General features: G+C 44.2%; 2 protein-coding genes across 4 annotated transcripts in view; both read right to left on the bottom strand.

The window, feature by feature from the left end:
- LOC131134339 (rho GTPase-activating protein 42) overlaps nucleotides 1-28,209 on the bottom strand; it is a 60,867-nt gene extending 32,658 nt beyond the window's left edge. Inside the window, exons 1-3 of one of the 2 annotated variants that reach the window (XM_058079491.1) lie at nucleotides 27,565-28,209; nucleotides 13,571-13,666; nucleotides 10,476-10,537 (exon numbers count right to left, since the gene is read on the bottom strand). In XM_058079491.1, the coding sequence (XP_057935474.1) occupies nucleotides 10,476-10,537; nucleotides 13,571-13,666; nucleotides 27,565-27,718 (312 nt within the window). In that variant the 5' untranslated portion in view covers nucleotides 27,719-28,209. The remainder of the gene's footprint in view (nucleotides 1-10,475; nucleotides 10,538-13,570; nucleotides 13,667-27,564) is intronic. The other variant, XM_058079492.1, reaches the window with a different exon arrangement.
- Nucleotides 28,210-48,955: 20,746 nt separating this feature from the next.
- Nucleotides 48,956-132,550, bottom strand: cntn5 (contactin 5). Of its 2 annotated transcripts, none has more exons than XM_058079845.1 (24): nucleotides 132,049-132,550; nucleotides 109,214-109,332; nucleotides 100,820-101,029; nucleotides 98,415-98,541; nucleotides 98,170-98,345; nucleotides 92,049-92,144; nucleotides 89,077-89,280; nucleotides 86,990-87,092; nucleotides 83,879-84,060; nucleotides 80,911-81,047; nucleotides 80,690-80,819; nucleotides 77,664-77,808; nucleotides 71,265-71,392; nucleotides 70,825-71,012; nucleotides 69,176-69,296; nucleotides 65,926-66,084; nucleotides 64,785-64,934; nucleotides 62,441-62,511; nucleotides 55,392-55,626; nucleotides 55,207-55,316; nucleotides 52,297-52,483; nucleotides 52,111-52,223; nucleotides 51,052-51,220; nucleotides 48,956-49,628 (listed from the first exon to the last, which is right to left on the bottom strand). In XM_058079845.1, the coding sequence occupies exons 1-24, from the start codon at nucleotides 132,066-132,068 to the stop codon at nucleotides 49,525-49,527; spliced, it is 3,384 nt and encodes a 1,127-aa protein (XP_057935828.1). In that variant the 5' UTR covers nucleotides 132,069-132,550; the 3' UTR covers nucleotides 48,956-49,524. The 2 variants fall into 2 exon arrangements, with proteins under 2 accessions (XP_057935828.1, XP_057935829.1); XM_058079846.1 differs by having other exon boundaries at nucleotides 132,232-132,545.
- Nucleotides 132,551-144,179: the final 11,629 nt, after the last annotated feature.

Genomic DNA, 144,179 nt, shown 5'->3' with positions numbered 1-144,179 from the left:
CACATCTTCCTCCTCGCTCTGCTTGATAAATAGAGTTTTATTTCTTTCTTTTGAGCGACACAGTACTAATTTCATTGGCTGCAATCTCCACAAATGAATGGTTGCGCTATATGCCCTACATCGGTTCTCATTAAAGGGAAGATCCTGATACTGATACCACCAAAGTTTTAGGCGATTAATGTCAATGTCAATTCCCATATAAAAAACTACGTGCAGTAATCACCCTGAGCTACGTAGCTCAGATGAGAGTCTACACAGAAGACAGGGAAGTTCAGAATGGTTTGGGTACAATGGGTGGAAATGAGGAAAATGCTGAAGTGTGTTTATTGGTTAACATTTTAATGGCATACCTGAACTGGATGTAAATGCACTTGAAGTCAATGTATTGTAACACACTCCTGGACACTCCAAGACGTCAAGACCAGTGGATAAATGAGTAGACCAGGGGTGCTCCTACTACTTTTAAAATGACCGAGTCAAAATGATCTACCCACTACAAAAATGCAAAACATCTATTTATTTTCAAATGTATTATTTGTACGTACAATGCATGTTGATGTACCTTACATAACCAAATGAGCCAATGTTGCAAAACACACATAATTAACTATTAACATTTTTTGTAATTACCTGAGTTTACTTTGATGACTTGCACTGAATTGAACCAGCCAGGGATGCATAGTCCGGACAGTAGCTGCTGATAGCCAGCCTCAAGCACACTTCCAAATGTTTATCAGTCATGGATAATATCCGTATCATAATATCCGTATAATATTCCATATCCGTATGGAAGTGATATGTTTTTTGCCTTTTTACTTGGTCCAGTTTTTGCCTTTTTACTTGGTCCAGCTCCTTCACTCATTTTAGTGACCATAAACTTTAGCGAGGGCTTAAAATCTCGCAATTCGCCGACTAGCTTAGCACTTTGCATCGTTGTTTACGCATGAGCGGTGACCTAAAGGTCAAAATTCAGTTGTCATCTGACTGGTTGTCCTGTATGTCAATCAAGTAACGGGGATGGATGATAGGCTGACATCGTAAGTTCTGCTGCACTTAGAGACGTTGTTTGATTTGATTGGTCGCCCGAAGGGCAACATTCAGTTGTCATCTGAATGGCTGCCCTGTATATCAATCAAGTGACGGCATTGATGCTGGGATATTTTTTTAATGTCACGCCGCGATCGACCAGCGATCGACCAGTACCACCTCCGCGATCGACCGGTAGCTCGCGATCGACTTAATGAGCACCCCTGGAGTAGACGATCATGAAGCTCTACTTAGAACCTCCAACAAGATCCAACAATGCAAGATGTTGAGATTTTGATCAGATCCGGTGTAGCAACAAAGGTGGCAATGCATGGGCCGTTTCAGCCTCTTCGTATTGTTTTTCCATCTCTGGTTGACCTGCCACAGACTAGCCAAAACATGTTCTTGGTGCTCCACATACGTCTAATAATTGGAGACATGTAAACAAACATTCTATAATTAGTGGCAATACAAACAAGATGCTGAGCTGTAAGAAGATAATGAGAACATGGAATGGAGTGCAAATATGATACCAGTATTTGTAGCACCCGTGTGTATTAATCAGTGGGAAAGGTCAAGTTGTGCCATTTTCTTTTATGCATGAAGCGAGAGGTAAAAAAGGAAAAAGAAAAAGTGTAGCTGCAGTAGAACCTGCAGAGTGAGCGTAGACGTGACGTTTCGTTGGCGAGTAAGCGCCTAGAGCAGCTCATACGTTGCCAGCGGGTGGACCCCCCCAAGGATTGTCCATACAGTGCTCATCCTCTCATTGGGATGCTGCTGGAATTGAGACCCTGATGCACAGCTCTTCCCTGCAGGTGTTTAAAGCCTCCAATGAAGCCATGAATTCCTCGTTGTACAGACAGAAACGTCTGGATTCTCCAACGTTGGAAATGCACGACCACAAATAATCTATTCTCGCCTGCGCTACTTCTTTAGCTTGCTACGATGTGCTAAAGAGATAATGCAAAGTAAATGTACTGAATAAAGCTTAGCTTCCCTCAGTCTCACGTTGGGTTCCTGCTTGTTCTTGGGTTTTTGTTACCTTCAGCAAGGAGATTTGGTTTTCATGTCATGGCTATTTTTCACTTAACAAACATGAGACCGTCTGCCTGCTCATGTAGTGTGCAAGACAGCGTGCAGCTAAACCACCAGTGGACGTGCCGCCTTCTTCATGCGCCTTCTGGATCCTGTTATAGCTCTTTGGAGCTAGAGGGCAGTGTTCTCCTGAAAGTTAGAAACCTCTCTTTGACTAGCTATTTAGCTTCCTGTAATGTTGTAGTGAACCCCACTCACTTTCATTGTATGTACATGCTGCTCTGAAAGTAGTCATATCGCTAACCATATGTCTTGATTGCCTACTTCCTCACTGAGACACTCCTCGTGAGACAGAAAAAACAGAAATTAGGTACTAAAAAAAGCCAACCAATCACAGCTCTGCTCTACATTTTTTATGGTCTACACTACATAATTTAGTGGAAACACAGGCCCCAAATTATACAGCTCATCATAAAAGTGAAGGGGACCTATTATGCTCATTTTTCGACCCTATGCATTGAGTGGTGGTCTTCTATAGAGCAGCTACAAATCATAACCCACACAGAAAACTGTATTTCCTTGGATTGCCACTCTCCGCTGTGAGAGTGAACTATTAACCATAGAAGGAAGTCCACTCCTCTGTGACATCACAAAGAAACGGTTTTACCACACCTTTTCAAAGCGAGCATTTTGAGCCATGCCAAACTTCTTTCAGGGCTCACTTCCAAATGCACAAACCTCCTTATCTGAAACTTTGGTATGGTTTAACACGAGAATACAACATTCTAGTTACATTTATAGGTCAGAAAAGTGGAAAAAGTATCATAGGTCCCCTTTAATACTGGAATGTGAAGTTTCTTTTATAATTCTAACAGTAACTCAGTAAGTCATTTTTCTTAACTGCTGTATGGTGCTCAGTGTTTCACATTCATGGTATGTTAAGGATATGCTATAGCAGCTGTTCCCAAACCTTCGCAGCACCCCTCTTTTGGTGATGAAATTACTTTCAGCCAGCCCCCCTGCACACAGACACAGTTAATAAATCCAATAATCAAAGCAGTGGTCACTTTTACAGCTGAAAAATTACCCTGACGACTTTCCACAGCACCAAGAATAAACAAAAACCTTTTTTTTTTCTGCTGTGCAAGGAAGCGCAGTGCTGCCAGCTGTAGCGTGGCATGTCTGCACACCGTGACAGTCCACAAAGCAGCAGCACATTTTAGGAGGTTAACAGTGTTGCGCATCGCAGGAAGGGACATCTTAAATATTACTTGAATACAAAATATGTTTCCGACCTCAACAAATACAAATACAGGCTGCGTTGCACACCCCTATTGTATGTATGTATGTATGTATATTATATATAGCAAGGTGGGGTAAAATGGGTCAGTGCCGAGTGGCTACGTTGAATACGTGCAGGATGAGTCCTCTGCATGATTGACCTGAGGTTGTGGCCGGCCACTAAAGCTAATATTATCTCTTCCAAATAGTTTTGCAGCTTTCATCAAACACACTGCAGAGAAGAATGGTTCTGTTGTTCCAGGGTCAATGGAACATTCCAGCATTGACAAGGTGCCCACAGAGCCCAGTATGCTGCAATGTTGACTCCAAAAGAGGAAGAAATAAAAAAAGAGACAAACTTTGGAGCGTCCCCTTTTGAAGCGTGAAATGGTTCTGGGCGGTTTGAGATGTGTTTAAAGGCCGTTGCAGGATGTGTAAAGCTAAAGAAAAGCGTCACCGTGGGAAATAAATGGGAGCTTGTGCAGCCAAACAGCACTTAAGGGATGTGGAGGCTTTTGTTGTTCATTTAAGAAGCAGCAGGAGAAGCAGTGAATTACAGCCTGAATTAAAACCTGGCACTTATTAGGCAGAAGGTAAATGTTTCTACTATAGTATATACACAATATTCCTCCTATAAAATACATACACCCCCTTTCACGCCACTAAGCTTACACTTGTCCTGTACACCACAATGCACACTGTATATACTATTATAAATATACCACTATTACAGCTGCACCATCATTATTATTCATTAGCAGGGCATACCTATTCATCCCACGACATTCAAAACATAACCACGACCTCAAAAAATTCTCCAATGAGTGGAGAATTTCCTGCACTGTGCTGGTGAGCAAATCAAGCACCCCTTTCACCCTGCCTGTGACGTTCGTTCTAATCTGGATGCCAATGCGAGGTGGACTCGGACTTCCTTATATGGGGCTGCTAAACCCTGACCTGTGTATACAGAAGTCCTCAGGAGCGCCTGGGAGAGTGACCAATTACAGCAGAGTGGGCTTACCTAGAGAGGGGCCAAGGGTGCAGTAAATTGAACAAACCGTTTGGGCGGGAAGCAGGAAGTCCACGGAAAGACCGCAGATGCAGGTGCAGAATCTCGAAGATCTAGAAAGCTTTGTGTGCGGGTTAGGTGTGTAGCTGCTCTACAAGTCCACAACTCAATACAAAGCACAGAAAATGAGCATAATAGGTCCCTTTGGACTTATTTATTTCACAACCAGCAGGACTAGAGAGAACAGTGCATTTACATATGCATTTCATGGCAAAGCTGCTGACAGCACTTAAAGTGAAAGTCTAAAATGTCAAGCCTCCTTTTGGTACCCGACCTATTTAGTCCGATTCTACTATGTCACTGCTACACAAGTACTACATTTTGTGCTGTTTGACACAGACCTACATTAATTAATTTCTCAATCATATACCGTATTTAGTAGAAAATAAACTAGCAATGTAAGTTTGTTGTTGCTATAGAAAGAGCATGGCTGGATAGTCCAGGTTGATGAGAGCACAAGTATAACTTGCAGCATTATTCAAGCTACGTTGACAAAACAAAAGGAGATGTGATGATATGATGGTATAAAAAATGTAAAAATCAGACCTCACCAATCACTTGCCGTTATTTTCCTCGCCATGGTATCACTTGCCCCCTCCTCCCTTCCATTGTTGCGTGTATTCTGCTTCATAAAGATATCCCTTTGGCTTTGTGCTAAAAGGAATGTGGTCATCACTTGTTTGGTAGTCAGACATGTTTACTTTCACTATCCCAGCAGTAAACACTGAGAAACCGGTGTAGCAAATGTACGTAGCAATGGACAAGGGGGAGCGCTACGTGGTACCACAGCAGATAAAATAACACACAGCGATTTGTGAGGTCTGATGTTTTCTAGTAGATATTTTTGTGATGCAAATGTATGATGCTTTTGAAGGTATATTGTTTAGAGAAGCCAAACTCTCTAGCTGGAATTAATTTCCTCAGCACCCAAATCCCACCAGAACTGGGTTCAGGACACCAAGTCGCTTGTTCACTGCTTATGGGGGTGTCATACAACTTCATGTCATAAAAACCCAACTATCCCTTTAAAGGTGGACAAACCAGTGCAATTACAGGGGTACAGGGAATCGAATTCCAGAGGGAGGGGGCAGTGAAACTAAAAGGTTCTGTCCCCCCAGTTACGGATGGTGCTTGGCTATGCGGGTGGGGACAGGAGGTTGGCATCAGAAGAAGGAAGGGTAGGGTTTGGGGAGTGATGTGGAGGCGGACAGTGAGGTTATGTAATACTTTGAAGTCTGGTGGTGATGAAAGCGTCAATGAGGGTTTCAGTAGCAGAGAGAGGAAGATGGGCTAAGACCAAGCGAAAGTCTACACAAGACTCGTCTTGACAATTCCAATGCATGCTTATGAAAATAAAGCTCAGTGAAACATTTGAAATGGATGGAGCCTTTGTTGGCTTTCCAGTGTCTATAAAGTAGAAACTCTCAGGATAATGTGTATAGAAGATTGTTGATACTTAACAATAGCAGTGACCAAGAGGAAAACACAATCCAATTTCCACTGAGGGAGTCTGAGCCCCACTCAACCTTCTCATGCACAACCACAAGCACGTTTCTCTTTTCCACGCCACAGAAGGGGATACCAGGAGGGGAATTACAGCAAGGAACGTATTGAAAAAGATTGAATGGTCCCTGGCAGTGTTGGTTGCTATGAGTCAATCAGCAGAGCATGTCGGCCTTGGCCTACGTCATGCTTGGTGCAGTCTGCACAGAGTGGACTTGAACAACTCCATGCCCAACTCAGGCAGCACCTTAGGAGGAGAAAAACTGAAAACTGGGTTTCTCCCCCCAGCTGCTCTTTCAGCGAGCCTTATCAGCACGTCTCTTGCTATTTTTAGTCTGCTTATGGAGTCCAGATGTGAAAGAGGAGTAAAAGGGGGATGGGACAACCTGAATTTTTCTTGTGAAAAGAAAAAAGCTTCCGCCTGCACATCCAAATGTATTTCTGTTTCCTAGTCCAAAATGCATTATTGATTTTAATGGAAAATAGATGCAAGTGTAGTTTGTGTACACCTGAAGGGAAGAAGGATGGAAGAAATTAGGATGTGACCAAGTGTACCTGTTGATGAGTCCTAATGAAATATCATGACATCACTACGACCACATGACTACTACCAGGAGAACCAGAGCATAGAGTGGTGCGCTGTACTCAGACACATGCACCGAAGGTCTCTTCAAACATTCATACCTCCTCGTGGAGCCTTTGGTACAACTAGCACGTAAAACGTCTTCCTTAGAAAGTGAACGTTTGTCAACAAGTGAGCTCGGGGAAGTTACAACGGGTCGTTAACGTCACAGGCGGGAGAAGAAAAAAGGAGCGCTTGATTTGTTCACTCACAGAGTTCAGGTAGTCTTGTGTCATTCTTTAAATTCTGGGTTATTTTTTAATGTTCTGGTATTTGTCGGCCTGGTTGGTATTGTATCTTTTCACGATAAATAAAAACATATTGCAGGGTGGAGGCATACAAGCACCATCATCAAGGTCTCATGGAGCTTTTAATGGAATAAGACCAGTTAGCAGGATTTCAGTCCCAGCTCTTTATGCAGGCCAGACATGCTAAAAAATAAGAATAAAAAAGCTTTTCCATTATTTAGCATGTCTTCATCCATGCCAAGGTGGCAGCGTGATGGGCAGTCAAGGGCGGCATGAGGCGGGGTGGGGGTTTCAGACTGATTTGGTTGGGTTTGGCTCACTGGGGAACATTTGATGAAATATTTACTTTGAAAATGCAGAAAAGCAGAAAAAGCGTTGGGGGCTATTACATCACCAGCAGAGATAAACAAATAGAGTGCATCCCTGCACATTCACCATTCAGCATTCATGGTAAAAAGTACATTCTCCTTTTTTTCCTCCTTTTGCTGGCCATCCTGTCTCATTCACCATAAGTGGATATAGGCATATTAAGTGATAAATGTATAGCATGTTTCTGGCTTTATGCTTCAGCCATCATCAGGTGTTGACATTTCCCACTTTGCTCAGTGGTCCTTCAATACACCATAGTCACAAAAGTGACGTTCATACAGTGGTCCTGAAAGTCAAAAAAGAAGTCCAGGACCCAGTCTTTGTCCTCTTTATTGAAAAGGGATGCGTGGATATATTCCTTCATCATTCCCATCATCATGCTCCATCATCTTTTCATCCAAGTTGAACTCAGCCAGACTTTGTAATACTGATAGGACAGCCTGTTAGTCTAGTACAGATGAGTACAGATGCCCGACATGGTAAGAGGCTGGTTAACTTTAGGAGGGGGGAGAGGGGGGGGGGGCATGATAAAGCAGTTTTTATGTGCACATTGGCTAAATAGAAGGACCTTGGCGACCTTGGCCTTTAGCGACACGCCTGCTGTGTCTGAAGACATCTAACCTCATCGCAGGCTCATCTCTCGACCTTTAGACAGAGGCGTTGCTGCCAAGAAGAAGGTCGCCAGCCGTGTGACACAAGCTCAGTAATAAATCACAGTCTAGTCTCTGTCAAACTCAAGTGACACCAACCTGAAATTCCATTTGATCATCCTTCTGCCCTATGGACAAACGGTGGTAGTGCAATTGTAACACTGAGAACAGCAATACTTCATCTGTGTTTATTTTTCTTTCCCTGCTTGGTGGCTGATAAACACCAAGCAATATGAGCTGTCATTAAATGTTTCTATGGAGTGCCTACAATTCCCTCAACAATAAAGCACTGAATGCCTCGTTTAAAACAAAAGAGCAACAGCAAAACAGAAGAATGCAGCACAGAAAGGCAGCGTGATCCTGAAATGGTGAGAAAAACATCCAATTGAAAGCCGTGTGTGGTGACAGTAAATAGAATCAACAGAGGAAAGCAAACACTAAGTAGTTCTATAGCGTTCTTTTAACTGTCTGGGGAACCCAACTCTTTTCACTTTCAGTCTGTGTCTGAGGTACAACAAAGCCATTTCATGTGCTGTTTTAGCAATGCCATAACAACCTGTAGCGCTACAATGTCACCCAGTAGAGTGCAGACGTCAGCCAGAGTGCGACTTAACAAACATGGAGAGGAAAGCATCATTTTCATCTTTATTTGCTAACACAGTATCTCCTGGTTCATGCAAGATTCATCCATTATTCATTCAATAATTCACACAGACACTTTAGACCAGGGGTCTCAAACATGCGGCCCGCGGGCCAAATTTGGCCCGCAGGACACTAGTTTGAGGCCCCCGCCTTGATATGAAAGTTTAATGTTAGTGCGGCCCGCGCAAGTTTGATATGGATGCTGTATGGTATCATGTACCCAGAAAAAATTATTACGTTTGATTAATGTTCATGTTAAAGGTTAAATAGCTGTTAATAGTTATCCTCCCTATCCGTGTGGAAGTGGTAAGTTTTTGGCTATTTAAGTTTAAAGGAAATAACTTGAAGGCTACCGTTTAGGTCGCTAGCTCTCTAGTTTGCGAGTTAGCATGTGTCTCAAGACCCTGCAGTTGCGCAATATGTTGTAAATAAAAAGAGTATAAATGTGACTATAGTCGTGTTTGGTCATGTCTACAGGGCTCTAATAATTCATTTCAGTTCATTTTAATCTGAAAAAAATAATTTGTCTACCCACCAACTATATGTGGTTTCTTAAGTTTTTATTATTTGCCGTTTTATTATTATTATTATTATTATATTTATTTATTACTGATTGATTGATTTTCTTTATTCTTGATTTGTTTATTTATTTTTCATCTTATTTTGTGTAGAAAAGTAAAAAGTAAAATATTTGAGAACAGTGGAACGTTTTATTAGAGCTTTTCTTGTAGAAAATTGGAACCAAAGCAAAGTTTTTAAAAATGTTTTGTTTTTAATAAACGTGTTTTTTTTTTTTTTTTGGGAAAACCTGATGCGGCCAAGTCTCACCCAGACCCGAGCTCCAGTGGCCCCCAAGTAAATTGAGTTTGAGACCCCTGCTTTAGACAGATGCTCACCAAAATGGATTATTTCTGCTCTACTTCATCTTCTCTTGATGTTATTTGGAGTTTCAAGGCAACACATTTTTTGTCTGTAATCCTAGGAGGGGGGGCTGTGGGAGGGTGGCACCCTTGCTTTCCGGTTCAACACCATGGCTGTGTTTGAATCAGAGGTCTGCATCCTAAAAATATACATTTGTAGGCTGCATGACGTCATCATGCTGCACCAAGGCTGTCCAAATTAGAATGTCCACAATGGCTACTCTTTCGCAACACAAAAGACCGCCACCTTAAACTCTGTAAAGAACACAAATAGAATAGTTTTAAACTACTAAAGATAATCACGATCAGGATGGAGCTGCAGGACAGCCGCAGGTACATATGTGGTACCACTATGGAACATCACCGATGACCTTCTTCTCCTCCTTTGGCTTCCTGCACCTCATCAACATTTCACCTGCCCTCCAGCTTGATACAGGGGAGGATGCTACATTGTTATACTACATCATATATGTCATATATTTGGCTTTTGGCTTTGCCAAAGATGGCGGCGCACACAGACACACGTCTGTCTATGGACTCTATCCACGTATACATCGACTGAGCTGATCACTCCTGCCCCACCCGATGTGGCTTTTTAACCTTAAACAGAAGGGGAGTGATAAAAACACGCACAGGACTGCACTTTTAAAAGTATTTATATTATATTTATATTAATTATTATCATTAATATGATTAATAATAATATTACTATTATTATTTTACTATATGTATCGATTATTGCACCACACATATGACATGATCTGCGCCATATTTATTCATTTATTTTTATTCTCTTTTCTTATCGCTCATGTCTTGCCTTGGTTTATTTTGTTTATCGAGTTTGTTGTGACATTTTGGGAAATGTGAATTTCTATTGAATTAATGAAGTGTCTAAAATCATCTATCTAAAATGTTCTGTCATGTTCTGTTAAATGAGGTTTATAACATAACATGCCACAAATTTCATGACACAATCCAAATAAGCTCAGTTTTCCCCGCCCATACACAAAGGCTGAAGTTGACATCATGGCCAGTTATGCAAATTACAGACCAGTGCTCCTGTATAATTTTCCCACTTTTCCATGAATGAAATGTTTCCAAAGCGCTTACCCAGCGTCGCCTTTCCTCTTCCACCGTGTTGAGCAGCTTGGAGAACTCCTTGAAGGACTGGGCTGAAACAGAAAGCAAAGGAACTTTCACATCCTGGCAAGTTTGTAGATGAGTTGCTGTTAGATGCAGGAGCAGTCGTTAAACATGGGATGCTGGTGGCGGGCCGGGAGCGTCGTAGCGCGGTGCTAAAATGTTTATAGAACCGCCGCCTCCGAGCTTTCAGCACAGCATATTTTAGAATGTAATAAAATCACGCAGCTGTCCGCGGACAAGCAGTAAAACAACACTAAAAAAAACAATACTTGAAACTGAGCGAAGATCGTTGATTGCATCCCTTTATTTTCTTTCCCCCTCCGAGGCTCTTTAACGACGCATTGCCACTCTGTGCGAGAAGCTGATGTGGTTCAGATACCCCGGCGCCATCTGTGGCTTATATTACACGCTTGCAGAGTCGCATGACTTCAGCAAACATCCAACCTTATTTGCCAGGGACTTCATTAAGGAGAAGGCCTCTCGGTCAGTCCCTGCATGCGGCCGTTTAGCAGCGCTCCAACACGCTGACACCATTACCAGGCAGCCATCAGGAGCCATGCATCATCGCCGAAACATTGGCTCATTAAACAGCAAAGCCTCAAAGAGCAGCAGCCAATGATTTTGTGTCAATGAACCTGAGGGCCAGCAAGCCTGCCCAGCCTTCTATTAAAGCCACCAGCTCAAACCACTCAGGGGGTAAAGGGAACCTCTGGAGCCACAGATGGGATAAGATTAGACTGTAAAGAGGAGGAATAGAAGGTTCAAACCTGTGTCACTTGCCCCGGCAAATGAAGGAATGACAATTGGATCAATCAGATTTACTGCAGTGTGAGCATATACGTAAAGCAGAGGAGACATCTACTCTATATTGACGTTCTGAGGTGGAAGTATGTCATAGGTTAGAGTGGTGATTGAGATTTGGGAGGCTACAGATTTGACCTTCCGGGAAAAGGGCATGTAACTTTTCTAAATAAAAAATAATAATTTTACTGTCGCATCAATCCTTTGGTTGCATTGATTTATACAGAACTGGCGGAGGATGTGAATGTCACCGCAGGATGTCAACGTGCCAGATCGATGGAAGGTCAGCAGAAGCCTTCTGGATCCTGGTGTGACGTGATGGAAATAGTGTGAGCATCAAAGAGGAACGCAGCGACATTCACATGTTGGTCCGAGGGGAGCCTCACTGATGACCACATTGATTTCCAGAAAAGCCATCATAGCATTTTTTAAATCAATGGTCGCAACAAGAAAGATCACCCACAGTCATCAATTGGTCCCCACAAGAGCTAGGCCCTGTCCACACAAAAAACGTTAGCCATCACAGAGTTTTGAAAGGAACTTGTTTGTTGAAAGAAGTACACATGGTGTCTGCTATCCAAGCAGATGTCCATCTGCATGAGATCCAGCCAAAGTTCCTGATGGCCATGGATACTGTGGGTGTGCTGGGGTTGACAACATCGGGAACATCGGGAGCAGTGCCTATAGATTGGCAGACCGGGGTGGTGGTCCCCTTTTTAAGAAGAGGGACCAGAGGATGTGTTCTAACTATCGTGGATCACACTCCTCAGACTTCCTGGTCCGGTCTGTTCAGGGGTTCTGGAGATGAGGCTGTGGAACTATGGCCCAACTATAGCCTGGGACTGACACAGGATCTGCTGTTGGACAAAGTAGCCGGTCTGGGCAAGTCTGGGCTTCCGTGCTTAGGCTCCTGCCCCCCGGACTCGACCTCAAATAAGAGGCAGGAGATGGATGGATGGAGACCACGTTTTAGAAGGTTGGAACATGATGCTATTGCTTTCACAATCAACCCAAGTGACAATGTTTTCATCTGCTTTTGTGTGTGTAAACAGCCCTCCAGTACGTTCCCTGCAAAGTGAATGAAGAAGCTCCTGCTATCTGGCTTCACTGTTTGGCCTTGGAGAAGGTCTGAGCTGTGCCGCGTGCCATTTTAATTATCTTTGTAAAAAGAAGTTCTGGTGTTGGATGTCATTAGATTGTGGAGGCATTTCTATGCTAAGCTTTGGTCTTCATTTCAAACGCACGCGTTTCATGAATTCCACAGCCAGTGCATGAGCCGCTGCAACATCCATTGTTCCATCTGGAGGACGCCTCATTGCTGATTGACAGCCAGCAGACAGGGGAGCGCATGCCCCATCGGAAGTTTTGTGTGGATCTTTGCACGCATACACACACACACGCACACACTCACAAGCGTAATTGGTCTTTTGCCAAGCCGCCTATCATGCATCCGCAGCGGCGTATATTCATTTTGCATTCAGACGAACATTAGGCCTCATGTCCAGGAGGTCGACTGGTGCTCGCTCCTCACAGATGGACAGTAATTCAGCAGCCTCTCGCTGTACAGAGCCAAGGTTTCAAGCTGAGCATAATGAGCAGGCCAATGAAGAGAAAAAAGCCCAGCTTGGCAAGTGAAGAATTTCTTCACAGATGCATTCATATTCCTGCTGGAAGCTCAACAGTTCAGACCTCCATTAATCCCTGACACTGCTCACACAATTAGTCAACATGATCTCAAAGAGAGGAAGCTTGAAAAGCCAATCAATCACATCAATTATACATGCAGGAAACACTTAGGCCACACGCAGTGTCCTGGTTTGGTTTCTGATGGTCCATGGCCTGAGGGGTCCACCAAGTAGTACAGGGCAGTCCAGGTTGCCACGGTGAGTTTAATATAAGGACTGGAATATATCATATCAGATCAATTTGTTTTATTCAAAAATAATTGATTGTTGATGAAAGGTTTTATTATTAATATGGCATGATTCATGCTAACCGTTATTTTGCAGTGCAGTGGACACAACTGCGGACCTGCCAACATCTTTAAGAAGATGTGAATACTTTTATGAGTGTTACTGCAACTGGAAGGAATTGATGTGTTACATCAGTCAGTAGATGTGAAATTGGGGAGGAACATGTCGTATACAGACAGGAAGTAAACAGATCATACCTCAGCCTCAAGCCTTCATGGGCGACACCGCCATGTCACAGCATGACCTTTATTAATATTGAACACTGTCCAAAAGACAAGCCGGACTCACCAATATTCACCTCGTCATCAGTCTCTGCGTCGCCAAGGCACTCAAACTGGAACTCCTCCAGGGACTGGGAGAACTTCTGGACTGCGGCAGAAAGACCTGGACAACAAGAGACAAGGAAACCATATTCAAACTTTACTGACTTACTACGAGCTGACACTGAACTATCACATTGGTAGGATTTACTTTCAATGATCTTTACAACCAGAAGCACCAGGTGAGTACAAATTCCATAGTTAGCATCACTTGATGGTTTACTAAGTATTCCTCTACTCCTTCCAGACAGAAGACCTCAGACTTGCCTCACGTTCCTGCTGAGATGTAAGCTTCTAATCAAAGCGCTTATTAGTGAGCAATGGAGGGGGGTAAAGTGTGTGACAATGATCACTTTTAGCATCGCAGGAAAGTCCGGTCTAATTAGAGGACCGGAAGAATGACAATGTGATGGAACGCTTTCTTTCTAAATGATGGCACACTGTGCACGGTACATTTGCAGAACACTTTAATAAGAATACCCCGCTTAAATATACCTAGCTACAACATCATAATAATAAGAATAATATGGCTATTATTGGAGCTGCACGGCGGGCGAGTGGTTAGACCTGGGTTCAATCCCACCCTCGGCCATCTTTGTGTGGAGTTTGCCTGTTCTCCCTGGCATGCGCGGGTTTTTTCCGGGTACTCCGGTTTCCTCCCACATTCCAAAAACATGCTAGGTTAATTGGCAACTCCAAATTGTCCATAGGTATGAATGTGAGTGTGAATGGTTGTTTGTCTATATGTGCCCTGTGATTGGCTGGCGACCAGTCCAGGGTGTACCCCGCCTTTTCGCCCGAAGAGAGCTGGGATAGGCTGAATGGCAGAAAATGAATGAATGAATGGTTATTATTGTGGTTGTAGTGCTCAGTGGGGAAGTCGTGTGGATCATTTCAGGATTATTCATTCATTATTCATTGAAAGGATTCCAACTGGCACGGTTGTGTATACCAACCCAAAAAATCCAAACAATTTCACATGTGAGGAGTTTCCTTGGACAGAAAGAGAACCGCACCATGCTCATAGCACTGTTACATGATACACTCCCCTGCGGAACCTCAGATTGAAAGCCTCTTTCAGGCACCTACAGTACAATATCGTCAACGATGACTGATGGTAAATGTTGCCGAGACTTAGCAGAGTGCCGCTGAGAGCTACGTTTGTATTACCCCCACCTCCCAAACACTCCCACTTTGTGCAGCTGCACATTTGGGATCAATACCTCAACTGACAACCTAAGTGGGCTGCCAAGGACATCAATAATGGATGATCGCCGAGCTGCTGACATTCAGACGGACATAAAGCTCAGAAACAAACACGGGTCATGTGCCATGCTGCGTAATCTTTTCATTCAGTGTTAATTTTGTCTGAAGTCAATCAGCACAGTTCCATCAACTGCAGCACATCCATCCATCTCATCAGTCCCATATGTCCATCCACCTATTCATCGCATCAGTCCTATATGTCCATTCGTCCATCACATCAGTCCCATATATCCATCCAACTAGTCATCGCATCAGTCCCATGTGTTCATCCATCTATTCATTGTATCAGTCGCATGTCCATCCATCGCATCAGTCACATATGTCCATTCGTCCATCGCATCAGTCCCATATGTCCATTCGTCCATCCATCCATCCATTATATCAGTCCCATACATCCATCCATCCATTGTATCAGTCCCATATGTCCATCCATCCATTTATCAGTCCCATATGTCCATTCATCTGTCCATTGCATCAGTCCCATATGTTCATCCATCTATTCATTATATCAGTCGCATGTCCATCCATCCATCTCATCAGTCCCATATGTCCATTCTTCGCATCAGTCCCATATGTCCATCCACCTATTCATCGCATCAGTCCCATATGTCCAGCCACCCCCCATCTCATCAGTCCCATATGTCCATCGAGTCAACGCGTCAGTCCCATATGTTCATCCATCTATTCATCGCATCAGTCCCATATGTCCATCAATACATCTTATCAGTCTCATATGTTCATTCATCCGTCCATCGCATCAGTTCCATATGTACATTCGTCCATCGCATCAGTCCCATATGTCAATCAATTCATCTTATCAGTCTCATATGTTCATTCATCCGTCCATCGCATCAGTCCCATATGTCCATCCATCCAGCTTAATCTCAGCAAATAATGAGAACATTGCAATTTTTATTGCAAATGTGCATGGGTTTTTTCCAGGTACTCCGCTTTCCTTCCGCATTCCAAAAACATGCATGTTTGTATGTATGTGAGTGGGAATGGTTGTTTGTCCCCGTAAGGATAAGCGGTATAGAAAACGGATGGATGTCGATCCAAAATTGTAGGAGAATGTCAGCATCAAGCTAGCAGGAGAGTTTGGAGGGGAGGGACAAATTGTGTGTCAAATATAGACATCACTCAGGGTCCCAGAGAGTCTGTAAAAAGCAGGGCTCCCCTGTACACTATACATGTAATAATGTAAAGAGTAGCAAGTGAAAAGTGAAATATGAGATGAAGTCACCAGCAGAGGCAGCTCACTGACACGTAGCAGCAAACACAAGAGGCCCCATTAGCTTCAACTCTACAAGGCTGCAGGGAAATAAAGAAATAAAAAGCCCCAAAATAAAGCAGCCACTCTGAAGGGTGCAGGCGAAGTGGAGACGTCACGGCTCCCCAGATAGCTCGTCTTCATTTCGTCTGACAGAAGAGGGAATTTTGCCCGTTACACTTTGATTATATGTGGTGTCATAAAAAGGAGAGCAGCAGCAGCTGGTGGGGGCCTGGAGTGCGTTACCATGCGCATGAAGAGCGACAGGAGAGGAGGAACATGAAAGCACCGTAGCAGAAAGTGGAATGAGAAGCAAAATATAAAATACTTATTAGAAGAACATTCATGGGCACATCTCAAAATAGCCGCGTCTAATTTTATTACACTTGACAAACATTTCATCTAATTCAGCATGTCATTTTTTTGGGCTGACATGCTGACATCATCCTTCACACAGCGGGCTTCAAGGCCTGGGGAGGGAAAGAACAATATTGAAGGTGTAATCAGAAAAGAGAAGCCCTCAGCATCCAGGGGAGGCGATGCTGGATCAAGCACTGAGTGGCCAAAGTGCCAGGCGGCTTCTAGATGTCAGTCCAGGCCCTCCCGAGGGACCACCTCTATCTGGTCTCCAAGGCAACCACATACATAGCGCCCGTGCATGCCTGTCAGAACATGCCGCCTCTATGCTGCACACTAAATTCTCATTCAAAGAAAACCAATGGAAGCTGCAAAAAGCCCTTGCTTGAATATACTGTAGTGGCAGCCAACACATTGTTTCTGTAAACCTCTCATCAAAACATTCACCTGATGTTTATCCAACATGCTGCCATGCTTTAACACGACCTTCAGCAAGAAGCTGGCATAAGGAAAATTTGAAAAAGAGTTTCACTTTTGCAGGCATGAACTCAATCAGTAGTTGCCGTGACATTTCACTATCATCTCCTGTCTCAACAGGAAGCACTTTTTATACAAAAACATCCCATCGTGATTGAGCAGCAGGTGTGAATGCAATAGAAAGTATCTACATTCCGCCTACCGTAGAAGGATGCATGTTGATGATGCACACTAACTGTCATCATCTTTTGATGGCAAAGGCACAAAGCTTTCTCTCTTTGAACAAGGTGGGATGGTTCAGCTGCATAAGCGAGACCTCTGGCAGCGGCATTGCTGCTGAACTTGGACGGAGTAAGACAGCCATTTCTAACTTCTCCAAACATCCTGAGGCTCATGGAACTAAAAAGACAAGACCCCATCGGCTGTCCGTCAAGACACAGGACCATCCTGGGCCCAAATGAAGGTTGGTATTGGTGCCAAGTGCAGTCCCACAACCATCAGACACCATCTGCCAGAGAAGAAACATCTTCAAAGGCCTGGTCTCCTTCAAGGTTTGGAATGAGCAGGAGAGGACCAAACATGGGACATTGAAAGGTGGAAGAAGGTTTTCTTCTCCCTTGACGTTCCTGATGGCTTCCAACGTTACTGGCATGACAAGGAGATCCCACCATCATCATTCTTCAATGGAATGATGGAGCTTCAGTTCGTGTAGGGGCGTCAAACGGCAACCGGCTACTGTATGTGGAGATGTTGCAGGGGAATGCAATCCCTCATGAATCCCCTTTTTCAACACTTGACAAAAGACTTCTCCCAGAGGAATAAGCTGACTCTGTTGGACTTCTTCCCTTCATCTACACCCAATGGAGAACATTTGGAGATGGACATGAGTTCCAGACAGTGAAGCCATCTTCGGCACCACCTGCCTCCTGGAAACACTGGCATCAAGCATGCCCAAACAACTGTCAGCTATAACTGCCTTTATCTTTTCATCACCTGATATTTGATCATCAGATCAATGAATTTTTTTGTCTCACGGCCATTTCTTCTTCTTGCATGTTGAAGCTTATTATTATGAATTATCAATCCCATCCTGAATGTGAAACCGTTGAAAACATGCATGCTTTAAGGAGGCTAATGATATTATACCAGTTGTTTGTTTTTTGTAAAGGAAGGGGCTCCATTCTTTCTTTGTACTCTCCACAACAAATTGAGGCACTGAAGATGGTTCTCTTCTTTTTCCTCCAGATGGGAAGATAAGACTTCAGTCTTCTACAGAACCAAAAAGCACAAAAGCATCCTGCAACAATGCACTTTCTTTGTAGCAGTGGCTCCATCCTCCAGTACACTGTGGGGAAACAAAACATTTCATCACATCGGCGAGACGCTGCTGATTTGAGCCGAGGTGGTTTTCAAAAGGGGAGCACCCGGCTTAACGGTGAGAAAGGAGGCGGGGGGGATGTTAGATGTCACAGTAGGGTGCTTTGTGCCACTTTGATTCCATTTGGAGGGAATGAAACACGGTAGCAGCCCTTCAGGTAAGTGTGCTTTGCCTTTTTCTGTGTTGCTCTGCCTGTCAGTCACACCATAGGGGGGCCGAGCCCTGCGGACCATGCTGCAGGATCGTCGAGACTGCGTAAATTTTCCCACCACATTGTGGGCTGGGAAAGGAAAACCTTCTCGCTGCTGGAGCATTTAGCAACTTGACGCAGATCGATGGTGAAGTGCTGCTTGTTCACACGGAACTACAAAAACTAAAGGCCCCGTCACACGAAGCAAAACCAGACAGAATGAACACACATATTCGGGAGAGGATTTGAAACTTATAAGCTTGGCTCCTTTTTTCCGTGGAGGGATGATGTGATGTGAATAAGGTATCCCGAATATGATCAGAACATTAAGAATACTTACAATACAGAGTGCCTGTAAACCCAAATTAGTCAGCATTACTAAAGCCGTGTACGGTGACCTGGATGTCTATTTTTTTCCCACCCATGCTTATAACTTGCAGTTATTAAGTGTAAATTATTAGCATATATTTTTACATTAGACAAATATTATTATCTGTACATGTTGTCCCTTACATAAGATGACAATGAGATGTGATTTTCTTTTACAAATTTATTGAAAAATAGTGCAATAACAACATTTTAATCCGAGTAAAGTCTTCTCTTCTGCCTATAATCAATAAGAGTGTTTTGGTTATTTTTCATTTCACCATGTAAATTTTAAAAGGGATAGTTGCGATTGTTTAACATCCCCATCCGCAATATGGCCCATTAACAGCGACTCACCCCCTCTTGTTTTTTGGATTTTGGGAATGAATGTAGTTCCATGTAGTGACTGGGGTTTCACAAGTAAGGAGTTTGGCTTCTCCAAAAATAATAAATAATAATATGCTTTCAAAAGTGTACAACATTTGCTTCATAAACATGCTTACTCGAAAATAAATCAGACCTCACAAAATGCTGTGCGTTCTATTTCTCTCCTGCCGTATTCCTGTGCAGTGCCGCCTGTCCATTCTTGTGTATGTGACCAACGCGTCACCGCGAGTGACACCACATCACCGCAAGTAACACCACATCACCGCAAGTAACACGGCGTCAATGCGAGTAACAACACGTCAACGCGAGTAACAACACGTCAACACGAGTAACAACACGTCAACACGAATAACAACACGTCAACACGAATAACAACACGTCAACACGAATAACAACACGTCAACACGAGTAACAACACGTCAACACGAATAACAACACGTCAACACCAGTAACACCGTGTCAAGGCGAGAAACGCCTGTCTGAGTAAAGTGTATTACGTGTATGGTGAGAGGTTTCACAGCCTTAAAACATAAATAATGATGGTAAACAAATACTTTGTGGATTTCACTGACTGGGAGCTATTTTGGGAACCTTTCTCCCACGATAAACCAGTGAACACAGTATGACAAAAACCAAGTGTAAAAATGCATACCCAGCAGCCGCCGTCACATTATTTCCAGGGATGTTCCCATCAGGCTTTCATGCTGCCGATACCGATCGCGATAATCCATGAGTGAAATGGGCCAATACCATGCTCCCAAATCCCCACTGAGGCGGTACTCATCCCCAAATATTGCCCACAATTCCAAGTACAGCGGGTTGGGATGGAGCTTTATAGCCACTTCCTGATTCATGATTACATCGTCAGCCACAAACCCTCCACACCCTGCCAAGTCCTTGCCCCCAAATGCTGCACCAATCTAAAGCCAAAGTTGAAGTTGGCTAGATACTTCCAACAAGACAATGACCCTAAACAATGCTCCAATTCTACTAAGGCATTCATGCAGGGGAACAAGTACAACGTTCTAGAATGGCCATCTCAGTCCCCAGACCTAAATATTATTGAAAATCTGTGGTGTGATTTAAAGTGGGCTGTCCATGTTTGGAAACCATCCAACCTGACTCGGGAGATGTTTTGGAAAGAGGAATGGTCCAAAATACCTTCAACCAGAATCCAGATGCTCATTGGAAGCCATTATTTCTGCAAAAGTAGGATCTACTAAATATTGATGTTTATTACATTTATGCACCAGCCTACTTTTGTTTAAATAATTATTGCACACATTCAGTAATTCCTATAAACTTCATTTCCCTTATCATCTATCACATCTATATGATATATTTACCTGGAATGGCTGATCCCAACAACCAGTCATTTGGAAAGGAACATCTTGAACATTATCAGGAGTGCTCAAACGTTTCCTTACCACTATATATGGTACAGATATACATATTGCTTATTACTTATGTACATATTAACCACAATATGTCTGACCAGATACGCCACACGTCTTGAGTTGACTTTAACTCTTTCTTAACATCGGGAAAATTAACAATAGCTCGTAAAAAGTGCAGTCGATTGATAACATGCTAAGCCCATCCATGGCAGCGTGTGATCACGTTTCAATATCATTTGACTTTATGGCTTTTTACTTTCCATACCTGGCTGGCGGCATTGTGCTGGCTGAAGCTACAAGTGGCTAATACGCTCGTGGGACGCATCAATCATCCATCATAATCATCTTTACATCATCCAAACATAACAAGTCTCACCAATAGAATACTTATGGCTTGTCTTCAAAACAAAAGTGAAAGTTGTGTACCTGAAAAGGGTAGTGTGTACAGATTAATATTGTATCGGTGTTCTAGTAAACCATGACACCTATTTAATAACAAAGGAGCACAGTGAGTGGAGATGTGCTTTGTACATAAATTACAACCTAAATGTTGGCAGTCACATAAAACCCAAATTGATCACCTCTACTTTCTTTTTCATTGTTGAAATAACTACTTTGAACTTTGGATCAACTTCACTCTGAATGTCTTCCAGGGATATTTTGGAAATGTCAAAGCACCTGAATAGAAATGTTACAAAGTTTCTTTCTACCGGAGTACACCTTTACAAAAGTAGTATGCTTTGTTTGCTGCCTCAGTGTTGGTGTAAACAAGTTTTTATGAGTACACACAAGTACAGGTGTTGCGTTCCTCTTGTTTGCAACCTTTAATTGTCTGCAGGTCCGCACTGGCCAGTCAGGGGCGGAGCCTGAAGACACAGCAGCAGAGGTGAGTGACGTCGCTCTTTACTTCTCCGACACACACCGGCGTACTCGACACGCCGCTTTCTACAGCGATCACCTTCATCACTTCATAGACTCAGGCGAAGGTCGCCTCTTCTTTCGGTTTGAACTTATTGTAGAATAAAACCACTACATAATGTCTGTCCTTTTTCTAGTGTCCCTAACCGCCACAGGGAGCATATTTTGCCTTCCCTTTGTTGAGTCAAGCTATGAATAAAACGATCCACGATCCAACCATCCTAAAAAACAATAACATGACATTAGCAGCTTTATATTGTTATTTATGTTTTGGGAGCCACTGACCAATCCAGTGATTTTATTTTGCTGTTTTCATTCCAGTATTTATGCTAGTGACATGAGCGACATTAGCCACCGCAAACTTAATAAAGAACTGTATTTGATTTCTTACTTATTCAGACATAATTGACTTATCCTCTATACATACTTCTGTCATATTCTATGATCATTTAATAGACTATTTTTTGTCTTCTTTTCAGTAAAGATATTTTAAAATGCCAGATTTTCCATCTGAAATTATAACAGCCATGATATTGTAGTCTAGGTGCTACGCTGGTATTTCTTGGATTCAATAGTGTTTCTCATCCTCTTTATCAAGCCTTACTTTGGGCCATACTCAAGAAAGACAGAGGAGGCTCTGGTCCATAGATGGGAGTGCGATGGCTGTATCGTAAAGACATGTTACCAACACATTTGCAGCGTATTAATAACACCAACACCTCGCTTCCACAGGATAATATACAAGTAAACAGACTGGTTTGCTAAGCACAAGAATTGCTGGTGTGAATACCCAGACATATTTCATATGCTATTTTAGATTTCTGGTCATAGAAAGCCGATTCCCACAAAAAACAACGTAACACTGTAGTACTTTACCTCCCAAACATGAAGATGACAGGCCTTCAACACACACACACACACTGTGAGGGAGGACGGGGGAGGGTTTACAAATCCACACAGCAGAAGGTGAAGCAAGAGTGTTTTTATGTTTGCTGCATAGCTAACATGCTAGAATGTTTTGTTTCTTTCTGCATGATGTTGATTTCGGAGTCGCCGCAGCGGATCTTTTGATCCGTACACTGCTTTTGGCTTGAGCACTTTATATTCCGGATGCCCTTCCTGACGAATACCAATGATACTTAGTGGAGATTGGAACCCAGGGCGTTTGCTCCAAAGTCCAGAATGCTAACATGCATGTGGTGGTTGTAATGACATAGCCGACATCACCCATTCATTAGCACATCCTGCTGATGCTGCTGAGCAAGCACGGGCATGCAAGCGGTGTAATAACATACAATCATGTGACATAAGTCATGTGACACCACGATGGGCCGCCATCTGCTCAGACTCAAGCTGCAACTTGGCATTGGGGCAGGTGAGCACAGTGCCCCATCAGACCAAGTCAGACCTTGGAACCTTTAACTTTTCAGCGCTTCTTTGGCGCGTTGTTTCGTCATGAAATTGTCACTGCGCCAAACTGAAAATGTGGACACCTCCACTGGTGCGCTGCCACACCCATCTCGGCGCAGCCCAGTCTACCAAATTGGCTGCGCACTTTGGAGCTCCGGACCAAATTACCACTGCCACTCCTCCCCCTCCAAACCCTCCTGGTAGCTTGCACTTGACTATCTCATTTGGGATCACCATTTGCAATAAAAAAAACTGAGTGTTGTAATTATTAGATTTCATTCCGCTCCAGAACCCTCCCGTTCTCTCTTCAATTGCCATTGTTCAATGCAACACACCCCAGGTTTAACCCCTAAATATGCCTGCAAAACTTCAAGTATAAAAAGTAGCTATTCCTCACTAACCAAGAATAATGGAAGAATGAATATATAAAATGTATAGCTATTAGTGTTGTAAATGAAATGACTTTGAGTTTACAATTTGGATGAAATGTTTTATGACTATTGCCCGGTGTTTTAAAGTATTTTCATAGGTACATTTCATGAAGGAAAGCTGTATTGAGGCAAATCTTTAGATATTAGTTATTTATATTAGACATTATAATATAAATATTTATTATATTTATAAATATAATGATATTAGACATTAGTTTCACTTTGTGTCTCACAGCAACTGTGGTGCGTTCAAGGACTGCCAAAAAATGTGCAAACATCATCAGTGAAGCATAAAGACATGAAGATGTAAACATTGTGAGATTTTTCCAACAGCGGTACAGGTATGCTGTACATACATGCCATTTTTATTGAAAGAAATATTTAGCAGACACCTTTAAGTTGGCAAAAGTAAAAGAAAAAAACAAAAAAGCATTTAAAGAGCCGAGTAATATAGTTCATATTCTCTGATACTGTCTACCTCGTGACTGGCATCATCGTCACAGGCTCTCACCCCCTACTGCTCACCGAGGGATAATTAGTGTATTCATTTAGCGTGGCCACACTGAGGGAATTCATAAAAGTCAGCGGTGGTTATTGAGACCAGGTGTGAGCGCTGCTGCACCTGGAATTAATTATCCATATCACAATAAGTTCAGGATGCTTTGGACTCCAATTCATTACAACAGCAATGCAGGGATGCAACATCTGAATCTATCAAATCGTCAGCATGAATGAAGGCTTGTCGTTCCACCTGCGTCCATCAGATGACACTGTACGCAATTAGCGGCCTTTATATTTTGCCCCCACATTGTCACACCATTCGCCATGGCAATGCATGACATTTATTTATTTATGAAAGCGTAACGACTACTTTGTGCACGGTTTGTCTTCTGTTTACACATTTATTAAGCACGTAGCATGCAATCATTGATCGAAAATAGCACAAAATGGCCACACTAAGACACGATTTATTCACACCTAGTACGCCAAGTAGTATTTACGACTAGTACACAACAACAGTACCCCTATAGTTGCATTGCTCTCTTTGTAAGGGACCTAGAAGATATACAACTCCAAAAAAGAAAGCTAAATATATTTCCTCACAGATAAAGCAAAAAGCAGTAAGGAGGCAATAAACTAGAAAAAGAGGCACTGACAGTATTGCTGAATACAAGAAACGGCTTTGGGCAGTATGATTACTTATTAACCAAAAATAACCTTTTTTTTTTGGCACGCACGCTTCACACATATGTCACACCCGATTACCACCAATTTAGTCTTCAGCATGCAAAATTGCATACCACTGCAAGTGCTGCATCTCTGTGTGGAGTTTGCATGTTCTCCCCGTGCATGTGTGGGTTTCCTCCGGGTACTCCGGCTTCCTCCCACATTCCAAAAACATGCTAGGTTAATTGGCGACTCCAAATTGTCCATAGGTATGAATGTGAGTGTGAATGGTTGTTTGTCTATATGTGCCCTGTGATTGGCTGGCGACTAGTCCAGGGTGTACCCTGCCTCTCGCCTGAAGACAGCTGGGATAGGCTGCAGCACCCCCGCGACCCTCATGAGGATAAGCGGTAGAAAATGAATGAATGAATGAATGAATGCAAGTGCATCCAAGCGTAAACCAACCACTACTTGACAACACACTCAGCAAACCAAAGCAAGCCGAACCATAACAAGAATTAACTACCATTCCATGTGGCTAACGAAGTGCCTTCCAAGTTAGCAGCAAAAAAACGGGTTGTGTTTTTTAAGTTCCCTGCATGTTGGTACCTTTAACAGGCACGTCCAACCACACCTATCCAGACAGTGAAAGGCCTTCTGTGTGGGTTCCATCCCAGTGTGGTTGTGTTGCAGTGTTGCCCGTGCACTGGGCAACATTGCATCTTGTGGACGTCTTAAAAATAAAAGCATATCTGCCAAACAACAGTTAGACCCAACCCCAGTAAATCAAAAAGTTCATGTTGAGTTGATCAATGAGCTTTAAAACACACGAGTAGCACACCACACACACAGCTAGCGAGTGCACACTAGCGCCCCACTTCTCCCCACTGGGACAAAGCGACTGAATGACTCATTCTGCTAGAGAACCAACATGCCTTGGTGTTGAGATGCACAGAATGAACTATCTTGTCTTCCAGCCCTTTTGGTGGAGAGAGGAGGAAAACATACACACATGCATGTATCAATATATCCATTATGGTGTGATGAATTGATGTATTGATTATCGTGTTGCCCTGTCCACACAATTTTCTTGTTAGTAAATATTTGCATCCTGACAGGAATGGATAAGAAGGAGGTAATACCCAAGCACGCCTACATGTAGACTACAGACTACAGAATAAGAAAGAACCAGAGTGAGAATAAGACAAAAAATATCAGGAGAATGTGGGCTGGGCCGAGTCATGTCCATTCATATTATGTTGGCTCCTCACCAATGGTCACTTCATGTCATGTGACCATGGTCATGTGTTGGTCACATGATCGTTTTCAGAAAGAAGTGAATTGATTGTCGACACAAAAACAACAAGCTGGGGGTAGAAAATTAATGAATGAATGAATGAGGTCACCCAGAACGGCGTTTCCATGTGGACGAAAGGCTGAAACCAGGAAATATTTGACCCTTTGACCTCTGAGACAGCCACAGTTAAAGACCATCAATGATTGACTTGATTCCATGAACACCCACTTCCCTCCTTCCACCCTCCCTGACTGAAAGTGGATCATGCAGCCAACATGAAAAAGCCCCATCTGTTTACTATCTGTTGGTTTACACAACAAAAGTATACCTGTTCCAAACTGAAACAGTGCCCATTTCACAGAAGCATTCATGAGCTTGCAGGGGCAAACAAGCCAACAGGAAGTGTACGTTATCAGCTGGTGCTGGAATGTGGGATGAAGCTTCAGTGGACAGTCAGCCTGGGAAGTGGGGCAGCAATAAAGCCTTTCATGGACGCAGGATCACCGACTGCCAGCTTAGCTAACACTTGAATCTGTAAAGCTGAACCAACAACTCAAGACCTACCTACATTTGGCGGGAAATAGTCATTTACAATACTTTTTCTTTGGCTTTTAGAGACACTTTTAAAAGAAGTATCCGCGGTGCCACAAGCACACCATTAAAACGTGCACAACACCTCCACAAGCGTGATGCTCAGCTCTAATTGCAGGAGCCATGATAGCGAACATACTACTAAGTAGGCAGAACATGGTGACGTTACATTTCACCTTCACAGTGAAAGATGGAAACTGGGGGTGTCCAAAGTGCGGCCTGTATGTGAAAATTAATCAACATATTGCCTCACGCATTGCTTTCAGAACCTTGACGGCTTTGTTCCATAGAGCAACAGCATGAATGAAGTGAGACCTTTTGCCAGTCATACGGTCTCTTTGTCTCAGTGGCTGGAGACGGGGCCGTTAGCATACACACAGAGTGTAGAAGAATGTAACAAATCTTGAGTTCCCATCTTGTGTATTTCTCATCTTGTGTCTGATGACACATCTTGTTTACGATTATTAACTGCATATGGATTATGTTCACAATGCTGTGATTGATTTCCAAGTGTAACGACGTAAACATTCCTATTGTCCTCCCTTTTTAGAGACTCTATTTGTTCCTCTAAGGAAATGCCAGCAAACATTTTCAGCAAAAAAGCCTGATAAACTCCTCCCGAGGTTGCAAAGAGACATGAATGCATAGCCCCTATGTTGACATATCCATATAATATCACTCTATTAAAGAAATGGCCTGCCTGCTAAGAGATCAATACAAGAAAGCAGAGGATTTTAGCCAACAGCCAAAGCTGAGGAATAAAGCAAGACTTAGTCCCTATATCATTCCACTTGGACTCCTATGACAGAACGTGACGTGATTTGAACTGCAATAACTCCTTAATTTATTTGTATGAAAACAATATGACGTTATTAAGTCGTTCGAGTGTTCTTGCTGGAAGGTCAGGTGGGCAACCATCAAGTATGTTTGGTGAAATCAGCAACGAAATGTGCGGCAACCATCGTCTTTATGAATCATATGTCAACAGTCCATACACTAACAAACGAATGGAGGACAGCAGTGACTTAGTTGAAGAACAAGTAAGATTGTGTTTACTCACTCCTGAGCGTGCTAATGAGCATGTTTCCATCTTTAATCAGCTCCTTGATGAACTTGTTGGTCCTCTCCAGTTCAATTTCATGACACTTGAGTCGCTCTCGGAAGTCCGGACTGTCCAAGAAAGAGTCGCTAAACTCCAGCGTGGGGAGTCCCATCTTGGTTCTACTGGGAGACAAGAGCACACATCCAACTTCTTCCTGTCATTAACAGAAAAGCAAAAAAAAAAAAAAAACTTTCCCCAAAACTTGGAGCGTCTCAGCTCTCTACTTCCGGTGCATCAGGTTAGCGGTGGTCGTGTGACTCCTGCTGGCGGCTTTTGGACACTTGAGGGACACTTGTAGCAGTGTGGCTGAAGTTATGACTTCAGTGAACTTAAAGTGCATGTTTCTAATTTGTTCATTGTGAATTATCATAACTGACCAAAATACGACAAGTGATAGTGGTAGATAACTGAGAGATGTGCAAATCATGTCATGAACGAATCGTTCAAAACTCGTGAATTTTATATTGAATCGGGACAAACGGGTGCTCTGCAGCGATAACTCACTCCTGTTAATACATGTCGTGCGTCGTCCGTGTTTCACTGTGACAGGCGAATCGAGTGCCCTATTCACATCGGTGTGCGACTCATAAACACATTCGAGTCAGTACAAGGAATTGGATTTCTCATCACGAGTTAGCGGGAATCAGCCACCATACGCACTGCGCATGAGCATTAAAGGCACTGCAGCGGTACAGGAAATGACAAAATACCGTACCAGACGCTTTAATTATTGTATTTTGAGACGAGATTATTGTACATACCGGATGACTTAAAGTTACCCAGGGACATTTGCTACAGTAAAACATGACTACAGATCATGTGTATTGTAGTTTTTAATGCAGGTATCTCTTTAAACGACCTACCTAACCCATTGTACAAGGGGTAAGTGGTAAGGGGTCCTGTCCAGCCATTGGGGCAGATAGTATTATTAATCTAAATGCCCTTACATGCTAAACAGATTTGCAATGCCAGGGAAAATGTAAACTACACCTTCCCTGTTACATAGGAGTATTATTTGACTTTTTTTGATGATTTGTAGTTATGCAAATTGGCCCGACCAGAGCAGGAGGGGATAGAAAGCAAGAAAAAGGGTGGAGTGCAGGGACAAGAGGGGGACATACAAAGAGAGACAAAAACAACAATTGCAATGACAATAACAGAACAACAGAAACAAATAGGACTACATCAGCAAATGCCTATAATGGTCATAAAAAAAACATAATTGAGAGGACAAACCAGAAAGGAGCCCACCATGGCCGGAGACGGCAACTCCACTCCACGGAGGCCCAGGCAGCAGAGATGGAACACCCAGCACCCGCCCCGACAGAGGAAGAGAGAGGAATAAATAATAATAATTCATGTCTTTGTGAAGACAAGCGGCATAGAAAATGGATGGATTGGTGGATGACATTATTCAAACCTGTCAACACTTAGCGTGATAGTGGGCAAACTACAGAGTGATAAAATCATGACGTCTTACACATTACAGTAAGACTTTTTAAAATCTCACTGAAATGTTCCAGTCATGAAATAAAAAGATAACCATGGTAACCAAAAGTTTTCTTGAATGTTCTGATAGGGTTGGAGATTTCATCTGTGGGGTGGGTGGGGGTGTTAGAGTGGATTGAATGTGTTTCCAGTGTCAGAGAATCCAACTGAGGCTGTCTTCATCGTTCAGCAAGTGCAGGTGAAGCTCAGCTTTTTATGCAAATGTTTAAAAGAGCCCAGGGCGGGGGTGTCCAGCGCTGGCATGTCCAAAGTGCAGTCCCGAGGCTATTTCACGTATTTCGGGCTTTTCATGGCCCTAGGCATATTCTGACAATCAAATGAATTGATTATTGAAACGATGGTGTTAAATATTAAACACCAGATGACAGCACAAATGATCATCAAAGATTTTTCCTTTAAAATTTGATTTCAAACAGCAGGTGACCAAATACGGTGTCAATAAATGTATTAATTTCATTTATGTCAGAATCACATGAAATAACAATACTGGCAAGAAACACATCAGCCAAGATGCCTACCAAGGAGTAGTGTCGTGGAAGCTGCACCCCTCTGCCTTCTTCTCACGTCGCCTGACCGCAGTGGAACACAACTATGACATGACAGCATGGAATTATTGGACGTAGTTCTGGCACTCTTTCTCACCAGATGCAATTTCACTTTTTGCCCAGTCTCCCAAAATGGCAAGCCGGACGCCCTCTCCTGGCTGTTCTTCTCGCCAGTGGAGGACACCTACCGGGAGACCATCATTTCCCAATCCTACATCCTTGATGCTGTCCAATGGGACATGGAGAAGCAGGTGGCTGACTCGTTGAAGGACTAGCCCACACCAGAAGGCTTTCCAGCTGGCCACTTGTTTGTCGTCCCACGGCTCCGTTCTGACGTTCTGTGCTGGGCACACAGCTCAACGCTTTTCTAAGTTGGCCCATTTTATTGCCCCCCCCCCAAGCTGCCCTTCACTCTCAAGACTGCCGACCTACTGGTGCTTCATATCTTTAGGTTGCACTGTATCCCCCTGGATGTGGCCTCAGACAGGGGCCACAGTTCTCGTCTGACGTCTTCTCTCCAGCGTCTTGCAGGTGGTGTGGCGCCTGTTGTGTACAGGTTTGTACTGCAGGGATGATCACTTACTAGGGGTGTGCAACGCAGCCCATATTTGTATTTGTTGAAATCGGAAAAGTGTTTGTATTTGTATTCAAGTAAAATGTAATAATAATAAATTGACCAATGTTTTTTCATAAATCCACCAAATCTGTCCCCGCCTCCGACTGCTGAACACCAATCACTCATAACATCGGCTGATCCGGGCATGTACTGCAGTCTCACCAAGAAACGCAGCTTTCTGATAGGATGTTTGTACTATGTATGTACTAATATTTTTAAAAGTATTTGTTCCAATTCATTATTGCTAAAAAAGTCATCATTCGTGCCGTTCCAAATACCGTATTTGGGTTCGGCTCCACTCCTATTACTTACATGCTGAAAGGAAGACATTCGCATTCATCATTCATGGCACCCTTGCTAATTTTTGGAAAAACATCTATTTTGAAATGAAAATAGATTATTTTTACCCCCTGAAAATAGGTTGTTTGGTAACCATTATGATATTCCATGATGATCCATGACAAGCTTTGCTTCTCCTTTTGGACACGTGTAACTATTTGTAATATAAGGGCATGTTGATTAGCTATATTAACATTATTGACAAACTTTATTGAATGGTTGGTATCTCCTTGACAGTATACTATATTTCATGTAGGATGCAGGTACTTGTATCTCCTTGACAGTATTCTAATATACTTCATGTAGGATGCAGGTACTTGTATCTCCTTGACAGTATACTTCATTTAGGCTGCAGGTACTTCTATCTCCTTGACACTATTCTAGTATACTTCATGTAGGATGCAGGTACTTGTATCTCCTTGACAGTACCTGATGTAGGATGCATGTACTTGTATCTCCTTGACAGTATACTATACTTGCTGTAGGATGCAGGTACTTGTATCTCTTTGACAGTATACTTCATGTAGGATGCAGGTACATGTATCTCCCCGACAGTATACTTCATTTAGGATGCAGGTACTTGTATCTCCTTGACAGTATACTTCATTTAGGATGCAGGTACTTGTATCTCCTTGACAGTATACTATACTTGCTGTAGGATGCAGGTACTTGTATCTCCTTGAGAGTATACTTCATTTAGGATGCAGGTACGTGTATCTCCTTGACAGTATACTTCATTTAGGATGCAGGTACTTGTATCTCCTTGACAGTATACTTAATTTAGGACGCAGGTACTTGTATCTCCTTGACAGTATACTTAATTTAGGACGCAGGTACTTGTATCTCCTTGACAGTATACTATATTTCATGTAGGATGCAGGTACTTGTATCTCCTTGACAGTATTCTAATATACTTCATGTAGGATGCAGGTACTTGTATCTCCTTGACAGTATACTTCATTTAGGCTGCAGGTACTTCTATCTCCTTGACACTATTCTAGTATACTTCATGTAGGATGCAGGTACTTGTATCTCCTTGACAGTACCTGATGTAGGATGCATGTACTTGTATCTCCTTGACAGTATACTATACTTGCTGTAGGATGCAGGTACTTGTATCTCTTTGACAGTATACTTCATGTAGGATGCAGGTACATGTATCTCCCCGACAGTATACTTCATTTAGGATGCAGGTACTTGTATCTCCTTGACAGTATACTTCATTTAGGATGCAGGTACTTGTATCTCCTTGACAGTATACTATACTTGCTGTAGGATGCAGGTACTTGTATCTCCTTGAGAGTATACTTCATTTAGGATGCAGGTACGTGTATCTCCTTGACAGTATACTTCATTTAGGATGCAGGTACTTGTATCTCCTTGACAGTATACTTAATTTAGGACGCAGGTACTTGTATCTCCTTGACAGTATACTTAATTTAGGACGCAGGTACTTGTATCTCCTTGACAGTATACTTCATTTAGGATGCAGGTACTTGTATCTCCTTGACAGTGTACTATACATGATGTAGGATGCAGGTACTTGTATCTCCTTGACAGTGTACTATACATGATGTAGGACGCAGGTACTTGTATCTCCTTGACAGTATACTATACATGATGTAGGATGCAGGTACTTGTATCTCCTTGACAGTGTACTATACATGATGTAGGACGCAGGTACTTGTATCTCCTTGACTGCATACTATACATGATGTAGGATGCTGTAGGATGCAGGTATCTCCTTTCTGTATAAAGATGATGCCTATGCATATTCAAAGTACATCTTCATGAAGCACCAAAGGTGAAGGAACATGTTGTATGCACGGGAGGCGGCGGTTCCTTCGGTAGCAACAAAACCAAAAAAGCTTTTAATAATCGAGCGCTTGGCTATCGAGTGCAGGCGCTTGCAAGGACGCCTGGTTTCCTTCTTGCCAGATAACTAACGAGCGACCCGAGTGAGCCCTTTTTGCTGCAGGTAGCAAGCAGATAAATCATGCGGGACAGATAAAGCTCCTGGGCGCCGCCTCCGTGTGCTTTGCTAGTCCATGCTAAGGTCACGTTCCTGAGGAGGAGAGCCGGTCTGTGCTTGGTGGAAATCTTCCTAAGGAGTTTGGGCGACTTTGATGTGTTGTGTCATACAAACACGAGCTGCACGCCGCATGCAAGGACGCGCCCCCGCAGTGAAAAACATCCGCTGCAGTAGTTGACTGGTGAATGCTGACGGCCCTGGCTGGACGCTGGCTGGACGCCGGCTGAAGAAGGACTTCCTTACGGGGGTGTTTGTCAGCCATGAAACTGGCCAAAAAAGGACCACCCCAGTGATGTCATGTTTGGAGACATGAAGTCATCAAGATATATTCATAATTGCACGTGCATCATACCAAGCCACATTACATGGCATAACTCAAACAACGCAAGTGGAATTTGCTGCATTTAAAGGGGAATTGCAGTTTTATGGAATTCTGCCCATCATTCCCAATCCTTATGTGAAACATGAACACATAATTATTTTCCTTTCCTGCATTCTAGCGTGAGAAAACAAGTTAATATGACCTAGCTAACAATAGACGTCGTAGTAGACAGCCATATTATTATTATTGTAGCAGCTAACATGAAAAACTATATTTATTATATTTATAACATTCATTCATTCATTCATTTTCTACCGCTTTTCCTCACGAGGGTCGCGGGGGGTGCTGGAGCCTATCCCAGCTGTCTTCGGGCGTAAGGCGGGGTACACCCTAGACTGGTCGCCAGCCAATCACAGGGCACATATAGACAAACAGCCATTCACACTCACACCTATGGACAATTTGGAGTCACCAATTAACCTAGCATGTTTTTGGAATGTGGGAGGAAACCGGAGTACCCGGAGAAAACCCACGCATGCACGGGGAGAACATGCAAACTCCACACAGAGATGCCCGAGGGTGGAATTGAACCCTGGTCTCCTAGCTGTGAGGTCTGTGCGCTAACCCCTAGACCACCGTGCCGCCTATATTTATAACATATATAACATATTTATATTATATTATGTTATATTTATTAACACAACACCTCACTAGCCGTGTCTGTCAGCATCATTAGCTAGCTCTCTATTTGGCTACAAAGACTCAATAAGATGCTGGTTTGCCATCAGCATGTTTTACCTGAGGACTGAAGCACACATCTTGTGCTGGAAGATACAGCCATCCCAGTGAGAGCAGACATAGATGGAGTAGTGTAAGCTAAATGCTAGATGTGAAATCAATGCGCCTAGGAAAGAAGTTTCGTTAGGGTTTTAAAACTCTAACCTTAGCCCTAAATCTAACATCCATAGAACAATGGCATGAACAGAGTGAGCCCTTAGAGTCTCTTTGTCTTGGTGTGGTTTATGCATTCTATGTACAGTATGTACATATATATACAGTATATGAATATATTTAGTGGGATAAATATTAAAACATGATAATATAACTTTTTTTGGTTTGTATTTTTTAGAGTTTTGTTTTACCCTGTGGGGTGTGAAGGTGGGTGTTCTTCAAGAGGAAAAAAGGATTGCATGGTTTGATATCATCAGCCTCCTGATTGGATGAAGCTGTGATGTGATGCGAAGTACTGTGGAGCCATCAGGAACATTTAGGAGTGTACTTCAGGTGTTAGGTCGGTGTCATGACGCATGAGGATGTGTTGTAGAGAACAAGCCATGAGATGCGCGTATAGCAGCCGGGTGTGTCGTCCACTCAGGGAGTGGCGAATCAATGATTGGTGGGCTTGTTAAAGGTTGTTGGGTGCTTCTGAGAGGAGAACAGGAGCTGCCAGTGTTTTCCTCAGCGCATGATTAATGAGCCTAATTTACACTTTTTTTAATGCAATCATGCTCTGACATTTCCTATCAAATGAGTCCTTCCTCATTCCCGCGTTGTTTACTTCCTGACAGAGCAATCTCACGCCGCCGCCGCTTTATGACTCCTCCATCCCATGAGCTGTTCTGCATGATTAGCTCCTTTTTTTACCACAGACATGCATCTCCAAGGCTAGCTAGGCCAGTTACCCTTTTATTGCTTTCACTTCAAATTAGGAGGGTGAGGTCTGGTTTCTTCTTGCGCAAAATGCCAGCAGCTAAAGGATGCGTGATGTGGGGGGCGGTGGCCTTTTTGGAAGTGAAACGGTTTTTATTTTGGCGCCTCATTGACCTTGAAGACGTGCGTCCTCTCCCGGCGTAACCGGCTGATAAACGACGGCAGCTTGTAAACACTTGCTTTCATTTCCACGTGCACCATACGGCCCCCCGTCAAGCCCAGTAAAATGACCCTTCTGGCAAAGTCATTGTGCGTCCCACCCTGGATGTGTCGCTCCACCCAGGCCCCCCCTTACCGCCAAATGGAGAAAATAGTCTTAAAAAGGATGAAACGCTTGCTGAAAGGACATGACACGTGCACATGTTCCACTATTTGTTCATGTTTTCCCACGGGAAAGAATGGAAATAGGATGAATGTGTTGCAAGGTCAGACCCCAGCCATCATCATCATTTTGGTGAACCTGCGATGTTTCATGTCCTATTTGAACATTCTGAGCTGTCATGGCGACATCATGGAAGCCACCAGATGACTCTGGCTGACGTTGGAGGTGTATTTTCACTTCAGATTTACAACCTTAGCTTTGTGTTTGATCTTGTTACTTTAGAGGTCCCCTGAAGCTGTGAGACTAATATGTCTTCATGAGCGGCAAAGGGGATAAAAATACATAATTTCCAATTTTTTTGTTCGTGTTACTTTGGAAAGAAGAGGCGCTTAAACGCTCTCTTTTCAAGTTGCGTCGTCATAACATCAAGGAAAACCTCCTCTGTCATGGCCGTGATCTGACTTCCCCCTGCATATATCCACCTCTGAAAAAGAAGGCTTCGCTACACGTCTTGAAATAAACTACCCGTCAGTCATGCAGACCATCCATTCATCATCCATTGAGATTTAGTTTGTCTTTCTGCAAATATGCTTACCTAGCATGATGCTAAAACATAATGTTAGCATGTAGCTCACTTAGCTATGGAGAGTAATGCATAACAGTGAAAAATGGTGCAGTGTGGGCCACCTGAAGAAGAAGAAGATGTTTTGATAGCCTCCTTAGCGGGCCTGCTCTTACGTTAGCATGCAGATTAAGTATTCCTGCCGCACACCTGAACACGCTGCTGAGATGCTGTTGATTAGATAAATCACTTGAAGCCTTTCCATCAGCCTAAAGAATGAAGCAGCGTGATACACTCTTGCTTTTTTTTCCGCTCAAATGAAAGCTCTTACATCTGATTATGTTTTTCTTCCTCCTTGCTCGAGTCTTCCTCTGCCGTAGAAAACACGAGGAACACCTCAAATGTCAGTCAAGACCCTTTCCACAACCGGAAGGCGTATGGAAATGGCACCCAGCCTCACCCCTGAAGCAACTACGGAGTAAAACAAGGTCCAGACCCTCTCAAGGAGGCTGGGAAGGAAGGAAGGAAGGAAGGAAGGAAGGAAGGAAGGAAGGAAGGAAGGAAGGAAGGAAGGAAGGAAGGAAGGAAGGAAGGAAGGAAGGAAGGAAGGAAGGAAAGAAGGAAGGAAGGAGCGAAGGAAGGAGGGAAGGAAGAAAGGAAGCAAGGAGGGAAGGAAGGAGGGAGGGAGGGAAGGAAGGAAGGAAGGAAGGAAGGAAGGAAGGAAGGAAGGAAGGAAGGAAGGAAGGAAGGAAGGAAGGAAGGAAGAAAGGAAGGAAGGTAGGAAGGAAAGAAGGAAGGAAGGAAGGAAGGAAGGAAGGAAGGAAGGAAGGAAGGAAGGGAAGGAGGGAGGGAGGGAGAGACGGAGAGAGGGAGGGAGGGAGGGAGGGAGGGAGGGAGGTAAGGAAGGAATGAAGGAAGGAGGGAGGGAGGGAAGGAAGGAAAGAAAGAAGGAAAGAAGGAAAGAAGGAAGGAGGGAAGGAAGGAAGGAGGGAAGGAAAGAAGAAAGGAAGAAAGGAAGCAAGGAGGGAAGGAAGGAAGGAAGGAAGGAAGGAAGGAAGGAAGGAAGGAAGGAAGGAGAGAGGGAGGGAGGGAGAGAGGGAGGGATGGAGGGAAGTAAGAAAAGAAGGAAAGAAGGAAGGAGGGAAGGAAGAAAGGAAGGAAGGAAGGAGGGAAGAAAGAAAGGAAGGAAAGAAGGAGGGAGGGAAGGAAGGAAGAAAGGTAGGAAGGAAGGAAGGAAGGAGGGAAGAAAGCAAGGAAGGAAGCAAGCAAGGAAGGAAGGAAGGAAGGAAGGAAGGTATAAAGAGGATATAAAGGACAATTATCCACCACTTGCATTGGGTGATGCCTAGACCAGCTTTGCATTGATTTCATGCCAGACACACACACACACACACACACACGGACACACACACACACACACACACACACACACACAGACACACACGTGAGCGGTCGTATTGATGTTCTGTCAAATGAAATGTTTGATGTGAAGAATGATGGTGTTGACTTTGGAGATGTTCCATCTGCACGTTGCTGGTGTGTCATGCATGTTCATGTCATTTTATTCTCATCAGCGTCACGAGAAGTCATTTGGTTGGAATCACTCATTTGTCAAAGTAACACAATGATAGTAGGATGTCATCTTGACCCGTACTTTTTGTCACACGCGTTTTGTCATGTCACCTGACATTTGCTGTCATTTACGTATTACCTCTAGCAAGGAATCTTTTTGTTCATATGAATGATTTCCTCCTACACTTTGAATATTGATGCAGATTCCTCTGGATGTCACACAAACAAACCAAAAATATTTCCTTAATAAAACTTCATATCATTTTCACAAAATTACACCAAAAAAAATTAAATTGAAGTTAAGTTAGGTCGAGTGGTTAGAGGCCAGGCCACACAGCTAGGAGACCTGAGTTTGATTCCACTCCTCACGAGGGTTGCAGGGGTGCTGGAGCCTATCCCAGCTGTCTTCGGGCGAGAGGCGGGGTACACCCTGGTACACCCAATCACAGGGCACATATAGACAAACAACCATTCACACTCACATTGGAGTCATATGTTTTTGGAGGAAGTTGGAGTACCCGGAGAAAACCCACACATGCACGGGGAGAACATGCAAACTCAACACAGAGATAGCCGAGGGTGGAATCAAACTCGGGTTTCCTAGCTGTGTGGCCTCTGCGCTAACCACTCGTCCACCATACAGCCCCTTATCTAAACATTTTCAATATATTTTCATGTGATTGTAATCACATTTTAAAATGTGTATTTATTCAATTGAATTTCAGATCCAATTGAACACGAGGAGGACTACAGACCCAACAAACCCACCAAGAAGGAAACCCAGTGGAGATGTGGGCTATAAAAAGTGTCAGCTGTCATTTGAGGATTACAGATGGTCTTTTTACACGGATAGAAATGTTGTTGCGCTTGTTTGTTACATTTTCTAAACTCATTTGTCTTCTGGTTTCCTTAGAGGCAGAAAACCAGTGTAACTAATCGATGTGGAATCGGCCGGCTTGAGTGCAACCCCCCCCCCCCCCCCCATCCCCCCATTTGAGCCTGAATTGGATGAGGTCAAACACGGAACATGAATCATCAGACAAGCCAAGCAGGGAAGTACAAGAAAAGGAAAAACCAAAAGATTCATTGTGAAAGGAGAGGTGTGATGATGATGTTTAGAGATCCAACCTTCATCCCATCCTCGGTCAGATGCAGGAGGTCAGAGGTCAAGGCTTTGAGCCTGTCAGAGTGTTGATGGGTTGCTGTTGATGGTACCAGCATCCATCTTCACATGCTTGACGGGTGCCAAGGTGATCTTTCTCATTGGCTTAAGTTAAGTTATTGGTCGCTCCACAGTACACGCCAGTCACTACATACTGCCTGACAATGTCAGTCATTGGTACATCAACTTGTCAATCAGTCCTAAAAACCACCCTCTGGTTTTCAGGCTTTTTTCAGACTACATGTTCGATAGTAGGAATGAAGATCCATCCTTCATCTTTTACCTATCTGAGGTCAGTTTATGATGGCCCTCGCCATTTGTCCTTGGTCTTTCCCAAGGCCTCCTACCAGTCGGACATCCTGACCAGATGCCTGAGCCACCTTATTTGGATCCTCTCAATGTGGAGGAGCAGGACTTCTACTCACGGATAATTCTCAACTTATCTCTCAAGGAGAGCTCAGCCACTCTATGGAAAAACTCATTGGTGTCCTTTTGGTCATTACCCAAAGCATATGACCGTAGGTCAGGGTTAGAACATAGATGGATCGCTAAATTGAGAGCTTTGCCTTTGGGTTCAGGTGTCTCTTCACCACAAAGATGCAGAGTCCACATCATTGCAGATGTCGCACCAGTCCACCAGTCCATCTCACCTTCCATCCTTCCCTCACTTCAACTCCTCCTCTCCTCTCCTGACTTGGAGGTACCACCACCCTTTTCCAAAAGAGAACCATGAACCTCCGACTGACCAACAGCCACAAAAGTCCCAAACTTGCACTTCTCACACTTGCCCATCCATCCAGTGAATGTTGGAGACCACGTCTGGCCAGGAAACCCACAGGACAACATCACCCCCTGAAACAGATTCCCAGTCCTGCAGATACCAAACTGGATCTCTCAATGCCCCCTGGCTTCTGTCCATGAAAGTAATCAACAGAATGACAAAGAGCAGCCCTGGCGGAGTCCAACCCTCATGGAAAGGATTCTGGCTTATCGGAGGCAATGCCAACCAAACTGCGAACCCAGTCAATGCAGTACTACCCCAGGATTCCTTGACAAACACAGTATAAAACACATGTAGACTGGATGGGGCAAATATCCATGTGCCCTCAAGGACCCTACATTGAGTGTAGCGTTGGTCCACAGTTCCAAGACCGGCATGAAAGGAATCGCCACAAAGCAGACGCTTTACTTTGTTATTTTCTCTTGACTGTTATTTCCCTGCTTAGTGTAGCAATCAAAATAACAGAATAAATACATCACAATAACAATAAAGAATCTTTCATCTCCTGTTCAAAAACCGAACTCTGCTTTCTGGTCTTGGCAGCGGCTGCCATCTACGTTTGAGCTCATTTAGTCTTTTATGGAACACTGCAGCCATCTGTACGTCGAAACGTTGATGCTCTTCATTTCCTTTCAAGACCGCCAATAAAACTGCTAATATTGTGTTGGAATAAAAGAGCACATATCTCCACGGCTAAGTAGCTGAGCTTTCATTTCATTTGGAGGTGCAGCAAGGAGGAAGGAGATGAGGACACGCTTTATTAGCTAGCGTGGCTTTAAAGGAAAAGTTTACTTTTTGGGGGGCTATTTTTCCCATCATTCACTATCCTTATGTAATACTTGAACATACGTCTTTCTCTTTTGTGTGTGTACTAAAGGTATAAAAACAGGTAAAAAGAGGGAGCTAAGAATGCTAGTCATGGGACACACCTATTCATTATTCATGTATTCATATTGGGCGGCACGGCAGACGAGCTCACAGCTAGGAGACCAGCGTTCAATTCCACCCTTGGCCATCTCTGTGTGTTTTCTCCGGGTACTCCGGTTTCCTCCCACATTCCAAAAACATGCTAGGTTAATTGGTGACTCCAAATTGTCCATAGGTATGAATGTGAGTGTGAATGGTTGTTTGTCTATATGTGCCCTGTGATTGGCTGGCCACCAGTCCAGGGTGTACCCCACCTCTCGCTCAAAGACAGCCGGGATAGGCTCCAGCACCCCCGCGACCCACGTGAGGAAAAGCGGTAGAAAATGAATGAAAATGAATGAATGAATGTATTCATATTCCCAAAAAGAGAGTTTGGGGGAGGGCAGAGTATATTAAGAGTTTTGATCCATCCCAAACGTCTTTCAGGGCTCACTTCCAAATACACAAACTTTGGCATTGTTTAAAACCAGAATACGATATTCTAACTTCATTGATGTAGGTCAGAAAAGTGGAAAAAGCATCACAGGTCCCCTTTAAAGGAACACTGGCACGCCCTCAGCTGATTCTTGGAATCATCCAAATGTCAGCGCCATGAAAGGTCGGCTGCGCCGGGCTTTGCTGTAAAGCACCCAATGAAGCTGGAAAAGTCCAGACCATGAACCTGCCGCTCCAGTGCAAGGATAAACTTTGGCGTTTACCTTTCTCTGCGCGCTCGCTGCAGATTGTAACGACGGGTGACAGGTCAGGATGGTTCAATCTACGGGGAAGACAGTGCATTAAAAGAAGAGATTAGACTTTGATCCGTGGAATGTAAATGAATAAAACATTAGCTTTTCGGCTCTGTTCTTACTTGTTATGAAGGTGTAAAAGCTGGAGGTACAGCGCACACACACCACAGATTCACTGCCATTTCAAGACCGGCATGGATTCCAGCAGTGCCGCTATTAGGAACGACCTTGAAGGGAAGTCACCTTGGCGTCTTCTTTGCTTCTCAATCCTCCTGGTGAGCTTTCAAAGCAGCAGATGTCACCACGCTGCTCCTCCACGATTGCTGTTGTTGCCACTTGATGATGTGAGCGATGTGCTATACAGGTGTCAACTATGTGTAAATATCCAAAAAAACATTCTTCTCAACGAGTTGGGAACGCACCGTGAACGCATCACAACCTACTAAATTAAAGACATCATGCCTGCTTCTCCTGGGAGTAGTCATGTGCGAGTAGTAATTATTATTATTATGATTATTAATGATGAATCTTGGTGCACTGACAATTTTATATATAGTGTATATATAATATTATATTGCCATAATATTTATTGTCATAACATGTTCTCGACTTTTTCTTTTAATATCTTCTTTTTGTGGTAAAATTGCAAATTGCAAATTAAGAATGAATGAGGTTGTAGGGCCGATTCCTGCGGTCGCGTTATACTGCTTCATAGATACAGGAAGTGGTGGTGCCAATGTCATGCACTATTGTCATGCACGTAAGCGAGGTCATTTCGTACCATTTCCTGTGTGATTTACAGTGTACACACGTGTTTTCATGCTTTTCAGACACACCATAAATAATATAATTAATACATGAATAAATTAATAACACGTATTAGCATGGCAAACTGCAACGCAATGCAGAGGCAAAATACATAGAGTGTAAACACCACTTTTAGACACATGAAGCTTAAGTAGACTGACAAGGAAGGCAACAAAGAACAGGAAGGACACACAAGAAATATCACTCACTTCCTGTTTCAGAAGCAAGCAGGAAGGATGGATGGATGGATGGATGCATGCATGGATGGATGGATGGATGATGGATGCCTCGATGGACGGATGGATGCATGCATGCATGGATGATGGATGCCTGGATGGATGGATGGTTGCATGGATGCATGGGTGGATGGATGGTTGGTGTCATGGATGAATGGATGGATGGATGGGTGGATGCGTGGCTGGATGGATGGATGGATGGATGCATAGATGGATGGGTGGATTCATGGCTGGATGGATGAATGGATGGATGGATGGGTTGATGCATGGATGGATGGATGCATGACTGGATGGATGGATGCATGGATGGATGGATGTATGACTTGATGGATGGATGCATGGATGAATGGATGGATGCATGACTGGATGGATGGATGCATGGATGGATGTATGACTTGATGGATGGATGCATGGATGGATGGATGAATGGATGGATGCATGACTGGATGGATGAATGCATGGATGGATGGATGTATGACTTGATGGATGGATGCATGGATGGATGATGGATGCCTGGATGGATGGGTGGATGCATGTCTGGATGGATGCCTAGATGGATGGATGCATGGATGGAGTGGATGAGTGCCGTCTCAGTAAGGATTCGGGGGCATGCAGACACTACGTAGCACTTTAAGTGCAGGAGGAACTTGGTTTATGTGGGACTGCATCAGGCTACGGATGATGTGTGACGCACATACCCTCAGCAACCACTTCTGACTGCATGGTGGGTGCACATCAATCTCGGCACTTCCCCGGTTTGGCTGTCTAATGAGTGCGCACAGGTCGAGTGGACCGTGACGAGTTGGTGTTTGCAGCGCGCTTGAGATGCACGTTGTGCACTCTGATATCAGCAGCGGTGCCAAGCTGACGGACAAATGCTGGCATTTTGTCTCCTCTCCGGGATGCCAAGGGCACAGAAGAGGGAGTCAGCTGCATCTGCGGTTCAGAAGGCAGCGGATGCGGCTGGAGGGGCCCAGCAGAGGTGGATAAACCTGCTTTTCATTCAGGTTTCCAGTGAATGATGTGAGAAGACTAGAAATAAATGCATCGTGAAGTAGAAAAGGTGAGTTGTGGAGAGCAACATGTTGTTCATGTTCTGGTAAAACAAGCATATTAGCTTTGTTTGGCTTGAAATAAGCTATGGAAATAAATGTTAGCAAAATCAGTAGCCATTTTCATTTGGTAAAAGTATCTCATATCTCATAAGAAAAAACCTTGTTGACCCCAATATAGCCAGAAGCACATTTAAGCACATATTGGTATCGGTATCAGCCAATTTCACTGATAGATTATCGGGATCCCATCCCTATTCCAAATATGAGCTAATATGGAGATGTACTGCTGCCTTCACGCTTTCCCCTCTGGACCCATTTAGGCTCCATTTAGTCCCAGTGACTTACAGTATAAGCACCTTTTTATGTGCTGTAGTCCTGATTTATTCAAATATTCTCATCCCTTACTACATATCACTCTCTCACTATATCCCCTTTTTACAAACATTAGCTCGTTATTAAATGATCACTGATTTGTGGTTGAATAAGGTTTGTTATTCGTAAAAAAAAAAAAACTTATTCAAATTGTATTTGTTCCTGGCCTAGATTAAGCATTTTCAGCATAACAATGATGAAACTAAATGAACTAAAATAGGAATTAGAGGCAGAAGAAGCTTTGTATTTTGAATGTAGTATTCCACCCTGGCCGATAGGTGTTGCTGTTTGGTGAGACAGGCACCAGACCTGGGTACTCAAACATGCAGCCCATGGGCCAAATGTGGCCCGCAGGACACTAGTTTGAGGCCCCCGCCTTGATATGAAAGTTTAATGTTAGTGCGGCCCACGCAAGTTTGATATGGATGCTGTATGGTATCATGTACCCAGAAAAAATTATTACGTTTGATTCATGTTCATGTTAAATAGCTGTTAATAGTTATCCTCCCTATCCGTGTGGAAGTGGTACGTTTTTGGCTTTTTAAGTTTAAAGGAAATAACTTGGAGGCTACTATTTAGGTCGCTAGCTCTCTAGTTTGCGAGTTAGCATGTGTCTCAAGACCCTGCAGTTGCGCAATATGTTGTAAATAAAAAGAGTATAAATGTGACTGTAGTCGTGTTTTGTCATGTCTACAGGGCTCTATAATGCTTTTTTTTTATTTTTTAATAAGTTTTTATTATTTGCCGTTTTATTATTATTATTATTATATTTATTTATTACTGATTGATTTTCTTTATTCTTGATTTATTTATTTTATTTCTTATTTTGTGTAGAAAAATAAAAATGAAGATATTTGAGAACAGTGGAATGTTTTATAAGAGCTTTTCTTGTAGAAAATCGGAACCAAAGCAAAGTTTATTCATTTTTCTGCTTTTAATAAATGTGTTTTTTTTTTTTGGAAAACCTGATGCGGCCAAGCCTCGCCCAGACCCTAGCCCCAGTGGCCCCCAGGTAAATTGAGTTTGAGACCCCTGCACGAGACCATCACTAGGGTTCCCCAGGGAACACATCTACTGTGACACTGTTCCAGCAGGAGGGTTATTCATGTCTCACATAGCTTATTTACATGGCTTTGTGTGAATGTAGGGGTGTTATTTCTTGTCTAGAGGACTCTAATGCCTTTAAAAAGTGAATTTTTATGATGAGTAAATAGGTTTTCTATGTCATAACTAGGTAAATATTACATTTATTCATATTGAATCCTAATTGGCAGACCTTTTCATAAATGAGGGATGACTGTAAGTCAGAAGAATATATCACATGTCTCAGTTTCCACTGTAAAAAGAGGTTTTAGATTGTGATGACCAGGTTAAAACGTCACCTTGAAGGGAAGTATCAATATTCAATAGTGTTGCTTTCAGGGACTGGCTGGGATTTATGTCTTTAAAAGCTTCATTAAGACCTCGGCTCTTGTATTTTTAACAGTGGACGGTTAAAATAGCAGCCAATTTCAAACGAGGCGAGTTCTCACTCCCTCATGGAAATGAGCGCTCCAGTGTCCTGCTGTGAGGCCTCATTAGGGAGGACGTTCATGAGCAAACCTGAAAGCCAAAAAAGGCAGAAAATCCTGACATTCCTAAAAAAAGAACATCCTCATTTCAACCCTGCATTTATTCAAGCATGAGACGGACGCAACGGCAGCTTTCCCTTCCTTCCCTCTCGCTAAATGCAACCCAACCAACCCAACTGACGGATGGGTCCTTTCAGAAGATATTGCCATTATTGCTTCATCTTTGAATCACATACTAGAACCCTGAGCTAAACCTCGTGGTGCTGCTTCATGTACAAGCATATTGTGCTACTTTGAACACACCACATGGTGGTGCTGTTATCCAGTGCGATCGGCTTGAAATTTCTCACACAGCCTCAGGCACTTTCCAAAACGCTCGCTGTAACCTTATGGAATTTTTCTACAAGATTTGGTGCATACGTGTCAAATTTGAGATGCCTGAGGCATCGGGAGCCAGTGTGTGCTGAAGCTAGTCGCTAGCTGGCTAGTAGCTAACCGCTGTGGTGTGGCAGAAAGGTAGTTCTCGAGCTCACATGATCGACACGGGGCCTCGCTGTGGGTCGAATAGGTGTGTCTCTGATGTGCATTTTTCGTTGTCTCTTTTTATCTGTTTGTATATCTTTAGAACACAAAAAAGGGAAGGACGTGTGTTCATGTCTCACCTCAAGATTGTGGAAGTTGGGCAACATGACAGGTAATTTAATTATTGATTATCAGAGATATTTTTTATTTATCAGTACGGCATCATAATTCAGTATGATATTTATCATGCGCCCCTACGAGAAAGCAACAGTGACTTGCCTTGGACATAAAGCTCCATGTTCCTGTGTATTGTGTGGATTTTTATGGAAATGGACAAAAAGACAAATAAGTGTCTCCAGCAGGAGTGTTGTTGATGCATAATTAAAAAACAGGCTCCATGAGGATGAGGAGGGTGTGGAACAGAAATAGAACAAGCGTGTTGAGTGGAGGCAGCTGCTCCAGAGTGCAAAAAGTCACTTTTCTTCTTGGGTGAAAACAATACACGAGGCTACACGGGAAGGTGAGTTCAAAGGTCAGTGCTTGCTTGTTAAGTGACCGCGAACGAGAATGCTGCTGATTTTATGATGCAAGAAATGAATCCATCTGCCTCTGGATCGCGACGCCCCCAGGTGGTGAACATGACACCTAAAGTCTCCACAGACTTCAGCCTCAGCACCGGCACTCCTCAGGGCTGCATGCCAAGCCCCCTATTTTAGACAAGCTGTCTTATCACTATGCTGGTATCACGACTATGGTATCATTACTATGGTGCTCTCATCACTATGGTGGTATCACTATGCTAGTATCATCACTATGGTATCACTATGGTGCTCTCATCACTATGGTATCACTATGGTGCTCTCATCAACCCTATGGTATCATCAATATGGTGGTATCATCACTATGCTGGCATCACTATGCTGGCATCATCACTATGGTGCTATCATAAGTATGGTGGTATCATAACTATAATGGTATCATCACTATGCTGTTATCAACCCTATGGTATCATCAATATGGTGGTATCATCACTATGCTGGCATCACCATGCTGGCATCATCACTATGGTGCTATCATAAGTATGGTGGTATCATAACTATAATGGTATCATCACTATGCTGGCATCACTATGCTGGCATCATCACTATGGTGCTATCATAAGTATGGTGGTATCTTCAGTATGGTGGTATCATAACTATAATGGTATCATCACTATGGTTGTGTCATTAGTATGGTGGTATCACCATTATGGTGCTATCACTTTGGTGCTATCATTACGATGCTAGTATCACTACGGTGCTATCATAACTATGGTGGTATCATCAGTATAGTGGTATCATAACTATAATGTACTGCTATGGTGGTATCATCACTTCGGTGGTATCATCAGGCTGGTGGTATCATCAGTGTGGCAGTATTATCACTACATTTGTATCACCATGATGGTGGTATCATCAGTATGATACAATGAGCATGGTGTTGGTCTGATATGAGCCCCATCATCATGCCCCCTCCCCCCTCACAGCAGCCATGCTGTTTGTAGTCTGAGTTCCAAGGATGAATAGAAGCTAAGCTAAGCTAAGCTAAGCTAAGCTAAGCTAAGCTAAGCTAAGCTAAGCTAAAATGCCTCAGTCATCTTTTAAAACCAGCTGGGTTCTTGTCTCGGTATAGAAGAGAGCCTTGGGCAGACAGCGTATTGGACTGCGGCCAGCTTCCTTCACAGGAAGACTTCCAGTGGTGGAAAATATCCAAACTATTTCCATAACCGCTCACACACTTTGTATCATGTGTAACCCAACACACACACACATTAACCTGGGGGGGTTTAATTGCTGACACTCGCTCGTGGCTCTCAGAACCAAAATGGCCTCCCCCTTGCAGACCCGATGATCCATTATCATAAATCACACATGCCAACAGACAGCGTATGAATAATGAACATACGCTGCATTAGCATAGTGTGTGTATAAAAGTAGCCATGGTTTACATCCAGCAGGTCCACCACGACGCTGTCACCCTTGAACTAAACCCGTGAACTAAAATACCCAAACATTTTCATGTTAGTCCTTGCTGGATCAGGTCCCATCCCATGAGGTCCACACGGTAGCAGCTAGCTGGGAACTCCAAAACACCCCTGGACTTCTCATTGGACCTGGCAGAATGGACATGAATGAGGATGATGAGGGGACGTATGAGGAAACGGAAGGATGTGGATGAGGCCACAGATGAACATGAGGTTGCGGATGAGGATGTGGGTGAGACCAAAGATGAGGGTGATGTTTTGAATGAGGCCACAGATGAGGATGTGGATGATGCCACAGATGAGGATGAGGACATAAATGAGACTACATATGAGGATGTGGATGATGACACAAATGCGGATGATGCTGATGAGGATGTGGATGAGGCCACAGATAAGATGTGGATAAGGACGTGGATGAGGATACAGGTGAGGATGATGCCAATGAGGATTTGGATGACACCACAGATGAGGATGAGGTTGCAGATGAGGGCACGAATGAGAATGATGCTGATGAGGATGTGGATGACGCCACAGATGAGGATGAGGACGTAAATGAGACTACAAATGAGGATGAGAATGGGGATGAGAACGTGGATGATTACACAGATGAGGATGATGCTGATGAGGATGAGGCCACAGATGACGATGAGTTTGCGGATGAGGATGTGGCCACAGATGAGGATGAGGACATAAATGAGACTACAGATGAGGATGAGGACGTGGATGATGACACAGATGTGAATGATGCTGATGAGGATGTGGATGAGGCTGTGGATGAGGATACAGGTGAGGATGATGCTGATGAGGATGTGGATGACACCACAGATGAGGATGATGCTGATGAGGATATGGATGAGGCCACAGATGAGCATGAGGACTTAATGAGACTACACATGAGGATGAGGATGCGGATGAGGACGTGGATGATTACACAGATGAGGATGATGCTGATGAGGATGTGGCCACAGATGAGAATGAGGACATAAATGAGACTTCAGATGAGGATGAGGACATGGATGATGACACAGATGCGGATGATGCTGATGAGGATGTGGCCACAGATAAGATGTGGATGAGGATACAGGTGAGGATGATGCTGATGAGGATGTGGATGACACCACAGATGAGGATGAGGTTACAGATGAGGGCAGCGATGAGAATGATGCTGATGAGGATATGGATGAGGTCACAGGTCACGATGAGTTTGCGGATGAGGATGTCGCCACAGATGAGGATGATGCTCATGAGGATGTGGATGAGGCCACAGATGAGGATGAAGAGTGGCATGACCAGCGGTATGGTCTGGAGCGAGCCAGATGTTTGATTGCAGGTGATCGCCATCATTGCCACGCTCCACCATCGTAGGGATCTTCTCTCCGACACCAATCTTTTCATGTTAATGTTTGTGTGAAGAATCAAACTGGCATCAGGTGTCCTGCCGTCCATCAACATGTATATTAAAGTCAGTATGTTCCTGCAGGTTCTGCTCGGGTATTGTTGTCTGAATTTGAGCTGACAGGCATCTTCTGGATTTTTATCCCCAAGCGTTGTCTTGCTGTAACTTTGTGGTCTAAGAGACGTCAATCAAGCAAACGTCTTCCATCACGAGCATGATTTGCAAAAACTACAAAGACAGGACTTAAAAATAGACATGACATTTATTTGCCACCAGGGGGCGGTACACTGGTTCTAAGTTGTGCACCTTTAACGGCCACCTACTTCCACACATCCAACAAACCAAGCCAGAAAGAAAGCCGATACACGCCACTTCTTCTTCTAGAGGTACCACCGTGTACAAAACACTTCCTTAGAAAAACCTACCAAAAAAAACTGAGTCTCCTGCTGCTCGGCTCGTCGGCCAGCTAAAAGTGGGATTTTGGGGACGGGGGGGCTGCAGATGAAAAAGGTCCATCCCAGATGTTCTTCCATTGCAGGTTTCCAGGAATTGTTCACGCCGCACAGCCCGGGCGTCGCCGCTCGACCAGACAAGGAATTTAAAAAAAAAAAGATGGAGGAAATCTCTCGTCGCACGAAACACGACAGCACGACACGAGCGATGTTGGACAAAAAGAGCAAACTAAACAGGATGACTCCTCCCCGGCCCAGCTTCCTCGGAAGGCCTCGGAAGTGCCGGCCACGCCTTGAGGGAATCTGGGAGCGCACGACAGGCGAGACCTTCTCGCCCGGAGAACACGACGAGACGTCTCACCAGGACGCTGAAGGCACCAGGAGAAGCAAGAGCAGCGTCGTCCACATAGGGTTCCATTCCCGGACGTGCAGCGAGCCATGGCCGCTCTTTGCACGGACACCTGGGCGGAGGGGGGGCGGAGTTACGAAAATGACGAAAATGACAACTTTTGGGTGTTAAAGCATACGGCACACAGCAGAGTGACGTTAAAAAAACACAATAAACAAAACCTAACCGGCAAAAATGTCTCAGTACTCCAGAAAAAACACATTTCAAAAACTTCCTGTTTGATAAAATCTGTCACTCATGGAAAAATAACAGAAGACAAATGGGAGGAGCTAAAGCCGACCCAAAACTCAGCATGGAAGGTGGAAATATAATATAATATAATAATAAATAATATAAGGAAACAGGAAAACAGGTAACAGTGATGCAAAGGAACACAGTCCAAGGAAAATCCACTTTATGATGTGCGGTGAAGCCTGCTTTACAATATTGTTGGGTAATTGTTTATACATTTACCAAATATTTCTGTTTAATTAATCTTGGTAAATGTTGTTCTTGTAATATTGTCACTTTATGCAATCACATTGCCAACCTAATGTCATTTCAAATAAATTCCCATTAAATTGCAACTTTTTTTTGTTTGAATACGACTTTTTGTCTTAATATTTGGACTTTATTTTTGCAAATTACAGCATTTTTTTCATTCCTGCTGTAGTTTTTTTTTCCAACTGTCTACTTTTTATTATTGGAATGATTTCGTAAAATAAATGAAAATGAGCGACTTCATTCCCTTGATATTGTGAATTTACTTTTTCCGTAAACTACTTTCCAAAAATTGACAACTTTTTGGTTTTGTTTGCTTTTCATAAAATTCCAACTTACAAAAAATCTTTTGATATTTCACATTTAAATATTTATTTTCCCCCTGATAATATTACATCATTTTGGTGAAATGACAGATTCTTCAGCTTTTGCTGGTGTTGTTTTCTTCTTAGCTGTTTTCTATGGGACAATAAAAACAAAAAAACAGCCGTGTGCTGCAAATGGCCCCTGAACCACATTTTGGACACCCCTGTAAATAAACCTTTACCACCAAACACAACACACGTCTGTAGCTATTTTAAGACGTGCAGTAAAGCCTGCTATTTTGCTCATCTAGCTCGGGGGTGGATGAAAGGTGGCCCAGGAAGTGAGATGATACTTTTACAAGACTTTTACTCCCCCATCATTTCATCCTTTAAAGCTCCAAAGGCTTTGAAGTCACAGATAAAAATGTAAAACTACTAACGGTGACAACGTCCAAGAATTGACTTTAACCAAGACAAAACAGCCTCTGGCTCCTCGTCTCGTCTTGTCGAGTTGAGGTTAATTGGCCGAGCGCTATGATGGGGGCGTGTGTGGGGGCGAGCTAATTAAAAGAGAATTAGCCAAAGAAAAGTCACACAACAGCTTTCACTGCTTCATTACGCCAAATCTCTCCCCCCCCCACACACACACACGGAACGCAACCGCCACGCGGTGCCTTGCCGTTAACTCACCAGAGGAGGTGACCAGTCGCACTGGCGAGCTGACCGCTCCTTCCCCGCCCTCACTGAGGGCTCGCACCTCGATGACATACGTGCCCCCCTCGGGAAGGGACAGCGTTGTGGACGGGTTAATGGTTCGAGTCACCTGGTTGTGATCCCTGCCCTCCTGCTTCAGTAACACCTGCAAACACCAAGCACACGGCAATCAATACTTTTACCCATCGATATTTTCACCAATCAATACTTTCACCAACCAATACTTTTACCCATCAATACTTTTACACATCAATAATTTTAATGATGGGTCTCCTAGCTGTGTGGCCCTGTGCACTAACCACTTGTCCGCCGTGCAGCCACAATGTTTCATGTTACAGCTTATTGTATCAAACGTTCCATGTTATGACGTTTCATGTAACAACAGTGTTTGGTGTTGTGATGGCTCATGTTACAACATTCTGCGTTACAACGTTCCGTGTTGTGACGTTGCATGTTATGACATTTGGTGTTACGTTTCATGTTGCAGCGTTCATGAAGGATAAAAATGCAATCTGCAACGATGTGCTCCTATGAAAACGAAAGTGATAACTAAGCAGCTCAGATTCCTCCTCCTGATGAGTCTCTCCCTCCCTTGCAACGTCCCTTCCAGTGTCCTACTATGATCCTTTTTTAAAGGTGGCCGACATATGTACACACTGAGTACTTGTTCATCATTGGTGTCCACCATACGAACGTGGAAGTACTGATGAATGACTCCATCAAGTCAATTGTGGAACCAGCCTCAATCGCCATGGCAACAAGCAGAGCTCAAAGATGTTTCAGCGTTGAGGAAATGTATTCTTTACGTGAGTCCTTCTCTCCAGCCTCCCCAGAGCAACTTGGAGGTCATCGGCCAAGGGAGGTTGAAAGCGGGCCAGCTCTCATCCTCCTCATCCTGCTCTTCACTCTCCTCCTCCTTTGGTGGCGTAGCACCCATGCTGCTCCCATCTCCATGTTGAAACCACGCAGGTGGAGCAGCTTCTTCTCGATAAATACCTCTACAAAACACCACTTGCTGTTAGAAGAGATGCTCACCATGTACCCAATGACCTCAGACTCGTTCTCCTTGGCCTTGACCTGGTCCCAACTTAAAGACACGTTGTTGCCCTCTTGGATCCACAGCAGGTTTCTTGGAGGTTGCACAGGAGCTGAGAGAACCACAGAAGAACCATCAGCGCCTCCACAAGGTGACACCATGTCCCATCTTAGTGGTGAACTCACGGGCCTTCCTGGTCTTGGCCGTGACGGCGACACTGGCGGGACCTTGGCCGATGCTGTTGAAGCCTTTGATGGTGACGGAGTACTGGACGTTTCCTTCCAGTCCTCCGAGCACCATGGATGTCTCGTTCTTTGATGTTCTCTGCTTCCAGCCCGAGTCTTCCTTCTCTGTGTCCTTCCAGTAGCTCACCTGGTAACAAGATATACCGTTTATACTGTGTGTACTACTTATTGATGACTTCAGTGAATACTTCATAATGGTAATATTTCCCAGCCATGGAAGCATTACAATTGTTACATGGATTTAAAATGCACGTTCAAGAAGAAGCTTTTGGGAATGATAACCACCCTTTCGGGAAAGCCACATCCATACTGCCGCTCACAGATGCTGACTTCTGCCCTTAGTCTTACTTCAACTACTCTTTCCCATAACTTCATGGCATGGCTCATTAGTTTTATACCTCTGTAGTTGCTACAGCTCTGCACATCATAGATAGATAGATAGATAGATAGACTCCCTTTATTGTCATTGCACAAAAACACAGTAGTGAAATTGCCAACGAAATGTCGTTGCCTGGCTCCCATATAATAACAGACACAAAAGAAGATAAGTAATAATAAATAATAATAATAATAATAATAATGTGGAGAATAAATAGATATAATAGACACCAAATATGAACAACATAATGTAAAGTGCAGCGTGAACAGTAAATTGCCCAAATAATTTAAATAATTAAATAAATAATAATAATGTAAGTAAGGTAGAGGGGCTTATTTGGCATTCAGCAGTCTGATGGCCAGGGGGAAGTAGCTGTCTCTGAACCTGGTCGTCCTACAGCGGATGCTGCAGAACCTTCTCCCCGATGCCAGGCGAGAGAACAGTCCATGCTGGGGGTGTGTGGGGTCAGAGCAGATCCGATGGGCTCTAGATACACACCGGCTGTTTGCTATGTCCTTAATGGGGGGGAGTTGGGTCCCGATGATCTTCTCCGCTGTCCTCACCACTCTCTGCAGTAACGTCCAGTCCGAGGCCTTGCAGCTCCCAGACCAGACGGAGATGCAGTTGGTCAGCAGGCTCTCGATGGTCCCTCTGTAGAAGGTGGTAAGGATAGGAGGGGAGAGGGAGGCTCTTTTCATCCGCCGCAGGAAGTGCAGTCGCTGCTGTGCCTTCCTCGCCAGAGCGGAGGTGTGGAGTGACCAGCCGAGGTTGTCTGTGATATGCACCCCCAAGTACTTGGTTGTGTTCACAACTTCTACGGCTGTGTCGTTGATGCTGAGTGGAGTGTGGCTGGGTCTGGATCTTTAAAATGGCCACCAACACACTTCTCCTCCATTCCTGAGGCATCTTCTCACCACCTAACCACCTAGGATCCTATTGAACAACCCAGTCAGGAAGTCTACTGCTACTTCTCCTAGGCACTTCCATACCGCCACAGGAATACCATCAGGACCAAGTGCCTTCCCACTCTTCGTCCTCTTCTCACTGCCTCTTTACCAATCTTTGCTACTTCCTGGTCCACAGCAGACACCTCTTCTACTCTTCTTCTCTCTCATTTTCCTCATTCATCAACTCTTTAAAATACTCCATCTTCCCATCCCACTACTGGCATCTGTCAGCACACTTCCATTCCTATCCTTGACCATCCAACCTGCTGCACGTCCTTCCCATCTCCATCTCTCTGCCTTGCCCACCTGTAGAGATCCATATCTCCTTCTTACTGTTGAACCTAGCATACAAGTCATCATAGTCCTCTTGTTTGGCCTTTGCCACCTCTACTTTCACCTTACGATACATCTCTGTCCTCCTGCCTACTCTCTTCAGTCCACTTCATGTCACACTTCTTCTTAGCTAACCTTTTTCACTGGATACTACACTCCTTTACCTCCTCATTCCACCAACATATCTCTTTGGTGATGACATACCAAGTACTTTCCTACCTTTGCTTGTTATCCAGTATTCTGGAAGCACCTCCTGACCATCCAGAGCCTGTCTCAACCCCTGCCTAAAAATCCTACACCACTCTGCCTTTGCCCTCTTCATCTTCCAGAATTTCAGTTTTTCCTCCAACTCACATCCCACTTGTGGGGCAAACCCACTAACACTCAATTACTAGCTTCAGACTCATCACCCTATCTGACTCTTTTTAACTCCAGGACATTCTTAACCAAGTCCTCCTTCAGAACAACTCCTACTCCATTTCTCTTCCCATCTACACCAAGATAGCACAACTTGAATCCTGCTCCTAAACTTCTAGCCTTGCTACCTTTCCATCTGGTCTCCTGGACACAGCATGTCTACCTTCCTCCTCTGCATCATGCCAACCAACTCTCTACCTTTTCCTGTCTTAGTTCCAACATTCATAGTCCCTACTCTCAGTTCTAGATGCTCCTCTTCTCTCTCTTCTTACGGGTACATCTACCTTCACTCCTTTGACTCCTCTGACCAACACTAACCCAATTTCCACCGACACCCTCTGTAGGTAAACAGCACCAATGGCGGTCATTGTTAACTCGGGCCTCGACTGATCCGGTATGGAAGTCATGTTGTTGATTTGCATATTCGTGTTGGCAAAATTTTACGTGGATGCCCTTCTTGACACAACCCTCTGTATTTATCCAGGCTTGGGACGAGCACAACAAGGCACTGGCTTGTACCCCATTGAGGCTACATTGTGTTCACATTGACAAGTCCCATTATTCTGGAACGACCACATAAGAAATTGGATTTTAACAAAAAAATCTGAATTGGGCATATACCCAATGTGAAAGTAGCTTAAATGCATGAGTGATGCACGAGTGAGTGCATGAGTGCACAACCCACTCACTGGGTGCATGAGTGATGCTAACTTGGCACAAGAGTAGCGAGTGCATGAGCAAGTGCACGAGTGAGCGCATGAGTGTTCTTCTGACCTCATATCCTTTTGGTCTTCCAGGACCAGGATTGGGCGGCTTCCAGGTGACTCGAATTTGTGAAGCGGAAAGAGCGTAAGCCTTCACGTTGGTGGGTGCCTCCCTGGGTTCTGTGCACACATACGGTGACACGGTGAGTGTGTGTGTGTTTCCAGACTTGCACCAACAACACAACTTCCACTCACCGCCTTCTGCCGAGTGGATGATGACGACTGGGCTGAAGGGCCCGTCACCCTTGTTGTTGTACACGCCCACTTTCACCTGGAATGGCGTCAGCGGCGGGAAGGTCTCGTCGCGGTACTTGTAGGTGGTAGAGTCCGCCGACGTTACCATCTTCTCCTTCCAGCCTCGGGTACCGTTGGCACGAAAGGCCACGATGTAGCCGAATCCCTCCCCGTTTTGGAACTCTTCCGATACAGGCTGCAAAGTCGAGAGGAGGCAAGGATTGACACTTCCTGTTTCCAGTGATGGCCTGCAGCTGTTAATGAAGAAGGTCTGTGGACAGGAAGCAGCCAAATGTGGCCTACTGGCGCTCGTTACACAGCCATTTGTCTCCCCGCGTCCTGACAGGTTGAGCTTTTTTGGGGGAGTGTTGGGGGACGCCGTTTTGACGGCGACTTGGCCGCCGCGCTCATAAAGCGCCTTGCCTCGCCTCATGAGACGCAAGTCCTCCTCCGGCAGCTGTGCCGCACTTCATCCAATTATACTGCAATTTATGGATGCTGGAATGCTTCCATTTATTCATGGATGAAATGCCTTGCTAAAGAGCACTCATATTTTATGAAGCCTGTTCTTACGCAGCTTTATGCAAAAACCTTTTAAATAGTATTACAGACTCTTGAATTAAACCTTTTAAGAGACTGAAGTAGTGAACATGACAAGAAACACACTGGAGTAACCAGTGCATGACCTGGGTAGAAAATGGACACAGGAAGTGAGCCGGGTAGAAAATGGAGCCGGGTAGAAAATGGACACAGGAAGTGAGCCGGGTAGAAAATGGACACAGGAAGTGAGCCGGGTAGAAAATGGACACAGGAAGTGAGCCGGGTAGAAAATGGACACAGGAAGTGAGCCGGGTAGAAAATGGACACAGGAAGTGAGCCGGGTAGAAAATGGATACAGGAAGTGAGGCGGGTAGAAAATTGACACAGGAAGTGAGCCGGGTAGAAAATGGACACAGGAAGTGAGCCGGGTAGAAAATGGACACAGGAAGTGAGCCGGGTAGAAAATGGAGCCGGGTAGAAAATGGACACAGGAAGTGAGCCAGTTAGAAAATGGACACAGGAAGTGAGCTGGGTAGAAAATGGACACAGGAAGTGAGCCGGGTAGAAAATGGAGCCGGGTAGAAAATGGACACAGGAAGTGAGCCGGGTAGAATATGGAGCCGGGTAGAAAATGGAGCCGGGTAGAAAATGGATAAAGGAAGTGAGCCGGGTAGAAAATGGAGCCGGGTAGAAAATGGACACAGGAAGTGAGCCGGGTAGAAAATGGACACAGGAAGTGAGCCGGGTAGAAAATGGACACAGGAAGTGAGCCGGGTAGAAAATGGACACAGGAAGTGAGCCGGGTAGAAAATGGACGCAGGAAGTGAACCGGGTAGAAAATGGACGCAGGAAGTGAGCCGGGTAGAAAATGGACACAGGAAGTGAACCGGGTAGAAAATGGACACAGGAAGTGAGCCGGGTAGAAAATGGACACAGGAAGTGAGCCGGGTAGAAAATGGACACAGGAAGTGAGCCGGGTAGAAAATGGACACAGGAAGTGAGCCGGGTAGAAAATGGACACAGGAAGTGAGCCGGGTAGAAAATGGACGCAGGAAGTGAACCGGGTAGAAAATGGACGCAGGAAGTGAGCCGGGTAGAAAATGGACACAGGAAGTGAACCGGGTAGAAAATGGACACAGGAAGTGAGCCGGGTAGAAAATGGACACAGGAAGTGAGCCGGGTAGAAAATGGACACAGGAAGTGAGCCGGGTAGAAAATGGACACAGGAAGTGAGCCGGGTAGAAAATGGACACAGGAAGTGAACCGGGTAGAAAATGGACACAGGAAGTGAGCCGGCTAGAAAATGGACACAGGAAGTGAGCCGGGTAGAAAATGGAGCCGGGTAGAAAATGGACACAGGAAGTGAGCCGGGTAGAAAATGGACGCAGGAAGTGAGCCGGGTAGAAAATGATGTTGCTGTTTGGTTTTGAGCGGCTTCATTCAGTCATAAATTCCGTCCCTGAATGTGACTTAACGAGCACGTACGGGGTGCATTCATTAACATTTGTCATCCTACCTGGGAATACCTGTCACACCATGTGAAGGGGAATGGGGGGTGGGGGGGGGGGGGGGGGGCAGGCTTGATGGATGTCGCTGCCTCCAAAGCCTTGAGCGAAACGCTCCAACAGTTTTTAACATTTGCAAAATAATCACAGCGCTTTACGGTCGGTGGCGTCCGCCGTTGCAAAGAGTCGATTAGAGGCTGCGTGAGGCGCTGTCACTGTGCCGCTAATGAAAACGTTTTTACTGCCGTCCGTGTTAGGAAAAGATGACAAGCATCCGGGGATGTTCTTTTTGTGTTTCTTCAATATAAGATACAAATCCACTTCCACCAAAGCCTAACCCCCATCTAGTAAGCTACGAGTATTTCCATTCATTCCTTCATGGATTTGGATGTTTAAAATGTATACATTGAAAAAAACCCACATCAGAGCAAAAACATGAATAAACAGGAATCGTTTAGTCCAGCCCCAATAAAGACGCATCCGGACCAGATGCCTGATCCACCTCATCCGGCTCTTCTCAACGGAAGGAAGAGCCTGGCTTCAGGCTGACCGACGCTGGAGTTGTTTGTTAGCATGGTGTGGCCAATGCAGGGTCTTCGTGCCCCCCATGATACATTCATGATGCATTCATGCTGCATGATTTTGTAAAATATATATATAATATATACAATCCTTTAAGCAGCTCATTACCATCCACAGGAAGGCTAATCAATGACACGTTTATTTCTCTGTACTCATACTGTTGTTTTTATTCTTGCCATAATTTATTATTGATTGAGTCTGGCAGGCGTGCAGCTTTAGGGTGTTTATCACTAAATCAGCACATAAACTGATAAAGTATAAAAAAAAGAAAGAATTTTGTTAACTTGGTGCACAAACACTGTGCTAATCGGCCAAACCAGGGTGTCCAAAGTGCGGCCCCAGGGCCACTTGTAGCCCGTCATCAGCATAGAGTCGAAATATTTAAGATGAAAGAAAGAAGTTATGATATGATGATAGACAAGCAAAACAACAAATATATTGAAAAAATAGTTTGAAAAAGTTATGCTATGATAAATTCCAAATATTACAGGAATAAAGTAATAACAAAAAACATTTACAAGAATAAATATAAAACAGCTGTAATTTTATGAAAATAAAGCCAAAATATTACAAGAAAAAAGACACAATCCATTAAGAAAAAAAAAAGATTTTACCAGAATAAACCTGTAATATTACAAAGACAGTAATGTCATTTTTCTGACATTGAGTTTAAATATTATAGGCAAATGATGTTGAAAAATGTCATCATATTATAAGAAACAAACAATACAAAATTAAGTTGGTCTGAATAATAGTAATAGTAATTTAAAGAGAAAACAGTCATAATTTTGGAGAATTATGTGATATTATGGAGGGAAAATCACGGCAGCATGAAGTTAAATATTAAAGACAAAAGATGTTTTTTTATCTTATAACATCATGAGAGACAAAGAAAATTTGCAAATTAGGTTGGGCAGGTTATTATGGGAATAAAGTCATTATAAAGTCACATTGCAAAAGAAAATGTATACAATTTCAGAAAAAATATTTAGAAAATTGAAAAAAATGAAACAATGGGGGAAAAGGAGCATAATGAAGCTGATGTTCATGAAAATAGTAATGATAATATGAATGATGGTAGTTTTTTTCTTGAACTACAGAAGTGTTTGCCCCTTCCATGATTTCTTATATTTTTGCAAGTTTCAATGTTTCAGATGTGTGCAGCTGCGGTATTTATGGATCTGACAAAAGCTACCTAGCTAAGAAGAAGCAATACATAAGCTAGGTGAAAAAACATCTGTGAGTTGAAATATTACATGTGGAGTACCCCAGGGGTCAATACTGGGACCAAAACAAAGGTCAGAGATGAAATGGTCATATTAAAAAGATGGTTTGACGCTAGCTTGCCCTACCAGCGTTTAGATGAAAGCTTTGTAGCTTCTGTGTTGTATTTGAATATGTGGTGATGCGTTTGGGGTCACAGCTGACAAATGTGCTGACAAGGCTGGACCCCCTGGGCCCCTCTGTGTCACACCTAGTGGGTCATGGAGATGTATGGAATAGAAAATTCTGTCCCAGAGGAAGAGTAAGAAGCTAAATAAGAAGTCGTAGCGGCTCCCAATAAATCCATCGTAGATTCATAATTGTGAATTCATCACATTTATTCATCTGTTTGTCATTGCTTCTTTGGGGGCATTTGCACTTTGTACTTTTTAAAGTAACATCATAAAAACAAAAAATATATATATACGTATATATAAGAATATAATATATATAGTATATATTTTTTATATAAGAATCAATATTTCAGGTCCCTAGAGATCCTAGAAGAGCGTGACCAAGAATAAGCAAGAAACGCGTTGGTGAACAGACGTGGAATCAACTTGTGGTTATCAAGTACACCCCGGCCCAACTGCTCCTGGGAGATGGAGCCGTGGACCGGTGGCACACGAAGGAGTGCCGGGGGCCGCCCAGATGGGACGGACGGCTGCTGGCATCCAAAGCACGCCAGGTAGACATCTTGTTGGCCAATGTTCAATTATTCAATATTCATCAACGCAGTACACGACATGACAAGAGCAACCCAGGAAGCCGGAGAGAACACAGGATAGAAAACGTTTTTCGTCTGGAAGCTGTGCAGTGCACTACCTGGCTGCAACCAACAGAGGCGCTGTTGATTCTAAATGTAAAGACCATGTGACGTCATCTGTGGGAAATTGACAGCACACTTCCTGTGTTAGATGTGGGCTTGAAGATTGAAATGTTTACCGTGTAAAATTAGGGGTCAGCCACAGTTTTTCCTCACAAGGGTTGCGGGGGTGCTGGAGCCTATCCCAGCTGTCTTCGGGCGAGAGGCGGGGTACACCCTGGACTGGTGGCCAGCCAATCACAGGGCACATATAGACAAACAAACATTCACACTCACATTCATACCTTTGGACAATTTGGAGTCGCCAATCAACCTAGCATGTTTTTGGAATGTGGGAGGAAACCGGAGTACCCGGAGAAAACCCACGCATGCACGGGAGAACATGTAAACTCCACACAGAGATGGTCTCCTAGCTGTGAGGTCTGCGTGCTAACCAGTTGATCGCCGAGCAGGCCGATAAAAAGGTTTTGTATAATCCAAATACCAAAATATTCCAGTTCCATATTCCAATATTCCAAATATTCATCCTACTTAACGTCATTCACTTACTGAGGAACCATAAATAATAAATGAGGGATTACTGTATTTTAAAAATAAACAATAAACATTAATAAAAATAAACATTATGACTAAAAGTAATTGAGGTACCATGACTGTATTGTGAAATATTGTCTCATATACAACATACCAGTTCCATGAATATAAGTAATTTGTACAGGTAATTAATATTTATTTGGTGGTATTGATTATTTGATGTCAAATGAGCCGCAAGAGCTGTTTTTTATGCTGCTATAAATTCCATTTCTTCTATGGTTATCATCACATGGGGAAATGCAACATTTAACAACGCTGCAAAGCCAGTGTGGAGTCTTAGCTGTGAGTGCTAAGAAATATTAAAGCAGTGATGTGTCTCTAAACACAAGACAAGCTCCTCTTAGTGCCCTCGCTCTACAACCTCCACGCTCCCTCTCAACGCATTTGGGAGAAAATGCTTAGTGTGTGATGGATGGATGGGGGTGGGCATTAAAGGAGGTCTTTTTGCAATCATCTGCTGAGGCTGGTCAGCAGCTGCATGGCCGCCATTAAAGCAGAATGAATGACTAAACACAGCGTGACCTCCTTCCAGCACCTCTTGAGAATGCTGCTGCTTTTCCACGGGGGCGTCCATTAGGGATGCTGAGCCTATCGAGGCTGCGTGATCACGCTCCGTCCCGTTCGTCCACACTGGCGTGGGTCTAAATGGCTGCTCTTAAAAGCCTCATCGGGATGAGAATAGCAGCATCAAATGAGAACACTCCTTTACCTCCTCTCATCATCACTGTATTGAGACAGTCATGTAATGACGCAGCCACGTAATGAGGCAATCACGTAATATGGCAGTCATGTAATGAGACAGCCTTGTAATGAGACAACCGTGTAATGAGACAGCATTGTAATGAGACAGTCATGTAATGACGCAGTCACGTAATGAGACAGTAATGTAATGTTACAGTCATGTAATGTTACAGTCATGTAATGAGACAGCCTTGTAATGAGGCAGTTGTGTAGTGACACAGTCACGTAATGAGACAGTCACGTAATGTTACAGTCATGTAATGAGACAGCCACTTAATGTGACAGTCATGAGCCTTATAATGAGACAGCCGCGTAATGAGACAGCATTGTAATGAGACAGCCTTGTAATGAGGCAGTTGTGTAATGGCAGAGTCACGTAATGAGACAGTCATGTAATGTTACAGTCATGTAATGAGGAAGTCATGTAATGAGGCAAGCATTTAATGAGAGTCATGTCATGAGACAGTCATGTGATGAGACAGTCATGTCATGAGGCAGGCATGCAATGACGCAGTCACGTAATGAGACAGTCATGTAATGAGACAGCCTTCTAATGAGAAAGCCATGTAGTGAGGCAGTCGTGTAATGAGGCAGGCATGTTATGAGACAGTCATGTTATGAGACAGTCATGTGATGAGGAAGTCATGTAATGAGGCAAGCATGTAATGAGAGTGTCACTTAATGAGACAGTCATGTAATGAGGCCGTCATGTAATGAGTCATGTAATGAGTCATGTAATGAGGCAGCCATCTAATGAGAGAGTCAACCAACATGGCCGCCACAGAGGCGTCCAGGGACCAATGAATGTAATGAATGAACGGATGTGACTTTGTTATTCAAACATAATGAGAGTGTAAGAATACTAATAAGAATATTCATGCAAAGGGGATTCATTCTTTCTTTGAAGCTTTACTGTCAGTCAGTGTGACATTTATTTCTGGCGTCGGAATGCCACCTACCTCCCAGGAGATGACCAGCTCGTGCCTGCGGCCATTCCCGCCGCTGACGTTGGCCGGCGCCACTGATGGCACTGAGGAAGGAGAAGGAAGGAACATGAATGCTAACTCAATTCATTGGCTTCCAAAAACAGGAGTGTCCAAACCTTTTCTAGTGAAAAACCAAAGGATGCAACTTTGCTGTTTTGATTGCCACACAGTCAGGAGATAGCAAACATCGGCGTTCGAATTTCCATTTGGGCATCTCTGTGTGGAGATTGCATGTTCTCCCTGTGCGTGTGTGGGTTTTCTCTGGGTACTCTGCTTTCCTCCCGCATTCCAAAAACATGCATTTTAGCTTCATTGGTTGTTTGCTACCCAGTGATTGGCTGGCCGCAGTCCAGGGTGTACCCCACCTTAATGTCAATTCACTCAATGCCCCCCCACCTTGTTAGCTGTCAAGACTCATATACATCCCTAGCATATACATCCACACATAAACATACATAAACATAAAACCCTTAGGCACGTAGAGGTCAGCCCTCCAGAGCTGAACTCCCTTATCCATTTATTTTTTCATCGCATAATACAAAAAAATCCCATCTCATCTCACACACAAGTGGAGTGGGCCGGATCAGGGCGCCTCCTGATCAACTTCTTGCCCCAGAGAGCTGCCAATTCTATCTCTGTGCCAACGTTTGTTCGAGAGCAACAGAAACAGCCTAACCACCCCAAGATCAAACCAGAAGCTGGACAGCTAGCCATGGCCTGGGTTTGGAAGATCCTAGTTGACATTGGCAAGCAACTCATTTTCCCAGACTTTTCTATGATCCCCTTCATTAAAGGTGGCCGACATCATAGAGATCACGGTTCCATGGGAGGATTCCCTTCATTAAAGGTGGCTGACATCATAGAGATCACGGTTCCATGGGAGGATGCCACTGAAGAGAACGAATGATAGAAACTGTGCTACGCAGATCTGGAAGCAGATGCTCAACAACGTGGACAGAGGGCCGAGGTCTATCATCTGAAGTACGATGCAGAGGCTTCCTCCACTATCAGGTTCATGAAAGACCTTGGCATTCATGGACAGCCAATGAGATCGGTCTCTGAAGTGGCTGAAAGAATCAGCCAGTGGCTGTGGATCAAGTGGAAGGGCGGTCTATCAGTGGGCCTATCATCCAACCACCAATGGATGCTGCCCTTATCCAAGGGTGGGGTGTGGAGTGATGGCGGAACAGAACTTTACCGCCAAGCTCACTGTCCCCCCAACATCAACCCCCCACCTTTGAGACACCACTTTACTCATGATTGGGCACCAGACATAAGCTCAGGCTTGATCACCCTGCAGTTGGCCCCCTTTGATGAGGGTGTCTAGCGGTGAAACACCAACTGATTCTAAGGTACACTACCAATACTACTGACACTACTAAATACGTATGTGCTGGCTTGCACCAGGGGCAGATGGCCGGGCGTAGAGCGCTGGGCGGCCAAGAAAAAGAGGTCTGCCTCGGCCGCCAGGGTCCTCGGGTCGGAGGCTGCAGTATTGGCGAGGGCGGTTTGCACCTGCGGGGGCATGTGCCGTAGGAAAAGCGGAGAGGAAATTAGGCTCCTCCGCACCCAACAGGTTCAGCATCATCTCCAATGTGCTCCGACGGCTTACGGTCTCCCAAGCCGGAAATGTCCAGGAGCTGGCGTGCACGCTCTTGCCGAGAGAGCTCAAAAGTCTTCAGCAAGTGCGACTTGAGACCGTCGTACTTCCGCTGAGCCGGTGGGGAGGTGATGAAGTTTACCGCTTTAGCGGCCGTCGAGCTGCTCAACGCCGCAACAACATGGTAGTAGCGAGAGTCGTCGTCATCCATGCCGCGGACGGCGAACTGTGCCTCCGCCTGTGCGAACCACGCCGCCGCTGCTGATTCCCAGAACTCCAGCAATTTTAGGGTGGCGTTTGTAGCCATGTTCGCTGTAGCTCCGAACACTTTGGGACTAGTGTCAGGGTCACCAGTGAAGCGCCGAAGAACTGGAGTCTGAGGCGGAGTGTCGAATTTGGGAGAAAACTTTATATTTCTTGCAAAAATTAACTTGCACTCTTTGCTACGTAAGACATGAAAGCGGCGTCTCTCAACCACAACAGGAAGCGGAAAATCCCCGTCCCTTGTGCCCACCCCTCCGGGTGGCAACCCCTCCCCTATCGATCGTTCAGTGAATTATGTCCTGGTAACCTACCACTACAATATCATGAATAAGATTGTAGAAGACATCTGACATCCAACATCAAGATTGTGGCCCCCAGGTTATTGGGGTTATGGACGTGAATGATGAATAATATGGTAATGTACAATAAGTAGCAGCATTAGCACTGAGGTACCTGATTCTTTCGTCCGGACTCCTCTGGAGGGTGTGCTGGGATCTCCGGTGCCGATGGCGTTGCTCGCCACCACTCGAAACTCGTATTCCACCCAAGGGTTGAGCTGCACCGCCATGGCCGACTCCAGGTCCCCCGCCACCGGCTCTGGGTCTGCCATCGGGCCAACAAGGTTTGCAACTTCAATAAGTTGAAAGGAGGAATGAGACGTAGCACACAAAGCCAAAGCCGATGTTTCCGTTTTTAATCCAGCCTTCTGAGCCGGCAGAACAAAACAACACAAAAGGCAGCGTTAAATATTTCCTGACGCTTTTCTGACTTTGCATATTCTTTACAGCGGGTGGTCACGTCCCGCTTTCATTGTTACTGCTGTGAAAAAAGCCAAAGCCGGTGACACGTGCGCAAAGCCGCTTTGACTCTGTCTTGCACAGAGCTTAGCTTTGGTAAATAAATGACAGGCCCGAGGGCGGACTAACGTGTTTGCGAGTGCCGTTGCTAATCCTTTGAGGCGCGACATGCGAGTTTCTACGCCAGCAACGTGGAGACCATCCTGGCAAATGTTCATCATTCATACGTCATGAGGACCTCCGCAATTACAATGAATAGAGCCAAAGAAAAAACTTGAATTAAAGCAAACAGAGCACGCCGCCATGATGACACGCTCTCTGGACTTTCCTCCCATGTAACGCTAATTGATGCTCTTTGTGTGAAAGTAAGACGCATAGAACTTAGTGCGGCACAAACACATCTTCTAATTGAGGCCAAAAAGGTTAACTTCTAACTAGCAGCATGATCCAACTCTCGTGGGGACATTAAAAATTGACTTTTGCTCCAGTCCAACAACTTCCTTGTGTTCAATCGGCTTCCAATGTGCAAAATAAACCAAATAAACCATATTTCCACTGTATTTCCACCAAGTATTACAGTTTGGAGCAGCTTGCTGAACTAGCCGTCTAGACAATGTAGCAGCCGCTGTGACGCCACGGAGGTCTCTCTTTTCTGTTGTTCCAACATAGTGATGAGGTCATTTTTGTGTCATCTTTGTCATTTTTTAAAATAAGTGTTTATGGGAGCTATATTTAATGTTATGGATATGATGTCATAATTCCCTCACATGGGCCTGATAATTATGGTGCACCCCTACCGGTTTTGACGGTTTGCCAGCCCAAGGAAAAAGGGCTGCGGGCCTGTAAGTGATAGCTGCTGATTGGACTGTGGTTGTCCACGCCACGAGTCCAAGACAGGGTGGCGGTGGTGTCGCTGATTTCCTCCACGATCACCACTCCTGGAGCGCTGGGAGGACCTAGAAGGAGGAATGAAAAAGACAAAGATGAGGTCACACTTCAGCGAATAAGCTAACCTAGCATGATATTAAAATGTAATGCTCGCAACTTTAGCATCACACAGCTACATGCTGTCCTCCTGTCCAACTCCTTCATGTTGCTACTTTGTGATGAATATAAGATTTTTTTCTTTATTAACAGAGTTTTTTGAGAAACTCCATTTATGGAACTGATTTTTTCATGTTTTTTCTTTATAGTTTTTTAGATTTGGAAGCAAAATGTGCTTTGAAATTCAGTTTACTGAAAAATTCTGTTCACTAAACTACAGTTGCTGAACACTCAAATTGACAAAAAAAATCAGCGCAAATCAATAAGACGTTTCAAAATTCATATGTAGACGTCAGACGTCATGATTACGGTTAGGATGTTTTAATTCATCGAATTTTCAGGCCAAAAATTCAGTTCACAAAACTGAAAAGCAAATATTTGGTTCCATCCATGCTGCTTGTCCCAACTCGGGTCGCGGCTATGCTGGAGCCTATCCCGGCTGGCTTTGGGTAATAGAAGAAGAAACGAAGCTTAATGGCATCATGACGTTACACGTCCAAAGTGTCCAGACAGCCTGGAGCCCACGTGGGCACCGTGCTCGCAGCCTGGCAGCCATCAACCACGTTTGTCCAGCAGAATTGGACCAATCTGGCGTCCTGTTCTGTTCATTCACGCTTAGCAAACGTGACAGACGGGATGAGGGTCTGGAGACGGCGTGAAGAGCCTTCTGCTGCCCACATCCTCCGGTTCGACCGCTTGGGCGGAGCTTTGACGTTCTGGTCTTTGGCTGAGTTGTCTGATTTAAAAATGTCGTTTGCAAAAACAGGCCAGCTCTTGTTGGACCGATACGTTTGGGGGGTTTAGGTGTCACGGCGACATGTCGGCGCTCGCTTTGTACCAATAAAAGTGAACATATGTTTCCCTCCATCTTGTTTAGTCACTGCAATCTGCAGGCGCAGGAAAAGCAGAGCACTCCAGGGGGAACAGCTGGCGTTCTCCATGAAAGCCAACCTAGTGTGTCACCCGCCCCCACAAGGTGCCCGATAGAAAGTGACGATAAAAAAAGCACACGGAAATGACGAGGATGAAACTACGGCAAACTGATGAGGAGTCCGTTGATCAGCGTCCACAAAGTCCCGTCATCCGGCAAAACCAAAAGCCAGTTTGCTTCGCAGCAGATGACAGGTCCTGTCGGATCCACTTAAGACAAACTCTCTTCAGGCGGGCGAGGGAGGCTTTCTCGCTGAAATATTCAGAGACAGACTTCACAAAAAGAACATTCGGGGAGCCACGGTCGTCACATGACACCATCTTTTCCACTGCTTGAAACATAACATGACCTTACAGAAATCTACATACTGTATCAGCTTACCATCTCAGGAAACACGAATACTGCAGTACAGTCACCAGCGCATGCATTAGCAGTAATATGCACAGAAAAGGTCAAATATACTGCATGCTTAGTAGAATAAATCATAATATCAACTCATTCAAGAGCTTATCACACAGTATAATACTACTGTACAACCTTATGTCTTGTAAGAATATTTGTTTCTTCTGGTAATATTACACTTCTTGTACTAGTAGTAGTTGTATTTCTCTGTCCTGTGGCCGGTAGTAATTACTACTAAAAGTAGTAATAGTCCTGCTGAGAGCTGGTGTGGCACCTGCATGTGTACTAGTAGTAGTAGTAGTAGTAGTAGGAGTAGTAGTGGTAGTAGTAGTAGTAGTAGTAGTAGTAGTAGTAGTAGCAGTAGAAGCTGATCTCTGATAGTTGTGTACCTGCAGCCAAGGTGTTGTTGCTGGTGTGGGCCTTGCACGCGTACTAGTAGTAGTAGTAAGAGTAGTAGTACTAGTAGTAGGAGTAGGAGTAGTAGTAGTAGTAGAAGCTGACCTCTGATAGTTGTGTATCTGCAGTCAAGGTGTTGTTGCTGGTGTGGGCCTTGCACGTGTACTAGTAGAAGTAGTAGTAGGAGTAGTAGTAGTAGTAGTAGTAGTAGTAGTAGAAGCTGACCTCTGATAGTTGTGTATCTGCAGCCAAGGTGTTGTTGCTGGTGTGGGCCTTGCACATGTACGAGTAGTAGTAGTTGGAGTAGTAGAAGTAGTAATAAGAGTAGAGGTACTAGTAGTAGTAGTTGTACTAGTAGTAGTAGTAGTAGAAGCTGATCTCTGAGTAGTTGTGTATCTGCAACCAATGTGTTGTTGCTGGTGTGGGCCTTGCACATGTACTAGTAGAAGTAGTAGTAGGAGTAGTACTACTAGTAGTAGTAGGAGTAGTAGTACTAGTAGTAGTAGTAGTAGAAGCTGACCTCTGATAGTTGTGTATCTGCAGCCAAGGTGTTGTTGCTGGTGTGGGCCTTGCACGTGTACTAGTAGAAGTAGTAGGAGTAGTAGTACTAATAGTAGTAGTAGTAGTAGAAGCTGACCTCTGACAAGTAGTTGTGCGTCTGCAGTCAAGGTGTTGTTGCTGGTGTGGGACTTGCACATGTACGAGTAGTAGTAGTAGTAGGAGTAGTAGTACTAGTAGTAGTAGTAGTAGTAGTAGTAGTAGTAGAAGCTGACCTCTGATAGTTGTGTATCTGCAGCTAAGGTGTTGTGCTGGTGTGGGCCTTGCACGTGTACTAGTAGAAGTAGTAGTACTAGTAGTAGGAGTAGTAGTACTAGTAGTAGTAGTAGTAGCAGTAGAAGCTGACCTCTGATAGTTGTGTATCTGCAGCTAAGGTGTTGTGCTGGTGTGGGCCTTGCACGTGTACTAGTAGAAGTAGTAGTACTAGTAGTAGGAGTAGTAGTACTAGTAGTAGTAGCAGTAGAAGCTGACCTCTGATAGTTGTGTATCTGCAGCTAAGGTGTTGTGCTGGTGTGGGCCTTGCACGTGTACTAGTAGAAGTAGTAGTACTAGTAGTAGGAGTAGTAGTACTAGTAGTAGTCGCAGTTGAAGCTGACCTCTGATAGTTGTGCGTCTGCAGCCAAGGTGTCTGCGCTGGTGTGGGCCTTGCACATGTACTAGTAGTAGCAGTATGAGTACTAGTAGTAGTAGTAGTAGTAGTAGCAGTAGAAGCTGACCTCTGACGAGTAGTTGTGCATCTGCAGCCAAGGTGTCTGCGCTGGTGTGGGCCTTGCACGTGTACTTGCCGGCATGCTTGAGGAAAATGCTCCTGATCATGAGATCCACGGTGGAGGAGCGCTGCCATGAATAAAGAACAAGTCAGGCATTAAGAGCATGTGGAATTCGCTTTACATGGTGTAGCGGCTCAAGCGGTGGGAAAAGATTCAGCCGCTCGCTGGTTGGCTGCCTCTTTCCTCGGCTGGACGTTTTCTCTGGGAATTGAGAAGCGCCGCAGGCGAGGCGGGGAATCGCCGAGGGCCAGCGAGCGTCTGCTTAGCAAAGAGCCGGGATTAAAATTACAGAGCGTGCCTCCGCCCGGGACCTGCCGGGCTGGCGTACAAACACGCGCCTCTCCTGGGTGGCGAGGCTTCAGGACAGACGTGATGGTGGTGTTATTTAATCATGACTCCGGTTTGTTTCCCATTCGTCTGTTGAGGGCATTATGGCGTCAAACTCATAAATCTGATAACATTAAAAATAGCTCCAATAAACAATAATAAAAAAACCAACGCTCCACTAAAGCAAGATTACCTGTACTGTGCAGGTGGACAAATTAATTGCTCCTTTTTTCTCCTGCCTGTGACGATAACTTCCCCTGAGCTCACTTGGAAGTGCAAAAGATTTGCCAGAGACCTCCGTGGCATCACACCGACTGGGAGGAGAGTGTGCCCGAATACAGTGCACCCTGCTGGGCCACAGCAGGTGGCTCCTCCCCCTCTATACTCTGGTTCTCCTGACAGTAGTCATGTGGTATTAGTAATAGTAGTAGTGATGTTTTATTAGCACTAATCAACAGGCACACTTGGTCACATCCTGATTTGTTCCATCCTTGTTACCTCCAGGTGTACACAAAGTACACGTACATCTACATTTAAAAAGTACTTTAAAAAAGTCATCAGTTACCATTACTGCCGCTTGTGAAGAGCAGGAAGTTATTGGTATCAGTATATTAGTAAATATATCGTATCATCTCTATTTATTAGAAAACAAATAACAAAAATAACATTTAAAACTGTAATCCTAAAAGACTAAAAATCATAGAAAATAATTAAAAGGGTAAAAAGATGTTGATGTAAAACATGGCAAATGTTTATTTAACATTTAGTGTTTTTTGGCCTTGCATGGCAGATTTGACGTGAGCTTTGTGTTCCTGTGTTTCCTGAATATTTCTCATTTTATATTTTGGCGCCTTTACTTCCTGCTGCGTAGAGGCGAGCCCTGCTGGTTGGAAGTGTTACTTTGTATTCTATCGTATGTTTGTCTTCTCTTTGGGTTCTTGTGCTTGCCATTTTGCATTCCGCTCCGCTCTGCTCCTGCATGTGCTTTTCCTTTTTGGCCACGTTTGCGTTTTCCTTCACCTTCCACGGTGATTCTATTTTAGCCCCGAGCTGAGTTCCCTTGCCAGCCGTTGTATTTTTGTACTTTGTGACCTGTATGTTTGTGAGTCCTCCCTGTTTGTTCATTAAGACTCTGCCTGGGCTTGTCATCCTGTCCTTGAATCCCGGGATCACGTAACGCTCAAAGAGCAACAGGGAGCAATAAATATTAGCGACAATGAAGACAATGCTGAAGGTGATATGGTACGACAACAAATAAGAATGCTTACTTTAGCTCGGACCGTCTGGATGTACTCAAAGTGTCCACCGGCCTGCTGGAAGCTGATTGGCTTGTGGTTGAAGAGCCACTGGAAGGTCACGTCCAGCGAGGTGTCGTGCGTGGCCTTGCAGCTCAGCACCACGCTCTCGCCCACCGTCACCTCCACACGGCTCGGGCTGAGCTCCACACGCATGGCCTCTGCAAGCACAAAGCTGCTGCACTGTCACCTCAGGATAACCCCACCCCGCGCCGCACTGTGGAGGTGGTGGCCGAAGGAGCAAATGACACTGATTTTCACTCATTTGCCCTGCAGCTTGTTGCTAGGCAGATTTCGCAGGGCTGGATCAAGACCGCCCCATTGACAAAAGTCATGCAAGGTTTTATGCTCTTAAGGTGGTACAATTGACATTTCCTTCTCTAAAGTAGCACAGTGAAGGCATCGTCACTTACCTTTCACCCACAGCGTGGCCGTCATCTCCGCCCAGCCCAGCTGGTTCTCCGCCCGGCACACGTAGTCGCCTTCGTCGGCTCGGCTGGCATTGGCGATCCTGAGAGTGTTGTTCCTCAGCAGCATCAGCCTGCAAAACACAAACACAGCCTGAGTTTGGAATAGGAACCTTTGGAATGCTACCCAGGTATGTCCTTTTTGGCAGCCATTTTATTCTTTTGGATGAAAAGCTTCCTGTTTTAGTCAGTTTCAGTTAAAAAAAAGACAATACAAAAATTACAATTTTTTAATATTAATAAGTATTGGAAATGGGATGAGGAAAAAAAACAGATCATAAAATTACTCTCTTTAAGGACACAGGGCCGCACGGTGGTAAGTGGTTAGCATGTTGGTCACACAGTCAGGACATTGGGAAGACCTGGGTTCAAATCTTCCTGTGCGTGCGTGGGTTTTCTCCGGGTACTCCAGTTTCTTCCCACATTCCAAAAACATTCATGTTAGCTTCATTGGTGACTCCAAATTGTCCATAGGATGGACGGATACAAAATCAGTGGTGCCTTGGTTAGCGTCATGTATCTATTCAGAAGGGCCAACTCAAACCAAAGCAGACTCTAACCAAAGCAAATTTTCCCATATAAAATAATGTCAATCCATACATGCATTTTCTATACCGCTTATCCTCACTAGGGTCGCGGGCATGCTAGAGCCTATCCCAATCGAATCCAAAGACACTAATTATAGTGTTACAAGCAGAAAATGATACAAAAGGAAATGACAAATGAATGAACTCGTGGCACTCGATCACGCGCAAGTATCACAAGATTTCGTCTTGTGAACGTGATGCAAGATGGAGGTGTAAAACAAACCAGACGGGATTTTGGACGCTAAAGAAGCTTACAAACGCAAGCCAAGGCAAAATTTGGATGTTAACTGAAAAACACATTAACCAGGGCGCAGGTTCATCAAGGTACAAGAATACCCACACAATAGGCAGCAATGTCATGTATTTTAAACGTCTGATAGACCGGGACCTGCACTGGTCTGTTGGCAGGGTGAAACCAGGCCACGAGAAACCTTCAGGTGTAAAGATAAAATTAAAATACACTTTAGAAAATTTACATTTGTAAATAACTACTAGTGTTGGCAAAATGGACCATTATTTTATATGAAAATTATATAGTTAGAAATCCCATACTTTTTTGCATGTTTGTGTTGTTTGTTGTGAGCGGCAACCCGTCCCACTTTGACAGTCCTTGAACGCACCATGTCTCCTGCTGCACAAATTACTATGCTGTATTTTTAGCCTTTTGCTTTCACCCCCCAAATGCTGATACTACGTGGGGACGCATAAAGCTAATACTGGATGACCCTACTGAGTGCTAATGTACATATTTGTTCAGTGGACACAGACCACCCACGACCATTTTTATCTGCTCTCGTCTTGTCAACAAAAGCTTCCACACGACTTGTCATGTTATCGTCATCAAAGAGCCATGTTTAGCTCATCACCGTTTCGTTTTTGTGGGACACGTCATCTGTTCCTGACGGTTACATTAAACACAGCAGCGGGCTAATCCAACATTGGGCTTGTGATTCACCGCATTCCTTCTCTGCATCGCCAAATAGGAGAACCTTTGAGGAAAAATGCAGAGTAAAATAAAATATCCTACAGGCAGATTTTAACAACCAACGTTGTATTAATCTTTGGTTTTAGTTGTAGGATTATTAGTTGTCTAACGGGACACCTTCTCTGTCTGCTCTCGTCTTGTCAACAAAAGCTTCCACATGACTTGTCATGTTGTCGTCATCAAAGAGCCATGTTTAGCTCGTCACCGTTTCGTTTTTGTGGGACATGTCATCTGTTCCTGACGGTTACATTAAACACAGCAGCAGGCTAATCCAGCACTGTGCTTGTGATCCACCGCATTCCTTCACTGCATTGCCAAATAGGAGAACCTGTGAGGAAAAATGCACGGTAAAATAAAATATCCTACTGCCAGATTTTAACAACCAACGTTAATATTAATCATATTAACAGTGATTGGATGTTTACTGAGGGAGGTGAGGGAGGGTGAAGAAAAATGTAGCACAGCCATGGAGATGAGCGATGAGTGGAGCAGAGTTTTCACTTCTAAAATGTTGATTTGGGGGACAAGCCGTTTATTTAGGGGGAGCGTTTCATGATGTCATGTTGATATGCAGATAGCGCGGGATGCCACGCTAACAAGCTAGCAGGGAAGCCGTTTTACCAGATTGGCTTTTAAGGTCATGAAAGCGGTTGGTTTTATACGACGTAAAGACAAACGTTAGAGAAGTGCAGTGGTGAATCCGCATGACAAGGCAAAGCAAAAACTGGCAGAAGCGAGACGAGCCTTTCATCTCCGCTGTTCCTCCCGGACACACGGGTGTAATAGACGGGAAAGCAAACAGAGGAACATGGCAGGACAAGGAAGCAGCCGCTGAAGGACGCTAGAAGAGAAAGCTTGCAAGGTATTCATTCCTGAATACTGTTTGGCATTTAAATGGACATCATGCAAGAGGTGATGGAAATTGGCAACGAAGAAGCCAGGAAGGCGTGACCGAGCCTTCACACACAACTCAGAGGCAATCTACAGCCAGGAGACATTTTTCAAATTAGGGCGGAAATTCACATCCCGCAAGGACGCCGACACACAGAGGACAAGGCAGGGACTTCCATGCTACGCAGGACATGCTAATGGACAGGCAGGATATTTAAAGCAACCTATTTGAAGGAGATGATGAATACCAGTCTTATTTCCATACAACACCCGCAACAACTCACTGGCGGGCGGGCGCTGCATTTGCTAGCCGGGCCTTCAGAGGGGCCTTAAGTCACCCGTCGTAGCACCGCTATCACGTCACAGTGATTGTGGTGCTATGTAAAGCAGCAAAAAGATACAACAAGGTAGTGATGCGAAATACCTTTGATTTTGTTTTAAGCTCAGGCTGGTATTAGCGATACCGATCTTATACTTTTAAAAATATTATTTTATAAATTACCAGACATTTTATTAATTTTATTAATTTTATTAATTTTATTAATTTTATTAATTTTATTTTATTTATGTATTTATTTATTTTGTTATTTTAATTAATTAAAAAATTATTACTTTATATACATAATTGATGTAGATATATGAATAATTTCATAATTAATTACAGTTTCTGTCTTTTAATCCTGAAGTTGTAACTAAAGTAAAGTAATGTACTGTAGCACAAAATGGTATTTGAAACAAAGAATGAAATCCATGAAAATTAATGATAAATTATGAAGCACTACTTTAAGAATGAAAACTGTGTTGACAATTCACATATTTACAATCAGCCAGCGTTTCAACAGACAAGGTTTTAGACAAACACAACCTCAAATGTATCAAAAGTATCCATATGTTGAGCATGATGAGCTGGCATCGCAAGTATCGATATTTCAGTATTGATCTGCACATCACTCCAAAAAGACGACAAGGTGTAGCCTTACAGAATTGGGGATGAAGGAAACGCAACAAACCCACCCTTGACCCTTTCTCTTCCAATACATCCTGGATAAACAACTCCAAACCGCTACACTACAACATCATCTGGAGCACCTTCAGCTCATAACATACTTCACACTCACCGCTAAGCACTGGTCTGAGAGATGTTTCCTGAAATCTGATTGGACAAGCCAGCCAGGAAGCTACTACATTACCATGGAACATAAGATGTACACATGGCCCGGTGCCTCTTTTGGCCAGCAGAGAAGACCTTGCTAGCCCTGCTTTGCTGCACACCACTAGAAGAACTACTTTGGGTTCCCCCATCACGTTCCCCTCGTCCGCCAAGGCGGCAGACACATGCTTGTGTGTTTTAAGAGACAAAAGGCTTCAACATTAGCGGAAATCCATGCTAATTACGCGCCTTCATTAAGTCAGACCAGCTGTCAATGGCAGATAAACGACGAGCCCTTTCGATTTCTTCCAAAACCACGTCCTTCCATCCATAAAGTCTCCGCTGGACAAAGGCTCATGTCACAAAATCTTTGCCCGGCATCGCCTGGGTCAGCGCCTGAAAAGTTGCTTTGTTTTCCAGATAGAAATCAGCTTTTATCTCCGACTGGATCACCCACGACCTTTTCAACATGCACCGTCTGACGCGCTATTGATTTTGTCCCAGCAAAGTGACGGGAGCACGTCGGGGTCGTCCTTGGTCTGCATGGACAACTTTGGACAACAACGTGATTCTGAACGCAGTCTTCAACATCTCTTAATATTGTACGAGTGTTACTTCATGTCTGTAGGGCTCTAATAACGTTAAAAACATTATCTCTAATGTGTATGTCTCATTTACGCTCACAATGTCTACCATATTGGCTAATAGGAGTGGAAAGGGGCTTATAGGGGTGTTACCTCATGTCTGCAGGGCTCTAATAACATTAAAATCATTATCTCTGACTTATATGTCTCATTTCTTCTGACAATGTCTACTATATTGGATAATAGGAGTGTAAAGGTGCTTATAGGGGTGTTACTTCATGTCTGTAGGGCTCTAATAACATTAAAATCATTGTCTCTGACTTATAGGTCTCATTTCTTCTCACAATGTCTACTATATTGGGTAATAAGAGTGTAAAGGTGCCTATAGGGGTGTTACTTCACGTCTGCAGGGCTCTAATAACGTTAAAAAGCATTATCTCTAACTTACTGTATATGTCTCATTTCCTTCGACAATGTCTACTTTATTGGGTAATAGGAGTGTAAAGGTGCCTATAGGGGTGTTACTTCATGTGTGAAGGGCTCTAATAACATTAAAAAGCATTATCTCAGACTTATGTGTCTCATTTCCTCTGACAATGTCTACTATATTGGGTAATAGAAGTATGTATACTTGTGGTAACGATCAGAGGGCTGCCTGTAACTGTGAAAGCATATTCATAAGCCTTATGATATCATGATACATTTGACTTTGGATTGCTTTCCTGACGAATGAATGAATGAATAATGAATTCAAGGTGCAAATGTGAGCATACAACTATGGTATACTTACAACAGTACTCTTAGTGTGTATTGTTCATACAGCAACACATGATGTGTTTTTGATTTCTAAGTTGGGATTTGAGGTGATGCTAATTAATGGAGAACACTGTTATTGCTGGCTGCACAGTGTATAGTGGTCAGCGCGCAGGCCACACAGCTAGGAGACCTGAGTTCGATTCCACCCTCGGCCATCTCAGTGTGGAGTTTGCATGTTCTCCCCGTGCATGCGTGGGTTTTCTCCGGGTACTCCGGTTTCCTCCCACATTCCAAAAACATACTAGGTTAATTGGCGACTCCAAATTGTCCATAGGTATGAATGTGAGTGTGAATGGTTGTTTGTCTATATGTGCCCTATACGGGCCACCAGTCCAGGGTGGACCGCCTCTCGCCCGAAGACAGCTGGCATAGGCTCCAGCATCCCAGCGACCCTCGTGAGGATAAGCGGTCGAAACTGAATGAACGTTATTGCAGACAAAGAGCAGAAAATGCCAGCAGGAAATCATCAGATCGTCTGCAGAGACCCCTTTGCCGGTATTTTAAGGGGGATTTTTTGCTCCCTAAACACTTGACTTTATCTGACGTCAGATAAAAGGCCGATCGCAGGTAGGACTTTCTGCGGCTGCCACCGTGTAAAAATAAGATTTGCAGCTTTGACGAATGCCTCGGAGGCTTTATCGGGTTCACGCCAGCCCCCATCATTAATCATCATTTTAGGGCTGCACACTCGCAGAAGCCAAAGCCATCCTTCAGCGGCGCCCAGTCCAAAGAACAGCCCTATTCTCCTTTCCGTCTGTGCAGGATGAAATATTCCTCCATGAAAATGACCACATCAAGCTGGCTGGTTGCGGAGAGGCCACAATCCCAGGATTTGGTGGAATGTTGACGCCCAAACAAAAGGTCCTGTTCGCTCGCTCGTGAACGACGCGCCGCGCTGATGGATGGTTTCAGCGGCGACGTCGCTCACTTTGATTGACGGGGCCCGGCGCCTCCGGTCCACCTCTGGGCCGCTGGTGAAGGATGCCGCCTCAAAGTGCACGACAGTTCCGCATGCACGCCGCGTCCAGGAAGCAACGACGGCTCCGGTCTCCAAAGATCTTCTACTCGCAAAGATGTTTTATTTTGCACTGACACTGCATTTCAGTCATGCTAATAAAAATGTCTTCCAATGAGAGCACAGCGCCTCCAGAGGCCCAGAGCTTTAAAAAATAAGCAAATAAAAACATACCGCAGGGCAAGAGACAAACTTTTCATGGCTTTATGAATATTTCACACAGAAAAGTCAACTATACTTTTTATACTTGGAATATTCTAAACAAGCTTTAAGGCTCATTATCTTTCTGTTTATCATGTGGATTAACAATGATTTACCTTTTACTGGGCTGGACCCTCCTGTCTCCTCGCCTCCACGTGATCCGAGGCTTGGGCGATGCTTGAGGTTTGCACTCGATGGAAACGTCCTTACCAAGCGTGGCGATGACTCGCACAGGGTTGGGGATGAAGACGGGCGCTGACGCTGTGCAAACAAACAACTCTATTATTATATATACAGTATACAGTATATACAGTACATACTATGTAGTTACGCTCCTGATCAACATGCTAGGAGAAGTTTCCCTGTTGGATCTGAAGGAGGTTTATGAGAAGACTTTGCAAAAAGAAGAAAAACGTTATTCATTGGTCTCCTTTATTGGTCTACTTCTGACTCTTATGGACCATACTGCATCTTCCTCTCATCTACATCCAATGGAGGACATTTGGAGATGGATTTACAAAAATGGACATGAACCCCGGACCGTGAAGCCATCTTGAACACCTGGAGGAACATTCCCATAGCCTGCTGGAAACACTGGCATCAAGCCCAAAGCCATTCTCCACCTCATGAACAAGAATGGCACAGCTACTCTTCACCACTCCTTTTAATAGTTTTTATTAGAAAAAGTGCTGATCAGATGATGAATATTTGACTTTAATGCCGGTTTGCAATAAATCACTTATCCAAAATGTTTTGCTTTGAACCTCCATAAGTTGCGGAATGTACATTCTTGGAGATTACTGGACTCATTTGATGACATATTTGAAGTAGACATTTAATTATACGACATATGGATGCTTAGTTCAGATAGCTTGTTATTTTCATCATCAGAAATGAGATCAATAAAAGGACCAATGTTTCATGACTGTGAAGGCAGAATAAAACATGTCTGATGGAAGACAAGAAGAAGTGATAATGAGACTGCAGAGCAAATAAAAAGTCATAATTAGCAAGCAGCAGCTGCGTTACACATCAAGACCACAAGGCTTTGTCAGACAGGATTATTCAAATGCTGAGTGATGCCACGGACGTGACATCATCCGCCATGACAGTCCAAGCCCATTTGGACCTCTAGGCTGCCCCCTTTCCCTGCAACGCTGCAGCCTTCCGGGGGCCGGGTGGCGGATGCTACCTCCAGCTCAGTGGGGTTTTTCCTTTCACAAGAGTGGCGTCGCCCGCCCACCAGTCGCATCCTGCAGCCTCTCTGCAGAAATGGATTTGGGCCAAGATTCTACGGAGCGCTGGGAGGCAACCGCTGCCCCCGAGTCATCGCTCATCTGCGTGCCGTTATTAGCCGTGTAATCTGTCCTGATGCTGCTTGCTAGTGGAGCACATCGCAGGCTGACCCTGGGGACACATACTGGGACTGGGAAGGCCCAGTGCGAGGGAGCGTGGGGGGGGGGGGGGGGGGACTCATCGGCTGCAAAATACCTTCTTCAGCACATGCTGAACTTTGAAAGTTCTGAAGTTCTACCTTCTGGACAGTGTGACACATCTAATTTTAGTCCCCAATAGTCCAAATAATCCCACATACCTAGCCCACGTGGGCACCTCCTGACCTTACCAGTCCAGAATTCTTCGCCAACTATTACATCACCCAACTGCACAACATTATAAAACTACACATGGCGGAACTACACAACGTGATGGAAGTACACTAATTGAAGAAGACAACCCAATGAAACTACAAAACATGATGGGAGTACACAACATGATGGGAGGACACAACATGATGGGAGGACACAACATGATGGGAGGACACAACATGATGGAAGATAACACATGACGCAACCACACAAAATGATGGAACTACACAACATGATGGAAGTTAACACATGACGCAACCACACAACGTGATGGAAGTACACAACATGATGGAAGTACACAACATGATGGGAGGACACAACATGATGGAAGTACACAACATGGTGGAACTAAAGTAGTAGTAAAGTAGCAGGAGTGAGTGTACTTGGGTTTAGAATGAGGATTGTGTGCAGTAAAGTGACATTATTATGAATAAGTGAGAGGAGCGATGTCATGTATGATGTGATACATTTTGCTTGTAGGCAGGTAAGTGTGCTTGTACATTGTGGACTTTGACACTGTGGTTTATTTGGATGAAATGGTAATATACACAGTGGTGGTTATCATGAATAACTGGTGGGAGGAATGATTGCATTCATGGTGTTTGTGTCACATGCATGAGGGAGTGCATCTCGAAATATGTGGATGATTTGGAGTCATTCTGGATGAAATGGTAATATACACAGTGGTGGCTATCATGAATAACTGGTGGGAGGAATGAATTCTATACAGTAAGACAGCTATGCATGTGCATGTGCTCATGCATGAGTAACACTTCCTCGACCTTTTCCAGATGTATGTCTGGACATTTCCACGATGCAAAGTGGTGATTATCATGAATAACTGGTGGGAGGAGCCATCCCGTTGATTATGTAACATCTCCAGGTTGGGCGCTAGTGAGCGTGCTCAACTGCTCATGCATGAGCAACTGTGCCAGTACAAATAGTGCCCTCATCATACTAAAAACACATGTTTGACACGTACCTGCTTTGCACTTAGCAGTTAACATTTAGGAAGAAAACAACGGGAAAGGTTTTCCAAATGCCAGAAATTCCCCTTGAGAAAGGGCATGCCATGCTGACAGTAAATCAGAGTGTCCCTCAGGGGAAGGCAGAAGGGGATGGGTGTCCCAGCTGAGTCTCAGTATAGAAGATGACAAGGAGAAAAGGCTGCCTCTTGAGGGGGAAGAGCAGAGGATCCAGCCTTAGAGTCGCACGCGGACGCATGGTCTCGTGCTGGTGGACGTCCAAAAGCCACATCAGCTGATGCTTTTATGGCAAAACTCACAGAGTTAATGGACGCTTTGATCCCATCCAAGCTTTCTTTTAGCTTCCATTAGCGCTGATCTATACCTGCAAGTCAGCCTGGCAATAACATGTCTGCAATATAGCATGAGCTCATCAGGTAATGAGATATTAGGTTTGTGAGTAGAAGAAGAACCCAGTCAGCGGTGTGTTCAGGTCATCTGCCGTTTGTATCATAAAACGATGGTTCATACCTAAAATCTTGAGCTCAGCGTTGGAGTAAACGGCGCCGTATTTGTTTTCGGCCATGCACTGGTACATTCCCGAGTCCACAGGCTGCAGCTTGTGAATGGTCAGCTCGCCGTTCAGTATCTCTACTCGACCCTGCAACACACCACAGTGGACGCGGTGCTTATGGTGTTGATGATGATGATGGTGGTTTTCAGCACATGAAGGAAGGTTAAGACGCTCATACCTGCGATGTCAAGGGCACGCCATTGCGCAACCAGCGATAGGTGGGGCGGGGCCTCCCTGTGGCCTTGCACTCCCACTGCAGCTTCTCCCCGCTGTCCATGTGCGTGTCGTTAATCATCCTCACCCACTGGGGGAGCGCTGGACACAAAGCAGCACAACACTCTAACACCCATGCACCTTCACGTGCTGCATGCCTGCTGCAAGGCTGCACCTCTCATCATCACCTACTGTACATTATCATTACTATCATACATTCTCATTATTATCATACATTATCATTATCATACAATATAATTATTATCATTCACTGTCATTATTATCATACATTATCAATATCATACAATATAATTATCATACACTATCATTATCATCATACACTATCATTATTATCATTATCAAATGCATTATCATTATTGTCAGTATTACATACATTGTCATTATTATTCATTCATTTTCTACCGCTTATCCTCACAAGGGTTGTGGGCGTGCTGGAGCCTATCCCAGCTGTCTTCGGGCGAGAGGCGGGGTACACCCTGGACTGGTCACCAGCCAATCACAGGGCACATATAGACAAACAACCATTCACACTCACATTCATACCTATGGACAATTTGGAGTCACCAATTAACCTAGCATGTTTTTGGAATGTGGGAGGAAACCAGAATACCCGGATAAAACCCATGCATGCACTGGGAGAACATGCAAAGGGTGGAATCGAACTCGGGTCTCTTAGCTGTGTGGCCTGCTCGCTAACCCCTTGGTCGCTGTGCAGCCCTGTCATTATTATTATCCTTACAATTAGGAGTGGCCAATGAAGCTAACATGCATGTTTTTAGAATGGGGGAGGGTGAATGTAACTGGAAAAAAAACACGCATGCACGGAGAGAACATGTATACTCCACACAGAGATGCCAAGCGGAGAATCCAAACCAGGTCTTCCCCATCTCCTGACTGTGTGGCTCAAATGCGAACCACTCGCCACCATGTAACCATACACATTATTTTCATTATCACATACGTATATATTATCATTATTATCTTTAACACATCATTATCACACACTAGCATTATCAGACACTATCATTATTATCATTATCTACACAAGATGGAACAAGACAACATGTTAGCTCTATATCCAGTTTCTCATGCAGCTAGCAAGCTGTGAGTGTTCCCGCCATGATGATTGCAGGTGCTGCGAATGGTTAGCGTGCAGGCCACGCAGTTCGATTTCCACTCAGGCATGTTTGCATGTTCTCCCCGTGTGTGGGTTTTCACCTGGTACTCGGGTTTCCTCCCACATTCCAAAAACATGAATGGCGACCAGTCCAGGGTGTACCCTGCCTCTCGCCCAAAGACAGCTGGGATAGACTCCAGCATATGGATGGATGAATGCAGGTGGGATGTGACAAACATCCTCTTTCTTCCTCTCCCTCTTCAGGGTTCTATTGTGGTACTATGAGATTAGAAGATTTACAAGGGAATATTAATCAGGCACCATGTTCCTTTTAAACAACTATTTTAATCCTTCAAGGCCCTTTTCCTTGGTTGTGAGTTATGTTAATAAGGCAAAGGAGGACGTTGGGCTGTGGAAATGAAAGGAATGCAAATGAATGGAAAGAATGAAATGTCATTACCAAGCCAACCTGGTTAATCACTACATTTGCCTTCTGCTCCGTATAGACGTCATTGTGATTTCTTTTACTTCCACGGCCATTTGATTGTTTGCATTGTGCTGTCATGTGACGGTCGCCCTCACCGTGATGCCTACAACCATCAGCTGACCTCCACGAGGTGACCTAACGTCATCAAGCGAGGCTGCCGCTTTGTCAGTGGAAGCGTGTCCCGCCAGGCTGCAGCGCTGCATGAAGTTGGCCTTGCACATTCATTGTGCACGGCAGAGTGCAAGAGGGCTGATTTCTTTACTTTTGCATCCAATTGAAAGTGCTTATTGGTGCATTTTCCCAGCAAAAGTTCAACCGCAATGTAAGCTCCGCATCCTAAATGAGATTTTGCAGTGAATAATACCCCTGGATTGTTGGGTTTGTCATTTTAAAGTCATTTTACCCAGGAAAGGCTACCGTGCATAACATAATGGCTCATGACATCAGAGATATTTCTATGTATACTGATGTATGGTACGTTCAAAGCAGACCTATTATACTCATTTTCAGGCTTTTGTATAGAGTTATGGACTCCTATAGAGCAGCTACACACCATAACCTGCACAGAAAGCTTTCTAGATTTTCCAGACTCAAGCGTTTTTTCCTTGGGTTTCCTGCCTCCCGCCGAAACGGTCTGTGTAATTTACTCCCTCCCGGCCCTCTTCCAGGCATGCCTTCCGCCAAGCCGACTATGCTGTGATTGGTCACACTCGCCGTATGCGTACTCCATAATGCGACACACATTTTTGTCCAATTAATTACATGAAATAAACACATTGGTGCTTACAGTTTGCTCTTCTGACTCTTCAACATGACCAATGTTGACAAACATTTCCCGGGAGCCATTGCCCGACATTCTAACACGGTGAACAGAGGGAAGCGGGGGGGGGGGGGGGGTGCTGGGCATGCCCATATCAGGACGTCAACAAAAAGAAGAAGAGCATAGTATGTCCCCTTTCAAGGTTGGCTTTGGGATTTATGACAGGGTTGACCCTGGAACAGATGAATTCAGTTTTATCATTTTTGGAAATGCGCAGTCACTTCGACTCCTTCTTGAATATGATATGTACTGTCCTTTACGAGTACTTTTAAATTGCCAAATGTCCAGAAAAGGACAAACTGTACAATAGGATGGATGTGATGCAGATTCTGTATCATCCTTCCTCCTTTCATTTCCCGAGGAATACAAAAAAAACACCTGCTGTGGTTGTTTTCTTATCTGTAATGATACCTCTATTTGGAATTGCAGTTTCTTAAGCTTGGCTTGTTCCTGAGTCGATCATTCATGAGGACCACAAAAAGACTCACTGTAGACCTGCAGATGTCCTTTGAAAGCCGCTCCTCCCCTGGGATTCTCCGCTTTGCACTCATAAGTCCCCGAGTCCTCCAGCTGGATGTTGGGGATCTCCAGAACCGCCTGGGACTTGCGAAGTCTCGCCTTTTTAGGGATGTTGCCATTGAGCTTTCGCCAGGTGATGGTTGGGACAGGACTGTCGGGAAAACCACAATAGAATCAGACAGCAGTGGGGACAAGGTGTGGCTCCCAACCACGCCAGTGACAGCACGGCATGAAGCACAGCTTGCTCATGCATGCTTGAAAAGGCGCCACACGTAGCCTCACGTTTGCACTTTGATCAAACAAGCCTTTCTTTCAGCGGACGCTGGGAATATCGCTTTTGGCATCCAATCATCTGTAAAAGTACGTTTTATATTCTTTATGTTGGCTTTCTATAGCATCCACAGTCATGACAAGGACAGCCTTTTCATCAGTTGACTTTCACATCACTTTTCTATTCTCACAACAGTAGAAGGAAATAAAACAATTTTGTATCCATTAACGCTTACTTTGGAAGGCCCGAGCCACGCAAAAGGCTTGCCAGAGACCTCCGTGGCGTCGCAGCAGCCTCTCAGAGTATGTGCCCGAATACAGAGCACCTTGCTGGGCCACAGCAGGTGGCTCCTCCCCCCTCTATACTCTGGTTCTCCTGGTAGTAGAACCAGGATGAGTCATGGCATGACTCATCCGAATGAATCTCAAATCCTAATTCTTCCAGTCCTTTTTACCTCCAGGTGTATACTAATTACCCTAACATTAACTTTTCTAATAAGTCGCTATTGGTTATTGGTATTATGTGAGCGTTGAGAAGCATAAAGATATGGGTCTGAAAAAAGGATATGGTGCATGTCTCGTGTAAATGATGGATGTTTTCCACCAACGGTTGGTGCACCTTCACATTTCCTGCTCTCACCAAGCCTTCACATGGCGTTGTCGTACAACAGTGTGAGTGACACGGCGCTTAGCGAGCGACTCTGCACTCATCCATCATGTGCACGTCGGAAGGGGTGGGGTGTGAGTAAAGCAAGATGGATGACACGGCTGGAATCTAAACTTATTAGCAAAGTGTGACAGGTTTTTGTTGCGTATCTTGGAAAGCCCCACAGATAACAGGATGTCCGATGTGAACTTTCTGTCATTGATTTCTTTTCCCAGGTTGGTTTTTGTGAAATAAAACAAGTTAAGGTTAGCTCAAGTTAGCTCAAAATAAATGATGGATGGACTGTGACATGATGTCATCATGAATAATTAGCACTTCCAACAACGTGAAAGATCCGGTGTCATGATTGGGCTCAATGATTGATATGAGGACTTCCTCTCGTCTGCTCTGATACCACCTCCATCTCCGCATGAAGTAGCACCTAGCAGGAAATGCTTTTGTGAAAGTCATCAAGTGACGGGATCAGCTGCTGTTGCGTCTTTCCTGATGGAAGTGCTGTCCCACTGTGGCGATATCCGAGCGCCAACTCACCGTAATCACAGCAACTGATTGCAATCTAGGTAAACAGTGACAAGGTTTTTTGGGGCCATTTCTTTTAGATTAGAGACATTTAGTGACAGCCAGACATAAATTATTCATGCTGACTAATTATAAACATCATGGAGTGTGCCATGAAAGATAATTGGTGCAAAAAGCAAACCACTTTGCACTGAAGACAACTGGCAGGCAGTGTTTGTTTAGATGTTGTACAAATCAACAACAAATCGCTCCTTCATATAGAACTACGTACATTACCACAAAATAGGAGGGAAGAAAATCACTCTAAAGTTTTGGGCACTTACAAACTTCTTTGGCTCCATTTTGGCTTATTTTGCAGCCGTGATCAATAACTTGAGAGGAGAAACACTGAGATTTGAGTGCTAACTTTAGTAAGTGTGCTAACGTTAGTAATTGTGGGAACATTAGTAAATGTGCTAGCATTAGTAAGGCTGCTAATATCAGTAATTGTGCTAACATTGATGAGTGTACTAACATTAGTAAGTATGTGTGCTAACTTTACTGAGCGAGCTAAGGTTACTAATTCTGCTAACATTAATTAACATTAAGCGTGCTAACATTAATAAATGTGCTAACATTAGTCAACAAGTGTGCTTATTTTAGTAATTATGCTAACATTAGTAAGTGTGCCAACATTAATAAGTATATCTAATAACTTTACTAATTGTGTTATTAGTAAGTGTGCTAATATTAGCAAGGGTGCTAACATTAGTAATTGTGCTAACATTACTAAGTGTGCTAACTTTAGTAATTATGCTAACTTTACTAATTGTGTTAACATTAGTAAGTGTGCTAATATTAGCAAGGGTGCTAACATTAATAATAGTGCTAACATTAATAGTTGTGCTAACTTTAGTAATTATGCTAACATTAGTAAGTGTGCCAACATTACTAAGTGTGCTAACTTTAGTAAGTGTGCTAACATTAGTAATTATGCTAACGTTAGTAGGTGTGCTCACAATCGTAAGTGAGTGTGCAAAGATTATTACGTGTGCAAACATTAGCAAGTGTGCTATGTTAATAAGCACGCTAAAATCAGCAAGCGCGCTAACATCAGCAAGCGCGCTAACATCAGCAAGCGCGCTAACATTAGTAAGTGTGCCAACATTACTAAGTGTGCTAACTTTAGTAAGTGTGCTAACATTAGTAATTATGCTAACGTTAGTAGGTGTGCTCACAATCGTAAGTGAGTGTGCAAAGATTATTAAGTGTGCTAACATTAGCAAGTGTGCTATGTTAATAAGTGTGCTAAAATCAGCAAACGCGCTAACATCAGCAAGCGCGCTAACATCAGCAAGCGCGCTAACATCAGCAAGCGCGCTAACATCAGCAAGTGTGTAGTCAGTGCTTTGGGTCTGGATGGACTTTCCCTGCTGCATATTTACTCTTCCAAAGTAATGTTGCGTGTGTCCTGCTGCTGCATCCATGCATACCAGCAATGCGAACATGAAACAAACTCTCAATTATTATACATCCCTCAGGCCGGACCCCCACACTCTTCCTCGTGATGACGATGATGTTCACACGCCGCCTGAAGGATTGATGTGATGTGAAGATGAGCAATATGTTCTTGTTGTTGACTTACTTCCCCAGCGCGAAGCACTCCAGTCTGACGGTGACACCTCTGGCAGCCAGCACGGATGTCGGGAAGTGCACCTCAATTTTGGGCTCGTATTCACCCATGACCCCTGAGAAAGGTTAGCAAAGAGGAAGTGCGGGATTACGGATATTGCTTTCTTTTCTTATTAGGCTGCAGAAGCGCAATGAGAGACGCTTCGAATACGCTCAACCTTTCATCCTGTTAGGATAACAAAACATTACACTCAGGACCAACTCCACTTTTATTGCCATGACTTTTAGGGACCTGCTGAGGCAGGCGTTGATTTCCTCGTCTTGCAGGGAAGGGGGAGGAGAAGCAGGAGGAAGTGACTGAAGTTTCATTCTACTCACTTCCAAACTTTGAAGAGTGGATGTGTGAACACATGCATACTTCAACTTTCCTGTCAACTTTAGCAGCAGATCCCATACTGGCCCATACTGGTGGGGCCTGGACTTCAAACACAAGTCCAGTACATGAACAGATGCTTCCAGTATGTGCTCACACATTGACACATTTTCCATGTCTGCAATGTCCTTGCATGATTTAGGGCTGTTTGCAGGAGGCTCACTTCATGTCGACCGAGTTAGCGATGTCAAATGGCGGCAAAGGAGCACGCCATTAAGATGATGTACGAACACCCCCACAATACATGCGAGCATCACCGATTCACTCCACAACCTGGCGGTGCCCTGCACGCAGCGATAAGGCGCCATCAGTCGTGCTAAGTGGCGCAGTGACTAACAACCCTCCTTGACGCGCACCAGAGGACGCCGATATACCTTTTTTTAATTCCTCTGCTACATTCAGGGCGACATTTATACCCACTAGCCGCCACGTCATGTCCAACTCAGGGTGAAAAATACCTGGGATATAATTACCATCATCTGTCTTACTAAAGCTTATGAATATTCTACAAACATTATTCTTTACATGTCAAATACGGTAGATGGAATTTTACCAAATACACGGTTCAAACGCTCTCTGAAGTGAGAGCATCTGTACTTTTTAATGATGTATGTGTCATTACAGTAATCATTGGTACTGCGTCACAGCAGCGCCAGGAAGACAAGGCAAAGTAGAGTGGGGTTTGTGTTCGGAGCAGCTGGATGAAGAGGGACAGAGAAGGGTATTTTATTGTTTGTGTTTTGCTGTATTTTAGTTTCCATTTACGATTTTTAGGTAGCAGTAATCCAAAACAGCCTCCACATGTTTAAAGCACGTACCCCAGATGGTACAACACATCAGATTGGACACATCAGTCCAGTCCAGACTGTTAAATTATATAGAATGCGTACAGTAGATGAACCCAAAGTGGCCCATGAATGAGTGAGCCCACCCTGGTGTAGCCTGGTGGTTGGAGGTGGGATGCAAGCTGACAATCAATGGCGTCCAGCGGCGTGTAATGGAGCCCAGATGCTTGTTTTGATTAAGAGCCTTGGCTCAGGCTGACAACACACACACACACATACAGGTTTGGGCCATGCACTGTGTAATCACATTGAGCGAGGCACAGATTGTGGCGTCTGATTGGTCGGTGCACGTGAGAGAGGCCTCCGACACGTGGGGCGTCTGCTGTGAGGCGTGCCAAAGTCATTTTCGGCACTTTAGAGGCGCCACACACAATATGGCAGGCTGCACCAAGCACGCCCTGGCAGGATCCAGCCTGATTGTTTCGTGTTGGAGGCAGAAAGGAGAGGAAAATGACAACACCTGCACAACCCCAGGAGACCCAACACCAGAGGAGTTTTATCTTGTCCCATTTGCAACAGAATGCTGGACTTCTTCTTTCACATGTCGCATTTGTACCCCACCAAATGGATAATAAATTCATAGTCACATATTCTCTGTATCCTAGGCAGTGGTTAAGGATGTATTGCAAAAACAGCAATCAGAGATGCTCTATATGTTTTTAAGGACCTTGCTGGTCAAAGATCCTCTCCATATGACAACATGGTGCTGTTGCTTTTGATAGCAGGCATGAAAGAGGCGATACGGAGGCAGACTCCCACATGAAACCACAAGCTGCTGTTTGCTGACAACATTTAAGGCCCCCCCCCGGAGTCGTGTCTTACCGTCTGTCTTGAGGGTGAGCGGCGTGGGCGGGCTGAGGACGCGGGCATTGGTGGCGGTGTTCTTGACCAGGCAGATGTAGCTGCCCACGTCAGAGGGCTGAACCTTAGAGATGTACAGGTTGCCCGTCACCTGCGAGACGAAGCGACGACTGTCCTCAGCCACAAAGGACGGGAACTCGTTGAACACCCAACCGTAGATGATCTCTGCAGACAGACAGAACATTAGGTACAGCGTGATGCTGGGATGCCAGATAGTCACATGACTCAATGTACTTTTATTCTCTCATTATGTGGCAAAGACATTCCACAGCCTTGGACTGGAAGTAAATGACTCAAGTAAATGTTCCAGCGCACATAAAGACGCTACTAGAAGACAATAACACTTGAAGGAAGTCATCAGTGGACTGTTCATCAGCCTCCAATCAGCCAGCGTGGTTTCAACAGAGACAGAATATCCTAAATAACGTCAAATAAGAAGCTAGAATTTCATTTGGATCATGTTTACTGAAATAAGTATTTCATCCCCTGCTGAGCAGAGCAATTATGTGTATGAGTCTGTCACTTTTAAAAAAGCACTTCTCATCTCAACTCCGGATGAGGACAAAAGACACACCGCCACCAAGGGAAAGACCAAAGAGCTGAGCCTGGCAGGCTCATGCAGGACTTCACCTGGTGGGTTTAGGATGATTGGGAAAAAGGCTGAGGGAGCAGCACCGTGACAACAAGGTGCGTGATGATGTCAAGGGAGTCGGGAGCACAAAGTCCGCTAGAAAATCATCAGTAAGAGACTTTGCCTGCAATAGATTGAGATCCCGCAGTGCCCACAAGAAGATGATCTCACAAGGCTTCTCAATCAGAATAAAAAAAATTCTTGTGATGATAAAGAAATAATTGAATGGTACAATGGAAGTGAACTGGATCAACCTCCGTATTGTGTCATGCATGGCAGCAAGTGCTTTGTCTCTGTGTCGGGTGTAGGCGGGGTCTGTTAGCATACACACACAGCAGTGCAGCAAAGGAACCCTTGTGAGGAGCGATGCAAGGTCATGCAGTGGAAATTAGGAGGGAAAAAAGAAAATGACAAAAAGCAAATGCGGCCTTGTGTCGTGCCGGAACCTCTGACATGAAAAAACACCTGGATGGCCTGATGTGGTCACATGACCACAAAATGGAGCTCTCTCATGCGTCACAAGACTCAGCGGCTTATTTATCGACTAACGTTTTGTCTGTAGGTGCTACCTCGTCCATCAGCAGGCGATGGAATACATATTTCCCCACTCTATGAATGCTGGGAAACTCTTGGGAGGCTAGAGTTTCATACTTGTAGTGGAACATCACCCAAGGAGGGAAGCACAGGTGTTTGTTTTGTCCTATAAGGCTTTGCATGGGAAATGATGAGTAGAGAATGATGAGGGATGATGGAAGAAGTGGCTAATGAAATGGATCAACATCCAAGAGAGCCTCCTCCTCTCTATGAAGGCATCCATCATCACGTGCAAGCAGAAGAGAAGGCACAGAGATTTCCCAGCCTAACAATATTTGCATGTGTTATCCGTCAACGCAGAGTAGGCCGGGAGTCATCGTGTCCCTTCAAAGTAAAACTATTAAAAAGGAATCAAAAAGTGCAGCGTCGGCGCCGATCACATCTCAAACACTTGAACTCCATTCAGTGGTGAAGCTTAACGAGGTGGCATTATGGTTTCATCTACTAAGAAGACTATTTGATAAGGCCAGAGAAGGATTAGCACGCACACACACATGCACGCACACACACACACACATACACACACATGCACACACACTTGTGCACACTTGCGTCTTTGTGCTTTGCGAGTAAATCCTGCTGCCACTGAGTGAAGTCAAAGCGTTGTCGCCGCCATAACGGAAGGTCATTGGCCACCTTGCTGATCAATATCTGTGCCAACACGACACAGCACTTTTTATGCAGACTCAGTGGGACACTTCATTAGGTACACCTGCCTGTTCCTAATACTGTGACTGTGTAAACTTATATTTAGCGACATACTGATCAGACAGCTGACAAAAACATGCATGACCATGAATCCTTCCGCCACAGTGAGACTATGGCATGATGGTTTAGTTTTGGTTGGCCAGGAATCAAATCTTCAAGAAGCAGTAAAATCACACAAATGACTAAGGAGCACACTAAATCTCCACATTTACTACTACTACATTTACTACTACGAGGATTACTACTAATCCTAGCAACCCCCAAACACACATTTGCAACTCTGCATTCTGCACCAGTCAGTACTGATTAGCTTGAGAGGTTGTTGTGGTGGATGACGTGTGTGAGGCTAACACCATCACATCCTTCCAATAAAAGCTTCCACAAGTGGGAATTTGAGCCTCATCAGCCACCTGAAGCACCGGCACCACGACGTTTGAAAACTGCAAAATGCTTGCCTGAGACCTGTGTGGCATCACAGCGGCTCCTCGGAGCATGTGCCCGAATACAGTGTACCTTGCTGAGCCACAGCAGGTCCTCTATACACTGTGATTGAACGAGTTGAAAGGAACATATTCATTTTTCTAAGAACGTGAACTGAATGCAACGTATTTGTAAATAAAGAACTTGAGCGTGAATTGACTCACATTATGTGAGGACCAGGACCATTGGTCCAGTCCAGTCCAGATATCTGCACTACTGCTTCAACAGCATATCATTGTCACTGTCGGCATTCTACCAGTGGGCGGCGCAACCACATGAAGTACTGGACTTGCGTCATGCTGCTTCACCCACCAAGCATTGGGCACACTCAATCCAATGGCAACGCCGGCCTTGTGCCGTCAGTCAAATGGCGAGTGAAGATGAACACGCTTATGATTGTTTACGGGAAATGTAGACATCGTCTCCTTAGATTCCGGCAGTAAAATGTAACTTTTTTTGTGCAAATCACGTCCACATGCGCTGAAGAAACAAGTTCGAAAAGGTATTTGTAGAGGCAAACCTGGAGAATGAGGAGGTGGCGTGCACATCAGCACAACGCCTTGGCCTTCACGCACCGACACGCCGCCTCTGGTCTTCCCGCTGAACGCTCCGATATCTGCAACACAACAGGAAAGCACACTGATGCTGATGTGTCTTGGACTTGTGGTCACATGGTCCGACTGCGTTCAAACACACAAAGCCTTAGGACCAGGGTGTCCAAAGTCCAGCCCCGGGGCTGTTTGTGATTAGCTGTTGATAAAGACAATGTGAAGAATGGTAAAACACTTTCTGTATGCATGTCTTGGCACTTTAAGGTGTGGGAATAAAGATCGTCTTCTCTCGCTGGTGATTGGACAAAATGCAACGTTTGCCATCTTGCTGTTTGGACCTTCATTTGCTGTCTGTCTCCAATCACTTGATCCTGGAATGGGACCGCTAACAACCATCTGTTGATTGACAAGCGGCTGCCAAGCATCTCATGAATCTGGGCGTGGTGCTCAACATGGCTCCAAGGCGCTAGCTAGGTAGCAATGAAAGGCTTAGCTCGTCAATACAATAACGGCATATTTTCATGGCTGAACTGGAGCCGCCACACCAGACATGCTGGTCCACATTGAAGGCTCATTGCATGGAAGCATTTCCCAGGTAGGATAGTGACGCGTGATATGAGGTCATTGTCACGCATTCTCAGGAACATCTGAATTTCCTGTTTGCAACGCGTCTTTCAGCCCCGCAGTGGCCTGATTGGAAGATCCAACGTGAATATACACCACCTCATTAACTATATTATTCCTATTATTTGATATCATATAATCCATCCTGTCATTCCATCAGTACTACTACCAATAGTTACCATCATTATCACTGTGGCGACTCAGTAATCAGGAAAAAGTCGAAAGAAACAAACAATTAATTATCACTTACAACTTATAACTATTCCAACAGAAAGTTTTTATTTCTCTTCAGCATTGGTCTGAATAATAAGAAGAACAGTCAGAATTGTATTCATAAAAATAAATAAAAAAGAAAAAAAGGCTGAAGCCTGGTTGCATATTATTATAATTATGTTTCAAAATTAATATTCATATTGTAATTATAATCAGATGAATTTGTAGTTCATTCATTCATTAATTTTCTACCGCTTATCCACTCGAGGGTCGCGGGGTTGCTGGAGCCTATCCCAGCTGTCTTCGGGCGAGAGGCAGGGTACACCCTGGACTGGTGGTTTGTCTCACATATAGACAAACAACCATTCACACTCACATTCATACCTATGGACAATTTGGAGTCACCAATTAACCTATTATGTTTTTGGAACGTGGGAGGAAACCGGAGTACCTGGAGAAAACACACGCATGCACGGAGAGAACATGCAATCTCCACACAGAGATGACAATTTGTAGTCATTTCTATAATAAAAGCCATTTTTCTACAGAAAATATCTCATACCACCTGTAATTGATAAATACTTGACAATAAATGTCAAATGTTATAATGCCACATGTTGATGTTTTATGTGTCACTAATAGTGTTTTTTTTAACTCAAGCATTGGGGTATCACACTCTGTTCAGGGGTCATTGAATGCACCATGAAAAAGACTCCCATTCCATTCGTTGATGGATCATCTCCCATGACCAGTGATGCAGTGGTTAGTAGTAATATCTTTCATGTATGAAGTGTGTAGATACGTGTATGTGACATATTTATTAGGGATTAAACCTGGATTGTGTGGCGAGTACACTATCTAATCTATTGAAAACAGTGACTATTTTACAAATGATGCTATAAAAAGGTAGCAGAACGTCAACATCAAGCTAGCAGGAGGGTTAGGGTTGGGGGGGCAGAGCCGTGTGTCAAAACCAGACATTTCTATTGGCGCATCAAGTACTTGTGGAGGTTTGCGATTGGGGATTTCCTGTATTCCAGGAGTGTTTCTGATGCCAAAAAGAAGAGTGTGGTGCATTCCACATTGAATGATTCCAATGGAAAGGAATAAAAAGCGCAGCAAAGCGTGCTTGAGTCGCTCCACGGTGAGACATTGATGTATTATGTAGACGAAGGCTGAGGATCAAGAGAAAACCCCCTCTGACGTTCCTTATAAGCTCATCAATATGCATGACCTTTTAATAATGCAGCAACGACGGCGCAGTCATTAAGGCGTCAACATATGTCTTTATGAATGTTTGAACGGCTGTGATGCAACCTGCAGCAAGCAGGTGCTCCATGCTAATTACCCATTCCGGCCTCAGCAGGAATCCAATCAGGAAGACTCGGGAGGGCATTGTTTTGGTTGGCTCCCATCAAAGACTTTCTTCATTGATTACCAATAGTTGCTGCACACCTGAGATGTGGAGGGAGAAGCTGGGGTTCAAGTCAAAGAAAAAGTGAGGATGATCTTCACTGAAGATTCCTCCTCACTAACTTTCAAATCCTTCCCTGAGCAACACGGCGGCCACTCGGCCAGCCTTCACCTGACGCAGCAAAATTCGGCCAGCCACCCATCCTTACCCACCCCTGCTCACCCTAACCCACCATAACCCACATTTACCCACCCTTGCCCAACATAACACACACTTACCCACCCTTACCCAGCATAACTCACACTTACCCAGCATAACCTACACTTACCCACCCTTACCCAGCATAACCCACACTTACCCACTCTTACCCAGCATAACCCACATTTACCCACCCTTACCCAGCATAACCCACACTTACCCACCCTTACCCAGCATAACCCACACTTACCCACCCTTACCCAACATAACTCACACTCACCCACGCTCACCCAGCATAACCCACACTTACCCACCCTCACCCAGTATAACCTACACTTACCCACCCTTACCCAGCATAACCCACACTTACCCACCCTCACCCAGCATAACTCACACTTACCCACCCTCACCCAGTATAACCTACACTTACCCACCCTTACCCAGCATAACCCACACTTACCCACCCTCACCCAGCATAACCCACATTCACCCACCCTTAACCAGCATAACCCACTGTTACCCACCATAATCTTCTCTTACCCAGCATAACCCACCCTTACCCACCACAAACCATCCTTTCCCACCCTTTCCCACCGTAACCCACCCTTAGCCATCATAACCCAGCAGTCTCAACGGGTCATGCACGACATCGCCTGCAGCCACAATTCCACTTCAGCCACTCTTTGAAAATAGACTTCCTACTCCTGCAAACAACCTTGGAACCTGAAAACAACTTCTTTCATCTCCATTAGCTGACGTAAATATGAATAATACGCTCCACTGTAACATTTTTATATTGGTGGCCAACACACTGACAATAAATACACACAAAATACAACATCACCCTATGGGAAAAAAATGGAGGTGCACAATGATCATGAGGCCAAAACGAGGGAATTATGACATAATTCCCATGAATCCCATTACATTAAAAATACCTCAGATAACCAATAATAACACTCCAATGAGGAGCACACATGAACACACGTCTTTTTCTATTCTGTGTGTTGTAAAGATATAAAAACAGGTAAAAAAAAGGCAGCTAATGAATGCATCTCATGGGACACACCCATTGGGCCTGGAAAGGCGGCTATTCTTAGAGCTCCACAAAGCTCCAGCAAGGTTTTCTATCCATGCCGTGAGCATGTAGTAACAGCTACATTGATGATAGCACGTCATACTAGTAATATTTAGTATAACATACTGTACTTCCTGGGTGCATTGATGTCCCATAGCAACATAGAAAGGAACGCTACACCGAGCCTTCAAAACAAAAGCTCCAATATGTAGCGTTAGCTTTGGCTAGTGGCCTGAGTGCCAGTGTGTTCTGAAGCTAGTCACTGTGGCAAGGCGAGGTGTCACTACACCAGTAAGGTAGTTCTTGGGCGTATCAATATTCATAAGAATAACAACAATGTGCCTCATATGCTGCTCGAACAATGGACAAGGAGCCGAGTTGGAGGTGGAATAGGTGTGTCCCTGATGTGCATTCTTAGCTGCATCTTTTTATCTGTTTTTATATTTTTAGAAGACACAAAAAAAAGAAGGACATGTGTTCATGTCTCATATAAGAATGGTGGATGATGGGTACAATAAAATAAAAACGTGCACTTTTCTTTGAAAGGTTTGCCTCCCATGCGTTAGAAAAGAGGACACGTTGTGTTCACTTCCAAGTACTCTTCAACCACTTTGGGAATGCAAAGTTGCCCTGCAGGAAAAAGAGCTTTTTAAGAAAAGACCTCCCTTCCCTTTTTCCCCCTCTGCGCATGTAGTTTGAGGCTAATTGAGCCATTTGTTTCCTGGGTCAGTCCTGCACAACACGCCAGACTGTGAACTTTCCCGCCACAGCTCACTGGGGTCCCGGTAGGATTGCCAATGAGGCCATTATGGTCATTGCTCGTAAAAACCAACAGTGCACTTTCCTGGCTTTGTGCTGCCTCAGCCTGTGATCTTGTTCTGCAGGCAGGCACGCACATTACTGGGGGCTTGCGGCGGCTTGTTTTGCTCTCATTCAGCATGCAGACGTGGCCGTGGAGGACACATCCTATGTTAACTCTGCGAGTGGACTCGCTCTGATGAAGCCAGGGGGAGCAGAAATGTCTGAAGCTTTGCTCTTTGTCTCCGACACAAAGAAGCTAACGAAGCAAATCCCATTCCTCCCTTCCATCTTTTTACACACCAGTCCATAAATCAATCGCATCTTTCTTCTTCTCCTGCATCTTCATACTACCACATTGTCTGCTCAGTCAAAGCTATACCATTTTTTACTGCAATGTTGATGTCAGAAAACAAAATACTCATTACTCACTTCATTCTTTTTGGTCTGACTAAATACACTCGTACTGGAAATTGCAAACAGTGCTCCGGACAGGGGAGTCCCCCAATTGCAGTCGTAACTGTAACAGGACAATGAGTTTTCAATTCCCAGCTGGCTTTGGAAGACTTTGAAGAGTGTTGAGAAAACAAACACAATACCTCTGGTCATCCATGGTTGACATGCAGAGTGCCCAATGACTGCATGGACACGGACTAAACACAACAACAATCACACTTAGACCATGCACCAAAGCAGGAATTTAAAACAAACACCAGTTTCCCTCTAAGGCAGGGTCTCAAGGGGGCTAGGGTCGGTTTTTACTGGTTTTTACACATCCTAAAAATATAAATGATCGAAAACTAAAAAAACAATTACTAATTATTATTGAGATTATTTTACAAGAATAAAGTCACAATACTCAAAGAAAAAGCTGTGTTCTAAAGAGAAAAGGGTGTCATTTGCAGAGAATGACTTAAGCTACGTTCACACCGATGCCGAATCGATGGCGAATTAAATCGGCGAGCAAAGCGGCGGCAAAGCGTAACAAAGCTTAATGAAAGCGTAAAGAGTAATACAGCGTAAGAAAGGTTTGAGCAATTCGGGACATTCGGCAAGAGCGCCAAAAATGTTTAAACTGTTTAAAAATTTGAGGCGATCTGTCACGAATTGCGTAAAGCAGGGAGAGCGTATTAAAGCTTATCAAAGCGTCACAAAGCTTATCAGAGTTTTGCTCAAAGCGTAGGAAAGCTTAACAGAGCTTGGTTCAAAGGATCAATGGATCTGCTGCATCTTTATATATTGTAGCGTCGTTGCCGACGCTATGGAAATTACACGACTGCGATCGCTGACAAGCTTTTTATTGCACAACAACAATACTGGCTACTGTCGGCCGTAACCACGCCGTTGCAACCACCGCCAGCAACACAACAGTACTTCCTCCACCAGACACGCCCCCATCCCCTGGTGCATTCACAGTCACCCGGAACAGTCGGACACCCAAGAGCACAACGTCAACATGAAAACGTCAGGGTCACTACAATATGCTCTGGATCAGAGGCGGGATGCAGTCGGGATCTCGAAATTTTCCATTGCGTAACAGAGCTTAGGAGATCGTGAGATTTTTTGAAAAATGTGAACGTAGCATAAGTCATTTTATGAGGTTAAGATTGACGAAAATAACACAATGGACTCTATTTTCATAGACCACCTGCCCTGCGCTGAACCTGCGCCCAATGACTGCCTGACCAGAGACTGATAGGCTGACCAATGGCAATGGTGTTGTGTTGTCATGGTGTGTGAAAGCTTAGCAGCCGAGTTTACTTACATGCAAACTGCAAATGAGCGTCCCGACTCAACGCGGTGCCAAAAGCGTTGTGGGCCCGGCACTGGTACTTCCCCAAGTCAGCGCTTTCACTAGCGTTGCTGAGCACCAAATTCCCCTGAACCAGTCGGTAGCGCAGGTCGGCTTCCACGTCCAGCTGCGTGCCATTGATGTACCAGCTGTGAAGAAAGAAGTGGGGTGAGCCGAGGGTGCAGGTAACAAGGGGGTTAGCCGGGAAGCGTGGTCACCTGTACGTGGGAGGCGGGTTCCCTCGTGCCTCGCAGTGCATCATCACTTTGTTGTCACCGTCGCCATCCAGCGGGAAAATCACATCATCGGGCTCCTGAATGAAAACGGGCCCGAACTCTTCGCTTTCTATGGAAATGAGATGAAGGAAGAGAAGAAAGGCTGATGGGCATCCGTGCTCTTTCTGCAAGGGACGGGATGATTTTACAGCCCAGACTGAAGAAGGCTTGCTGCCGTGCTAGTTGGCTTGGTCTCTGTCTAGCTCGTCTTCTGTGCCCGCTGGGATGCACCAAGGCTTATCTTTTTCTGTTTCCAGCGCATTTGACATTGAACATGAAAGCGCACGTGCTGAAGTAAAATGATAAACGGCCGCTTGAGAGCACGCTTTGCTTTTAAAACACACAGGCGTTTTATTTGTCAGCCTGCAAATCAGCACAGACGTCCTCCAAATAGTCCTGTTGCCAACAAACCCCGACAAGCTTCCTATCTTACCTTATCTTATCTTAGAGACTGGAAAATACAAACTCTCATTACACTTTGTGTTACGCTGCAGTTGCTCAAGGCAAAAACAAGATAAGCTTTCCCTTTTTCTGATCATTCTTTCAGAGACTAGCTTCGCCCTTTTGGTACCATATCACCAAAGATGCACCTCGATCAAAGGCTGCCAAAAACCTAAAATGGATAGATGGATGGATGTACAAAAAATAACATAACATAAAGCGATTGATATGCCTTTTAAAATATGTCTTATTAGAATACACATTTTTTCTTAATATTTGACTTTCTTCCCCAAAAATGACATGTTTTTTTTTCCATACATTTTTTCAATTTTCTTCTTGTGATTGTATTCCCATCTGTTTGTCATAGTATTACAACTTTTTCTTTAATATTCTTTATGCTCCTAAAATTATTTTTCATCATAACATTATTCTGACAAAATGACAACTTTTTTTCTGTTAATATTTTGCCTTTTTTATTGTAAAATTACTACCTTTTTTTTTTTGCTGTTTGTAGCTGCATCTGACTATTCTAAAGTTTTCCCACAATGCCATGCATCTCAGAAAAGCATTTGATTGGAGGACAAGCAGCACAGAAGATGGTTGACACTGCAATGCTGCCCAAGTCCACCAGAGGTAGACAGAGGAGCCCAAAGGGAGGCTGACGTCATTGCAGCGAGTGCAGTGCATTGCACTGATAGCTGGTAATTGGCTCCTGCCAAAGAAAGAGCGACTGTTTCCTCACTGACTTGTGAGTGGCACAGTTTTTAAAGGATTAGTAGTCGTTCTGAGGTAATGGAGATGTCACGAGATTAGATTTTAGCCATAGATTAGCCGCAGGCTTCAGAGTTTAAGGAAAAAAGTAGTGTCTTGGAAATGATGAATAGAAATATTGAGTAGATAGAAACATTCCAGAGCATTCCTGACTGAATGCTCCAAGATGATTGAATGCTAGTGAATGCTACAGGGGTCATGGATTTGGTGAGTTGTTACAAGGAGATCGAGGGTGTCTTTGTCTTTGAGGAACATCATAAGCATGAAGAAGCAGAGAAGATGCAATGTAAAAGCCGAAGAAGCACACGTAGGACGTGCAGAACCTGGATGAGTGAAGTATTTCGGGAATGTAAAGGTAGTCACTGAGCATGGAAATGCATGAGGAATGGTTTGGTGGGAATGCCTGCTGGTCCTGCTGTACTTCCGTGCTCAGTAATTGGAGTCACTTGGAGACGTTTAGCATTTCAAAGTGTCATGGCCGCCTGTCAGTCACGCAGCGGGAAAGCACCTCCAGACATTCCAGTCAGACGACGATTGTGCTTCAAAAGAAACACGGAGCGGGGAAAACTAAGTATCGTTATCAGCTAGTTTTGCGCGTCACATTTGCGTTAATGAAGTTGCCATTATATGATGAATTCTGCATTAGCAGATCCGTGTGTCATTGCACGCGCTCTAAATGAATTGTGGTACACGAGATTTATGACGTCTTAGCCAAGACCGTCCTGACTGCTGACAACGATATCCGTCATATTTGCAGGCGCCATGCTGACGGCCGCGCTGCCGCCATCCCTCTTCCAATTCCACAGAGGGCGCGACCCTCTGCAGTCCCTGCGGCCCGAGCGGGCTGATGATGGATGAGCGGGATTCGCTTCCTGATCCGGGCTGGCACCGCAAAGACGCACGGCAGCGTCGCCAAGCGCTCACAGATTCCATCACACTTCAGATCCTCGGAGCACTCGCTTTGCCTTCCCTTGCAAATCAGCCGCACACACTGCGCCTCACAACACGGCCGCATCTCAACCCTCAGATGATGATCATAAAAGAAAGGCATAATCATCTTGATGCTTCATATGGGCCACTTATTGAAAAGTTGCTGATTGGACAGTTGTATCAAAGGAGTGGATGGAGTCTGCTACCTTCACTTCTGTAGTCCTCCGGGGAGCCCAGCAGGCTGGCCGCCGGGTGTGGGTGAGTAGCAAATACGGGCCAGTCGGACAGCGCCGGCGTGCCGCCGTGATGCTGGCGGGGTCGCCAGCGGGGACTCAGCGGCGAAGAGGAGCTGTCCGCTTTCATTCGCAGCACTGCGGCGTAGGAAATGGGCCGCGCTCCCACCGCTCGTGCAAAGTCTGCAACACACAACAAGCAACACAATCAATAACTTATTATTATTGTTTGTAGTAGTAATAGTAGTAGTAGTAGTACAAGTAGTAGTATTAGTTTTGTGTCATTATTGTGTGCTGATGGCAGCACTCGCACTTTCAACAGTTAAAGACCACAAAGCAAATGAAGAGAAACAGCCAACAGCTAATTGCTGAACACCATCTTAACATAACTACATATAATCGTCATCATCTACTGGCTTTTAAGAGTACTTCACATTATTTAAGAGGGCCGGGGGTGAAGTACATTAAAAACTGCAGAAAGAGCTTGATGGGTTTAGCAGTGCAGGCTACTGCGAGCAGGCTGTATGGAAGCTAGCTGGGTTAGCGTAGTTTAACAGAGCATGCTCGTGCTAGTAGCTTGTATGGAAGCTAGCTGGGTTAGTGTAGTTTAACAGAGCTAGTAGGCTGTAGGGACGCTAGCTGGGTTAGCATAGTTTAGCAAAGCATGCTAGTGCCAGTAGGTTGTATAGAAGTTAGCTGGGTTAGCATAATTTAACAGAGCATGCTAGTGCTAGTAGGGTGTATGGAAGATAGCTGGGTTAGCATAGTTTAGCAAAGCATGCTCGTGCCAGTAGGTTGTATAGAAGTTAGCTGGGTTAGCATAATTTAACAGATCATGCTAGTGCTAATAGGTTGTATGGAAGCTAACTGGGTTGACTTAGTTTAGCAGAGCATGGTAGTGCTAGTAGGCTGTAGGGAAGCTAGCTGGGTTAGCATAGTTTAGCAAAGCATGCTAGTGCCAGTAGGTTGTATTGAAGTTAGCTGGGTTAGCATAATTTAACAGAACATGCTAGTGCTAGTAGGCTGTATGGAAGCTAGCTGGGTTAGCATAGTTTAGCAAAGCATGCTCGTGCCAGTAGGTTGTATAGAAGTTAGCTGGGTTAGCATAATTTAACAGAGCATGCTAGTGCTAATAGGTTGTATGGAAGCTAGCTGGGTTAGTTTTGTTTAGCAGAGCATGCTAGTGCTAGTGGGCTGTATGGAAGCTACCTGGGTTGACTTAGTTTAGCAGAGCATGCTAGTGCTAGTATTAGCAATGTTACAAAAATTAGAAATTTGTCAAATGAAGTCTCTGATTAGTTCTATCTGATGAACTATGAATTGAATTTTAATTTGATGCCTCATTCACTTCTCTACTCCAAATATTAAGTAAGTAAAATGTATTTATATAGCACCTTTCACAGACAAAAAGTCCCAAAGTGTTTCCCAATCAAATGAAACATTCGAAGAGTAAAAGAGTAAAAACAGGTTCAGAGCCCAAAAATAAAACAACAGTGGACACATGAGCCCAATGAGAAGTTCATACGAAATAAAAGCGATTGAAGTTGGGTTTTAAAAACATCAACAAAGTGTAATGATCGCAAAGAGAGAGGAAGATCAGCAACAGCCTAGAAAGTTCGGTCTCCTCTGGCCTGGAAACGGGTACGTGGAACCATCAGTAGGTTCTGCTCCACAGACCTGAGAGTGCGAACAGGGGTGTAGGGCAGAATCAGGTCACTGACATAACAAGGAGCCTGACCATACAGGGCGCTAAAAGTGATTTTTAAATCTCTCTGGATGAGACTGGCAGCCAATGGAGAATTTTTAGGATGGGCAATATACATATGTATGTGTCCTCCTATATCAGAATCCTTGATGCAGAACGTTGCGCCAGTTGTAGGGGAGCCAGCTCCTTCTTCCCTTTCAAGTGACATATTTTTCATGTACTGTATATGCCTCACACGGACTGCAGCACATGGCAATGTTACAAAAACATATCATAGCAGGAAAAGCATGAAAAGCCATACCTTGGCATGAAAAGCCATACGTCAACATGAAAAGCCATGCGTTAGCATGAAAAGACAAACCTTAGCATGAAAAGTCAAACCTTAGCATGAAAAGCCATACCTTAGCATGAAAAGCCAAACGTTAGCATGCAAAGCCATACGCTAGCATAAAAAGCCATACGCTAGCATGAAAAGCCATACGTAAGCATAGCATGAAAAGCCATACATACGTTAGCATGAAAAGCCATGCGTTAGCATGAAAGCCATACGTTAGCATGAAAAGCCATACGTAAGCATGGCATGAAAAGCCATACGTAAGCATGAAAAACCATACCTTAACATGAAAAGCCATACGTTAGCATGAAAAGCCAAACCTTTGCATGAAAAGCCATACGTTAGCATGAAAAGCAATACGTTAGCATGAAAAGCCATACGTTAGCATGAAAAGCCAAACATTAGCATGAAAAGCCTACCAGTAAACAAGACAAGTAAGAAAAAGAGCAACAAGAGTGTAAAAAGATCAGTGGTTTGACCAAATATTCCAATAAAGACGTAATATTTAGCAAGACAGGACTGCTGTGATGGCATCAGAGATTACAAAGTGCAGGTTCAAATCCGAAAAAGGTGCTAGAGGTGGAAATTTATTTACCCCCCATCCCCCCCGTACAGTCGGCCCCGGTTGGCTTATGATCTGAGTCCTATTGAATACATACATTGATGTACACATTTACATTTGATACATATACATAATACACCTTGATCATATATATGATCAATAGTGACAATGAAATGCCAATGGCAACGTGATGAGGGAAAAAAACCCATGGAGCAACATTCAAACAACAAAGTTGATATAAAAAAAAGCAAGACAGTTATGGGTATCGGTTTGAAAAAAACAACGCCAAAATTTGATGGTTTTCCACCAATAAACAGCCTGATGATAGAGATGGTGGATTGTCTCACATATCACAAATCATGACAAATCATGAATCACAAATCATGGTAAATATGCCAGCATCATATTCTCATTTAAGTAACAAATCTTTCCTCTCTGGCTTCAATGCCATTGTGCTATTTCCTGCTGAATTTAAGCTGAAAAATCTGTTTCCAAAAGGAATGACTTCGCTGATGAAATGGAACAGAACGTAGAGCGGCATTGCTGTGTGCATGCATTGATGCCAGGCTGCGGCGTATTGAGTCTTGTTCTACGAGAAATACCACAAGAATACAAACACTCTCATGTCAGCAGCGAGCGTTGAATACGGTAGAACAAACGCTGAGGGCACAGATGGTGCTGCGGAACATTTAATGCTTGGAGACAAATTGCAAAAGGCTCAGTGGGGAGCGCTCAGACTCGTAAGGAGCTTGGATGGGATGAAGTTCTGCCGCACGGGGACACAACGCAAGTAAAGCGAGGAATCATCGTCAACCCACCGGGGCAACTCAGCTAAGAAAAAAAGCTACACAACAGCGGATGTCACCACGTAGACAATACATCAGTCACAGACTTCCCATTCTGATAAAACTGCTGATAGTGAGATTTCTACTTTGCGGGCCAACATTTATTTGTTTTTCTTCTGGGAGGGTGCTGATTAGTTCGGTTATTTTTGACACAAAGCCTTGCTCCGCTTCAATCCTCTTGGCAAAATGGATTTGTAAGCAGCCATGCTTTTCTTCTCACTAACACAACGCCTTTCAAGGTTACGTCCTTTTAGTCCAATCCAGCACCAACAAGCATCACGGTGATTCGCTGGACATCCACGGAGCTCATATATACCTCATTTGGCCTGCATTGCCTTCTCCACGCAAAGGTCACCGCAGGCTAACGCTAATCCCGACATATACAACACGATCTCGTATTGGGCTATTAAAGCCAACTCATGGTGAAAGCTGTTAGCTTCATCTGATACCACCAATGACCCTCACAGATCCTGATGATCCTTTCAGGAAATGGGAAACCTTGATTGTGCTGAAAAAGACTAACAGCGTTCATTTCCTGGCCATTGTTGACCAGCTGGGGGCTTTACACCTCCCTCAAAAAGGATTGTAACTCCTAAAAGGCCTCTTTTATGCAGAAGTGACTTTTTCATGAAGGGGTGATACAAATCTATCATTTACAGTGCAGTGTTTGTACTGATTTCTTATTTTTTGCATGTTTGTCGATGATCAAACAATGTAAATATTAGCCAATGACAACACAACTCAACCTTGTGCAGTTTTTAAATGAAACTTTTTATTATGGAGGGAGAAAAAATATCCAAAGCTATGTGGCCCTGTGTGAAAAACTGATTGCCACCCTGTTAACATGATGATTTGAGTTCTACCAGTGTGGAAAAGGTATTTCTGAAGCTTTGGGACTCCAGCCAACCACAGTGTGAGCCATTATCCAGAAATGGCCAAAACATGGCACAGTGGAAAATCTTCCCAGTAGTGGCCAGCCAACCAAAATGACTAAGAGTGCAGCCACGACTCATCAAGGAGGTCACAAAAGGCCCCACATCAACCTCCAAAAAAGTGCCTAAAGGAAGCGCACTTGCCTCAGTTAAGGTCAGTGTCCATAACTCCACCATAAGAAAGACACTGGGCTAAAACAACCACAACCAATGCTGAACAAAAAGAACATCAAAATTGGTCTTCATTTTAACAGAAAACATCTTGATGATCCCCAAGACCTTCGGGAAAATACTCTGCTCCATTCCATCTGGCATTTGAGAAAAAGAAGAGTCAAATCTGGTGGTGGTAGTGTGATGGTCTGGGGCTGTTTTGATGTGATAAATGGAAGCATGAATTCTGCTAAAGGAGAATGTGCGGCCAACTGTTGGTGACCCCAAGCTGAGAGCAACTTGGGTTGTGCAACAGGACCATGATCCAAAACACACCAGCAAGTCTACCAAACCAAATGAAGACTTTGGAGTGGCCTAGTCCAAGTCCTGACCTGAATCCTATTGAGATGCTGTGGCATGACCTTAAAAAGGCTTCATGCTGGAAATGCCTCCAATGTGGCTGAATGACAATTCCTCCCACGGCGCAGGAAGAGACTCATTGCAAGTTATCACCAAGGCTTGATTGCAGTTGTTGCTGCTCAGGGTGGCCCCATTTAAATTTCTTTCATGATCTGAAACATTGAAGTGTGGCAAATATATAGCATATATATACACATATATGCTGTATATACACACAATACTAACCCAATACAATACTAGAGAATAGATAACAAGTCATCAGCGTTCAGTAAACAGGACAGGGGGTGTTAGCATGCTAACCATCCGTAAGAGTGCAAGTAAGAGTGCACATTGTAGCAGCACATGGGGCAGACCCCAGGAAAGGTTGCAGGAATGAATGTGAAGAACGTACAGTAAGTAGGTGAGACAGCGGCGGGGGCCCGAGCAGACGAGAATGATTAGCAGATAGAGCGTGAGATGAATGGAGACCTTCACGGGGGAGATTCTATTGACTGAGCTGATTAGACTGGAGTCCATTTATTCAGCCAAATATCCTCTATGGAGTCTGCAGCCATGAATCATTCCTAGACCACTAAAAGCTTCATTGCCCACCCTCACACTTGTTTAAATGTTGCCCTGCGAACCAGTCACTCACATGTGACCCCTACCCCGTTTTACCGTCTTCCTGTATCTCAGCGTGGCTGAGAAGATTTCTTCCTCAGTATTGGATTCATTCAAAACTTACTAGCCGTACGGATACATATCCCACGCTGATATTAAGGATATTTGCATATGCATAGATCAGAAATATTTGACAAATAGGTGGATCATTTTCCCAGCATGCTGTAGCTTCCAGTACATGAGCTTCTCTAATTGGCTTCAGGCTGCACGGCGCATCAGAAAAGCTTCTTTTAGCAGCACTGGCATCAGCAAACACTTCCTGTGTGCTCCAAACCACAGCAAACTCCAAGTCCAAAGATGCTTTTATATATCCTGGGCCAACGTGGGGAGTGCAAGAGAGCTTCCGCCAGCTGGAGGAAGTCCATCGCTCCCTGCTGGAGCCGCCAAAAATAGATGCCATCTTGCTGAGGTAGTCTTTGGTCCTCCTACCTAGTCTCCATCTCTGTTGCAGGTCTCCTTTCAGACACTCTTTTGCACCACAACATCACGTCCAATACCAAGACTTCCAAAGACAGGAAAAATACATCCAATAATAATCATTCATTATATCATTATATAATACTGTAAAACATCAGATTGCATATAGTATTGTGTCATATTATTAATTTTACACACAGTATTAATAATAATAGTAAGAATGGTAATGGTTTTATTTCATTTGAACATGCATCAGATTACAATTGAGTGCATCCCATAATCAGTTCACAGTTCCACATGTCCAAAAGGAGTAGGAAGAAGCAAAGCTTATTAAATCCTACCCCTCCATCTGGTACTTTTACAATCAGTAACTGTTACATTTGTTCACTTCCTGCTTTCCATAATACAGTTCAAGTTTTTTTTTTGGTTTGTTTTTTTTTTTCTTGAAAATGTATGTTAGGAATTGAGCTAAGCAAACTAAAATAAAATGTAAAAATTTAACTGTTTTGGTGACCTGATAGGATGAAAGCTAAATGAGCTAAATCAGGCTCGTTGCTATTGGATGATAGCGCATGTGAAAATGCACCTGACCATGGGAGTACATCACGGCAATGGAGTGGCTTCATGGCCAGTACGTCCAAATCCATCCATTTCCCAAAGCGTATTTGTGCCGAACGACTCCTTGGCCCTCGGTCAAAGTGGCCTCATGCATCAGCCGTGCCGCACGACACATCTCCACTCCCTGCTCGCCACTTTCATGAAATGGAGACACCTCGGAGGGACGCTCCACACTGTGGTTCAATCAGCATCGGGCGGCAGCAGAAAGAAGAAAATGACTCAGACGTCCGGCCTCGCCGGCCCACTTTTTAAACATGAGAGGGTCCCGCTGCCCTCACAGCCTCTGAGCGCTTATCTCCTGACATGAAAAGTAGCAGATAGCCGAGAGAGAGAGAGAGAGAGAGAGAGTTCGATCATTAGGGAAAAAAAGAGGAATTGTCCTCCTGAATTGTTTGGGCTACTTTGATGGGAAGAACGAGCTAATAATCCTTTACACAGGCCTCATGTCACAAGTACCACAACACGCAAGCACATAATCACACCCTGGGGGGTTTGCTGCTGCCATGAGGAACAGTGTGAAGTGGCCCATTTGTGACAGCTGTCACGACTAAACTCCCTTTCTGCTGACTTTATTGCTCCTCTTCCTTATCAGGATCTGCTGCCTCCTTTCCAGTCCTCACCTTCTACCATGGTCTGGTAGGATTCTCACATCCATCCTCATCTTCATGCCGTCCTCGTTGCTGCCTTCATGTGTCTTTGCTCGCTGTTCTGGACTTGCAGCTTGGGGTTGCTTATGTTTGCTGGCTCCTTGCTCCTCCAACTTATCTTTCTGGAGGGGGGGGCATGCTGTTGATGTTTGCATCATTCCATGAAATAGAACCGTAAACTAACCAAGCAAGGAGAATCCGAACATCTGACATGTTGGTGCTGATAGATCCACGCTCTCATCTGTTTTCACCACGTGTGGAAGGGGAAGGAATCACTGCCGTGTGATATCAGTACATCAGTACATCAGTACATCATCAATGTATGGATGACAGCAGCAGTCGCTACGCTACTACTACCATTCACCTCCACTCCCTTTGTCCACAGGTGTTCCCCAAGGTTCCATTTTAGGGCCTTTGCTATGTTCAATCAAAATAAACAGTCTTTTCTCAGTCTGCCGCACAGGCAACACAGTCATGAGATCAGGAAGACCTGGGTTCGATTCTCCCCTTGGCCATCTCTGTGTGGAGTTTGCATGTTCTCCCCGTGCGTGCGTGGGTTTTCTTTGGGTACTCAGAAACATGCATGCAAAAACATGCATGTTAGCTCCATTGGCCACTCCAAATTGTCCATGAATGTGGGTGGGAATGGTCGTATTTGGGGTTTGTATCTAAAGTTACTTGGTAAAATACGCGGTGGTATGCAGGCTTGTGTGACATCAGTCACTCGTCTTATTCCATGAAGCACAGACAAGATACGTCACCATGCAAAATAGAAATTTGTCACCCTGTGTAGATGTTTACAGGCAAATAGAACATGAGAAGACATTAGGAAAACACCATAGAGTCATTCTAAAAAGAAAGATGCACGGTAATCAATCAAAGTGTGAAGAAAAGCAGTAAAAACAGCGATAGCATGACTCCATATGTAAAGGTGTAATATTCTTTCTCCTCAGCCCCCCCCCACATCCCCCACTGCACCACATTCACATTCAGTCAGTGCCTCACTGCATGCTTCAAACATCATATTTTCTTTGTAAATAAAATGTATTCTGCATGACTAAGAAGCGCCTCTCTTACCTGAAAGGCCACTGATGACTGAGAGGAGGAGAATGGGTTGCCATGGTGACCCCATACTTGTTGACCAGGGTCCCTTCTGCAGAAAGGTCAGCGGTTGTGCTTCTTCATTAAAGCTGCACCTGCACACACACACACACACACACACACACACGCTATGTATCAGGGCTTGACTAGACCACAGTAGAAATGTTACCCGGTAAAATGATCACATTATGTTTCTTCTTTGGTCATGTGACTATTCCAGTTAGGATTACAGTATCACTGTCGGGTTATCACTGCCTCGCTATATTGCCTTTTTTCTGAAATGAATTCAGTAATGAATTAATGACAGCTGTTTTGTGGTTGACTACAGCCTGCAGTATAATTAGTGTAAAATATGCATCAATATGCAAGGTATTATAGTAGAGCTGCTGATGCTTCACATGGAGAGGAACCAGAAGAGGTGGATCATCCTGGGGAGGTGTTATGGGCTTGCCCAGCCGGGAGAAGGCCTGTGGCAGACCTCGGACATGCTAGATGGATGGATGGATGGAAGGATGCAAGGATGGAAGGATGGATGGATGAATGGATGGATGATGGATTGATGATGGAAGGATGAAAGGATGGATGAATGGATGGATGGATGGATGAAAGGAATCGATGATGGAAGGATGATAGAAGGATGATGATGGCTGGAACGATGCAAGGATGGAAGGATGGATGGATGAATGAATGGATGAAAGGATGGATGAAGGGATGGATGATGGATGGATGGATGGATGAAAGGATCGATGATGGAAGGATGATAGAAGGATGATGATGGAACAATGCAAGGATGGAAGGATGGGTGGATGGATGAATGGATGAATGGATGGATGATGGATTGATGTGTTCATGATGGATGGATGGATGGATGGATGAATGGATGGATGATTGATTGATGTGTTGGTGATGGATGGATGGATGAAATGATTGATGATGGCAGGATGGATAGAAGGATGATGATGGATGGAAGGATGCAAGGATGGAAACATGGAAGGATGGATGAATGGATCGATGGATGGATTGATTAATGTGTTGATGATGGATGGATGGATGGAAGGATTGATGATGGATGAATGGACATGGGGTGTACTAGTTTGTCCACGCTGAGGAACAACCAGTGTTGTCCAATCAGTTTTATTACCCTCATCTCCCTGCAAGAGGTAACAAAGAAGCACTTGAGCAATGACAGCATGGCTCCATCAGAAGAGAACAGTCTCTCTCCAGTCTGATTGGGATGGTTGAGGATCACCGGGGGGTGGAGGGAACATGTCCACATCCGGCAGGAGTTGTCTCACATTCATCAATCATTGACGTCTCCTTCCCACAATGCACCAGCACTACTGCAATACTTTACCTTGGACATACGTACTTAGCAACACACTCACTCACTCTTAGCAATTGTTTTACTGCAACTTGCACCTTCCTGTAAACTCCAGGATGAAATATTAGCTACTCCTGCAACATATAATGAGAGTCCACACAAGAACCGTGGAAGATAAAAATGATCTGTTTGGATCTCTCAGACAACCTTATTAACTATGTATTGATGATGTAGTACTGCTACTGCATTTAATAACTTACACAACCTACCAAATAACTATATATATATATATATATATATATATATATATATATATATATATATATATATATATATATATATATATGTTTATTTATTGAATTAATTTTCTTTCTTTAAGATAAGGACAGTGTATATTAATATATACAATACATATTAACATATACTTGATATGTAAATATAAAATATAAAATATTCTAGCCAAAGATTCTAAACACGTGTATATTTTAGGGGTGTACCAATTCATTTTAATAACGATTCGAATGATTCACTTTCCGTGGTTGCCGATACGATCCAATTCCGATGTTGGTTCATTTAGAAGGATTCAATCCAAAATGGATCCTGTAACTTCTAGCAGTATGTCTGTGGAATAAATAGCGGAATACTGTAGAATGCAGGTGGGCTTTCCTAGTGTTTTTAGTAAGGGAGTATCAATAATTAATACTGCTGATCAATTAGTAGAAAAATGAGTTAAAAATGCAATAGAAAATCGGGATGAACAGAGGGTGGTATAGCTATGACTTTGAATAGTGCAATAGTGCACTTTGCACCCAAAGGTGAGGGATATTATGCAAATGAATGTGGTATAGTATCTTCTATTACATCAGAGCAGCATATGAAGGAAGGCTGCAGCAAATAGCAAAAACACACTGACACACATTTTGCAGCACATATACGTTAGGTATGTTAAAATGTTTCCATGTGTCAAATCAAGTATGTGATTAATTCTGTCTGATGAAGCATGACTTGAACTTTAATTTGAACCTCCTTGACTTCTCGCAAGTAATAAAGAAATAAATTTCATAGCGTGAAATAGTGCCATTGCTTTAACATTGTATTCAAGATCCACCCACAGACCTTGGCAAGTATAAACCCACTAGGAAATAAATCATAACTTGGGCTGTGACATTTCTTTTAAAACTTAACAGAGTGGCATATTCACATGTTGTTTGATCAACAGGAAGTCCAGGGAAGTGTCATAAGTGCTGCAGCAGCATACGCCACACTAATTGCATGTACAAAAATGAGCGTATTTCATACCATCAGATTTGAATGATCTGCAGTTGCTAGATATGAAAGCGGGTTTAAAAGGCTTCAAGCTGGACTTAACTTTTCTGCATATGGATGAAAACACACCAAATATCACATTAAAATGCCATTTTAAGGCTGGATGAAGACATCATGAAGCCATGATGAACAATCCAGAGACATGCAAAACATCCTTAACTTTGCCTATTGTCCCCATGAATGTCAGAAAAGGAGTTTTAACCATGGCTAAGAAATCTCAAAAGAAGAGGAAGTACTGTTACAAGAATAGTGAAGGAAAGTGAAAAATGATGAATGTGAAAGTCCAGATAGTCCAACCCAGCTTGGAACCATCACTGCCCTCTGCAGCATACACCTTGAATTACACCTCAGCTCACCCGAGTGGTCCTTCTCCAAGGCAGGGATGTCAAACACAATCGCACAGGGGGCCAAAACTCAATGCCGACTTGAGGTTGTGAGTCGAGCTCGACAGTACCCCCCCACCCACATGGACAGGATGTGATTTTTTTCATGCCCGATCATTCTTGCTTGACATGCCTGCTTTCCTTTTCTGCAGATGGCTGATGGCTGTTTTGACGTGGTTATTCGGTTCATCCTTCTCTCAATGTCCAGCCAAAGGCTACACGATATGATATCAACACAAAAACATCTCAATTATTTGGACTTTTGGTCTGAATCTGGCACCTTTATTAAGAATGGTTATGAATTCCATGCCATTCCATGTACCATATTGTTTCCAAAATGGCAGCGGAATAATTTATGTACTGTGTTTGCTAAAGTCCGTGAGGCGGGCCAACTTAGTGCTGGTTTCCAAACAGCAGGCAGGCTGTGGGCAGGTTGAAATTGCAGCGTGGGGCCAATTTGGCCCCGGGGCCAGAGTTTGACACACTAACTCCCACACCGTACGACATGAAAAAATAAACAATCCCAAATGATTTCAGCATTTTTGACACGCTTGAACACATCGGTTAAGAAACCTGAGAAACACGGAATCGGTTTGAATCGGTTGAAGAATGAGGGAGGAGCTGGCGTGACAAAAGTCTTGATGTTTTTATGATCCCTTTTCAAGTAATATTTAGGATGCAGTTTCCTGTCAGTAGTTTCTTGTTGTGACAAAATCCACAACAATCCACAACCCTCGCATCTCCAAGTGTTCAAACTAAGATGTTGAATCGTGTGACAACAAATACAACGTTGCAAGAAGTGACCCACATCAAAGGCTGCTTCATGCTCAATGTTCCGTTCGGATGGAGAGCTCAGAGTTGTATCCAATCATGCCTTAAAAAACTGGAAAATTGGTAAGAAAAAAAAGAGTCGGCGGGCGGCACGGGGTGAGGGTCTGTGTAATAAATCAAAGCCAAGCGGACTGCTGGACTAGTTAGCGCGCTGCCACAGTACACATCAGCCTCCTTGACACGGGTGGAAGATCAGCGCGCACAAATAAGAGACCCTGTCAGTCAGCACAGGAGGAAGACGGCCACACTTCTCACTGTGAAGCAGCATCTTTTGTCTTTTTATGGACTGCCTCTGTGACAGCCATCCACTTTCTCCGAGCCCCTGACCCATTTGGACACAAGCACAAGTCTTCACGAGCGTTTGGAAAAAAATGCCAATGATTTGTTTAATGGGCCTCACAGCAAAGAGGACGGGAACAACATGAGGGATCATCTCTGAGCTGACATCGACGTCCATGTTTGTTTCCCACAAAACCAGATGGAACCAAACTACCTTCCGTTGAATACAAATCATTTTATTCAAGCCTTTCACACCAAAAGTGTCGCCAGTCACAGGATTTAGGATCCTACTTTGAAATTACTATTAGTTACTATTAGTTACTAATAGTTACAAACGCTTTCTCAAACCATAGACTGCGTTTTCCAGTGGGACACTGCTCCCTGGTTCTACCATATCTTACTTATTGTGTGGAAATATGGGGTAATAACTATAAAAGCAATCTTCACTCACTAAATGTACTGCAAAAAAGGTCAGTAAGGATAATTCATAATGCCGCCTACAGAGAACATACTAACTCCTTATTTTTAAAATAAACAAATACTTCAACTTGCTGATATAGTTCATATTCAAACAGCTAAAATAATGCATAAGGCTAAAAATAACCAATTACCTAAAAATGTCATCCAATACTTCTCTACAAGAGAGGAGAAATATGATCTCAGGGAAGAACTACATTTGAAACACTTCTATGCTAGGACTACGTTAAAAAGCCATAGCATTTCAGTATGTGGAATCAAACTATGGAATGGATTGAGTAAGACCCTCAAACAATGCACAACGATGAGCCAATTCAAGAAACAATACAAGCAGTTGATGTTTGCTAAATACAAGGATGAAGAGTCTTGAACCAGTCATGATGTGCTATATATATCACTATATTGACACTTACTATGGTACCCATTATGTCATTGGATGGTCATATCATATTGGTACGTGACGAAAAATGTAAAAAAAAAACCCTAAAAAATAAAAAATAAATTAAACTATATTAGGAAAGCAGGAAGTGAACAAATGTAACAGTTACTGATTGTAAAAGTACCAGATGGCGGGGTAGGATTTAATAAGCTTTGCTTCTTCCTACTCCTTTTGGACATGTGGAACTGTGAACTGATTATGGGATGCACTCAATTGTAATCTGATGCATGTTCAAATGAAATAAAACCATTACCATTACCAATACACCCGCCATCACGGAAACCTCAGCAGCTCAGTGGAGTGGGGGTTTGTTTATGGAGCTTTACATCACACTACACTACACATTACACTTAGGGGCCCCAAATGCTGTGGGAATGCATAAAGGTAAGTTTTGATGACCTTATTGATGACCGTAAGATAATCCATGCTAGCAAAAAAACGGAATATATAAAGAAGACACATTAATTGCATCGCTACAATGGTGAGCTAATGTTTTATAGGTCAGAGTGTGAATCCCAAACCCTTTCTCCATGGATGTTCCTGGAAAATTATGTTTTTATTTCGGAGTTTGATACCCTGCTGCAACACTTCAGCTCTGCAATAACCAAAACATCTTAGTCATCCTGACAAAATGAATACACAGCTGACATTCTGATTTGACATCGGCATCATGTCCGCTATCGTATCTGCTGCTTATTTCCTGCATGCATCCACTTAAGACGTCCTATGACCATAACATTTAGTAAACAGGATGAAAAGAAAAGAAGAATCTTCACTATGGCATCTCGGTGTGAACATCTGAGCTACTAGCCGGACCTCTACGAGGAGGACGAGGACGCCAAAGCTATCAATGTCGTCGTGTGGCTAGCTAAAAAGCCCATATGATCATTAAACTGACTTCTGAGGTCGTTCCCACGCGCAATTATCCTCGCCGCTCATCCTCGTCGCTAACGTTGCCGTCTCGGCGCTCTCGCTGGCACATTTTGCACCCCTCAGCGGCTTTAATTGTCCCCGTGACCTCAATCAGAAGACAATTACCAAAGGGGAGAGCAGCGCGGGTAATTATCGTCTGCGTCATGAGACCCCGCCGCTCACTGAGCTGACATCACGTTTGAACCGCTGACGACAAGCAATCGATAGCACGCGTGGAAAGGTCTTAAAGAAGATGCTTGGCAGCCCCGTCACATGAGCGCTTGGGTTGGAATTCTGACTGCAAACATCCACAATGGGTGGAAAGTAGGCAGGACTGTCAACATTTGGACCTTTTGAGCCCAACCCCGACAGGTACACCATATATTCAACTTTAACAGCAGTTGAAACACGTCAGGAATGTAGGAATGTTGGATCTTAGCGAGGTTCTAAGCAGAGCTTCACACACGGAATGGCCCAAAGGAACATCCTTTGTGAAGTCCAGCATTGTCCTGTTGACAAAGCCAAACATTTCCACAGAGATGCAACATCTCCACATAGCCGCCTGCCATTTCACGCCCCTACACGACCTGAAGCTCCATCGGAAGGATAATGATGGTGGATCTCCTTGTCATGCCAGTAACGTTGGAAGCCATCAGGACCGTCAAGGGAGAAGAAAACCTTCTTCCACCTTTCAATGTCCCATGTTTGGTCCTCTCCTGCTCATTCCAAACCTTGAAGAAGACCAGACCTTTGAAGATGTTTCTTCTCTGGCAGATGGTGTCTGATGGTTATGGGACCGCACTCTGCACCGGTACCAACCTTCATTTGGACCCAGAATGGTCCCGTGTCTTGATGGAGAGCCAATGGGATCTTGTCTTGACTTTTTAGTTCCATGAGCCTCAAGATATTTGGAGAAGATAGAAATGACTGTCTTACTGCGTCCAAGAGAGAAAGCTTTCTGCCTTTGGCATCAAGAGATGATGACAGCGTGAATACCTGACACTAAATCCCGTTCAATCCACATTGACAAATTTGACATTTTAAAGGCTGTGATCTGGAGAGACAAGAGTCGAGGTATGTGGAACAAACTCGTTTACTCTCCACTCAACAATCAGCAACAGCACTTTTTCTCACAGCTAATGGTTCCATCCCTCGTACGAACTGGACGTTCTGGTGAATGACGTAACATTACAACAATAATGTGGGTCACCACATGCACCTACTACTTGGTGTGGAAGAAATATGTCTAGACTAACTAGAGTGGCCAATGAGTGTATTCATTTGTACAGGTTGAATATTTCAAGCATCGCAGTACTCGAACCCGTTCGTTGATTCGTTCACGACTGACAGAAAAATTATGAAAAGAAGAAAAGAAGATGAGCCCGCTTTTTTGCTCTTTAGCTACCGTGCTAGTCTCTACCAATCTCTTGGGAAAAACCACTGTGGAGCAACAAGAGGCGTTTTAGTAAACAACCAACATGAGATGAGGCACCAGCGTATGCTCCCAGGAGGATAGATATGTAGGAGGTTGAGTCTGGCCCAAAGGAAAGAATATCCACATGCTGGGAGCGCAATTTTCCCATGAAGGTGCAATTCTGTATGTGACAACATGTCATTATCCTTGAAGCATTGTGCTCCTGCAGAAAAGCATCAGTCGACAAATCATGTCGTAAAGGAACCCTCCCTCCCAAAAAAAAAAAATAAAAGCAGTCATGCGTGGAAGCAGAGAGAAATGGAATTGTCCAACCTGACGAGACATTTATTTCTTAGCAAGGAGGCAGTCCAGCGGGGGTGCGGGAATAAATAGAAATGTACTATAAACATCTGGAGTCATATCCATCCATGCTGCTGACATGATCTACGTCTCCTCCGCTCCAGGAAGTCAGCACCTCCCCGGCACACCTAACTTCGACTTCATTGCAATCCATTGCAATCCAAAGCAGTTCATGCACATCAAACCACAAGAATAGCCACACCCATCCACATTGTCAATAACCACCCCCCCCAGCAGCATTTCATCGATTGTCATATTCTGATATTTGTTTCTTATGATTCCGTCCCTGCATGGAACGAATAACAAAGTGAGGTTGCTGAGCGCTAATCAGCCTTTTCCAGATTGCATGAAACAATCCCACAGCAGCAGCTTAATGACGCACTAAAGGCTGGAAGAAGAGGAAGGGACTGTAAGATGTCTTTCATACCCTCCATAACTCATCCTAATGTCTTCATTGGATCTTTCAAATAGCCCGATCCATATCCTTCTTGCTTTCATGCCAAAGTCACTGCGCTGAATAAACGCTGCTGTTGATTGCAGCTCGACTCTTCCTGTCTGCTGAAGACGTTTCAGCTCTAAAAGACGTCTTGCCTTCCAAACTTTAGCTTGAGTTTCCTACTTCATGTCCACTGTTGTTATCAACCTTGAGGGAGCTAAGCCAGGTACGACCTTGACATCACGCCGTCCCGACCATTGGCCGTTGCTGAGAAAGAAAGGAAGAGAATGTCCATCCATGACTTGGTGACGTCAATAGGATGATATCTTCCATGCATCAGCACGTCTGCATCATCTGCAAAATCAGCAGTCTTCATGAACATGGACATCATGAACATCAATGTTTGGGTTTTTTCTTTTGGTTTCTTTTTTTGCCTTGCTTTATGAAACAAAGCAACAGAAAACGTTTTTATACAGTGAAGGACATCGACCAACATAGAGTCCATAGCTCTACTGGTGTTGCTAAATATATGAGAATATCAGTGTTGATGTGAAACGCATGCGCCCCTGGTGGCAGGAAGTGGAAGCATGTCATGTGCCTGGTGGCTCATTGTGGACCACCTTGGGTCAGGTGAGTTAACACGTGCGCTTATGCGTGAAAGTGTGTAAAAAAGACTGTAAGTCAAGTCATGGGGAAAGGTGACAATGATGTTTAAGTACGCGTGGCAACACGCCCATACAGCACTTCTTAGCGGATGGGAATGGAAGCAAACAAAGGGAACTAAATAGGTTCATGGAGCGGGAATAAATGCAAGATGAACTAAGGGTCCATCGGGTACGTGACAACTTGAAACCACATGGAACACAAGATCCCTCTTGCATGTGTGCAATTTCATCCGTCAGTCATCAGCCAATTTGGAAATATTCACAGTGATGCAAACAATGCTGATTGGCTCATAGCACATCGCTCTGTCCTGGCTGCTCAGTACAAGCCAGCTGGACCAAAAAAAATGGAAGAAAGGAAGAAACACAACGTCAGCGGTGGCGGCTTTCAAAAATAATTGGAGCTCAGTCAGCTGTAACTATCTGTTGTGATGTCACATACGTATTCCCTCTGCACACCGATGATATATTGATCTCATTACGCAGCATTTTACTTGAAGGCACCGCCTGCATCAGCTTCCCGAGGGGCCTCCATGTCCTCTGACTGGTGGTGTGTGTGCGTGTGTGTGTGTGTGTTTGGCACGAAGAAGAATCTTACTTCAGAGTATGACACCTTGGTACCTGCAGACAAAGATCTTCTATTCCAGCAATAGAATTCCATGCAAAAGTAACTCTTACATGACTGAGGTTTGGACTTCAGCCTAACTCGATGAAAAAACAAACTGACCCGAAGCCCTAACCCAATCCAGCCCTTACCGCAATTCCTAACATAACCTTAACCCCGGGCTCACACTGGGTCCGTCACGACTACGGTCCTGATACCGATATCAACCAATATCGCATTTTTATGTTTTTCATGTCTTTTTTCATGTTAACTATTATTACATTGACCATAGAGTGCTCCGGCATCTGTAAAAGTTAGAACCTGAAGGATTCTTTCCGTTTTGCCATACAGCCGATGCAGCCTGGTGTGAGCCTGCAACAGGCATCCCAATCTTGTGAAATGCTTCCGGCGGCCACGACGGATCCAGTGTGAGCCCGGGGTAGACCCTAACCCCAACACCTAACCTAACCCTAGCCTAACTCAAAATCTAAGCCTAACCCTGTTTTTACTGATATGAAGAGCAGATGCATCATGTAAAATGATCTGCAGTGGAAGTCATCATTGATGTGGTGGAAAATACACGCATCATTTCTGCTACAGTCGGTGCATAATTTTATTTGCAATTTGTCATGGCATAGCACTGTATTGTTATCCTTTGACGTTTTATGATGTGGCACTGACTGGACACTAGGTGTGGGTACCGAATATTGGGCTATTGGGTACCAAGCCATTCACGTAAAATCAACGGTACCATGCGTCGGTACCTGGAGAAGATGGACCATTGGGCGTCTTTTTGTGGAGTTTGCAAACCTGTTGGAATTAGATGAAATTTTGGATAGCTGTCTGGTCTACTCTACCAAATAGCTATAGCTAATCAAATAGATGGATGGAATGTGCTAATAACAATATTCCAAGCAAACCACAAGTCCTCCAAGTATCCAAGTCAATAAGTAGCATTTGGTTGCTTGCTTGGATGTGGAAAGTAGCCAATGAAAGGCTTGTTTTTCCAACAGTACGGTAATCGGCAGACAGCCACACAGCGCCACCATCAGATTTTATCACACCGTGGAAGCTTTGAATAACGGCATCATATAAAGCCGCTTCCCGCCAAATGGTGTCTCATCTCCATGCCTAATGGAGCCTCGCGTCAGTCTCATATCTGAAGGACATGATGCTGCCATCACGGCTCCCTTTCTTCTCGTCTGCATGCGGATAAATAAATGTACTTTTATGCATCACACTGCTGACTGTGTGCAGGGTTCATTGTCAGCACGACGACACTGGGCCGCATGATTAAATCACTCATCCCTCCACCAGGGGTCTGCTATTACATAAGAGAAATATATTCAAGGAATTATGCTCCCTCGCTGGCTTGGGTGGAATAAATCCAGTGGCTGTCGGAGGAGACACGGCAGGAGGCGAGCCGAGGACGGAACCCAGCGATACCATGACTTGGATAGGAATTGGAAACAACAAAATGTCAGAGACAGTAGAACTGGTCCGGATCATGCAAAGGTCTCATCCGGTCAGAAGAACACTTGGGATGCATGCAGCAGCTGTCAGAACCGAGGAGGTGAAAGAACCGCAACCTCCTCACAAGCAATACGTCATAATATATTTACCGTATTTAGACCAGCCTCAAACTTTCATCCGTTCATGCACCTTTGGACTTTTTGGGCAAATTCTTCTTCCATGTGCAGGTTGTTGCTGAAGTCACTAATAATTGTTTCTTTCCAGCTCGCTCAATGTCATCATGCTGATGTTTTCTTTGCTCTACCTGTTCCCTGGACCGGTTTGGATGAACATCAGCACCTCCAAGTATGAGATCCTGTCCCAAGTTGAGGAGTTCATGACTGAGGGAAGGATGGAACTTGAGATAGACAGAAGGAAGATTGGTGCGGCCTCTGCATCGATCCCTTGTGGTGAAGACGGAAATGAGCCCAAAGGCAGGGCTCTCAATTTACCGGTCCATCTCCGTTCCTACCCTCACCTATCGTCATGAGCTTTGGGTAGTGACCAAAAAGATGGTGGGAACTAGCGGCCACAAAGAGGTAACTCTAAGAGATATGCTTGGAGGACAGCCACTGCTTCTCCACCTGGAGAGGAACCAAGGCATCAGGGCACGCACGTATGACCAGTAAGAGGGCTCAAAGAAGACCCGTCTGGCCTGGGAAAATGTTGGGATTCGCTGGGAAGAGCTGGACGACATAGCCAGGGAGAGAGGTCTGGGGTTCCCTGCTTAGGCTGCATCAGCCCACCTGGGATAAGCGGAAGAAGATGGATAGATGGATGAACCTGTTCCACATCTGTGACTTGGTACACCAGTGCTTGCTTTCGTCTTCAGGGCATTCCAAATGCTTGTCGTTGCCAGTCATCTCTCAACTTCACCGATAGATGTTATTAAAGAAATACATATATTCATCTTTTCATGGCAAACCCAAATAAAGAAATGGATCTCCCTGCTCCAGCAGTTCTGGAGGCCACTGTACATCCTACCTTACTGTAAGTATCGCCTCTTGACAAGATGGAATAACATTTACCCACATACTGTATACTCATACGTATGTGTACTCATATACTGTATGTATGAAAGCACAGTACCTTCTGTACACACCACCTGTATCTACAGTAAGTACAGTAATAATTATACACAGTGTGTCTCTGTCCTTGTGGCTTCATCGGTTTGCGATGTTCCATAGACCAAGAACCAGCAGATAAACGGACAGTCACAAAGCCTTCATCTTTTCTCAGCATTATACATATAAAAGTCTCCGACTGGTACATTGGTTGGGAAAGGTCTGAAATTGGGATCAGAGCAGCTGGTCAGGTTATTTCCTATTCTCACAGAGAATGTGAGATATTTTATTACTCTGGAATAAAAAGCAATGACCCTAAGAACTCTTGGCTTTTCATCTACAGCTCTTGCCATCCTGCTTTTTAAGGCCGCTGCGTACAGACCTTGATTTCAGCCGTTTAGCCATTAGCTTTGACTTCGATAGTCAGTTGGGTCTGACACAAGACACATTAGCTGCATTAGATACACGATACATGCTGACTTCCCCTTCATAACAACTAGACCTGTTGATAACTGAGTAGACTACGTTTGAATGAAAATACTGGGTAGAACTGGGTGACCTTTGACCTCATATCTCTTACTCTGTCACATATGTAGTTATACTCCCCAAAAGGTTGGAGAATTGAGAGGCAGGCTCCTGCTTCAGGTGCTCAAGGGCCGTATGGCACGTAGTAGGGGGTACCTCGCTAAATGTTGCTTGGTGGGCTGATCATTCTCTCTGCATCATTCCATAGTCAGTAGAACCAGGTAGAACAATGCCTGGTTCACATTGTCAGCAAAGTTGTCAATGAACACTGACCTCTGCCAAGGCTGCCCTTTCTCACCGACTCTGTTCATTATTTGCTTGGACATGATTGCTATGTGCAACCAAGCTGTGAGGGTGTCCAGTTTGGGGGCCTAATGATCCCATCTGATGATGTGGTCTTGATGGCCACATCAAGTTGTGACCTTCAACGTTTACTTCTGCTATGAGACTCAACACCTCCAAATCTGAGCCCATGGTTCTAACCCAGAAAAGGGTAGATTGCACCCTTCAGGTTGGGAGTGAGGTCTTTCCTCAGTGGAGGAGTTGACGTATCTTGGGGCGCAGCATCTGCAGTAATGCGGTCGCTGCGTGTTCTGGGCATACTCAGTCGGAAGGAGGCCACGAGACAGACCCAGGACACGCTGGAGGGAACTGGGAGAGGTGGCCTCGAGACTGCATTTAGACAGAGAAGTCTAGACCTCCTCAGTGAAACCGCTGCCCGCACAATCCGAACCGGTATAAGCGGAAGGAAATGATGGCTTTGCTAAAAATTGTGAGTAGCAGAGCTTTTTAAGGAAGGTCCAATCATTGATCCTGGGATCAGGCCTACGTCTTTGCATGATCTTTAACATCTACAAGATTCTTGCCCTGGCATTTATCCCTAAAAAGCAACAGTGTTATGTTGAAGAACATGAGAAGATTTTGAATTAATAAGTAAAATCCACCAATAAGTCACCAAGACACTTTGGCCACCTGGAGTCACACAAAACGTTCAAATCTACAGCTTTCTTCTTTTGGTATGGAGACTTAAAACCTGATAGGATTACTGCTCTGGCGTAGAGCTAACCTTGTCACTATGGTGGAAGAGTGTTTCGAAGATGGAGCATGACTTTGCCGCAGTGGTCATTGTTCCTTGTTTTGTGTACCGTGAGAATAGCATCCTTTTTTGAAAATGTGTGAGCCAAATGCTTCTTGTAAAGATGTTCCTTCAAAGCAGTTATCAGTGAAATGATCACTGCAAAGAACAGAACAGGAAGTGGGCGTCCATCTGCCTCTCCTTCTCTGGACTAAGAACCAGAGCCAACAACTACATGGATGTAAGAATGATGGACAACCATAGCTACTTAAGTGTGATGGTAATGTAAAACTAGCATGGACTATAATAATAATAATAAAAAAAGCTTATTTTTTTTGGTCCTGTCCAGGCATTGGGGCGGATCATAGTGTGTGTCCGAGTACAGTGCACCTTGCTGGGCCACAGAAAGTGGCTCTTCCGCCTCTATACTCTGGTTCTCCTGGTAGTAGTCTTGTCATACTATTTCATGTCTTCCAGTCCTTCTTACCTCCAGGTGTGCAGAAACTACACTTACATATAAATATGAAGTTTGATATAAAACAGTTATTATATTGGTCTTTTTGAAAGCATACAGGCTACTGTAGATCTGTGTATAATAGCAATACAGCGTAGCAAAGCGTTTATAAAAACTATCAAACTAAGGCCAGTGGGAGTCAGGAAGCCAAAGAACCTGCCGACAGCAGTGAGGACGCTGACATCACAACCAGACACACAATGTTGTCACACAGATACGCAACACAAACTCACAGTGCCCCACCTGTCCCCCCCAGCATACCCCCACCGAGGGGAAAAAGCAAAAAGTTCAGCTAAAGTTTATGCATAAAACCTGCACAGCTCTCCTGGTCTGTCTTTATTTCCACGGCGCGCCACGCAATGAATCCAAATCTTTCAAATGTCAAAAGGCGTCTCAGTCGTTTCGGCTAATCTTTTATTTTGAACTATCAGCAGGCTGCAGATGCCGCCTCAGACCTCGCCCGCCATGCCTGAGACGGCGCACCTTCATCTGGCTAATCTTTCTACCGCACCACGGCTCCATAACAAAAACATGTAAAAAACCTCTCCTGCCACATCAAATCAGCGGGAAGGGAAAAGAACATCAGCAATCTGGGAGCATTTTCTCTCCCATCATCACCTTGTTGACAGACTCTGGCAACTGATAGCACACTGTTAGCTAAGACTCCAAGAGGAAGCACCTGGTAAGTCTGGAGAGCTTCGGAGGAGGGGGTGTTATGCTAACTGTGCTAACATGAGCTTCTGGTACTTCTCTAAATGTTCTCAACTAGTAATGGATGGATGGGTATCGAGAGCGGTATCGATTCTCAAACAGAATTACTTATGGATATCGATACACTCGTACAAATCTGTGTTGTGCTACCTTGTATTATTTCTTGCTAACTGTCTCCATGGCAGCTGGACACGATGCTAACCAATGATAGACCACAGACTGTATCTAATAAACTAATGATCTTTACTACTGTACTGAACAGAAATGGGAATTATTGAATAACTTTTTTACAGGTAAACCTTTTTCCAGTATGACTATGAATGCAGGTTTTTGAAAAAAAAAAAAAAAAAAAATGAATGCAGGTTTTTGGCAAAAAATGAGGTCGAAGTGAAGTGAAATGTTCATTTGTCTATGGCATACAGTACATACCATGCTTGTGGTATTGTTTATTCAATGTAAAACTGCACATTAAATGAGCGTAAAAAAGGGATCGCCCTCCAAACATACGTATATTCTCCCCTCCTCCCCTTCCTTGTTTACCACTCTTGGTTAAATGTTCTGTTGACCAGTTTCAGACCGGTCAACCGGTCAACCGGTCTGTTTCTGTTTGTCATTATTTTTGCATTATTTTCTGTGTGTAAAACTATAATTATTGTCAATAAAATGTGTTCTGTTCCTCAATTATTTTCTGTCATGCATTCCCTAAGGGAAATAAATTTTTTCACACACCCCCTCCCGAAACTGATCATATCTGTACAGAGTGAATTTGAAAGTGAAAGTAGGAAAATGCACCAACTCGGAGAGCATACAAGCATACATTGAGTACTATACATTTATACTCTACATGTTGCTAGGTCGGCACGGCGGTCTGGTGGTTAGTGCGCAGACCTCACAGCTAGGAGACCAGGGTTCGGTCCCCACCCTCGGCCATCTCTGTGTGGAGTTTGCATGTTCTCCCCGTGCATGCGTGGGTTTTCTCCGGGTACTCCGGTTTCCTCCCACATTCCAAAAACATGCTAGGTTAATTGGTGACTCCAAATTGTCCATAGGTATGAATGCGAGTGTGAATGGTTGTTTGTCTATATGTGCCCTGTGATTGGCTGGCGACCAGTCCAGGGTGTACCCCGCCTCTCGCCCGAAGACAGCTGGGATAGGCTCCAGCACCCCCCGCGACCCTCGTGAGGAAAAAGCGGTAGAAAATGAATGAATGAATGAATGTTGCTAGGTCTGCACTAACATTGAAAGCCTTACTTTTTTTGGGAACACTTGCCTTGGTTAAAGTTGGTTTTGGTTTGAGTCGGACCATCTGGAAGGATGGATGATACTAACCAGAATCACATGGGTAACACAAAGAAATATCATTTCTGTTATAAAGTATATATTCTTTGATTTCCCTCATGGGGTTAGCTATGATTGAATATCATGAAATATGTCTTAAATATTTGTGTCAAAGTCCTGCCATGGCAAGGTGACGGTGGAGTATTTGAGTATTTGTCCTCGTTCACACGGACGCTGATGAAAGAAGGACGTAATGAAGCAGAATGAGTCTGCCAAACATTTCAGCTCATCCTAAACCCAGCAGGCTGCTGGATGCCCGGGAAGCCAAGGAGGAAGAAAAAGGGCGACGGGAGAGAGGTCGCCCTTTGAGGCCATCTTTGTGCTGTGATGTCGTTGGTGTTAATTACAACACTGCTTGACATTTGACACGTTTGTCACGCGTGGGGGGTTTCAGTTAGGATCAGCAGGGTGCTTGTCAAACAGCAGATGACTAAAATGACGAGGAGATGACAAGAAGACCATCTTTTCTCTCACTTTCTCAGCTTGTTTTTGAGCTTTTCACACTTCATTTCTACCATTTCTACTGCTTGTGCTTCACAGAAAGCAGAAAAAACATCTAATTACTAGAGTGCTCACTCTTCCTGTCACTGAAACGATTGTTTTAAAAGAACAGAGAAAAAGGGTAAAAAAAAAAAACTTCCAGAGCGTCCTTCTGGTTTTTTTGTCTTTATCACAAGGACGTGGTTTGATAGAAATGGAAGAAAAATAGTCTGCATTCTGACATTTTCAATGAAGCAGTTTTCAGATTGAATGTCTTAATTTGAGTTGAGCATATTTCTTAAAACAAGATGAGTCATCTTCATTTTCAGATGAGACATATGACTCAAAACTAGATCTTTTCTAGTCCCCTTGACTTAACAATTTTAAGAAAATTTTAAGAAAAGTTCTTAATGTCTCACTGAAAAAATACTTTTTAGATGATTTTATCTTATATTAAAGGGGATCTATTCTGCTCATTTTTGGACTTTGTATTGGGTTGTGGACTCCTATAGAGCAGCTACACACAATAACTCGCACATTAAGTTTTGTAGATCTTCCAGAAGGTCTATGCTGGTTTAGCTGGTGGACCAGCATAGACCAGCATAATTTCCATGCTGGTCTATGCTGTTTTTTCAGCAGGATGTAGAGATACTGTAGATACAATTGACACTATTGATACTGTAGACACTGTTGACGCTATTGATAATGTAGATACTGTTGGTAATATTGACACTATTGATACTGTAGATACTGTGCATTAGTAATACTTTCATATAATTGGTACCTTCATGTTATGATGGAAGATTCATGTCTACGATAACAAACAAATTGAATTGAATGGAATCACATTGAATTGTATCAAACTGTTGTATATACAAATATATTGGTTCTGAATAGTATGTGTATTAATAATACTTGTGTATTTTCTGATGATGACAATCTAGGATAATATCTATTAATAGTAAATGTAGTCCATTTGGGGATAGATGACATTGTGTTGACCACGGTAGGCGGCCGTGATGTAAAAGACCTACAGTGTAAGGATCAATGCTACGTATATGCTATATTCCTATGTTTCCAAGGTGCAACTCGGCCATGCAAGGCTTCAGAACAGGAAGTATCTGCTGTGGTATTTTTGGCTGAACACTCGGCAGAACAAACAGAAAGCAATGTAACATGTCGCCCAATCACTTTGCTTGTTTCCTCTCCTTTGGTTTTAATTTGGTTTTGTTCTGGATACTTGCTCTTTCAGACAGCCGCTGCAGTTTCACAATAAAGGATGCTGACATTGTGCGCCTGCCATGGGATGTCAAATGGAGCGTTCCCAGCTTCCCCCTTCCCAACTAAAAGAAAATATGATCCAATGAGGGGACGTAATGTCATTATCAGGCCCTATTTTGTCTCGGCGAGGCTCCGGCGTGTCAGGAGCAGTGGTGCTTGTGGGATTGTCTGCTCGACTGGCGTCAGCATCCAAGTCATTCATAAGAGTGACATGCAGGGGGGGGCACTGAGCATCTCAGCAATTATATAAATGAAGATGTCAGATGAATCCCGGAGGGTGGTGTTTGTCGCTCAGCCGAAGCACGACCGGCGAGGTTGGCTTTATGTAACAAGGAAATGTTATCAGCAACTTTTCTTCAAAAGACTTCTATCCTTCCGTATTTACATATCTGCACATGAAAGATATTTGCTGTCACTCATCCAAGGCATCGCAAAGCTTTCTATTCTGCCCGGGGACACTGGTGAACAATTCCTCCCGATGGAAATAATTCAGTAGGAAAAGAAATCATCTGTTCCAGGGTCAAAACCTTGCCACCATAAAACATTTCAGTAGCATTTGCACACACTTGCTATTCACGCCACTCTTTAATGCTAACCCAAACCCAATGCTCAGAGTGAACCCCCTTCCTGCCTGTTGGAGGCGGGAGGCAAGGAAAACCGACACAGTGAACATGGCATGCCCTGCCATTGGCTGGCCACCAGTCCAGGGTTTTACCTCGGCCTCTCAGCTGGGATAGGCTCCAGCATGCCTGTGACTCTAGTATATAGGATAAGTGGCATAATAGAGGGATAAATGGATGGACGGAATCGCTAGGCAATATATTCTTTCCAGCAAAATTATCCACTTCATTTCATTGATTGTGTGATGAATTCATTAAAGGAGGCCTATTATGCTTTTCCTGCGTAGGCCAAGCTGGACTATGCACCAAAAACTGTTGCTGAAGTCCGATGCCTTTCCTATGTTCTTTGATCATGTTGAAGAGTCAGCAGTGCAAGCTGTAAGCAACAATGTATCAGTGTGTGTAAGTAAGCGGCCATCTGTGTAGCAATATAGGGTGCGCACACAGTGAGCGTGTGAAAATTACAAGCTCACAGAGTTCTGGAGTTGCTACTCGCCTTTTTTGACCACAGTCAGTGATCGACCCGAGTGATCAACACCGGTACTCCCACAAAAAACTACCAGTAGCACAGTGAAAAGCAGAAAAACAAAACATGCAATTATTGGGTGAATACTGATCTTTTGCAAGTTGCACCTGTTTCTTGAGTGTGGTTTTGCATGACCTCATTTATGGTTTTACCCACTTTTAGGGGTGTATTTTCTTGGGGTTGAGGGACGGTATACGCTCAAACATCATGAAAAAATACAAACTACTACAAAACTACAAAAGAACTAAGAAGGAAAGGAGGTACAGGTAAGGCTAAGGCCCTCACCCCGAACCCTAACTCAGAAGGAAGAAGGTAGTGTTAAGGCTAAGACCTTAACCCCTAACTAAGATGGAAAAGGAGGCACAGCTCAGACTAACACATAAACGCATCATGAACATAGAGAAAGAGGAGACCACCAGGAAACCAGTAAGAGGATATGCAATGGGGCGCATGAAAGGTTCAGGTAGGAACAGGAACGGTCATGGCCCGGCCTCGTCCTGCACTTAAGGACACGACTGACTCAGGATAAGATAGCGATTAGCCTCAGACAGGAAGCAGATGGAACAAAATGAAAGCACCAGACAAAATGTCCAGGTGTCACCAGGAAGACGTCAGCGTGTTGGCAAAGTTTCACAGTTGAAAACGGAAAGTTTTGCTGCGCTTGAGTTTTTGCGAGTGATTCCGTCTCAGTGCCAGGCCAGCCTTGGACGTGATGACGTGATGACACATCGCAGCGTTGCCACGGTTGAAGCGGACTCAAAGCTTCAGGGACTTGTTGGGTCACAAGACTTTTATGTCCGTTTCCACTAAGACTTGCCCGTGACAAGCAGATACCCGTGGGTGCCGTCGTCTTCCTCTCCTCTGTCCTCCCTGCTCAAATACATTTTCTTCCGCGTGGCCTCGGGGTCAGCCTTCATCGCATCGTTGTCATTTTCAATTAGCCCACCCCTCCCCGCACACCCCCCGCCCGCCAATATTCTTTTATTTCAAGCCGACGCGCTCGTGTCCGTCAACGTTAGCGTCCCAGACATCACGCTCAGCGCACCTGCCATCCGGCAGCGGGCGGACAGCAGGTGGCGCCGGCGAATGCGTCGGCGAACTGTGATTAGAGGCCAGCAAAACGGACGCAGCTGTTCCATTGGATCCGTCTGCTCCCCTGATGTGAGGCTGAAATATGCATTTCATCCCACGGCACCTTTTCAACTCCGCAATGAAAAAGAAATGAAAGGCAGGACTCAACCAATGGAGCGTCTCGAGAAATACTAGAAACAAAAGCCTCCCGTCTTAAATCGGCACTGATAGCTTCAACATGGCCATAACATTACGTACACCCGCACGATCACACACAACAATCCCGCCTGTTGATTGGCTCTAACATACGGCAATTTGGCCTTTCTAACAGCATCTGATGTTTCCAATGGAATAATAGTTCTTATTTCCAAAAGTGGCGGCACAGTGGTCTAGGGGTTAGCGCGCAGAGCTAACCCTCACAGCTAGGAGACCAGGGTTCAATCCCACCCTCGGGCATCTCTGTGTGGAGTTTGCATGTTCTCCCCGTGCATGCGTGGGTTTTCTCCGGGTACTCCGGTTTCCTCCCACATTCCAAAAACATGCTAGGTTAATTGGCGACTCCAAATTGTCCATAGGTATGAATGTGAGTGTGAATGGTTGTTTGTCTATACGTATGTGCCCTGTGATTGGCTGGCGACCAGTCCAGGGTGTACCCCGCCTTACGCCCGAAGACAGCTGGGATAGGCTCCAGCACCCCCCGCGACCCTCGTGAGGAAAAGCGGTAGAAAATGAATGAATGAGTGAATTTCCAAAAGTGATCAGCATTTACTGGGGGTGTCACTCCGTTCACCAGATACACCAGACAAGATTTACTTTCTACTTTACTTTCACAAAAAGTACAATGAGGAAAATACAGGTAAGTACATGACAATATACAGTACAATCCCTACTACATTACACTCCATGTTCCATGGAAGAAGGTGAACCCTTCCTGCCTCAGACCAGGACAACAGACCATCATGTCCAATGAGGCCGGCAAAATGACCCCCTTCATTTTCATCTATTCATTTATCCATCATCCCAGGCCTTGTGCCCAGCAGACACTTTTTTCTGAATGAGAAAAAAATGCCCCTCTTGTGGCACCCCTGGCATTTATATAATATTCAGTTACAAAAGTACACGTCCATTTTCATCATTGGTGGGATACCCATCCTTGAACACGTCCAAGGACCCTGGCAGCTATGTGCTTGGACTGTCTGGCTCTGTGTGTATCTGTGTGTGTGTGTGGTGGGGGGGGGGGGGGGGGGGGGGGGTTGCTTTTGCTGATGTTGCCTTTTTTTATTAATAAAGTTGAGGCGCAGGATAATTATCCGAGGGAACTATCATGTCATACTGTTAAATCCAATAACATAAATAGTAAAAACTATACATAATATATAATAATAAAACTACTGTACCGTGCAGGTGACCAAATCAAGCGCTCCTTTTATCCTATTTTCTCCTTCCTGTGATGTTAATGACCTGTCTTCTCTTCCCCTGAGCTCACTTGTAAACAACCAGGAAGACATTGTGCATGCAGTGCTCCGCCATGAGGGGAGCCCATACACCTTCTCACCCCCCCAGAACGGCAGTGAGGCATTTGAAACGTGCCAAAGTTTCGCCAGACACCTCCATGGCGCCACAGCGGCTGCTCGGAGAGTGTGCCTGAATACAGTGCACCCTGCTGGGCCACTGCAGGTGGCTCCTCCCCCTCTGTACTTCTCCTGGTAGTAGTCATATCATGGTATTTCCTGTCTACAGTTCAATCTAAATGTAAAAAGTGATTCGTTAGCGGTGTTTGGTTAGTGGTTGTTTGGTTAGCGGTGTCCTATTGGTCTTGAGAAGTAGAAAGTTGTGGGTGTTGAGGGTTGGTGTCATCCTTCCAGACGTTAAGATGTTATCCTGAATGACGGCCCAAACATTGGAGTGCTGAGTGCCGTGGTGTATTCCTCCTCTGCATGTTGATGGACCAAATTAAGTTTTTAGTTTATTTATGGAATGCGTCCAACCACCAACAGGTTTCGGCTCATCAACTCCTACAGCTGATAAGACCAGCCACTGAAACTTCCAATCACATTTACTGTCCATCCACCAGCTTCTCTGGTTCTCTCCACCTAGCAGCTTTACAGATGCCGTCACGCTGCCTGGACACCTCATGGGGTTGACCAGCACCATCTAGAGGCGTATATTGTGGTCGGGGACAGCTCCAGTCCTGCTGAACAGCATGCAGGCGTACCTAATGTTGTGTCCAGTCGTGCATGTTCCGGTAAAGCTGGTAGGGAATGTGTTTGGGAAATTAGTGAGGTTGGAGGGAAGGAGGGAAGAAAGAAAGAAGGTAGGTAGGTAGGTATGGAAGGAAAGAAAGAAGGTAGGAAAGCCAAACAGCAGCAGAACCAGCACACGCATGTCCTTCTGCATGCCAGGCTTTAAAAAGACGTCTTGGCCATGCCGCCCTCCCACATTAAAAACATGTCTGAGAAAGAAGGACGTGTTGGTTTAAAAGTGGCCCCAGATGAGTAAAAATACTAGCAACGTATGTAGTACATGTCCTAGTATCTAACATACAAGAGTAGAAAAGTCAAAGATGTCTTTCTATGATTCTACATGACTGACATGACATTTGAACAGACTTAGTGACCTGCTAAAATGCAATCAAGCAAGAGAATCCTACCATTTGTGGTCATTCTTCATGCAAGGTGTGCAGTGTCATTCATTGCTTCCATAAGAAGGAAGCCAGGCAGGTAGGAAGCACCTTAACTCCACTCAGGTGCGGAAGATTAAAGCAAATGGACGTATCGGGCTTCGCGGGTCCAACCGTGGCCAGACAATGCAACAAACAAATACTTCTACTCACCGCTCCTCGCCCCTCGCCCCGCCGCTCGGACTCTTCGGCGGACCTCCACCGCCGGTGCTGCCGGGGCTGCGCGTCCCTCTCCGGCAGACCCGAGTCGGCACCCGGACGGATCTCCAGAGAAGTCGGCTCGCACCTCAGATCAGCCGCCGCCAACATCCATGCCCGAAGACAAGCCCTTTGCTCCGCGGTGTGCTGTTCCGGTTCCGGTCGGCGGTGCTCGGCGTGGAGCTCCTCTACTGCAGGAGGCTGAGGTCCCTCTGCAGGGATGCACCCCGGCAGATGATGACTGGAGGAGAAAGGTGGTCCTTGCTGGAGTCATGACGAGGAGGGGCCACTCCTCGCTGACACCAACAGTTTGCTTTGTTGTTCTGAGGAATAAATGGCCATTTAAGACATGAATATGATGATAATGTTTGTATTTGGACTTCTATCGGTATGATCGGATTGTTTACAGCCTAATGTAGACCGTACACGATCATCAGTTAAGACTATTTCATTTGGTTCTGGTATTACAAATAATCATATACACAATCTAAGAAGTATGACATCTTAAAAGAGTGGTAATCAGAATTGTACCTAATAAAGTGGCCGACACGTGTTGCTGCATCAAGGCGTTTATTATACATGACAATGTCATATTCATATCTTTATGCAGTTGTGTTGTCTTAAAAGCTCCAGTGTGTCATATAATAATAATTATTGATAACGGAATATTTTCTAAAATACAAATATACAAATCACCAAAATTCCGCAGGTCAGCCAGCACTATTTTTATTATTATTATTTTATTTGATTTATTGCCATTTACTAATTGATTGATCCACGTGATTGCATGGCAACAGAATATATAGCTTAGTATCTTAACCATCTTGGACATTGTTATCATTATATATATATTGTACCTTTTCCTTAGCCTAATTAACGCATGCGCATGCAGTTGTCCCACAGAGTCTGACTCAATTAGTTACTGCTGTTAACGCCTATTTTTCATATATATATATATATATATATATATATATATATATATATATATATATATAGCTCAAACAACAAACATAAACATGTGAAATGCTAAATGAAAAGCGTGTAATTATGTGTCGTTATAATGTGGACATTGTTGAAGAACAAGTCATTTACGGATACTATAAAAAAAGACAAAAAAAAATAAAAAAGATGAAAAAATATTGTAGCGGTCCAAGAACGCAGATTAAAATATTAAAAATTAACGCATGCGCATACAGCACGTGTCCCGCAGAGTCTGACGCACCTTAATCAATTAGTTACTGGTGTTAACGCCTATTTTTCACACACACACATATGTATATATATATATATTTAGCTCAAACAACAAACATAAACATGTGAAATGCTAAATGAAAAGCGTGTAATTATGTGTCGTTATAATGTGGACGTTGTTGAAGAACAACTCATTCACGGATACTATAAAAAAGACAAAAAAGATTTAAAAAATATTGTAGCGGTCCAAGAACGCAGATTAAAAGAAAAAAAGTAACAAAATAGACATCTTTTTTTAATGCCATGTCAATAGTCTTATGGTGGACATGGTTGTTTATATCTACTTGCTACTACATTTAGATTGAAGTGTAATTTGTCCACAGCAGGTAAGAAGGACTATGGAGAAGAAATGTCTGTCGTTATTCAATCAAACAAAAAAATCCCTCTGAGGCGGTGACCCCCCAGCCCCCCCACGTGGTCCAACCTGTGCTTCCATCCAGGGGACAGCATCTGCTGTCTCCGCCCGTCATTTCCTAGCTTGTATACGCGCGGCGTACAGATGTGTTCCTCGTATTTGTGGGATCGCTTACAAAGCTCCTCTCAGCTGAGTGTTTGACTGACATTATGGAGCTAACGGCCTATCTCTGTCCGCCATCATTAATTAAACAGTGGCCATGACTGAGTGCGCTTCCTATTGCACAAATAATCAATTCCAGCGCTTTCAGCTCTTATCAGCGGAAAGATGCCATCTTTTGAGAAGCGGTAATTGGGGGTCCTTTTTTTACAGCGGTGGTTGTCAGCTCCGGGATCCTTTGAGAGTTTTGTTTTACACGTAGCGTGCAGTGGTAAGGACGCCGCTGTTGTCCACCAATGTCTTCCCTGACTTGTTCAAGTGGGAAGAGAAGCGTATTCATTAGTCTTGTGTCCACAGAGCAACACAATTAGCTGCAGAGCCGTCCATTAACGAGGCTATTCTCAGGTGGGCAAATATGGAACATACAGGAGTAAAAATAGATGAATCATTTCAAAGTAGATGTGAGAATCAAAACCTTCAAACCTTGAAAAGGGGTGCAGCCTCTGTTGTAGAACGGTACAGCTAAGTTGCATCATCATTACACAAATGCAAATTAGTTGCTCTCTGCAAACATTTCTCCTGATGGCGGCCATGTTTTTCAATTAATCTTGCTCAAATGTGACACACATGCCCATTTTCCCCTTAAAGGTGGCTATCAAATTTAATTGGGCTAAACACCCTAAAGTTACGGTGTTTTGTACAGTGCATCAAACTGTGTGAGAAACTTCAAGTCAATATGAATGATGGGTTTGGAGCCTCTAGGTTCATAAAGATTAGGAGCTCGATCTCCTCTATTGCCTTTAAGATCAAGAAGATGGGCCCAGGCTGCTCGGAGCATGTGTCCGAATACAGTGCACCTTGCTGGGCCACAGCAGGTGGTTCTCCTGGTAGTAGTCATGTGGTCATAGTGATGTCATGATATTAGGACTCATCAACAGGTACACTTGGTCACATCCTCATTTCTTCCATCCTTCTCACCTCCAGGTGTACACAAACTACACTTAGTATATTCATTCATTCATTCATTCATTTTCTACCGCTTTTCCTCACGAGGGTCGCGGGGGTGCTGGAGCTTATCCCAGCTGTCTTTGGGCGAGAGGCGGGGTGCACCCTGGACTGGTCGTCCGCCAATCACAGGGCACATATAGACAAACAACCATTCACACTCACATTCACTTAGTACATCTCAATCAAAAAAGTTGATATCAGAAAGTTCTGGGTTATATGTATCGTATTGGTCTTGAGAAGCTAGTTATCGCTATCTGTTTGGGGAAAATGATATTATGCATCTCTCGTAAAAACCAGGAGTGTATAAAATCAAAAGAGAAACAATAAAAGGGATTTGATAGAGGCCTAAATGATTGATTGGTACCAACCAATCACCCAATAGGATCAGGCTTAGTGGACCTTCATGTCCAACGTGGTCCTTTGCCCCCATTTGCCCCCCATGGTACAAATGTAACCCACGAGTGTTTCATTAGAAGAAAAGATCACAACATCTGGATTGATGTTGGTGTTGCGGTGGGGTCCAGATGAGCTTCGGGGTGCATCATTAACCAAACTGTAAACCTGTCCTAAATGAAACTACAACACAACACGTCCTATTAAAACTTAGCAGCCGTGCAGTACACAAAGTTTCTTCGCGGTGTTTGCTCATTGTTGCTGACTCAAGCAATCATGGACGTGTTCTGCACTGTTAGGGCGTCAGGATGACAGTAGCACAATAAGGTGTGTGCTCACTGCAAATAAGTGTGGGATGGAGTCTCCTGCTTGTGTACTTTATTTCTTGGGTGTGACTCATGTTTGATGATGTGGACTGTGTGTATGGTCACGGAAAAGCTGGGAGCTACTGTAACTTCTACTACTGAACCACCGCGTACACACAAAGCTGAAAACCTGTCAAAACATGCACCTTGACTGTGACTCCTGTACTATTGTTTTTGACAAATAATGTAACACAAACATAGTATTTCCTTATGGAATACACACTGTGTAAAGCTGAAAGAAAACAAAGAAACCATGCAATTTTGGTACAATTTTGGTACACATCATAAGGGACTGACAAGCACGTGAGTGTCACATTTGGGCATCAAGCAAAAGGTCTTACCAATATGTAGGTTAATTGGTTCCAGACCTGACCGTGATAAGTGAATTCCACTAAGTAGAACAGAATATTTTGGTAGTGATAGAAAAGCTGTTTATGACTTTTTAACATTATTAGAGCCCCGTACACATGAAATAACACCCCTATAGTCGCCTTTACACATCTATCATTCTTTGTTTTCTGTCAGGACACAACAGATAGCATAGCAAGCTACGGTGCTGTATTTGGAGAATGACATCAGAGCTCGAGGGCCAGCGTCCATGCGTTGTGCTGGGCTTTGGTCTTCCTCCTCCCAACTAACTGTCATGTATTATATAGCAAGCATGCATCATTGATGCTGAGCTTTGTAGACGGGTGACAGCCTGACGAAAGCGTCGGAAGGTGGGAAGCAACTTTCTGAACGTCATGATGGAGGACGTTATTAGTGAGCTGCTTTGAATGCTGAGAAGCTTCCAGTGCTTCTTTACATGCACGTCAATCCAAAACAACACGGAGCAAGTGTTCCTTACATAATCGTCCCACACTGACACTTTCACACTTCCATCAACACAAATACCTCGACATCTGCGAACGCCGACACTTCACTTGCGTGAAAGCATCTCACACAGACACTCCAGCCACATCAGCTAGCCCTTGTTTCCGTGTTCGGCTATGGCGTGCACGCTCGCCGCAGCACGTGCAGGCACAAGTTTACCACACGTTTGGTGAGTGCTTTATTTGCCGTGCACGTCTGGTGCTCGGCGTGGCTGAAGGAGGGAGTTAAACGTGTGCAGATGGAGACTTACATGGACATGCTCGGTGAATGTGGTCTATTTCTATTTATTGTTCAGCAGATGCTGAGGACAGAGAAGGTGGTAAATTGTTATTTGTTTGCTAGACGGATGCTTTTCATTACCGGGAGTGCCAACATCTGCCGGGCTCCAGGTTGGCAGCTGCGTGGAGTCACTTTCAGACATTCCCAGTTGCAACGTGCAGGAAATAACAACAAAAGGTTGATATATGTAAATATTGGTTCGGACTTTCCCATTGCCGAGGCTTATCAAGAGCGACGGCTGTAAAGACCATCATATATTTCATAATAAGACCCTATCATTCCTGGCATTATCTTGTTGGGGCTATTGTGTTACGCATCCATGGCTGCTGTTGTTTACATCAGCAAATCCTTGCAATCCAACAGGCTATTGCAGCGCGTAGTAATCTGCTACTTACAAGGGGCGGCCATCTGCCTAATTATCATTTATTTGCATGAAGACAAAATGTCAAGCAGAGGACGCATACATTATCAGCAAAACATGAACAATTCACAGCAGCGCACGCTTTTTTCAGTATCCCCCCCACCCCGCCATGGTCATTTCATCAGGTATGTTTGACTTTCATCCAGCCATACAACTCAGGTGCTGGGGGGCTGGAGCCTATCCTGCCTAACAATTGCCTGTGTAGTATCTGCTACTTTTCCCTTTTCCATGGCCAGAGTTCCTCCAGCAGGCAATGCTACGGTGTACACCCATGCTAGTCAACCAGGAACAATAAAACTAACGTACCCACACAGAGTCTCTTCATAGTTGGCTTTATTCTTGTCCAATCACCGCTCCATGTTTGCTTATTTGTGAAATTGTTCCACTTTCTTATGTATTAGTCCCGGAATTAGAACTTTATCCCCTAATTGTTGGACTGTTTTCTCGGAAAAAACAAACAAAAATCACAGCTTTATTCATCGTTTGGTTTGCTTTTATTAAGCTTTCTTTAATACTCTCTGCTTTTTACAATATTACATCGTTCTTGTCAAATGACAACTTTTTTTCTTGATATTTGGACTAAAATTACTGCTGATTTTTTTGTAAAAGGGACCCCGGGCCGCACTTTTGTCAGATGCATTGAGCTGTGTGAGAAATCGCAAGTCAAGCCACTTGTGGGCTTGAATAAGAGCGCCGCCATGTGGTGTATGTGGCAACACGGTAGGTCGGGGTGATGTTGGTAATGGTAATGGTAATGGTAATGGTAATGGTAATGGTAATGGTAATGGTAATGGTAATGGTTTTATTTCATTTGAACATGCATCAGATTACAATTGAATGCATCCCATAATCAGTTCACAGTTCCACATGTCCAAAAGGAGTAGGAAGAAGCAAAGCTAATTAAATCCTACCCCTCCATCTGGTACTTCAATCAGTAATTGTTACATTTGTTCACTTCCTGCTTTCCTAATATAGTTTAAGTTTATTTATTTATTATTTTTTAATTTCTTGTCCCGTACCGAAGTACGAGGTGATATGACCATACAATGACATCATGGATTCCCATCTGTTTTCCTGTTTCCAAAGCAGCATGTCGTAAGGCGGTGTGCCTCAAGAGAGCCACGGGCGCCCTGCAGCGGCGGTGTGATTGTGTGCGGCGCTCTTTCACAAAGCCCAGCGCGTTCATCAGCGCTTGCGCCGGCAGAAGCCTTGTGTCTCCAATCATCGCCTCCATCAGCATCATCCAGCGCGGGATAGTCACGGCGGCGCTGTCACAAATAATACACTCTGACTTCATTCAGCCGAGATGGCAAATCACCATCATAATTACCACGGCGTAATCGTATCCCGCAGCAATGACCGTCACCGGAGAAACGCCATTAGTGGAATGGCGCAAGCAATCAGCTGGTCAACAACAACATGACACAACCGCAGGCTTTCAGCGTCCTAAATTGTCTTGCGCTTTGGAGACTATTTGTTTTGTCTCACTGTCTCCGTGCCAGAGGATTCCCATTCTTCCGGTGGGTGATATATCTTTAGTTGTTCAGGGAAAAAGCAAAAGCGTCTTTGTGGATGCTGTCATTCACCCTCTTTCTGGGAGGATTCCTCATCTCCCATGAGGCGGCCCATTTGTCCTGGAGTAATTCATTACCTGTTCACTCGCTAGTGACAACAACTCAATTCCATCTGGCTCCCCTGTCTCCTGGGGGCCTGCCAGCCCCAGAATAATAAGGACGGCCACCAGGAAACATATTTGCTCACCTATTACCCCAGTAACAATGCCATGATTGATTCCTGTTTGGATTATCCTCATGTCACTGCGCCGCCAAGAGCCTCCTTAAAGCTCCTTCTACCTGGTGGCGGCGTCACGAATCACAGGAGATAAAAAAGGCGGAAAGCGAAGGCAGCGTGACAGGAGCCGTGCCGCCAAGTCCAGCCCACTGCGTCGTCTCAGCGAGGTACCTGTGTTGTGCCAGGAACATGAAAGTCAGGATGGTTGGATGGAGGGATGCTTGGTTGTCAAGGTTGCAGCGCCAACAGGGACATGGCATTATTGTCTCCGCCAAGCCGAGGGATTCTACTGAAGCTGTGCTCTCTTCTTCATTAGTTTGGAATTATTGTGAATCATCATCATCATCAGCATGAGAATGCTAATGACTTTGGACAGACCCCCCCCCCCCCCCCCCCCCCCCGAGAGGGCCCAGGTAGTTCAGTTTAGAGACTGGTACCACTGCAGCACTTTGAGGGACAATTATTGTTTTTACGTAAAGACATGTACTGAAACCGCATCCAAACATTACTGTATTATTATATACTGTATTATGGAAAGCAGGAAGTGAACAAATGTAACAGTTACTGATTGTAAAAGTACCAGATGGAGGGGTAGGATTTAATAAGCTTTGCTTCTTCCTACTCCTTTTGGACATGTGGAACTGTGAACTGATTATGGGATGCACTCAATTGTAATCTGATGCATGTTCAAATGAAATAAAACCATTACCAACATTAAGACCCAGCCTGAAATAGCTCTGACGTGGATTCTCAAAGGTCCATATTTGCACCACATGTCCATCAAAATGCATTGTCCTTAATTAATAGACATCCATCTATTGGAAGTTCTGGTTTTGGAGGCGGCAGAGGATCCTGAGGCGTTCCCAGGCCTGTTCAGGGAGACAGTCCCTCCAATGTGTCCTAGTGTGACATGCCCTGAATGGCTTCACAGGCAAGCGTCCGGGAAGCCACCTCATCTGGGTCCTTTCAGTGCGGAGGAGCAGCAGATCTACTGCAGGTCTCCCCTGGATGACAGTGAATCTCACCTTATCTCTAAGGGAGAACCCAGCCACCCTATGGAGAACTCATATGAGCATAGGTGAGGGTAGGTATGGAGATGGATCGCTAAATTGAGAACTTCAGCTCTCTCTTCACGGCAATGGACCGATGACGAGTCCTCAATGGAGGCTAGACTGTCCCGGTTAATGGTCCCACAGAGATTGGCTTCCACAGTTGCTGACCTCCCTGAATTGGGGCACAGCCACTGCCAAAAAACATCAGTGGAAGTGTTTTGGTGTCTGTGCCGTCTGACATGACTGTGACCTACATATCAAGTACTCTGGTCATTGCGTGCGTTGACCTATCGTGTTGTTTCCTCTCTGGAGGACGCCGGAAAGCTAAAAGAGTCCCAGCGCGTAAAAAGCAGCGTTTCAAAGCCCGTTATGTAAGATGACTGCTCGTGGCACGGCAGCACAATCTCAAAGACGCGCTGATATTGAACAGCCTCACTTTCAAATTGTGCTGGTGCCGCCACCTCCCACTGCTGGCCGCCCCCACCCGGGGTGCAACTTCAGAGGCCAGCTGCTGTGTCTGACAGCTGGGCAAATGTTGGCGTTCTGCCCCTGCAGGGGGCCACAGAAAGGCTGAGTGTATCCTGGAGACACACTTTGAAATTACCCTTGATCACACATGTACATGTCCCACTGCAGTCCGGGGAAAGTAAACATGTGGAAAAGAATCCAAGACGTGACTTTCCCCGCGGTGCCAGTCAATTGGCATTAACGTTTCAGCTTTCATCCGGCCAATTCGACTGCCGATCGCTAATTGCAAAATGAATCATTTCACATAAGAGCAAGTGTAAACATCTCTGACCAGATTGCCTGAAGATCTATCACCTGGGTGGTGCTTTATTTGCAGTCAAGAGGCTATTTGATTTGCCTCCCCGAGACATCCTCCATTATACACACACATCATCTTCTTGCGGCAAATATCTCATCTTCTGCATCTGGCATCTGCATGCTCCAGCTCTGCTGAAATTGATTAATAGTGGCTTTAATTCCACGGAATGCTGACACGCTACTTGAAATACACGCTTCTTCCACTCTCCTCATCATCATCATGATGGCCGTTCTGCACAAGTTAATGAATAAGTCATCAGGAGGTGACCATGATGGATGCGCAGGAAACAAACACGCTTCCGGAATCAGCGTGTTCGCCAGATGCTCGGCTCACTTTGAACTTTCGATGTAACTTTACGGGTGGCGTCCACGCTGGTTGCGATGGAGCCGGCAGATGGCTTTCATTGCGGCGCCGACGGTTGCTGGCTCTTCACAGGTCACATGTGCTTTGGAAGACCGCTTTGAGGCTCCACTTGGGGCAATAGAACGTAACCGCCTTCACACAGCAACAGAAACACTGCGGCTGATACGTCCAAGCGCTTCTGCATGGAAATAGGAGAGTACAGTAAATATGTCGATTTATATGACCTCATTATCGGGCTTTCCTCCTTTATGGTGGGTCATTGGTTCCAGACCTGATGAGTGAAGATGAGTGAAGGATTCAATATTAACAAATGAAATATGACCATAGTTACATGATCCGATATAGTAGAGTTAATTACATAAAATAAGACATAAAAGACATAAGATGGTGGCTAATGTCTCGGACAGCAACAAAGGATATAAATCTATTTGTGCCATTCCATATGCACCTAGATACAGGGCTTAGGGTACCATTCAAGAAACAGAACGATTCCATGTGGTGAATCTTACTTTATCCAATAAAACAGCCAATTGTATCAAAGTGGCATTCTTAAATATAAAATATTTAAATATGTACAAGAGCACATCACATCGCCAAGCATGATGGAAGGCAGATGGGAAATAAGTACATCACATATTATTTTATTCAAAGATAATATACAGGTAGAAATCCCACAGACTCAGTATGTTTATGTTTGTTGGCTTTGTCAAGTCAAGTTTATTTATGTAGCCCTTCATCTCAAAAGAGTCCCATAGGGCTTTACAAGCTGGTGACAATCGACGACATCCCTGATGAGCAGGCTGCAATGGATGTGGACGCAATATACAGTAACTACATTATATAGAAAGTACATTCAAACAGCATAGTAGTCCAGGTCCTACATGTAGAGACATCAGGAGTCTTGGGATGAATACTGTTAGCTACATGCTGTAAAAATAAGTCTTGAGTCGGGACTTGAACATTTCTACTGAGGTAGCAGCTCTAATCATCTTAAAGCTTGAAGGATTAGCACTGGTAGGGCCAGTGAGAGTGTAAATCAGCGGTCTCAAACACGCGGCCCGTGGGCCAAATGCGGCCCGCAGGACACTAGTTTGAGGCCCCCGCCTTGATATGAAAGTTTAATGTCAGTGCGGCCCGCGCAAGTTTGATATGGATGCTATATGGTATCATGTACCCAGAAAAAAATATTACGTTTGATTAACATTCATGTTAAAGGTTAAAGACCCTGCAGCTGCGCAATATGTTGTAAATAAAAAGAGTATAAATGTGACTATAGTCGTGTTTTGTCATGTCTACAGGGCTCTAATAATGCTTTGTTCATTTTAATCTGAAAAAATAATTTGTCTACCCACCAACTATATGTGGTTTCTTAAGTTTTTATTATTTGCCGTTTTATTATTATTATTATTATATTTATTTATTACTGATTGATTGATTTTCTTTATTCTTGATTTGTTTATTTATTTTTCATCTTATTTTGTGTATTTATTGTAGAAAATCAGAACCAAAGCACTGAAAAAGTTTGTATATTTTTCTGTTTTTAATAAATGCGTATAAAATGCTATATGCGTAATAAATGCCCAGACCCAGCTCCAGTGGCCCCCAGGTAAATTGAGTTTGAGACCCCTGGTGTAAATGGACATTAGGAAGAAGACTCCACTTGGCCTTCTCGTCTGGGAAGCAGGACACCGGTGCTGTCAGCAATTGGCATGAACTAGACACGTTGGATAAAGGGCACAGGTGATGCCTTCAAAGACAGACCTTGTGTTGTCAATCTGAATTTTTCTAAAAACATGCTGGCTATTCAACGCCGCAGCTCATTTCAACTTTGTTTTTTCGCTCCTAAATGTCCTCCACGTCTCCGTCTGGACTTCAGTCGGCATGAAAGCCCAATCTCCAACACAAATCATGGACGTGCCCACTCCTTGCTAGCCCACCCCTGGTGCTCGTACAGCAGCAAGGTAATAGGAGAGGAGAATTCACAGCCAGCCCAGCTGTTCTAATGACTACAAGTAGCACCTTTAGCCGTTTGGAGAAACTTAGTCATGAATCAGTATTGCTTTGTACTCATACCAGGCTTTTCCAGCAGGAAGAAGTACTTTCTCGGGGACTACAGCGCATGGAGGCGGGCTGCCTGCCTGGACTGGTAATGCCAGCCGAGGCCACCATGGTGGGGGCCACCTGAAGGTGAAAGTCCTGAGAGTGAACATTCATCACTGCTGGCGAAGGGGCTGAAACAGGGGTGGGGGAGTGGGGGGGTGGTGGTCACTGACACTAATGGGGCCGTTAGAGATGTGTGAGAAATGTTCAAGTTGTTTACAGGTACTTTCAGTACTTTCAGTTCTCAACTACAAAAAGGGAGAAATCCAGCGTTTTGTGGAAACAAGACTTTCACTTTGACACAATTAGCCAGAATATGGAAACAACCATACCACAACATTAACAACACTAAAAGTGCTTGTTTTACATGAAAATACCCATTTATGTACAGATAGAACACCATCAACTATTTCACATTTGGAACTGAATTGTGCACATGTACGTATTGAAATGTCCCTTCAAAGCGTAACCTTGTGTACTTTCCATGGCTGCCTTGCTACCTGCTCTTTACCATGGGCGAGATACTCCTCTAAAAAACACTTCCGCCACCTTGTGGTCATTTTTACAGCTTAAAACCACACCACACATGATCTCTTCGCTTGTGCAGTTGTGTCATGACCTCTTTTTGTCTCTTGTGCAAATGCAGCCTACCATGTATGAGACATAG

This window comes from Doryrhamphus excisus, chromosome 8, assembly GCF_030265055.1.
Source record: "Doryrhamphus excisus isolate RoL2022-K1 chromosome 8, RoL_Dexc_1.0, whole genome shotgun sequence".
Classification (NCBI taxonomy): domain Eukaryota; kingdom Metazoa; phylum Chordata; class Actinopteri; order Syngnathiformes; family Syngnathidae; genus Doryrhamphus; species Doryrhamphus excisus.
The sequence above is the reverse complement of the archived record's forward strand: the minus strand, read 5'-3'. Positions and strand labels throughout refer to the sequence as shown.

Excerpts from the sequence above, each read along its gene's own strand:
- cntn5 (XM_058079845.1), bottom strand. The coding sequence starts at position 132,068 with ATGAAGAATGACCACAAATG. Across the intron at positions 84,061-86,989 it reads GAGTGCTTCGCGCTGGGGAA|TCCTGTCCCAACCATCACCT; the intron begins GTAAGTCAACAA and ends TTTTCCCGACAG. Across the intron at positions 49,629-51,051 it reads GCGACTGGTCACCTCCTCTG|GTGTCCGTGCAAAGAGCGGC; the intron begins GTGAGTTAACGG and ends CCCTCCGCCCAG.